General features: G+C 35.1%; 3 protein-coding genes and 1 pseudogene across 3 annotated transcripts; 2 read left to right on the top strand and 2 right to left on the bottom strand.

The window, feature by feature from the left end:
* The first annotated feature begins 3234 nt into the window (after nucleotides 1-3234).
* On the top strand, nucleotides 3235-21359 carry LOC121410181 (atrial natriuretic peptide receptor 3-like). Its single transcript, XM_041602093.1, has 3 exons — nucleotides 3235-3652; nucleotides 18932-19070; nucleotides 20754-21359. Exons 1-3 carry the CDS (start codon nucleotides 3308-3310, stop codon nucleotides 20885-20887), a joined length of 618 nt encoding a protein of 205 aa, XP_041458027.1. The 5' UTR covers nucleotides 3235-3307; the 3' UTR covers nucleotides 20888-21359.
* A 10429-nt stretch (nucleotides 21360-31788) lies between these two features.
* LOC121411958 lies at nucleotides 31789-32697 on the bottom strand. The gene has a single exon (XM_041604869.1). It carries the CDS (start codon nucleotides 32695-32697, stop codon nucleotides 31789-31791), a length of 909 nt encoding a protein of 302 aa, XP_041460803.1.
* Nucleotides 32698-55787: 23090 nt separating this feature from the next.
* LOC121410180 (atrial natriuretic peptide receptor 1-like) lies at nucleotides 55788-124047 on the top strand. The gene is made up of 17 exons (XM_041602092.1): nucleotides 55788-55946; nucleotides 59376-59454; nucleotides 65832-65952; nucleotides 82465-82536; nucleotides 85255-85332; nucleotides 96029-96133; nucleotides 101013-101084; nucleotides 103404-103578; nucleotides 110186-110341; nucleotides 110982-111150; nucleotides 112200-112349; nucleotides 112931-113054; nucleotides 114623-114691; nucleotides 116083-116257; nucleotides 116934-117032; nucleotides 117502-117593; nucleotides 122608-124047. Exons 2-17 carry the CDS (start codon nucleotides 59381-59383, stop codon nucleotides 122698-122700), a joined length of 1824 nt encoding a protein of 607 aa, XP_041458026.1. The 5' UTR covers nucleotides 55788-55946; nucleotides 59376-59380; the 3' UTR covers nucleotides 122701-124047.
* Nucleotides 124048-140783: 16736 nt separating this feature from the next.
* On the bottom strand, nucleotides 140784-143110 carry LOC121412176 (annotated as a pseudogene).
* Nucleotides 143111-144179: the final 1069 nt, after the last annotated feature.

Below are 144179 nucleotides of genomic sequence, written 5' to 3'. Positions count from 1 at the left end.
AGTATTGATGGCCATAGATCTTTCTTGACAAGTGCATACGGGGGGGGGGTGTCCATGGCTCCATACTATCAAATATTTAACTTGGAATTGTTGCAACCAAAAACCATGCTGCACGCGTAAAACCTTAGTTTATGTATAATTGTAGGACGACATTTAATGCGTATAATTAGACTGGCAAGCGTTGTGGAGCTTGCGAAATTATACAAATTAGACAAATGATATACTAGTACACCCTTTTGAAAGACATTATATAATGGATACGTTATGTTATGAATATTTTTCTTCCACCGCATTAGTAAAGATTAAAATTTATCAAATACAACTCGAATTTGTTACTAAATAAATCCGAGCCTCTTTAACATTGTTAAGCTAACTGAACAAATTTGTTGTTATGTGTTGGATTAGTCAACTCTTACAATTACGATTACGTTCACCGATGGACTGTTGTGATATATATATATATATATATATATATATATATATATATATATATATATATATATATATATATATATATAATATATATATATAATATATGTATATATATATAAAACAATGTTTTTATTGTAATGTATGACTCAAATGATTCTTGGTTATCACATGCTCAAAGTGAGCAGTGTTATCAATTCAAAATTAATAATATCAACTTCTTTGATTGTTATTATCGTTTGTTTTTATCACTCCCATATATTCTGGGTTTTTTTTTTAAGGTTGTAGTCTTAGATAAATTTGCGTTGTAAAAATTACTACTTTATGTTAAATATAAGTGATCATATATAATGCACATGAGCATCATTTCGCATCACTGCTGTCTGTGACTTTCTTATAGTTATATCGTGTCGCAGTCCGATAATGAACTAATGAGATACCTTACTCGTATTATTTTATCGCCATATATACAGTTCTGAAGCAAATTTGATTTGAGTTACCAAGGCTCCAGGAAATGCATTTTAAGATCCCATTTTATCGATGGCCAAGGTCTTAGTGAAATTATTAGAGCTATGATGTTCATAATTTGAGAACACTGGGAGAACCATGATAGGTTCCTCATTGGAGATCGGCGTCTATAGGGGTAAACCATGTTCTTGGAGGAAATAAAAATTAATTCCTAAATACCTCCCAAAACCAAACATACGTTCGGAGAAAAAAAAGACAACCAAAAATGTTATATCTGAAAAATAAAACAATGAAGAAATACTCATGGCCATCTTTATTCATAGCCACATGCACGAAAAAATATAACAACCTGGTACACATGCAGACTAAGTAAATAAAATGACCATTCCGTTCGAATAAGCTAACAACACTTGACTTATCCCAGTGGTACAAGTAGTTATTTTATGATTGGCAAAGATTAACGCCTCGACTCTGAGCGTTATCATAATAATAACGTCATTAAGTAATGAGATTTTATACGGTAATCCAGTGTCTTCTCCTATGGGTATACACACTTGTTTTCTTTATATTAGATTCCTCCAAACGCAATTACCTTAGTACGAATGCACAACCATGAAATGACCAGTCAACCTGATACTTTCAAGGATCAGATATAAAATAATATTAAAGCATTATCTCGTATTAGTTTACGTTTGTATTGTAATTGTTGATATTGAAAGCTGCTTTTCTTTGATGAATCGTATACACTGCACACATTCATTATAATCTGTAAAAGTATGATAGATTTCGCACCGCTTTTGTCTGCCGATACCTAACCGATAAAGTTGTTCATATATTGAGGTTTTCTGGGTTAAGCATCCAATCGCGAAATAATCAAATTTAACAATTTGTAGAATGAAATTTGCAGTTGATAAAAGTAAAAATAGAAAGTAAATAAAACCAATCATCTTATTCACCTTGAATTCACTAAACGAATGAAATACCAAAAAGTGAAACCAAGGATGGATGGAAATATCTGGGATATACGTTGATTAAATTAATGTCTTAAGTAGAAGACGGATAGCGTAAAAACTGACCTATTCATATCTTGTATAAATTTTATTAATATCAGTAATATGATCATACTGACACCAATCATTCAATTCATATACGTCCGAAAATAACTATTGTTCTTTTATATTTCCACACATATTATGGCTGTATTGTTATATTACATTCCAGCTAATTAAACAAATGGACTTGTTTCATTACGAAGGATCTAATAATGTCACATCGTACTATCTTTAACAGAAAGCAAGGAGGATATTGCTTCTATCGAGCAAACTCTCGTCATACATCGAAAATGTAAAAAAGAGAAAAAAAGAGTTCCATATCTGGCTCGAGCTTATTTTCCTTTGGCAGTGGAAAAACCCTGATTATTTGATTCCGAATCCTGCATGGCGTTTTTTTTAAACAAAAAAAACACAGAACTCAATTTGTGAAAAATTTTCGGTTTGATTTCTGAAATTCCATCTCCTGAACCTCTCCAGCCATTATCGTTTCCTTAACATAATACACCTTCTATGGATAAAGTCGTTTCATTAAGGTGAAGATGTATGACTTTTTTTAATGTTCGCTTTATTCTACCTTTTGATTATAAAATGGTTATATGGACCCGTCCCCATGGCCTGTATTGAATTCAGCAAAACAAATGGCGTATTACATCAGATTGACAATAAATTCATTACAATGTACAAAAAGCAAAATTCATTGTGGCCAATGCTTTAGTCGAAGTTTTAGAGATGGTTTATATTTTACAGATCATTGTTATCAAAACAAACACGTAGTCAGCCATTGACTATAGATGATTCGGTGATCATGTATAGATTACTTAAGTGTGATGTCATCAATTTTGGCTATTTTGCATTTTAGTGCTTTTTATACCATATTTTGGTAGAGCACGATGACCCCCCCCCCCCAACCCAAATTTGGTGAAAATCGGTACGTCCATGGGGCCCCAAGATATGACCTCATGAATACATTGACTTCAATGGGGCTGATTATGTATTCATGAGGTCATATCTCAGGCCCCCATGCATGGACCGATCCTCACCAAATTTTGATAGTGGGGGTTTTTAATCATGCTCTACCGTAATATGATATCAAAACATCTGAAATACAAAAATAGGTTTTTGCGACGTCATCACTTCGGTACGCTATTGTTGACTTGAAAATTATGCATGAAATGGACTGGTCGAAATATCACTGCTTCCTTCGTAATACTATTTGTAGCCCACCTTGCGAATGTATAGCATAGCATAATGTCGTCATTTAAAGAAGATACAAATGCTTATGAACAACTATCACTATAAGCCTATCTTTTCTCCTCTCATGTTCTCTGTATAAATGTCGGCATGGGATTTATTTAGTAATGGATTGTTCTTTTTCTCTCCTTTTATCTTTTGTTGAAATAGTGGTCATCATCTGTGCATCTGGTGATGCTGTCCGTAAACTTATGTTGGCAGCCCATCGTCTCGGTATGACCGATGGCTCCTATGCATTCTTCAACATTGTCCTCTTCGATAGTTCATACTTTGGTGACACTGGATGGGCTCGTGGTGATGGAAACGATGAAGAAGCCAAGGCAGCTTACCGAGCGCTAATGACCTTTACACTCCACAAGAACAAGTCCGAAGTCTTCGATGATTTCGCTCTACATGTCAAGGATTTGGCAAAAAGCGAGTTCAACTTCAGTTACGATGAGATAAACGAGGAGGTAAGAACCATAATATCAATAATTGGATGTAGTAGCTATAACGCGCTCTTTTGAGACCACCGGAAACAATAAAAACATCGGCAAAAAGCCAAGCGTGCAGATAGTTCCAGAGGGCCTAAAACATTTCCCATAGACTCTTGCGTTGAAGTGGCACTTAAAAGATCATAAAAAAAGTATGAAATTCGGGGGTCGAATGTTTACTACCAGTGGATTAGTCCAGGATAGAAGAGGCATAACCTTGTTTTTTTTATATATACAATATTTTTTGATGGTTTCTTGTCAATTCGAAGGTGCTGATTACGAATCTGAATGATGCCACTCGTGTAACCTTGAGCATTCTTCGCAAATTGGCAAAATGATGATTTGCATATATTACTTCGCTCATACATCACGATTTTTGCAGTTTAGTGCTCATTTTTGTGAAAATTATTTTCCTTATTCATATTGTACATAATAGTGTATACAATGGCCTATGGCGGCCATTTTGAATGTCAGGAAAATAAATATTCTGTCAAAAATTATTTTTGAAGATTGTATTTCACTCCTGCCACACAATTTCATGCATTTCACAGCCAATGTGCGGACGATTTTATGATTTTCATGGGTAATTTGCATATTTTGGCGGCCATATTGGATTTTGCCAATTTGCGGAAAATGCTCAAGGTTACACGAGTGGCATCATCCAGATTCCGTAATCAGCACCCTCGAATTGACAAGAAACCATCAAAAAATATTGTATATATAAAAAAAGCTTTGGTCAATTTCCTATGGGGCCTATCCTGGACTAGATAGGATGTGTATCTCACTACACATTTCCGACCAGAAAAGGGTCCATCGACCGGTCCATTTAAAAAATAAATCGAAATTTATGAAGACACCCCCTGAGAGATCAAATCCATCACCTCAAAAGGTGATTTCTTCCGCCAGTCAAATATACTTCAAATCTTGATTTTTCTTTCCGATTTGAAAAGAAAGTTCAGTAGTTACCCTCCATAGAATCAGTGTTAGATGGACAATCATAATTCATAAACGTTATCAATCAGCTATGGAAAAGACAGACAGAGAGAGAATAGGTTGACTTGAACGAATATTTTTTGCCTTCCGGGCTCGTGTGACCTCCACACATGTTTCTATTACGTCTGCGTACGTCGAGTACTTAACGTGTTGGTACGGTCCGGTATGGCCCCCATCAAAAGCCGTGCGTGCGCGCGACTTTTTTTAACACGTAGTTACCAAACATGCGAATAGCATTTTCGTTTATTTGAATGCAGGATAAAAGAGCATTGTCGATTGCATACGACATGCTCAGGAGCATAAGTGCCGCGGCCGGGAATCGAACCCCGGACTTTCCATAGTCAGGCGCCTTAGACCACTTGGCCACGGCACCTCCATTGTGTGCGTGCATACGAGCTCAATCCAGCTAATAAATGGCTATCGATGGTAAGAACTCAATGGCCCGTATTCTAAAGTCGGATTTAATTAAGACCATGGTCTAATTTGTGCTAAAATTATGGAAATTCGAAAGTGTCAAAATGCTGATTATATTGTATGTTTCTTATACAACTGTGCTCTGTCCTGATTCTTTAATGGTGAAGACAAATAACTTATTCATACTTCCTAGACAATTGAGACTGATTTGAGGGTCAAATGAGCTGAAATGTTTTATCTCTACTGTTAGTGAGTTATGTCATAATTCAACAATTGGCTTTCCGTACCACATCTTTAAACCTGACTTTGAATTAAACCCGACTTCAGAATACGGGCCATAGCATAGAGATATATACTTAATAACGTATACATCTCTATGGGCCATAGTCACAATATTGTCTACGCTGAGAAATTATGGTACCCGCAGCACAAAAAAAAACAAATAAAACAAAACCATATAAACAGACCCCCCAAAACGGCATAAGCTCGTTTTGTTGTAAGGTTCGTTATTCTGAAACGATAATCGCAGATAGGCATACCAAGATGTCCATTAGTCTTAAAATGAAATATGGTTAGTTTATTCCGAAGGTATGTTAATCCGATGAATATCGAGCTTTGTTTTATTATCGGATTGACAATGTGGATTTATCAACGTTTGCACTTAATATGAATCTTAGGATTAGTGAATCTTTGCTCGGATCTTCTGAATACTGATCTTTAACCGAACATGTATAACGATTATTATGAATGTTTGGTTGGTACTAATTAATCTATCTTCAAAGACCACGCCATTGCTTAACACAGACGCATATTGACCTGTGTTCAACAGATTCGTATCTTTTAAAATAATTGCCTTTCACCTCAATTATCACTGTTTTCTAAGTATACATCCACCTAAATAAGTACGCTTTCTCTCTCTACACACACACACACACACACTTTTTTCTCTTTTAACAAGTTCACACCTAGTTACCTATAATGCATATAGCATATCCATTTATTTGAAAGCAGGATAAAAGAGCAATTGTAGATTAAATGCCTTGCTCACGGGCATAGCTGCCGCGGCCGGGGATCGAACCCGGACTTATTGATGTATAGCCAGGCGCCTTAGACCACTCGGCCACGGCACTTCCACACACACTTACCCACACACACACGCATACATCCACCCCACACATATCATTATTGTTGTCTTTATCATAATGCTCAACCATTGCACGAGTATAGCTTATCATTCTGTGTTAATGTTGTTGGTTATTTCTGTCCCATATAGGTCAACAAGTTAATATCCTTAAACTTATGCTTGTAAACGTTAATCATTCATGATGCGTTCATTCCATTTTATAGGAGAGAATTTGTATAAAGAGGAAAAGATGTAGGGGGGTAATACGACACGTTCAGATGCAGACACCAAAACATTTAGATTCAGTAGAGGGATGTCATTAACAAGTCGTTATGCAGTGTAAAGCCTTCTGGGAAATACAACACCATTGATTTAGCCAATGGTAAACATGGTAAAGTATCTCACTAAATCAAAATAATCCCCCAGAAAAGGGGGAAAAACTATTACTATGTCTTGTCATTCAATTAGAAATGTCAAAATACATCGTAACTGCTTGTTTTAAAGTTTTCGTTTGTCATATAGACTAAGGTTTATGATTGACGTAAAATACTTTGATATGCTTTTATATATATATATATATTTTTTTTTTTGGGGGGGGGTCGAGTAGGTATTGTAGTTTGATATCATAATTTGGCCCATGAGATTGATTCGTTGAATAATATCGACAAATCTTCGAGTCTTGTATGATATTTATCAGGAACAGGTGTATTTGTATAATTGTAACTATCCGAAGATTGTTGTTTGCTTTTAAATATCAACGGAATTTGAGAATATTCAGGCATAAGTTTTAGCTCAGTCGAAAATACAATTCCAATGCATTATTTCGACTCAGCTTGTCCCGTGGTGATATGAATGTCGATGGAACAATTTTGTATTTTTCTGATTACGCGATCGCCTGTGGTCAATTCGGCTTTCTGTTACTAAAAGTCAATCGTATTGATTTCAAGTATAATATTCTTTTTAGTTCATATCACAATTGAAAATGTGGTATTAGAAATATCTGGGAATGTAGAAATGAAAATAGATTGCGAAAGAGAATGAAAAGAATAAAAGAACAGAATTCAGTATCACATTTACCAGACTACCAAACAAAACAAACAGCTTAAAATCTGAAAAAAGTGAAATACTCTGCTTGGAGATCCGGTTACTGAAATATAATGAATTTTCTTCAATCCCATATTTTATTTTGTCTGAATATTGGGACTCCCTTACCGATTGTATTTGGCACTGCAAGTATCATTTTCTTTTGAAACTAAACTAGAAGATTTTAGAACATCACAAATGCTGCAAGACAATTTTATGGTTTATTTTCCACTTACACGATAAATAAACTTAAAATGTGAAAGATAGGCCGAGAAGAAAATAAAATGAGGAAATAGAGGTAAGCAATGAATTAAAAATAATTTAAAGAATGAATTTGAGCAAAGTGGGATGCTTGAAAATATCTAAACATTTTTCTTAATTTCGTGAAAAACACCTAGATTATTTTACATCAAAGCCATGACATGGAAAAATGACCCCATATACCAAAAATTATCGAGCATTCTTTTTTCTTTTTAGCTGCCTTATCATGCTAATGAGGCCTTTAGTGCAGTATTCAGGTTGAAGCATATTATACATTTGAATGCCAAAGGCAAAATATACACAAACGAAAAGACTCAAGAATCTGGAAAGATAGTGTAACAATTTAAGAGTGTTCAATAGACTTGGCTTTGTCAGTTTTATCAGTCTAACTGAAACCTATTATAGGAGGACTAGCCGACGGCGGTGGTGACAATTTTCAGGACGCGCAACACTTGAACGCCATTTATACTGTTTATGGCTTCAATTTATTTTAGGCTTTACCAAAATGTTCTCACTGTGTTATTTGTTAGGACGCACCGAATATGTACACGTAAGTGACTTCAAATGAAATCTAATATTTCTATTAAAGATGTCTGATCATTCAATCGAGAGTCGGACGAGTAGTGGACTTTCGTGCTTAGAAAGTACCCGTCCCCATTTGTTTATTGTAAAAATAGCAGGAAATATAATGAAGAAATATCTTAAAGGTTCAAGGAAATCCATCAAAGATTTAAAATCTTATCAGAATATTTATTTCATTTGTGACGGCATATGCGAGCAACTTCCCATGTATTGTGGGTTGAATGATCAAAGAAATGTAATTTTCTCAAAAAGTTGAAAATGTGTATTATTGTACCTCCACTTGCATCATAAAATGTATTTAAAAAACAAAGAAAGAAATAGAAATGAAAACTTATAGACACACGTTCTAAAAATAAATACAAAAAGGAGAAAATTGTGTAAAAAGTTGAAAAAAAAATATACCACAAAACAGATATATTATGAAAATAAAAAATCACGTGAATGCAGTGAAAGAAAATTAATAAAGTGTATGCATAACGATGAAATGAGATCACGTTATTTATTTTTGGGTTTTATTTGACTGGCGTAAGTTCAAAATTGATTGCCTATAGGTGAATCCGAGATCAGAATTCCTTATTCGACTCATGATTTGTGTTATTGAATGCCGGTTTTTACATTGCTAAACCGAATCAAATGAATACTAATTTGAATGATAGTCTCGCCTTTTCTAATGATAGCAAATAAAAACGAACACAAACATGTTAAGTTGAAGTACAGGAAAAACGGTGGAGCATAAATTACTGTAATTTGAATGCTAAATAATGTATTCGAATGATATATTGTCGTAATAGGCCTGAAATACGTACATTAAACTTGTAACTGATTTAGTGCATAGAAATAATTCATTGATGATTGAAATAGAGATAGAGGTATTTTGGAAAATTTACCAAAGCTAAATATGGACTTTAAAGAGAGTCTAAACAAAAAAAAAGTAACTGTTCATATCTCAAGCAATAAATTAGAAATTGAAGATTGTGTAAATTCGAAAACTGTTGTTTTAAATTGAAATAATACCTGATCAGTTTATACCTTATACAGATACAATGTAGTTTTCAGTGTATTCTCCCTTACCTTTTTAAAGGTATAATATTGACAGGTAATAAAATAACCCTTTTACTGTATAAATTTAGTGTAATGGGTTTGACGTTTTATTTTGAAATTGTTTTCACAAAATAAATGTACCTTTAGTTTCCAAGAATTTCCATGTGAAAGTAATCACCTTATTCTATAAATATGATACATGTAGTATAAAATTCCCATTGTGGTCTTAACATCCACTTAACCAATTTCATAATATAGTCTAATCTTGTCCGCAAAGTCACGCTCCCAGGTTCTGGTAATGAATTGCAAATTTTGTTTGAAACCATGCACAAAGGGGGAAGCAAGGAGTGGTATGTGTCTAAACAGACATTTTTATTTTCTAAGAGAAAACACACACATCCACTATTCCCCCTCTCCCTCTCTCTCTCTCTCTCACGTACACACACTCTCTTTCATAAACCCCACTTCCATCAAAATCTACTCAAATGCAGAAGAAAATTTGAAATTTATTTTTAGTCATACAGAGAAGAAATGGCGCTCAGATTATGTGTGGAAATCCATAGCACTTTGCATAATCCTATCTCTCCTGCTCGTGGAAAGATGATTATCATTTAAATGGAATTTTTTTCAACCAGTCTTCACTATGGTTCATGCCTATCGAGCGGACTAATTCAGTCAATTTTCATACAATTTTTAGAAAGTAAAAGGCAAAACAACTTCATGCGTACCCACAATGTCTACGATTGATTGTCCCATGTCAAACCAAACACACCAAATTTCCGACTGTATTATTTACGAGACTGCCCTCCAATGCGTTACTCCGCAAAACCCCCCTCAGCATTTCAAGTGATGCAGATGAAAAGAAAAAAATGATTTTCTTTATGGAGTTAATTAATATAATTGATTTACTGGAAGCGTTGCTATCGGTAGCTTTAGTGATCCAAATATTATATTACTTATTTACTTTTACAGAAATAAATGTATTTTTACAAGGGATGACAGAAGATAAGTGGAAAATATGGACATGAATTAAGCATATTTGTTTGTTCATTTATATGATTAAGTTCGTGTCATATACATTTCTAACATGAAGATTAATCTCGAGAAGTAATTTTCATGATGACCGATGTAGACTAGTTATGAAACAAGATTGTCAGAGAAACCATGCAACAGTATTATGTTCCGATGGTTAACTGTAGGTGGCGCTGTGGTAGTTTCTTGGTTCGCCCAGCGAGTCGTTCATGAAAATTGCTGAACGGTGGGAGAGAGAGTGAGGAGAGAATGGGTGGACGGGGTGGGGCTGAGGCGCGATGGACGAGAAAGAGTGAAAACAATTGTGTAATATTCATTTCTCATCATCAACCTTATAGTGTTCAGAATGAAATATCCTTCGTTTCTTAAACAACATCTGCTGTGTGAAAGAAAAAGATGAGAGTCTCTATGAATTATGTCCGCCTGCTTATAAAATGGCTGGTTTAATTGGTATCGGTAATGCAGTCTAATCGAATAGCGTCGGAGGCAAGGTATTCTTATCTCGATTGTTTTTATCCATACCGTTGGTTTGGCTTTACTCAGTGGTAGTCTTTTTTGCAGACTTTTAAATGTCTTAAACGTTCAAATCTTTCTCTTTAATTTTGATATAACATTTAACAGAAGTATAGTGCAATATTATGCTGAAGAAAATCTGACGGGAATTGAAATGAATGCTCATATCATTGTTGTAGCTAATAACACGCAAATAGCAGCAAAGAATATACACCAGTGAACGAACACCTGCAAAATAACTCGATTTAATTTCCTGTCTTGTTTCAGATGAGAATATATAAAAAGAGATGACCGAAGAAACGTAAAACATGATAAGAGGAAATAAGAAATGACAAAGGCTTATTTGATTTTATGAAAATATGAGTTTGCTAGAAAGGGATAAGAAAGTACTTAATTTGAGATATACAACACATGCTCCATGACACCCTCTGAGCGAAAATGCCATCATACTAAATGACAACCCCCTCCCCCTCTATAGGATCTGAAATGGATGGATTTAATCAATCCAAAATTGTGGAATTGACAAGAACATCTTGGTTTGAATGAATATGACTTGGTGCGAGGATGATGGCAGGGAAAGACATCCATGTTAGGATGCTGACAAAATGGAGAATCTAATTCAAGTCACAGGATGAATTCCCTAGGTGATGGATTGTCTCGTGTTAAATGAGAACTCCTTTTGAATAGATTGCCTATTTGTTCTTCAGTTACGCGTTTCAATTGCAATTTGTGTGCTGGGTTCGAATTCACATTTTGTCCCCCTATATAGTGCAATGATCGAGCTCTTACTAGTCAGGACTTTCTCTGTGCTCTTAGATTTTCTGTATTTTCCCCAAAGAAAAGTAAATGTAGGCCTAGTACAATTTATTGTGGTATGAAGGCAGGTTGTTTGATAGAATAGAGGGAAAGGAGAAGAATAAAAATCGTACATAAAAAAAACAGTAAAATATATTGAAATGTATTTTTTCTTTACCTGTCTTGAAAATGAAATACAAAGCCCTAACAAACTAAGAAATACACTGTTTCTGTTCGTTCAAACTTGTTACTATGGTTACAGCAAAATTAGATTGAATCACTAACATGGAGTTGCACCTATGATATAGGGAAAACATTGTTTTTAGAATTTGTCACTTTTCTTTATAATAACCATAGTCAACAGTTCCCAAACATATCAAAACAGACACATCTTACTCATTGGATATAAGGATATTTAGCGGATTGCCAATACTTACATGGAATGACATTGCCAATTTACATTATGTTCACAAGATTTCACCTCCAAAACTGATTTTTTTTTTTCAAATTCTTTTCAATTTCATTGTTATTTTGTATGCAGTATATCCTGTATGTACTTTTTACATATCAATTAGTGACCAATATCGACTACCATGACTGTTAGTGGAATCGCCTAAACGATGTTTCCTCCATGTTTTTTTTCCAATCAGACCAAGCCACTGGCCAAATTGCAAACCGCTGGTCATGCCTACTCTCCGTCAGAATAAAGCTTTTAAATGATCAATAACCCATTGACTAACATGCTACTCTTTAAGGACTCAAACGTGACTACCTAGATTCAAGTGTAATTTATCTCTGTTCCATTAACGGTAAGCATTCCTTCCTGTATTGTGGGTCAATAGACCTTAATTCGTCTTACAAAACGGGTATTCATGGTGAATTTTAAGGGTACATTTTCGACTGGGAAGATCACCCGAGTACAGGGTATCAATCGGTTAAAACTGAAAGCGCAAGAGTGACAGATTAGTAGATAATTGGGGGGGGTGTTATAATAAACTTTTAGAATGATTATTATGAAACTGCATATCAAGTTACATTATAAATTGTATTTTTATGTTACATTACCATGTCAAATAATTAATATTCATCTTTATGCATTATTTGTCTGCATATTTTAAGCGAGACTCGTCTGCAGATTTTCATGTATTTTACCAGAGTCATTACAATATAGTAGGTCAGAAGACAAAAATGCGGTCTTTTGCCGGATACAAACAGGCAATCGTTCATACTTTGCATTTCAACTGTGACATCGTGCGATTTAAACTGGGTCGTATAGCTATTTTCATATATTGAAACAGGAGAACCTTATATTGGCTCACTTCGTTATAACATATCCAATTATCATACGGTAACTAGCAAGAAGAAATCATGAAGGGAAATATGTTGAAAAAAAAGCGGCAGATGTAATTTGAATTTCGCGGTTTATGATTGACAAATAAGAACACTATTCAATATTACAGTCACATTTTGCTCTCGAACGAGAAGAAATTTAATCATTCGTTCAGGTGGTTGCAAGTTTTATATTTAAAAATCAAGAAATCTAAATAATGTGCAATTTCATGAAGAGCTTATGCAGGACATGTTCCATGATAAAATTGTAATACTGTAATGGAATTTATTAAAAGATAGATTTTTTATATCTACATTCATCCTCCAACATATATTTACTTAATCCTCTGAGCAGCATATTTTCATGTTAGATCATACTCCACAATGTGACATCCATAATTCATCTTAAATTCATAGCCCTGAAGACAAGAAGTTATACTTAGAGGGAGAAACGAAAATATATGGTGCTTAAATAGAGAAAGATTGTGCCCCTTATGGCGTCAATGTCTAATGATGAATTTGCCAATGTAAGATTTACTACACTTGTAAATATGAGCTTTTAAATCGTTCAATGATTTTTTTTTCGATTTTAACCTTGTTGGAAATAGCAGTGTCACACAGTGTAATCAAAGCATTGAGTTTGGCCTGACCACAGTGTGTTCACATGGTCACCTATGTGAATGTGTGATTCACACTGTTGAAATGCTCAAAGTTAGCAGTGTGAAGGTGATTTTACATTGTGTTCCTATGTCACTGACACTGTTCTTTCTAGCAATGACGGGTCTCTGTGTTCATATAGTTTACATTAATAATGAAATTCACCATGTTCACCAAGCATTTGAATAGTGTGAAGATGGTCTCACATTTTTAGTCAGGGACTGTAAAGATACGTATGATACTATCGCGCTCATATTATTTTTAATGAACGGGATATCTTTGTATTCAAAGTGTCAAGCTTTATACATGTGACATTGTCGAGCTCATATAATTTTTAATGAACTGAATGTCCTTGTATCCTAAGTGTCAGGCTTGATACCCCATCGTTTGACATGTTTGATCTACTGGATGTTTATGATTGCATGTGAGTGTTCATCCGGATGAAGTTTTAAAAAAATATTTCATGGATCTTCTTCGTAAGTTTTTTTTGTACCTTATTTTTTGTTCCCTGATAAGACATTCCGGCCACGAATGTTAATGTTTCCATATATTTTTATTTAAAGACATGTTTAATGAGGCATGCATTCTGATGAATAGATCGCTCATTTGAGTTTTCTTTATGCCTTTAAATCCCTGAATGCAGAACGGATTATACAATAAACATTAATCTATCTATCTGCATTAAAATTCCATTCGAATTGAGAAATGGTTACACATGAGATGTCATGTATGTCTGTGTTGGCTTAGGAAGATCAATTACCCTTGCATGAATAAAGAAACATGATTGGAGCAAGGCATATTGCATGAATGCACAGCAAACCAACGCTGTTTAGAAAATAATTGCTTCATAATTTTCTTTGTCCCTTCATAGGCCTACTACTTTTAAATGAATATAAATCGTTTTGACAAATCATGAATAACCAAGAAGTAACTCATAACTCGTATCCTGAACTTTAATTTATTAACATTTTAAATGTCCTATTACAAACAACACAAATCACATAAACAAACGATAAATGATGCTTTGCGTTACATGTATTTTATCATTAATCATTACCGCCGGGATATCAAGACTAACAATGAGTTTAGCGATATAGAAGATACAGAAAAGAAATAGAAAAAAGAGAGACGACAAACAAAAATAAGAAAAGAAAAGAACAAGAACAAGAAAAGGAAAAAGGGATAAAGCATAAGAAAATAAAAGAAAAAAAAAGGAAAAAAAGAAAAGAAAAAAAAACAACCATGGAAATAAAAAAAAATTAACAGAAAAAACAAGTCTTAAAGAGAAAAAAATGTGAAGGAAAAAAAAGAAAAAAAAAGGATGAGGTGAAAGAATTATTCATCCTCACAATGAAGGCTCCAAATCAAAGCAGTGGCAAAAATAGTCATTTTCTGACTGGTTGCCAACCCAACACAAGACAGAAGAAGAAGGATATCAGAAGAAGATAGATGGCAATGACATGACCAAACATGCCAAATAGCATGGCAAAAATAGTCAAACTGACTGGTTGTCAAATGATAAGAAGATACCCCCCCCCCCCCGATCAATTTTATAACAGATTTTTTTCGACACTCCATTATTGATGAACGATGAGTTTCAAGGGATTTCTCGAGAATTTTGTCGGAACATGTCAAGTCTTTCTATTCGATATGCATGCTAGTCATTTTATTTCTCCATGTATTTTGTGTGAATATCAGTCTCCTTATATTTTCGTGTGTTATTCGCTTGGATTGAGTTAATTGAATATAGCGATACAACCATCCGACCACTCGACTGCATTGCGATCGAATCACTTTGCTTCATGTGATATGATATGCAGTAAGATCGATACAAGAAATGGCGGTTAGTTGAAGGAATCAATCGATTGACTCGTGCACGTCTGACTGGTCAACTACATAAACAATCTACCATCTCTCATTCAATCACAGAGGCTCGATTTAACAAATGAAATAGGGATGTGTTGGTCTCGAATAATAAGGACAGAGTGTAAAAAATAGATTTGTGGCGCCTGACTAGTCCCTTATACTACAACAAAGTGCTTATGAAGATGACCTGATAGAAATATATTGCTCTGAGACATTGAAGTATGGGTAGAAATTTTGACTGTATCACCTGAGCAGTTAACTACAGAATCATCATAATACCATTCATATTCATATCATTACAGCATATAAAGAAACTCACATCGTTTATCATAAGAACAGCATCGACAGGGTCCGCTTGAGAACAGTTCATTAGACATGTTAGAACTAAAGTGGCTACCCTGGAAGAATAAGAAATATTATTTATTAAATATTATTTATGGAAATGATGATAATGAAGATGATGGTGATGATTATTATGATAATGATGTTGATGGAATAAAGATGACTGAAGATGAGAGTGATGATGATGATGATGACTGTTAGTAAGCAAGTAAACAGCATGGTTGTTTGTTGGTTGCTAATCAATTATTGACAGTTAATCATTTTGTTCTCTCTACCTGGTAATAATTCTTTAACAATTACCCCGTAATAACTATACACTGAATTTTGAAGACACTGACGACCACTGTTCTAAGTTTAGCCATGATGGTTTGATTTCATTAGTTTTAAATGACACAATGTACCTGCCTGCAGAGCCTACATAATTTTCGAGTTTAAAAAGCAACTGGGATATTTCAGTTTAATCTCATGACCTTGGAATCTAAACTTATTTTGCGTTAAAAATTTGAAGTAAATATTTGTTTTCTTTGGTTGCAAACCGGAGACTAAAAGTTCCGGGGCCACCGCCTGTTAATGTCTCAGTTTACTTACACCAACAAAACTGACTTCAAACCGACCGATGGCTGTGTCCAAAGTTGGGGGGCTGATCAAAAAGAAAATCACTATGGTCATGTTTACGTTTTTGAATACGTTTTATTGAAAGGGGGGGTGCTTAATATGCCTCACCAGCCGCGGTTCCTCGGCCCCTAGTTATGTATTATCATTCGAAATAAAGTAATAGTTTTGATTGGGTTGGGTTCAGTTTTTTTTTTTTTTTACCAATTTCAAATCCCGCTTTTCTCGTCCCATCAACATTTTGTGTTAAGGGTTATGATACCTAAGGATGATTCGCATTCCTCAAAAAATAAATCTGAGAATGGTGGTGTTCATAAATAAGAGCAATGCCTTGCTGCCCGGAAATGTGTAACATGGATTCTTGACCGAGAAGTTATAGGGGAAAGCATTCGCTCAGCTGGAGGGCTATATTTGTGCTTGGAAATCAGGAGGAATCTGTTACAAGCAAAATGGAAGTAGGCCACGTTTGTCATTACCCATCCATTATTTCATTTCTCTCGAGGAATGTCTGTAAAGTTTGTGGACATCCATTTCGATCGCCTGGATTCATCCCCATCCTCCATCTCCGTTCCCCCTATATTGCTCCCTCATCGATGGCCCCTATAATGTGCTATCTTGCGGTTGAAGAAACAGAGGGATGTCCGTTCGTTGGCTCAGAAGGATTGTGTGGGTGACGCTTCATGGTTATGGGGAGGGGCGGGAGGAGGAGTAGGGGAGGTGTATTTCAACATGTTCAATGTATCCGAAGATTAGATTGTCGATCAAAGGTGTTTTTGTAGAGAATGATGTAACGATGGACACTTCTTGAATGAGGTCTGAGGTCTGCCATGGAATAATAACTCTCTACAAACCAATTTCGCTACCCCTTTGGATTCTTCACTTTTCCTCTTTAACAGTGATGTGTTCTCTAACCCATTATTATGTACCATACTTTCTTTTCTTTTGATGTTTCCTTGGATGTTTTCTTAATCTTTCCTCAGCTCTATGACTCTCCTTCCTCTTCTCTCATTCTATTCGATTCTTTGTGCATCCACTTTGTTTTATTAGTAATCCTGATAAACTTCTCCATCATAATTCCTCGGGGATATTTTTCCCATTTTCCCTTGTCCATATATCCCCTGCATGTTCTGCTTGCATGTTTTGCGTTTGGTATTGATCTATGGGTATAAAGCACCCAGGATTGAAACCACTGCGTTTTGCTTTGTGTGCTCAAACTTGAACACACAATACGTAGATACTCAACAGACACGCTGTAAATGTTCAGCTTTCTATGTAGAAGAATGTGTAAGAAAGTGGTAACCAGACAACTCATAGAATGAAACATCTGCTTTGGAGTTTGGATACCAGTCAATATATTCAAATCGATGCAATGAATGAAGATTCAATCTTGAAAATCCTAATAATGTTAAATATCAATAAAGAATAATTATACTTCAGATATTGCTGCGTGAATATAAAAAATTATATCAGACATGAATGTACTGCATTTATTCCAAATTGTCATTTTAATATTATTTGTATACCATTTTTAATTCAAATTTATGTACTAGTTGGTTATTTATAAAATCAACAGGCACTACTCTACTCGCAAATAGTGTTTCGTCTTTAATGGCGCTGTCACACCTTAGCGTTTTAGACAGCGTATGCCCGACGTATGAGGAATTTGGCGAATACGCTGGCGTACGTCGAATACGTTACGGGTTATTTTTGCATACGTTAAGAGTACGCTAAAACACGCTGGTATACGTCGTCATACGGCGAGGTTGTCGAAAAAATGTTGTGCAAGCACAAAATTTTTCGACGTATGCCAGCGTATGGCTCATACGTCCCGCATACGCGGACCATAAGTTGTAGGCAAGTTACGCGATCGTTGATACACGTTGACATACGTTACTCGTAAGTTACTCATAAGTCGATGTACGACGAGATAATGTCCAGCGTACCCTAAAACTTACTTCTAACCTATGAGTAACGTGCTTTGAACGTATATGTAACTTAACTCCAACGTATATTGATGTATGAAGACGTGCTCCGGACGACCACAAAACTTACTGAACGTGTTTATAACATACAGCAACCGTATAATGGCGTATTGACAACGTTTATAGGAATTGGTATATAAAGGTGGGGTTCACAGGAGTTTTCTTCGGCATGGCGGTGGTGTTGATACGGTGATGTATCGTGCGGTTATGATTTGAATAGTCGAGCGGCAGCCTTTTTATAGGCTACGGCACGTGTTCGTCAGCGATACGCTGCCGCGCGCTATGCGTAAGTTAGGCTATCGTAGGGCATAAGTTGTGTACGCCAGCAATATGCCAAGCATTCGTTTAAATACGTTACTTATAAGTTAACGAAGCGTTCGTTATAAGTTACCAATACGTTATGTATACGTCCAACTCGTTATGAATACGCTAAGTATACGCCCAGAGTTGAAAAAAAAAATCAAAGTTCAGCGTATGCCGACGTTTTAGAGAAATGTTGACACGTCGGGCATACGCTGTCTAAAACGCCAAGGTGTGACACCACCAATAATGGATATGGTCAATATCAAAGTTGCGAGTAAACGTTGACTGCTTTACTTATGACATCATCTCTTTATTCTATTCTTATTTCAGGTGAATAGTTTCGTTGGAGCATTCCATGATGCTGTTCTCATGTACGCTATCGCTCTCAATGAAACCCTCGAAGATCCTGACGCTGATCCGAGAGATGGCGCCCTCCTCACAAGCCGTATGTGGAACAGAACATTCGAAGGTTAGTAGGAGTAGATAACAACATTTGTTTCCAACAAAATAAAGTAATTGAATAAAATTGAAAATAATTAATCAGACACAAATTCCTACATTTCGAATCCATTGAAGTGATTCTTCTTATGCGGATGAGATCCATGATCCACGTTTATAAAGAAATTAGTCAGGTTTTTATCACTCCACCTGGCGCGTGGAGGTGGACCAGGTGTTACTGCATGAGTCTTTAAAAAAAAATTAGATCTGATAATTATATTTTGAAACCTGGACATGACACTTATGCTTGCTTGGATTCAATACAGGATTCAATACCACGAACACCAAGGAGAAAATAAAACAAGCAAATATTATACGCTAAGGTATTGCCAGATCAATTTTAAAATCATCGAACTATTAAAACTTACTTTTAGTTTCATTTGAGTACGTGTTTTTTTTTTTCATCCTCTGCCAACATGACAAGTTTCGATTACGCATGGAAACAAAGTTTGGAAAAAATACAAATAATTGAGTAATTTGGGACAATGGTTTAACAAACTACTGTGTACTCCTTCAAATATTGGTAAATCAAGTTTCGATTATGAATATTCGGCAATGGCACTGGCTAAATTTTAAGGATGGTTGAGGAATATTAAGTTGTAAGTTTCGATAGTATCGGAACATAGACGTGTTTCGTTAATTAAAAAACAAACGATGTTTGAACTGAGGCATGGTGTCATCATTTCCTGAAAAATAACTTTGTTGAGATATTTATACAATGTGAAAAGGAAGCGTGACGGTATGAAAATAAATCTGGCTCAATCGCATGGAGCTTAAAAACAAAATTAGTACGTCAGGAAATAATGTATTAAGATAATGTGCTAATTAGGGCAGACTGAATTGATTTTGTTGAGGAATAAAACGGCCTGTATATAAAGTATTCATGCACCGCGGAGCACTATATGATCATGGATATCATACGGCAGAATATCACTTACATTATGACAGGTAACGTATAGACTTACATTGTTTTTATTGATCGAAAACATCGACCTGTTTATTTTAAGGACATCGATATGGGCAGGTATTATGTCGGTCATTTTGATTAAAGAGAAGAAAAAAAAAATCAACGAACCCCAATAATATAATGTAGAATGCATGCTACGCGTAGTGTCATTTCTCATATCCTTGAATAATTATGATGCAATTAACATACATATTAATGCAAAATCATTTACTTTTCTTCGAGTTGGAGACCCGAAACGTCTTACTTTTATAAGCAATATTCATCTCTTATTTGTCTTGCTTTCCAGATATCAAAGGTTACTGTAATATAAACAATTTTTGGAGATTTCATGAGAAATCCGACTGCCGCCAAGTAATAAATAAGCCAGTGTCAACGCATGGTCAATGTATTCGATAATCATTGTCAAAGTTCCTAAACCCTCCGGGAAGATTCTAGATGAATGTTTCTTTATATAAATTGAATTAAGGATTTGTTCAGTTTATAGAGAATTTTAAATGAAATTAATACAATATTAATTACCACTATAGTAATGGCAGAGTGAATTATCACTTACTAAGCCATAATTTATTTTAAAAAGGTTTACAACTTATTTTATGACTTTGATAAACCGAACTGCAGTCTATATCTTCGATGTTTTATGGGATATGGATATTTTAACATTGAATGCTCTTCCTCTTTTGTTTTCAGGAATATCTGGTGAAATATCGATTGATGAGAATGGAGATCGGGATTCTGACTACTCTCTTTTGGAAATGACCGATATTGAGAACGGAACTTTTGAGGTAAGCATAATTAACATTATCGATTTATATCGTCCCTGATTTTATTGCATTCCAATTACCCTCACATATTCATGCAGTCAGATCCTTGGAGGAGGCGTGAAATAAAAATGGCGGAAGGTCACTCAATATTTTGTAATCGACCGGTATTCAAATGAAAATTCTAGAACAAGAGAATGATAATAACATGACATCAAAAACATATGAAACACAGCAAAATAATTGAGATGGTTAAACGAGGTAGATACTAAGATGAAAAGATACTGCTATGATTCCAACAGTTGGAAGCTTTAAAAGTTTTAAAAAGAAAGGGAACAGTAAAACACATTTAAAAACACTGCTTGTTCAGCGGGGAACTTGGCTTTATTAAAACATTCAATGAAAGCACACAGGAGACAAACTATTCAAACTAGTGCCTTTTTAACGAGTGAATGTTGGTAATTGGAAATGGATATAGTTTTAGTCATTTATGCATGGATAGATAGATTGATGGATAGATAGATTGATAGTTGGATAGATAGATAGATAGATAAATAGAAAGATAGACATAATTATGAATATATTTATAAAGAGAAATTGATGATTATACACACACACACAAACATATAAATATATATGTGTGTGTATATATATATATAATTTCTGTTGGAGTATAATGCATTACCTCTTTGCCTCTTTTATCTAGATGAATAGATATACAGAAAGACAGGGAGAAAGAGAGAGAGAGAGGGGGGGGGTGCGGGTGGGAGAACGAGAGAGACGGAGGGTGAATGAAGGGGGGGGGGGTACACCAAGCGAGGTGGATAGGCGACAAGATACAAATTGAAAGTGGCCAGTGTACATGGTATACAAAGATATAGACAAATAAAAAAAACTAAAATAAATAGAGTTACTAGTTGAAGCAGAAACAAATGAAGTATGGATTAAAATAATGAGTTAGTTAAAGCCACACAAAGATAAGAGAATATGATGAGTGCCTAATACATGTACTCTGCAAAATCCTAAACCATTAATCAAATAAATCCTTTCCATCTGCGTCACCTGACGGTACATGCATCACACAAATTTAGTTATGAAAATGGCGGATAGAAATTACAACTTGTAAAATCAAGTCGATTGCAGGTGTTCGTACCGTGTCCTGTACTCGTTAATCATATTTGCCGGACAAACCAGTCCATGGGTGTCTTGGTCGAGTTGGCATAAGAAAGAACCCTGGGATTGAGTGTTTGGTCATTTAAACTTACTAGTTTCGCTAGCAATCCTTCTTTCTGGCATCCCGTTTCTCTTTTCACTTCATTTCGTATCAAAATACATTATTCCAAATACTCATCTTGTCTCTCTATCAGTGTGATATTTGTTTTGTTATGTTTCTCTGTACTCATTTGTGTCCCTTTGATGTACACGTATAAACAAAACGTCTTGTACATATCATATTGTGCTTATGTGTAGTTGCGTGATACTTTCTTTATCCTCCCCGGATTTCCTTTGTTCTTCTTCTGTGTGTTTTTTCGTTCAGCTCACTTCTTCCATTTTATTGCATGTCTATTGTATACAAAGGCTCTTGCCACAACCCTATCTCTTCCTTTGATCTTTATGTACCATCCTGTTGACCCGCAGTCATCCACCTTTCATCGAGGCACGTCAAATATTCATGAAAGAGCTCCCTCTTGTGTTAGCATTAGTGACAACAATATTTCTGATTCCATCTGTTCTCTAGTATGTTCGCACCAGTCACATGCATCTGCTGTATTGCTGTGATATTATATGAATAAAGTTTACTAATTCCATTGCACATCAGTTTAAAGTTTTTGATATTGTTGTTGGTTAATCGGGGTAAAATTTGTGTAGATTCGTAGAAAATTTACATATTTTTTCATTAAAATAAAATAGATTAAATCTAAATCAATGGTTGAAAAATGTTAATTAGTACACTGTAGCAACTAGATTTTCATAATGAGCAACTTGATGATTAGTTCTCACCATTAATATGATTAGAGTGCATGTACACTTGAAGCATACCAAGCCATATTGAACTTATTTATTAGATCTATGATATGGGGGTATTATCCGTGGATGAATTGATTTAAGGTAAAAAAAAGAATCAATGATCAATTTGAGCCAAATGGGAGTATTTTGAGTTCATATAAAATACATTTCAATAATTAAATATGTTCACATCTACAGTAGATGGGAGTAACACACCCATCAATACGATACCAATATCTACAGCATGATCTGTGGGCTAAATGTCAACTGCAAAAAGAGTAAACGTGTAATGACAGCTTTGTCATAACATAATGTCCCATAGTGGTACGCGTTTGTGCCATGAAATGAAAACATTTCCATATTGTGTTTTCTTTGCCGGTCTGTCCTTCCTTACAATCACGTGCATGGCAGAGTTTGGTCGGACCTGTTAATTGATATCAAAACAATATTTTTAAGAGGTAGTTTATGAGATCAGAAGGGTTATAGGGGGCGGGGCTATTGCTTAGATATATGGATTATGTACATCTCTATGAAAGGAGAAGGAAAGAATCATCTAATTCGTCATGTAGTGAAGATTGAAATAAAAACATGATGTAATAGTTACTTCGTTGGTTAAAAGTAAGGTAGATAGATAGGTAGGTAGGTAGGTAGGTAGGTAGATAGATAGATAGATATACAGATAGATAGATATACAGATAGAGAGATAAATAGATAGATAGATATAGGTGGTAAATATTAGTATATGGAAAGATAGAAATTTGGATCGTTACAGATAAATAAATAGATGGATCGATATATAGAGGAAGTGATATTCAAGTTTATGTTGTCCAGATAATGTTTGAGCAAAATCTGGAGTTTTTAACTATTAAAGCATATACATGGTCACTACCTATTTCATTACCATTCCAGCGCACATTATAAAAAATAGGCCACGCATCGCTCGAGAGGAAAAGGGGATAATTCAATTTCTTCATGATAGCACACATAATTGAATTCCCGCTTGGTTTTTCGAAGTTAGTGAGAGAATGAACGCAGAGCCTGGAGGAAATCATCCTAATGTTAGAATCAGACATGTTCCCTTGAGAAGCCACACACTTCCCCCTCCCCCATCCCTACCTTTCCGCTAAGCCTTAGGGTGGAGCCACATTGCTATAGAAACGTTAGGTTTTCAATAATAGCAATTGAATGTTTTCATCCTCCCCGAGCATAATGATAATAGACGTACGAGTTTGGCCCGTTAGCCACATAGGAATGGGATTGAAGTGTGGAGAGGCTATTGTTACAAATTTGTAATGTTTGTTCTTTTCTTTATCAGAAATGATGAGGAATTAATCTTAAGTCGAATTGTATATATTGGGCAACAGTGCAGGATATCTGATCAAAGTATGATGTGTATCTCAGAGGACGCGGACCGGTTACCGGGGGCTTACCATGTCGTCGCCGAGTCCACGAAGTAGCACATTAACACCATCCGTTGCAGTACTCGCGGTACGTTTTCTATATGCGCACGCCTTTATCAGAAATTGTCGAATTAGCGCGCGTTCACAACTTCCGCGCGCATCCAGAAAACGTACTGCGACAGACGGTGGCAGTAGTTCGCCCGAGTTCGCCTATTGCTTACCACTTGCTGAGCAACCAAGCATGCGCTAAACAATAATTTTCATCTTGGTTTAACGTGCTCAGCCGAGCAAGGAGTTTCACTCATTTGCGCATGCTCGAGGTAGCATATATCCAGCTAACAGACCAGGGGGCGTTTCATAAAGCTGTTCGTAAGATAAGAGCGACTTTAAGAACGACTGGTGAACCTTTCTTACGCGCTAAACCATCGCCAATGTATATACTATTTTCCACAAGAAAGGATCACCAGTCGTTCTTAAAGTCGCTCTTAACTTACGAACAGCTTTATGAAACACCCACCTGGGGCCCGTTGCAGAAAGAGTTGCAATCAATCGCAACTCTAAACATCATGTGCAACTTGCTTTTCCACCAATCAACAGCGCGCATTTGGGACTTGCGATTGATTTTTTGGCTTGCTTTTAAACGCAACTCTTCCTGCAATGGGCCCCAGATTCTGTGCCGCCAGAAGGAGTTCGTAAGAACCCTTGCGTTATTTCAATTGCTTTGTTTCAATTCACGGCTGGTACTAACCCTATAACTTGTTTATCTTGACAGCCAAGCATGGCTCGCCGTTTAGCGTCCATTGCCTAGTTTTGGTTCTATTATTCAGTGCGTATCAAAAAAGTTTAGAAAAATTCCTGTAAAATTATTTATTTGTAATATCCAGAAGATTTTTCCACATTTTAACATTGGTACAAATCCATTTAAGCAAATGACGATATAACTGTCGAAAAATATTTCTGCTTGAGTGAGCACCACTTACTTTTGAAAAGTTAGTGAAAAAAGATTTTCGCAGGACTTTGAAAAATAGTTATAAAAGTAGACCTTAATCATGAAGAATACGTGGAATTTAGCTACTAAAATTGTTATGATGCTATCTTGTACCTATTTTAAGTTGTTTCCTTGCCAAAAAACACTTCGAACAGTGCATGCGCCCCACCCCACTCCCCTCACACCGAGGCTATCGTGACGATATTTGCTTTACACTGAGCTGTGATTATTTACATGAAATGGCTTATAGGCTTCATTTTCATTTTGATAATTATTGTCAAGCTTGGTAAAAGTGTGGAGAAACAAGTAAATGAAAAATGAAATTTAAACCCATATAAATCATAAAAACTTAGTGGAAAAAATGCTGGAGATATCTGATTATAAACTTTTGTTCATATTCAGTTATGTCCGCAGATTCAGCATGCTGGCACCAAAAGGTAAACGTTGTGTTTACTAAGTGTTGAAATTTCAATTTGGGTGGAAAAATTGTTACAAATGCTTGAATGTATCCGTTTTATATAAATTGACTAAAAGTGCAAGGGAAATGTTTGAGAAATGTTTCGCGGGGTAAGTTTGATTTCGTCCTTTCCCCTTGACACAGCGTGAAAACGAGCATTTCTGCGAGCTTTACAAAAATGGACAGTGCTCACTCAAGTGTAACATTTTGTCAAAAACTTTTACTTTCATTAGATAGATGAGACCCAAACCCAAGATTATATGTGAAAAAATCACCCTCATGTTGTATATTTTTTAATTCCCAAGGCTTTTTCAAAGTGTAAAGTTTGTTTTGATACGCTCTGTATATATATATGTGTGTGTGTTTGAGGGGTGTGTGTGTAGAAGAGATAAAAGGAGATTCCATGGAGATTTCAATTATTATTCAATGATTCAAGGAATACATCACAGACCAGTGTTCATGTTCAAAATAATACGGTACTTATGGCACAAATTGAAAACACGTATACTTCATCAATGATACAATGAACTGCATCTTACTTTGAAAAATACTTTAATTAAATAATTCATTTTCAAGAAAAAATCAACCCAATCAAAATATGTATCAGATATAATTTGAAACAGAGTATGCATGGACGATTCCAAAGAGCTTCCGTGTGAAACTTTAATCCCTTTTTAATGGATTTATTATTTCTTCACTTATAGCTCGTTATAATATCAGTAGTAATTGTATATACTACAAAAATAATGAGAATCCAAATGTAAATGCTTATGGAAGAGTCTTTAGAGAAAGGAAGCGTTTAGATATCTTAAAGTGTCGCTTTGAATGGGCATGTATAATATCATATGATCTTAATTACATCAATATTATGATATATATTGACATGCTTTGGTTGCCGCACTAAATTAAGGTCATCTGTTGTTTGTTTCTCTCTGTCTTAAAGGGGCACTCCAGGCTCAAAATAACATCTGAATAAATTGGGTACCACAAAACAAGAAAAAGAAATGACATTTCCATCAAACTCTGATCAAAAGTAACGAAATAATTAAATTCTAAAATTTTGCAATATTTCTTGAAATAAATTATATGATTTTATATTCGCCATAGATGGGCTGATGATGTCATGTCCTTATTTTCCCTTTAGTTATTTCACCACAATAATTCCATTTTACATACATGAGTACATGTGTGTAGCAAAAATAAGTTGATTATCTTCAACATAGTAAGTTAGTAGTCAACCATATTTTACAGTTTTGGAAGACAAAATAAGAAATATATGTATAATTTCATTCAAACAAATAAAGAAATAAAAAGGGAATATGGCATCATCAGCTCATTCATCGCTTGTTCATGAAAACGTACATGTTTTACAGAAATAGTTTTACAACTTTAAAATACCAGAACATTATTATTCATTGTCCGAATTTTTTTTTCTTAATTTGATTTTACTTAACTGTTCCAATCAGACTCTTTTCAACTTTGAGTACCCTTTCTATCCTAAAACGACTGGGGGACATCGTGACCACCTCGATGTTTTGCCCAGTTTTTCGACACACAAAGAGATCATCCCGCGTTGTATAACTTTTTGAGGTCTTTTTCAATATTTTTTTTTTTTTTTTTTCAATCTTTTTTCCCTCCACAGGGATTTTATTGGCAATGAAAAATCAATATATACAGAGTACAATGAATAATACAATCACTGATATAAACAATGAACTGACGAAATAATTTTACATGTGTAAGTCAAACAATAAAGAGATTTTTCAATCGAAACCATCTTTTGTCAAATCTGTGTTGGTTGAAATTAAGTTGGGCAATGTATTTTTCATTTTGGTAATAATTGATTATTGAGGATTTGATGATACTGAAAAGAGGAATTGTTTTGTTTATTTTACAATCATACACAGTCTTTCTTACTATAATAAAAATACAATTGAGTGCACAATTGTTTTTTCCAATAAATCCGAATATTTTATTTTCATCTGAAAAGTATAGAGTCTCATTGGTTTTGGTCCTAATCCAGTCCTCTAACTCTTTCCAAATGTGATTAACATGCCTGCACTCCGAGTATAGATGCAAAACCGTTTCAATTTTTTTTCGACAGAAAGTGCATTTGTTTACTGAAACTAATTTCAATTTGAAAAGCAAATCATTTGTAAATAATATACGTTGCACAACCTTATATTGAAACCAACGCAATGTTACATCAATGGTACACTGAAAACCCAATGAGCAATAAGATTCCCACCTTTTATCGTTCAGATCAAATATGCACTTCCATTTAAGAAAGCTTTTATTTTCTGTTTTTCGTCGTTTCAATAAAATGGAATAAATATGCGAGCATCCTTTTTTAAGTTTAGTAATAAATGCTAGCACATCTGGAATTAATGGTTGGGGGATTCTATTGAATGTAGATCTTTTGTAGGTTTCCTTGATAGCAACACATAGTGAATGATAAAAAAGGAAATTTGATTTGACATCATAAAGATCCTGAAAATCTTTGAAAGATAAAAAATGCCCTCCTTCATCCAAAATATCATTAATGAAACGAATACCCCTTTCATTCCATTTCTTCATATATATTGGAAAATTGCCTATTCTGATTTTATTATTCCATAGAGGATGTGAAGATACATTGACATGACTATTATAATAGATAGTTAAAAAATTACTATAAGCAAAAAACATTTCACTCCAGAAAGTGTTATAGGTCTGTTTTGATAATTCTCGAAAGTAGTGACTACCCATATACGTCATATACAAAAGAACATCTTGTTGTCTTGGCAAGGATGACATAAGAAAGCATAGAATGAAATTATCAATTGATCCATTTAAAATTCTCCTTATCCAAGAAATCTTTAATGATTGACAGTGTGAATATATGTCTATCATTTTAACCCCGCCGCTTATGTATGTTTGGGACATTTGAATCCTACAAACTTTGTCCGGTTTTTCCTCCCATATGAATTGGTAAAATAATGAATTTAAATCTTTTAAAACTTCGTCACTTGGATTCGGAAGAGACATAATGAGGTAATTAAGCTTAGAAACCAACAAGGATTTGACCACAGTTACTCTTCCTAAAACAGTTAGATATCTTTTTAACCATGAAGTCATTTGACTCTTTATTTCTATAATTTTTTCGTTGTAATTATACTGTACCATCTTCTGCAAATCCGTACAAAAATCAACACCTAGATATCTAAAGAATTCATCAAATACCCATGTTAAATTACGATCAATAAGTATCTTATCTCTTGTGTTTTTGTTTAGCCCTATCCAAATTGCTCGTGTCTTATGAATATTTATTTTTAATCCAGATATCGCAGCGTATTCATCTAAAATATTTAATGCGATATTCAATTCCGAAGCAGTACCGTTTAACGTGAGTAAAGTATCATCCGCATACTGAATCAATTTCAAATTTTGTCCAGATATCCTTATTCCATTAATACACCTTGTATTTCTAAATAAAATTCCAAGAATCTCTGCACACAAGAGGAAAATATAGGGAGATAATGGGTCCCCCTGGCGACAACCTCTTTCGATTCTAAATCTCTGAGTGAGGTGACCATTTACCACAATACAAGACTGAATATTTTCATAGAAGACATTAAACCAATGTATAATCGATGGGCCAAAATTAAAGTATTTTAAAACTTTTATAATGAAGCTGTGAGAAATGGAATCGAAAGCCTTTTCGAAATCGATTAAAAGCAATAAACCTGGGATATCGTTCACATCTGTATATAAAAGCAAATCATAAAGCAGTCGAATATTTTCACCAATAAACCGGCCTTCCATGAAACCTTTTTGGTTCTCATGTATTAAAAGAGGAAGCACCTTTTTGAGTCTATTTGCGATACATGCCGAAGCTATTTTGTATGTAACATTCAATAAAGATATTGGTCTCCAATTTCGAAGATAAAGTCTTTCTTTATTATTTTTGGGAATAAGAGATATCACACCAAGTTTCTGACTTTGTGACATGCTTCCTGACTTAAAGGCAAAATTTAAGTATCTAAGCAAGAAAAAATTTATATCTATCCAGAAATGTTTAAAAAACTCGACTGTATACCCATCTAGTCCGGGAGATTTACAATTCTTCATATTTGACAATGATTGATATATCTCCTCTATAGTAAGCTCGCCTTCCAAAGATTGAGATAAACAGTCTGTTAACTTGGGTATATCAGCATAATCTAAAGAGGTGTTCAAATCAATATCAATGACCTCGTTCTTTCGATACAATTCTGAATAAAAACGTAAAATCTCGGATTGAAGATTTTCCTGAAGACAAATAGTTTTATTTTCGTTATCAATCAGTCTATTTATTTGTTTGTTCACTGCATTCTTTTTTTCTAAATTTAAGAAGTATTTTGAAGGTTTTTCACCGAATTCCATCCATTTAACTTTTGATCTCATCTTTAGACCCTCTATCTTTTCTTTTCTTATCAAATATAACTGAACTTTCTTGTTTTCCAACATCTCAATATATTTATTTGTATCATGTCCATTCAACATACCAATTTCTAAGGCTACAATTTCCTTTTCTAAATCATTTTCTAAATTATGCATTCTTTTCTTTTTATTCACAGAATATGAAATCGTCTCACCCCTTATTAAAGTCAATAAGGTGTCAAAAAATAATTGGTCATTAATCATAAATTTACAATTCTCGTAATTATCATGCGGGAAGTTTATATCACCGTCAGGTTTTACAATATAAGTTTCAACTGTTTCTGCAATTAGCTGTCTTATTCTATATGTATAATCATCGTCTTTCAATAAGGAGTTATTAAATTTCCAATAACCGGGACCGATTTTGTCACGATTCAAACATAATGATAGGTTTACCCATGAATGATCTGATCTGTAACCAGGTACTACCTCGGTATTGTCAACTACTGACATTAATTCTTTTGATACTAAAAAGAAATCTAATCTGGCAGCCTTGTAAGGTGTAGGCTGACGCCATGTAAATACTCTATCACTGCCATGCAATTCCCTCCATGGGTCAATCAATTCTAAGTTAATCTTCATCTCGTCAACCCTTTGTTTCGCTTTGGGATTATTTAGTCGAATATAATTGTGTGCATCCTTTTCAAAATCCTGAACTAAATTCCAATCACCACATATGATCGTAAACGGGTTGTTGAAATCCAATATTAATTTCTCAATGTGTGCATAAAAGTCAACCCTATCCGTGTTAGGACCATACAGTGAAATCAACGTAATACTGTAATCATATAACTTCATATCTATAGCAACAAAATTTCCATCATGACATTTTTCAGTTCTTATTACCTTCACTGGTACTTCATCACGAAATATAATCACTACACCTCTTGCGTTTGATGTTTTGTTACTAAAAAAACAATTGTTTCCCCAAAATCTTTTTATATCATCTTCTTTATCAGTGTTAAAATGTGTATCTTGTAAACAGCATATATGATAATTTTTTGATTTAATTAATTCAAAGACATCTCTTCTCTTCACTGAATTGCCTAAACCTCGGCAGTTCATTGAGACAATCTTTATACTACCCTTCATGAAACTGTTTATTATAAAAACCAACAAATCCTGTGGAGTTTATACTTTCTTTAAAAACAGAACACATTATTACTACAATAATAAACAAGCTACAAATACAAAAATTGTTTCCACTTCTCCTGAACAATAACAAAATACATATATGATTCAAGATAAGATAAGATGGCCTGTTCAGTCGTGGTTCTAGCCTAGACTTATAGGCTTGAGACAAATAACCAAAAAATAAAAATGAAACAAAACACATAGTGATCCTGGTGTAATTACACACAGTGCTCACTATTAAAAACATTCAGATAGAGGACTGATCTTTACTCCCCAAAAAAAGAGAGCAGGAGGATTTTTACTTTCTCATTTTAAAAAGATATGTTTTAGCCATACTAATATCATAAGTATTGAAATAAAACATTAACCGTCTTCTTGGTCATGATAATTAGAAAAAAAAACAGTTTGATATTCTGTTAATGTGTCGATAATACTCATAATCTGCCTTTATATTTATCTCACTCCATTTGGTTTCCTCGATTATTTTTTTTGACACGTTTTATCTTTTAGAATGATTCTATTGTAAGTCTGTCACGCGGAGTGTTTTCAACGGTCCCGGTCCATCTTTGGCACCTTCCTTGTACTTAATTACTCTGGGAATGGAGTTAGGTATGAACGCAAACTTTCCTTCTTCTCTTAACTTCTTCACTCTTATCATCAACTTTCTGTGCTCCTCGCGTGTCTCCGGATGTACATCATCGCTAATTCCTATTTTCTTATCTTTTATGCGGACATCCTTCAGCGCTGCACTCCTTTTCAGAATCTTTTCTCGATCGTTGAATCTCAGTAGCTTCACGTGAATGGGACGGGGGCGTGCCGTTGCCACGGTTGCATCTCTTTGTCTAGATCTTCCACCCGGCGTTCTATGTGCTCTTTCGACCTCTACGTTGGAAACATTCATATGCGTATCGAAGAATTCCTTGACGAAATGCGAGCAGTCATGCGCGTCTCCTTCGACTCCCTCCGGAATTCCATGGAGTACGACGTTATTCCTCTTACTCCGATTCACGAGATCAACAACATTCCGCTTCAACTCATTTGCATATTTCACATCCGCTTTCATATCCTTCATTTCTTCAACTTGCCGTTTCAAATCCATAACTTCTGTTTCAATGAACTCAAAACCCTGCTCTAAATCTATGATCCTTGTATCCAATGCTTCTACTTTCCTTTCAATGTTGACAACTTTCTCAGAAATAATATCAACTTTCTTGTACAAATTTTCCAGACCAGATACTTTGTTCAAAATTTCTCGTAAGAGTTGGTCAGTAGAGTTTGGATTCGAATCACGTACCTCTGCCATGTCCGTGTTGGTATCAGAGCTGGGTGTGGCGCCTCTCTCACGAACTGTCGTCTTAAAAATCCTGTTTTCTCCTCTTTGTTCGTCCTCTGGAGAAGGAGATCTCAGCCGTTTAAGAGAAAACATCGTAATTACTAGCAAATCACTACCTTGTTGACCGAGGATGTGTATTTCAGGCTAAAAAACGGATTTTTTTTCTCCTGCTCTCCTTTCTGTGTCTCTTTAGCTTGACATCAAGGGCGCCCTCCTGACATCAAGGGCGCCCTCCTGACATCAAGGGCGCCCTCCTAACATCTTTTTCAATATTTGAGTTCGAAATTGCGACATTTTTTTTGTCCAGCGTCGGAACGTGATTTTCTTGAGACAATTGTTGTGCCAAAAACTCGTTATATAATTAGTCTGTAGAACACCAAATCACTGTTATTCATCTTATTGTTATGTTTTTTATTGTTTTTTTTTAATTTGTTAAAATGAGTGTTTAATATGCAAAAGATTTTCTTCAAGCATAAATTCATATAGTTCATTAATGACAAATAGAAAACAACATTTGTCTTAAATGTTATACAGGTTTGAAGTATTTCTTGTGAAGAATAATTATACGGCGGCTTGTATAAAATGGATCATCATTATCATGTCCCCCTATACCGGTCCTCAACACCTTCGAAATAGACCATTCCTTGTAAGGTCAAGGTTGATCCTGTTAATCAATGTCAGTATGAATACGAATGAAATATTTTTTTCGCAAGGTTTTTTAATTTCGATCTCTATTTACATCGTACCAAACATCGTTTTGTCATTTACACGTTTATGGGGTAACTAGGCTTCTGAATCAGCAGCGAATTCCTGATGGTGACATTGTCGTTGTCAACCATCATCAGGCTCATTGTAATCCTGAATGTTTATGATAATCTCCTGCAGTCTGTTTGATAACAAACAATATTCAAGAGTTTCTGCCTCCACGAAGCACGACGCATTCAACATAATACATTTTGTCATGCCCTTCAAAGCACAACCAACAAGTCTTTGTCAAAAATTGGTAAATCAAAACGACAGCCTTTTTTCCTGAATCTGGATAAACAAAAGATTTGACTTTTTTTCATTTAATTTGAAACTTAGGACAAAACTACTTTTGCGGTTCACCATTTTGTTTAGAAAGAAATCGTAGGTGTTTTTTTTTTTGGGGGGGGTGTTGTCATTTTGACGGTCAATGTCAGTTAATTTACTGTGTTTTTTAATTCGTCCCCTTTGTAGTTAGGAAAATTCCCGAGTATGTTTCTAGACCAACTCAGAGAAATGAAGGACTCTTCATCAACACCTATACTCAATGAGTTATGTTTACCGTATCGGATTCCGAACCATCATTAAAATGACGGGAATGGAATGTGATTTAGTTAAGCGTTTGACAATGTTGCATTAGGAGAGTATAAAAGGCTGGCCAGGCACGGGCCAGTGATTTACTGAACAGGTGTAGGTCATCTAACAGACAATGTTTCTACAAGGACATTCTCAGTCTGACAAGTATTGACAGACTTGTATCGAGTTCAACATGGAAAGAGAGTAGAGTGGATCCACCATAAAGCAGCAATCTTTCATTATTAATTCACGAAAAAACGTTACTCATTTCGAAATTTTTATCAAATATAAGAATTTATCATGAAATATTTATTTATCATTGAAAATCATATAATGGATTATGAAAATGCCTTACTGCAAGATAGTACACTCCTTCCATTATTAATCAACAATAAAAACAAAATTTTGTCTGACAAACTGTTCATTAAACTTAATTGTTATAAGCTACCTGAAATTTTAACAAAATGGATAATTGGCTAATATAGCGATGGAAAGGGGGGTCAGAGAACGTGGAACAACCGGTGGGAATAAAGAATAAGAGAGAGGGAGAGAGGGAGAGAGAGAGAGAGAGAAGAAAAGGGGGTAATTAAAGAAGAGAGACAAATAGAATGATTTAAAAGGTAAAGGGCACACGAGTGTAATTCATCTGCGCGCAATGCATGCCGGACAGGCGTAAGTAAAGATCACATGACTTTGTTGATTAAAATAATTCATTAAAAATAGATCAAATGTTTGAATATCAAAAGAAAAACGATAGACATAATGCTATCTTCATACTCTTTCATAATCAAGGCGTTTGGGAAGGCTAGACTGCATTTTTGTATTTCATTTTAATCATTATTACCCACAATGCAGTTCTGGTTTTTCTGGCGATGAACTGGCCGAAATTATGGTTAGTCTTATTTCAGGCCATTTAACTTTTGATCGAGCTGGTCAAGTACCTGATTAACATATCAAGTCTTAATGCACTGTTAATTGTGACTAATGTCAGTGAATTAAAGCAAAATCTATCGAGGGATTGATTTTTAATGATTTTTTGATGAGCTATGATATAACACGTGAGTGAATGGGGGTCTGTATTACTCATGTGTGCCCTATATCGCGACTACACTTCTACACTGTCGTTGCTATGGCTGGGCGTCGTCTGCTAGAAATCGGTGGTGAGGATGCTTCAAACAGTTTTATGTAAAGTGATATAGGTTATGTTTAACAACAGATGATAAGTATATTACTCGGCATTTAGTGCATTTATCGCTTACTATGCTGGAATGACGCTTTCAAAATTCAATGCTTATCATTTATCATGCAGAAATGCGAGTTTCTACTGCCAATAGGAGATCTGGTTGGTTTGAGAGTGTGAAATGAAACAAGTACTAGTAGGAACTTCAAAATGATGAATAACTTCTAATTATCATCAGGATTCCTATTTTCAATATTTAGAGCACGCAGAGAAAGAAAGATGAACAAAACATTAAAATACATAAACTTGTCTCAGTCAGATACATCTAGATTGCGCACTTGAATACTATTCACTTCGTTGAAAGCTACAGGAGAGAGGAGGGGGGGGGGGTGCTGAGTCGGGGTACATACCCCCATCCTCCTGGCTTGAAAGCAGGGCGGGGTTGATGCCTATAACACCCCCCCCCCCTTCTTCCTCCAAATTAACGGTTATAATAGGGAAGAGTGGCGAATGAGCAAAAGAAATGCTTACAATCTTTGTTTGTTATCAATTTTCTTTTATTTACTTTGTTTATTCTTATGCGAATACATAGGTAATAAATCACCTCGAACGAAATTAAACATGTAAACAAGAAGTTATAAATCCACACAATACATATTTAGCCAATTGATGGACATCAAGCAAGTAGAACTTGTAGCTGCAATACCATAGGAAGCGCACAAAATATATGAATGGAACACTGCATTTTTACATTAAATTGAGGGGTGTCTAATGAGACGTTTTCTTTTCTTTTACGCGTTTAGTCAGATTAGGTATTGAATGCAAGGTATCAATCTCTTCAGGAGAACTCACTCTTTCTTTTGAGACCAAAATTTTCAACTTTTCGTCATTTGACCCACAGTATAGGGCACACGAGTGTAATTCATCTGCGCGCAATGCATGCCGGACAGCCGTAAGTAAAGATCACATGACTTTGTTGATTAAAATAATTCATTAAAAATAGATCAAATGTTTGAATATCAAAAGAAAAACGATAGACATAATGCTATGTTCATACTCTTTCATAATCAAGGCGTTTGGGAAGGCTAGACTGCATTTTTGTATTTCATTTTAATCATTATTACCCACAATGCAGTTCTGGTTTTTCTGGCGATGAACTGGCCGAAATTATGGTTAGTCTTATTTCAGGCCATTTAACTTTTGATCGAGCTGGTCAAGTACCTGATTAACATATCAAGTCTTAATGCACTGTTAATTGTGACTAATGTCAGTGAATTAAAGCAAAATCTATCGAGGGATTGATTTTTAATGATTTTTTGATGAGCTATGATATAACACGTGAGTGAATGGGGGTCTGTATTGTGTGCCCTAAATACTTTATGCATGGAAATATACACCGCAGATGGCGCTATTCTTGAATAGGTTACCATCTACCGTAGATGTTTGTATTTCGGAAGCAGCAGAAATCAGAGCTCTCTATCGATTTTTATTTCAAGAAATATACATGAATTATTTTGTTAAAAACATGAAGATTTAGTTGTTTTTTTTGTTATTGTTTCGTGTTTTTTTTTTCTTTTATGTTAAACTTCGCTGTTAGTATTACTTCTATTTTGAGTTACTTGGAATGAAAACATAGCGTATAGAGGTATAAATTTGATATGTTGGTGTAGGGGACTCGTTAGTGCGTTATAGGGGGCCTTGATGCATTAAGAAGTCATCCGTTTGATTAATCCCGATTAGTAAAGTCATTGTTTGGCACATACAAACAAAATGAAGACAGTGTGTGACAGTGTTTCTGCAATCAGTATTTGTCTTTTTGTCGCTGCTCACAAGTTTGTCTTCTTTTCAACCGTGTTTCTAGATTCGACAGACCAAATACCAGAAATCTGTTCATCTCTATCCATAAAATGACCCGGGGGAGTTGAGGGTGGGTTCTTGCAGGCGTGCCGTTACCCCATGCATTGGCACGCACTCTGTCTGTCTGCGGAGGGGTACAGTTAGAACTAACAAATCGTTAGTAATGCCTCGCCTGTCGACACGGCGGCTGGAGCTGTCAGTGACTGGAAACCAAGATTTTAAAGTTCTTGTTTTCATTCATTCACATGCTCCTGAGAAAGCCCAGATTGGTAGATTAGCCTCTAACCCTAATTGCCATTTTAGTTTTGGATGAAGACACGTACCTGTGCCCTTTTCATCCCTAACTTAATACGATGGTGTCACCTCTAGTTTACACATCCCTTCTCTGGCTCATGTACTTTGACATACACCTCCCTCGCGTGTGCCACCGGTCCAACATTGTAAGCTGATCGCTGAGATTCGGAATGAAAAATCTTTCTAACGGGCGCGAGACGAATAAGAAGTGCACTTTCTGGGAGGGTTCACTAAAGACAATGATTGAGTCGATATTGAGTGATATAGAGTATTTACCTTCCCAAATTGCATGGGATCTCTCGGTTAAATATGTGATAGGAAAAGAGAGCGAATAGAGCGGTGATATCAAATGAAGGGGATGGTGGGTTTGGAGCAAACATTGGCTAGACCGTGCGCCTGGTTCGTCTAAATCTTATCTCCCAAACAGTCCCGCTCATTTATTACCTACCTTACCAATTTACCATTTATCCATTCAGTCAACATTTAATAGATCCCGTGTGACTAACCAAGCTTCTATGGAAGTTTTTATTGGCCTTGTTGTATTGTCCTACTTTGAGATATTTTATTAAGTTAATGATTCCAGTTGGAAAATTAATTCAGGTCATGAATTACGGACGATCAATCGCAGTTTAATAGTGTGGTACCTAATTGGCAATATATAGGATAATTTGGCGACTTTTGGAAGGAGGGTGGCAGACTCTCTTTCTCTAAACTGTTGTTCAATGTAGCCAATGCAGTGAATGATTCTTCTCTGACGTCATATATCATTTATGAGCCTGAAAATAAATCAACATTTTATCCTATTATGCGATACTTTGAGCTTGATTTATTGTTTGATGTCCTTATTAATACAATTATTTTGTTCATTGTACCACGCTCATAATACCCGAGATACAAATTGAAAAGTAGGCATAAAGGTGATACGAGAATAATCTTACAGATTGGTAGAACGTTTCAAGTTGAATGACTTCGTGTTTCTTTTCGATTGATACCGATATCACATTTATGAATTGGCGTATTCACCTCTTGGAGTGATACATTATTGATGGTAGAATAAAGCGCAATTATTGAGAGGGTCTCTAGAGAGGTTCCTTATTGGTATGCCGGTGGAACCGAACGGGAAAGGCAATTCTCTAATTGATATGTACTACGCCAGCAAAATGGAGTCAATATCTAGCTTCACCTTTATAAGGAAAGATGAAATCATGCGGAAAAGAGACTTTGCTTGGGAGCTGTCGTTATAGATGAGGATCCAACTATAGTTGTGCTTTGGGGTCGGTAGAACTATCTCGTCGCCTTGAAATGAAGTCAGTCGTAAAGTGGCTATCTAGATAATCTCTATTAAATTTCATTTCTACCTATGTAACAATAGCAACACCGATTCAAAGGCGTGTTGAATGCAACCTTATACCTCTAGTTGATAACATCAGCATGTTCTTTGGATTAACGAATCTTCCTTCAATTCATATTTCATATTCTTTTTATGTTATGTATAAATCTTTCTAAATTAATTTTCGCCATCTAGGAGTAGACATTAATAAACAAAAATGTATTTAAAATAGTTTGTTGCTCCATCTTTGACTATAATCACTAATCAGCACAATCAATGCAAACAACAAAATAAAAAGTATATACATTTAAATATATATATATATATATATATATATATATATATATATATATATATATATATATATGGGGTAGCTTTTTTATTTTTTTATTTGGGGAGACTCTATTCTCTTCTCAAAGTCCAAAGTTCTTGACAATGCAAAAGATGAGTGAAATAATGGAGCATTTCTTTATTTTTACTCTAGTTAGCCAAATAACATGAATAAGTTGAGATTATTCTGGGGGGGGGGCAAAAAAGAAATGACCAGGCAAAGGCACTTTCTGTGAATGGAGGACTGTATGACGGAAACCTTGCTGACCGCAAAGTATATGCATAATATTAATAAGAAAGTCACCTGGGTGCTTCCTCAATGGAATGTAACTGGCTTGATGTTACACGGTCCTACTTATTTATGAGTGATTTGTATAGAGTTCAGCTTGGTGTGATGGGAGGGAATGAAATGATACAATTTTAATTAGTCCTCGTCTGTGTTAACGAGTGAATAGACAATCTCTTTTGAACCGTGTAGGGACTTATCCCCTCGACCTTCACCACTCGAGAAACTTTCTTTCTATGAATAACACAACCCTGTTGAGTCGTAAGTAAGTGAGATGATGAGGTCATATTTTATTAATGGTTAAGCATTTTTCTCATTTAGGCTTTGTGATGACAGGAAAATGTTAGAGGCGAGGAGAGATTATGTTGTGAATAACAAAAAATAAAATCAAGGTTATGCATGAACCTCACTTCCTTTCTTTATAACTTATTCTTCAGTTCTTAGTAACATTTCTGATTGAGCTTTGATATTTGAAATTGAAGTTTCTGGGTAATGATCCCATCATATTACTGTTCATATGACTTTGTACGCTGCAATGCCTTTACTCTTACGATTCGAATAATGCATTTTCGTTTGCTATGTATGATTATTATCATCTTAGGCACATGGGGGATTGCTTATCGTGTATTTCATTCATATCAAAAATGTATCCCGCCTGAAGACAAAAGTCATTTCTTGTGGAGAGTAATGAATGGTGACACGACAAGCCAAAGGCTAGAGAGAATATTTTCTTGGTATTGATGAAGAGGTTTACAGAAATCGAAACAAACACTGACTGAAATGAAAGTTGAGTGGAGGTTGCCCGGGAGCGGTCGCATGGGGGCTCTCTTCTCATTTGCAATACGAGACAAACTGTGAATCCAAGGTCTCAGAAGACAAACCTTTATCTATACAGTCTTTCTTGTATATATATAGGCATTTTATTTCAATAATAAGCATAATAAAATGTGGTCCCAGGAATGAGAAGTATGATTATATCACCTTTAAAAAAAAAGAAGATTTCTTAAAGGAACACTTTCTTGCGAAGTGGTGTTCACAAATGTCATTACACATGTTGACGAATACATTTATAATTTCTGTTCACGTCAGACAAACTTTGTGGACTAAAGCATTATATGTTATCCATTGTATAAATTTATTTCTGGACATTTTTATCGATTTAAACCTGATTTGAATGTATGCCGATGGACCACTTTTTCACGTTTATATATATTTAGTTTATCCGCTACTTAAATTTTCGAATTGAATGTGCGTCATTCCGAACGTCACGAGATTAAATTGCAAAATTATATTGTATGTAGAATGTAATGAGAAGTAGCGATCATGAAGTCATAGATTCATAAATCCCGGTCGTTATCAATAACCAGCATATTTTCTCATCTTCATTTATCCACGGAGAGTAAATAAACGCGAGCTTCATGTCATGTGGTGTAGTCAAAAAGGTGTAGGGAAAAGAATGGATATAGACAAGACTATAATATTTACTGAGTTAACATAACGCTATGCAATAACCTGGCTGCTAAGAAGACAGCACAGTTCATTCGATATTGCTTGGCTTCCTCTGACAAACCTACTGTATTTATATGTAGTTCATTCTATACAGATGTTCATCTCTCTTTCTCCTCGGGTGTTTGGAATGAGCGGCTATATTGGGTGACATATCATTTATGATATTAGTGCAAAGAGTTCTCTGAAGAAGAGAGAGTAGGGAAGTAGATAAAAGTGATAGAAAGAAGAGAGAGAGAGAGAGAGAAAGGATGGGATGACAAAGCAGAGAATATATTACTAAACCGTATTGATACTTCACTGAAATAAATAAAATACATTGTCAAATAAAAAAAAGTCGTCTTCGCATGTTTTACATAAAAATTGGGGGGATAACATTTTAACGTGTTCCAATAAAAAAAATCATGACTGACTTTTTATGATCTCTTAATTCTTCCTGATATTTAAACTTCCACAGATTTTTCAAAAAATCTGATTAACATTACCATTCTTATTCAATATCGCCCACAGTGATTATTGTGAATTCGTTTTGTTAGATTGCCTGTTAAAAATTCCCTTGTTAAGATCAACGAAATGTTATATGTGTGCTGTCTTTTAGCACGCTTATCAAGCCCATTTTGTCACGCACGTTTCGACTTTCTTACCTCGGAGATGCATAATTGATGATGTGAAAAAGGACTAAAAAAAGAAAAGAGAGTTGAAGCAGCGAGGCTAACTAGCCCCCTTTTCTATTAGCTCACAGCTCAGGTAAGACACGTGTTACCCTCGGGTTATTCTAGGAGAGCTGCTGCATCGTCTGCATGGTCAGGGACGGTTCAGTCTTTTAGACTTTGTTGAGGCACTGTTTTTTAAGAGTTAAACATGATTTCAATCCCTGTTCTCTTGGTTGTTGACAGGTTATGACAGAGACAGTGAAGGTATTAAACGAAAACAGATTTTTCAAAGCCATAATTAAAACAATTCTTATTTTACTGCAAAGTAATAGTATGTAGATTGAGATCGAGGGATGGACATGGAAAACAGCCAAATTAATGACACCCCCCCCAAAAAAAAAAAAACACACATATGAAAATAAAGAAAATTAGAACCTATAAAAGGGACTTTAACGTATCTTCACAATCGCTTAATCTCTAACTTTATTAGACCTATAGTCTATATAAATAGCGGCCACGATATGCACCAAGAACCCTTATTGTGATCCAATTATTACATCGCTTAACAATTTTAACGCAATTATATGTTTATGAATGGGCAAGCAATTGAATTAGATGGCCAGCCCTCGTTTGATCAGATAACAGCTTGAGGAGCTATCATGGTGATGAACACGTGATAAATTCAAGTTCTTAATTCATCCAGGTTGTTTACTACTGATTTACCGGTTGCTGTGGAAAAGAGACAGCAAGAATTTGATCCTGTTAAGTGCAGATTGTAAATCATTTGAAAACTCATTCTGAGTTATAGCTTTAACGAGACACGTCCGCCCAGATGCCCATGTCATTTCAGATTAAACATCTAGTAATCATACGTCATCATGATCTTTAAAGAAATATACGATGGGTTACAACATTATTTTAATCCCTTAATTTGACGTTTTTGCTATAAGTTTTAACCTATCCAAATTTAATTATGCAGAAAGACAAGAGAGAGTTTATGGAAGAGTGAGAAACCCTTGACAAAAACTGTGACTATAGTTGAGAGAAGATTTTATTTGTAATTGTTGTATAAAACAAAATGTTCAAAAGACATGATAAAATATATTATAGAAGATATAAGAAGATATTCTGATCTATCGTCCGTTCTAATGTTTGCATTAATCATTTTCAAGCGTTTTTTTTATAATGACTTGTTATTACTTGGTTTACAGCCAGTTTGAGTCTATTCTGGTGGTTTTTATTAGCCCTCTTTACTTTAATCTAAAATTGAAGTATGTGTAGAACCACATAATAAAATTATTTCTAAAAAAAATGGAATACAAATCATATCTAGGTGTATGGGGTGATGAAAATTATGTGCGGAACGACTGACGTCCGGATTATGTTAGGATTAATAATTGGTAGAAAGTGGAACCTTTCATGAGGTACAAACACACGTGATCAGTAAATTATCATTTCTGTCAGACATATTTTAAAGCATCAACCCATCAATGTCACGATCTACACTGGTTTATGAATAGACGAACATGTCGAAACATCTGTTTCTATCTCCGGTTTTTGACGACCCGTAGTGTGAAAGAAAATAGACAGACAAAATGACACATAGCATAGAAAATGGTTATCAAGAGATTTTTTTTATATTGAAATATAGAAAATATAGTTCCAGCTTTTCATCTAAAAGCTCATTGCGAGAAATGGTTTCAAACTTGAGGTTACCAAATCTAAAAGCTCATTGCGAGAAATGGTTTCAAACTTGAGGTTACCAAAAAAATGATTATGAAAAAACTGTATGTGTGTGTTTGTTTATATGTTTATTTTATTATTCATAAACAGTGGTCTGTCTGTATAGGGAAGCGAATAACGATATCCTGTAAAAGCTTTGATAAAGCTCAGAATGATATTCTTACAGGATGTACGTATGTTTAGCCTAGAAACAACTCCCATAGTGCAAGTTTTATATGCGAATGTGCATTTGAATGTACCTACCTCTGAGTGATTGCCAGTTTTCCGTATGTACACAGCACACGTCGCACCGGTGCGACACAGTGTGATGTGCGCCTACGCAGTAGATATCTCATGAAGATATGAACTCACTTTCTCGAGTTATTGAGAATTGTTTTCTTTTATTTAATGAAAGTTATACCAATATTGGAATAATTAGAAATAAATCATATCTGACTAGACTTTGGGTCTGAGTTGACAATGTTTAAGTATAAGTGACATATTATGTATTGTTGTTGCCCATTTTCATCAAATTGAACATCTGATCTCTTCTCTCTATTTTTTCATAATTGTGACCAATGACACTACACAATCGATTATTTTTAGATGTTATAATCATACTTATCTACACGTCTCAAATGTCCAAGTGATATTTAAACAGTATTGGAACATACATAAGAGTAAATAGCAGAGGCTAGGTGAATATTGGCTCCGACAGCATGCGTGTGTGCGTGCACTGGCCGAGAATGGGAATGGTCGTATTTTAACTGGACAACTCACTGATTGAATGTTGAATTTATTCATGGGGTTCAATCTCATGTTTGTGTGTTCTTGTCAGATTGCAGAATACGATCACTTATAATCGAATTCAGTCGAAACTACACAAGGTGTGAGAGCTGTCAGTCATTGAATAAGAAAGTGGTTTTATTGGGTCACCTCTTCCTGGCTATTCTCAGAAGAGAGAAAGAAAAGGAGAAGAGGAAGAGGAATAGGAAGGGACAGGGGGGTAGATTAATGTGAAAGAAAGGTTTTGGAATGATCGACACGGATTCTGTTGGTTGGGTATGTAAACAGCTGAATTTCCCAAATGCTCTAGGTTTAGAGGCAGCTGAGAATGTCTATTTCAGTGGTTTACTGTCTCTTCAGTACCTTCAAATGGTACAATAATGTGTGTGTTATAGTACAGCAACATGTTTCAAAACAAATTTAGGCTAAATGGAAGGGGTGTAAAGATGTGGTCTTTGTAAGGAGTAACCTAGTATTGAACGCTAAAAAATGGAGAAGAGGGTCGACTTGGCCTAAGTAATAAATCAGCAAAACTTAAAGAGACGATCAACATACCCTTTTTTATACTAAAAGCCCCTATAGATGATCATAAATCTTGATAGTTTGGAATAGCATTTGAAAGGAAAAAAGAGAGACACTGAGGCATACTATTGTTTTATAGAGTTCTGTCAAAAAACAACAATCGATTTCAGTGCTTTTATTTTCCTGCATTTAAACTAATACTACGTAAGTAGTAAGTGAAGAATTTTTTTTTATAGATTCATGTATTCCGTTCCGTGATTAGCAACTAATTCATCGATCACGACACACAGAAAGAAGTTCGCGTACCTCACTCTTACTGTATACACTTTCTTAAAAAGATATGACTCTAATATCATTTTAAATATCTGTCTTGTTTACTCTTCAATACTTTCTTTTCTTCGTATTCTTATCTCCTATACCTTGAAATAAAAGCCAAGTCTTATAGGGAAGGATGCTGGAGATGACCACATGAGTGAGGGATTGAATGAATGAGCCATGGGGGACTAAGTAAACCACCCCCTTGGGGCGTTTTTGGTAAATGTGAAGGAGACCACTTGTGTTTCTCTGCTCCGTCATACCCTCGTGAGTCTTTACACGGCCCTTTCATAAAACACTCTTGACTACGCGACATGCATAAACTCAGCTGGTATATCATATCGAATCTATGTCGGGGTAAAGTATGTAGGAGACATGTAACCACAGAGAAAGAGAAAAACAGACGTCAGCATATTTGAAAATATGCTGTTATTTCTATTGGTTTAAATACCCCGAAATATCAATATGATTACATATATACAGTGCGTCCCTGAAAAAAACGAAACCGAGATTCAGTGTAATGTGTTACTATCATGATCATTTGCTTCATGAAATATACATGAACGGAAAGATAATTATGCTTCTCTCCTTTAATTTGAAGCCCATCTCAACGTTCATAATACACGCATGACTGAGTTAGATCAATGAAATGAGGTGTTATCAAATTTTCATTTGCACGAGCAAGTTGCGATTTGAGTTTTTCTCGCTTTCAATCCCGTCTATTCGGAAAACAAAGTTAATAACTTAAATATGCATCTTTTCTTTTTTCATATGAGACATCATGCATGAAATATGATTGACGCATAGTCGAAAAACAATTTGCCTTAAAACACGCTCTATTCCTACCTTTTCGACGGATCGTTGAAAAATGCACAAGCATTTCATTTTCGCAATAAAGCATCAGACAACGGGCTATAACGGTGAATGGGTTAACTATTAGGGGCTGGGGAAGGAAAGCCATTTATTGCTGCAATAGTAATAATTTTGATAATTACGTGAAAACATGCTCAATTTCTACGTACCCGACGGATCGCTGAAAAACAAGCATTCGTTTTCCCAATAAAGCGAAAGACAATGGGCTAACGGCAAATGCTGTTCCGGTGGGTGTTTCATAATGTGGTGAGCTATGACACTAATTGGAGGCTAAAGCCGTGGATTTTCTCGGCTGGATTCTATGGCAATTGGAGTTCAATGTTGCTATAGTAATGATTTTGATAATTTGTATCTCAAACTCCTTTCATATGTTTTATCTGTCGCTACATTTTACATGGTGTGGGGCGAACCAGAAACAAGGTGCATCACCTTTTGCAAGTGCAGAGGAGAGAGCCTTTTTTTACGTGGGTCACCCCCATCCAACATTCCGCTGACCCTGCCTTATCAAATTATATCAAGCAACTTTTTACAAGTTTGAAAGAATCCAAACATATTTAAGCCAACTCTTAAGATCGCACTCATCGTGTATTCTGGTCCATCGTCTTCTGCTTTATTGGGAAAACGAATGCTGTTTTTTCAGCGATCCGTCGTGTAGGTAGAAATTGAGCATGTTTTCATGTAATTACCAAAATCATTATTTCAACAATAAAGGGCTTTCCTTCCCCGCCCAAAGAGTTAAACCCTTTCTCCGTTATATAGCCCGTTGTCTGATGCTTTGTTGAGAAAATGAAAAAAAGGCAGGATAAAGTAGCAATGTAGATCAAATGCCTTGCTCACGGGTATAGGTGCCGCGGCCGGGGATCGAACCCCGGACTTTCCATGTATAGCCAGGCGCCTTAGACCACTCGGCCACGGCACCTCCACGAAATGCTCGTTTTTCAACGATCCGTCGATTAGGTAGGAATCGAGCGTGTTTTCAGGCAACTTTTTTCTCGACCATGCGACCATCAAATTTAACGCATGTCTCATATGAAAGAAAAAGATGCATATTTAAGTTATGAACTTTGTTTTCCAAAGAGTCAGCCCTAACCCCCCCCCCCCCAAAAAAAAAAAACAATAAGAAGGGCTTCAAATAAAAGAAGAGAAGCATATTTTTCCGTTCATGTACATTTCCTGAAGCAAATTATGATCATAATAACAAAAAGATTACATTGTATCTCGATTTCGTTTTTTTTTCTTAGACGCACTTTATATAATGTATATATAATAATATATACATATATATTTGTTTTACATGACATTTGCATAGATCATTGCAGGTGTATTCTGTACATGAACCATTGATTATTTTAAGGTGAAGAAGAAAGTGGATTGTCTCCCTATGTTCATTTTATTTGCGTGTATTAATTTTTATCCTTGGGATGCCTTAAAGATACATTGAAATAGTTCGATGCTTGAGTTACATGACGATAGAAGCTATAATGATATCCATATCAAAGTCAAGGATTAAGCATGATGGCCGAATTGACTTCTGCATAATGCTTACATGGTTCATACTTATCATCGTTTAGGGCTGATTTTCTGAAACAGATAATCATGAAAACACTTCTAACGAGTTTGTGCCCCACAAAGTACCTGATACAGTTCCACTTTATCCCATACTAACTCTGATGTTTTAAAAGTGTTCAAATTTATTATCCAACGTTTCGCGATTAGCATTCATGCCTGCCTATATTCTATTGCCATTGCAAGGGTGTCTGTCAGCAATGATCAATCTTTCAAACCAGACAGAATAATAAAAGGCATAAGCAATGTTGTGTCTCGCCCACTTGTGAAAATAACTAGAAATATCGCGATTTGCGACGGCACGCAACAGAATTGTATCAAAACTTCACGTGAAATAACTGGGAGGAAATCATATTTGTCATAGGAGAGTCTTGCACGTAAAATTCAACGTTAACCACAAAATAACATGCAGGTCTCTTAAGTATATCTACACCCCAAGTTTGGATGAAAAGTGACTGACAGTTGCAGAGTTGTGTCATAAGAGAGTCTTGCATGTAAACTTTAATGTTGACCTGAACGCATACTCTATCGTTGACCTTTAAACGACCTTTGACTTTATCATGGGACCGGCGACTGCACCATAACATTCAGGTCCCCTAAGTACATAGACAATCCAAGTTTGGTTGAAAAGTGACTTATTGTTGCAAACTACGTGTTATAATGATTATGAAAGGACGGACGACATTTGGATCCCTTAGTCTCGCCTTCGTACCTCTGGTGGGCGAGATAAAAGGACAGTGCTACAAAATCCCGTCCATTATGACATAACATTACCAGTATTATAAATATATAATTCGTAAAAACTTAATTAAATTTATTGATCTGTGTGATAATACACGGACTCATATCACCTTCTTTAATCCCCATTGTTGCATTCCTCCCGCTGTCATATTCGTCACCATTTATGATTTCCGCTTAACTGCTTGACCTGCTGGCACATAGGGAACGCTTTACTGGACATTGGTATTTTAAATGCTTTTTAGTTAATGGAGTTTATGTTATAGGGCGCCTGCTTGGACTATTGATTAATCGATATCAATGCTTGTTACTTTACGAAAAAATAAAATCACGAGTGCCTCCCTCCCTTTTCCGTGTTCGCCTCTGAAAGGATAGTTCATTGAACGATACTAAGATAGGATGTGGTGAAGAATGTGGTTGCATTGTATGGATGAGTATGTCCTGTATTGTAGTCACTGATGGATTCACGGTGCATTAAGGTCATGATTACAAGCAAATTCACTTAAACATTTTGAGCGGGAAAAGCAAAGTACAGTCTCCCTTCTTCAACTATATTTCGAAAATTTTAACCACGCTATTATTTTTTATTCTTTAACCTTTAATAATCCGTTCTCTGATTTCTTTATTTCATTGTCAAGTGCACTAAATTCTATGTTTCAATCAGTTAGTTTGGATTTAGGGTTCCTTTATGAGTATCGAGTGAGGTAAATTAGAATACAACGAGAGTGAGCTATACACTATATACTCGCCTTTGGTACTACTATGCAATGCAGTTGACAAAGAGAAAAACAAGGGGACAGGATTAGCATATGTAGTGTGTATTACAAGCTAAATAGAGTAGGAGGTAGGACAAGAGAAAAAAAGATGAGGATAAGGAGATGATAGCCGCAAGCTATGAATTATTATGCTAATTTGAGCAAGAGGAAAACATGGTAGAAATAGATGTCGAAGCATAATCTAGCTTGTTCAACATGCAGAAGATATTGACCGGAATACGCCGCTATATTGATCCCCATGCATTATGCTGCGTATGTTAATGTAGAGAAATGGAATTTCCCCTGCTTTCTGTATATTCGAACTGTTTTTTGTATCAATGAATGAATTTGTATTTACAATGATTTAATATAAGAAATGGAATAAGTCTTCAAGCCTTGAGGGGACATCGTCAGTATGTATGAAAATTAAAATGAAATAGCTTTACATTAACACCTGAGACCAACAAAGAATCATTTGAATTCAACGCATTAGGCTGCAAATATATATCTTTGATTTACCACCATCAGGTGAAAATATGAATAGCATGACTAGATATCGTTATCAAGTATTAGCTTAGATATTCACTTTTAGAAATACATCCCACGGATATTGGAATGAAAGAAATTGCGATGTATTTTGATATAATCCTTGTACACGATAGACCTACCTGTCATTGTTACATGTATGTATAAGGGTGAACTAGATTTCATTTCAATCAAATATTTCAACTCATCACTTGAAAGAAGAAGTAGCACTATAATCTTGCGAGAAATAGTTATCTTATATTCTAACATTATTCCTTTTTTCATTGGGAAGAAACAGCAACGATATGTCTGTGCTGTAAAATTCAACTTTCCACAATGTGGATCGTTTTCTTCTCAGTGAAATGTATACCAAAAAACTCAGAAAGCTCAGAAAACACTTGACTAAACTGTGTCAAGTAGAAAGCATATCTGCATGAATGATCATCCTTATAGCTCCCAAGACTTAGCATCAAGATGAGAGCTATGGTGTAGGGCAAATCACTTTATGGTTTCATTATAGATTTTGTGTTCACTTGTGAGACGACAAAACCCTGTAGTAAATGATTTGCTTTTTCTTCGATTCTTTATGCTAGCCTGCTATCATGAAGATGACTCGAGTCTGACGCATAATGTTTTTGGTTCACGTCTTCTAAACCCTCTGGGGATAATCCTCTCCAATCTAAGACACGATGAGATGAACAAGATGACGTTTACCCCGTTCCACTCTTCCTTGGTCCTTCATACCTTCAAGATTGTTGCAAAGAAAAGAGGAAAGAGACGAAAATAATCGCTAAGAGATTTTTGTTTGGAATAAACTGGTCTATTGTCGTTAGGTATGTCATTCTTATGGTGTATGCGTAGTTTGTCTGTTGAATCTATTCAATTATGCACCTCAACACTTCATTATATCAAATCAACTTATTATTATCACGTGTGTGGTTTACCACCATACCTTCACCTTACCAATCTGTGTACAAAGCAGGATGTTAATAAAAATGGATGATTAGTCAAGAGTTATCAATAAACTCTATCGAGAGTACAATCAACTATTCACAGATACTTGAATTTATGCACTATCTGATGATAATCATGCAACATTTCCTTTGCCATGAAATTTTTGCCAAAACATTTCATATAAAATAAAATGAAATATATTGTGTCATTTCCTTTATTCTATTTACTTTCGATTATAATGCACATATTTTATCACATGTGTAATCTTTTTCTTTTAAATATGAGTATAAGTACAGCCTATTCAAAACTTAAGGTAACAAATTACAAATCATCTTTGGTAGGAAAGAAATAGCTGAATGTCTATGACGAATAAGAAATGATTTCGAGCATCACAAGTTCAATGTTAGATAATTGTTCAATTGAAATCACATGTATGAAATCAATTCCATAGCGATCATAACAATACATTATTTACAATGACACTCGATCTGTCGGTTGGTTTGGAATATGTTAGTCTGACTATGCACATTTTCTTCAGTTTACTTTCTCTTCTCTTAATCATCATAGACATCCAGACAATGAAAACTACGCAGAAATATGGAAGACAAAACAGAAAGCAGAGAGGGAGAGACGGGGGAGGGGTGTGGTTAGTGGGGAGAGGAGTTGATGAGTCTGTGTGTTTTAATGTCTCTTTCTCTTTTAGGTAGTTTGCATATTTGATTTCACTATATTCAATTTTTATCGATTTGATGCCAAAGAAAAAAATCTAAAACCTTTGCAAAATAACTTCACTTAAAAAAAACCTGATCTGCTTAGATGGCAGTTGATTGAAACTATGAAATCAGTTCTATAAATTGTAATTAATTAGTTGAAATTTCTGAGTTGAAATTAATTTTACAAATGAAAATGCCGAAACCGGGATATGAATTAAACCATTGTGTTGTATCTAAAGGAATAACTTAAAATGGTGTTGGGATTACCAGTGTAATAAGAGGTGAGGGATGGAGAATATCATAGAAGAATGGTAACGAGCCGTGAGATCGAATGAATTAATGAAGGGTAAAATGCCGTTGACAGGAAAGCATCATATCACCATTATCTAATATCGCGTGTGATTAGTAAAGAGAACAGAATGCGAGGGCTTCATTAGTCGGGTTAAGAATGGTTGACGGTGAATCTTACTTTAGACAATAACATTCAAGGACGACATGACCATGATCTAAAGGTTACATTATCAGTCCTAATTCAAACAGCATACACATGATACATAAGGAGATTAACTTGTATAAACCAATACTTAACAGTCTAGCAGCTAACAAATCTAAAAGTTTCATTCTGTTAATTCGGCACATTAGAATATCCGTGCGCATTAAGTGCCTATATCCTATGCAAAATATCATTGGAAGGTCTATTTGTACGTTAATGTAAAATTGCAGTCGAGAAGCTTGTGATAACGTATGGTTTAACAGGATATGGTACAAACTTGTTTTTATTTCATATCTCAATTGGAGATTCAGCTAAATGATGACTTCTTGCACATCAAAAGTTTACCTGATAATATTTGGATTATTTTCTAAAATAGCTGTTCGAAGTTTTTCCCCTTTTTTATGTCCATGTACAGTTTCTAATTTGATGAATACGACATAAAATTCATGGAAATACTGCTGAGTACTTGGTAATTTTAGTTTAGTGAGAGTTTTTAAAGTGGGAATGCCCCCCCCAAAAAAAAAACGACAAATAATGTTTATACTTTTATTACGCAATCCCTAGAAGACTTCCCTAAAACTTCTTTAGAACACATATTTTATTTCAATTGACTGGTCTCTGATATTTTCCGGTGCTACATGTTTACGGACACACAACTTAGAACAGGAAAATATCTTAATATAGAGATTTCGAGTTTGAAGAAAATCTAGCTCGCTTGGTAAATCTACAATTAGATTTTCACCACGTGTTCCTGACACTCCATCCCTCAGCCTAGTTTAGTTCTTCTTCTTCTTATTGAGTAATCGCCCTTACATCTACTGCTGTTACAATAATTGCAAATGCCACTCAGGCATTCTTATTCTAGATTATTGCCCAACGCCAAACCCAAGATTCCTCTAATATTGTAGAGGGAAAACACACAAAGAGCGCTGTTCAGTGACCTTAATATAGGAACGGACTTGCCAGGGGGTTGGGAAAGACAAAGTGAAATGGAGACCGAATAGTATCATAGGCCGAATATTACCTTCGTCGTCATAAGATGGTGCGGGGATTATGTAGGTGTGTGAGAGTGTGTGTGTGAATGCAATGTGGATGTGTGTGTGTTACATGAAGATTCTAAAAGAAAGCCCATCTGACTGTGCCGAATGTTTTAAGTATAAAGTGATGTCTGTTAAAATGATTCTTAAATTCCCAAAACAATACCAGTCCACAAATAAAAAAAGAAGAGATTAATTGGACCGTTTTCTTGCGGGAAGTACCTTCCTACTATAACAGCAGCTGCTAAATCTGTGAAACCATTCCAATATCAACTCTCTTTTCCAACATGTAAAAAAGACATACTCTATAAGCTCTCCCTTGATACATCCTTAAAGTTGTAAACTATGTTATCCATTTGACAATAGCCATTCTATCCCCCTCCCCTCTCTCCTCTCTCTCTCTCCCATCCTCTTTTGTTTCTCATTCTTTATCTTTGTCCTTTTCTCCTCTTCTATTCCCTATCTCACTTTCACCATCTCCAGATTGGGCAATTTTAGATTTCTGTATTTTGTTATCACTTTTTATCGTTAATATATACACTAGCGGCCAATATAGATTTACATTTGGAAATATGAAACAAAATTATGATAATATAACTGGTTTCTAAGACTACAGAATTACCATGTGGTCCCATCTATTATTATTCATTTCGCCCTGAAGAAAGCAGTCTGGTCGATTTACTAATGCATTTTCAAGATCCGGTTATGACTGTATGGAGAGAATTTGATAGATCTATGGGAGAGAAGGATAGGAAGTGATAGAGAGTGGGAAGGGAAAGAGGGTGGGGAAAATGGGGAGAGGGAGGAAGAGGGGAGAGCGGGGGGGGAGCTGGGGAGGGGTAATGGGAGACTATAGTAGATAGGAAGAAATCAAGAATGTATTTTATGCATGTGATCTGTGTTCTTGTCCGAACAAACAAACAGGAATTATAAATCCCACATTCTTGCTTGTTGCTAATAATGTATTTCCCTGATTTTGTTTAATTCCATACTAGCATGATCATACCAATATTCATCGTCACTTCGGCTGTCATTTTACATTACATGTTAATAAAGGAACTAATTTTGCCAAATCCTTAATCAGTCTCCTCATTTTCTTGATCTGTTGATAGCGTCGTAGCAAACCAATTAAGTAAACAGCAACGCTGTAATGTTCAACCACTTCATTCATTTTTCCCCTTTAACATAAGCTTATTTTGTCGTAATATTGTATATAAAAATTGTGTGTATATAGTGTAAGAATGCCTCCCAACATGATCTTATCTACAGACAAGGCAACACCCTCCATCAATGCACTAGTGGTGTCATTAGTTGGCCACTCACAGTAACCATTTTATTGCCGTAATATAGAGAGCCAAAGCAAAAAAATGTATCTGTGGTCATAAAACCTTATTTATTCCTCCCGCCATAAAATTGGCTTTCCCATATGAATTTCTATAGTACCTCCCTGAATCTTTGTAATTTTATATTTCTCTCTTGTTCTTTCACTCTCTCACAAACGTGTTTTCCCTTTTTCTTACATTTTAATCCTGTCTTGAAGCGCCCAGTATTACTTATCCAGCTTTTTTCTTTTCGGAATGATTTCACTCGACCATAGGTTTCTTAATTAACTCTGGTCCATCGTGTTATAATTGTAATGCATGCGGCACGTCAACCGAATTAACGTATACCCAAGGAGTACCAGTGCGCTTCAAAATGAAAATCATTTTCTTCTTGGGAACACACATGACATCTAGGTCGTTCTAATTGGGTCAATGACTTCGAGATTCTGAAAACTTGGCGACTTCTAGCCGCCATTTTGGATGAGTCTGTAGTGATTGGTAGAAAGCAAGACGTCAGGAGCTTGGGGCTTATTATGTTGAATCAATGATAGATACGAGGGTTTTCTCAAGCTAGGCACAACTACATGACTTTATTCATTAGACATCTTAATAAAAACCGCCTTGCTTCAAGACGCAGTATTATCGAATTCAATTCTACATTCAAGAATGTTGCATTATTTTGTTATCGAAATTATAATTAAAGGAGCTTGCGCTTGATCCCGTGGATTGTTCTATTCACTTCGTATATATTTGGGTTTTAGTAATAAAGAATGTAGATTAAATACATTAGTGTTGGCACAAAACTGTGTAAAATGGTCGTCAGTGGCTATAATCCTTTTGTCAGGCGTTTATTGCATGTATGCATTAATTTGTAAATATATTTTGCATTGGGAACATTCACTACCTCTGAGTATACTCAAATTGATTGATTTCATTTTTCTTATGTTTAATTCGGTAAAGTCAAAAATTAAATTCTCATGTTTTCTATAGAGGCAAATAAATCTCTGTTCAGTATAGAAAGTTCTGTTTTAATTTCTTTTTCTATATTTCCTGATAAAAAGAAATGATTATAATTTTTAAACGCATTTTTTTTTCTGCCATAATGAATCGCCTGTGACATGACTGTAATGTGATTACTGACTAGCACAACGGAATACCCTCACACACGCGTACACACCACACACCCACTCACACCACATACACCGCATATGCGCACAATCCCGCTGTGTCCACCCACCCGTACGCACTCACAAACATTCATGCAAATGGTTTCTGCACTTCCTGTCAATTTCTACGAATCGTTATTGAAACCATTTTGTCCAGCATGCCCAAGATTTGTCAATGATTACATCAATCTTAAATGGAAAAGGATGCCAGTTGATTTTTTGTTCGAATGTTTAATTCCCAAATGTCAATAACTTATTCTATATTTGATTTGCTTTGTAAATTATTAATGGCAGCTGTATCATTTGAAGCATCTAACCAGTGTCACCAAATAACTTCCTTTACACGGATGCAGTAATACAGAGATGGCGCCATAGAAGTATACCCTCATGACATGATAGTGATTCACTTAATAGATTCAACTCAAACACTCTCAATGCATGATAGTAATATATTCTTTTTCTACCGACCCCCCCCCCCCCCTCTCACAGCTTCACACACACACACACATACACACACTCTCTCTCTTTCTCTTTTCAATTTTCTTTCTCTTTCTCTTCTGTTATACACTCTTATCACGTAAATAGATTAAATGGGATAGATTATATGTATGAAAATAACTATGTCTTTCATACTACTTGTTGCGTATTTTACTGCATTCAATATTTCTTCTATAGAAACTGCAATTTTTATATGGATATTAAATGGTGTGTTGGTTGGCATGTTGCCATAGGATCTGTTGTTATAAATGAAACTAAACAAGTTTTTGTCTCCATGATTCCCTTTAAAATTCTTCAAAAGTATTTAAACATAAATACCATTCATTTCTTGGTCATAACATATATTTAAGAAGACATTTGTCTTGTCTTTATTCTCACGTCCGGTTTTGCGAAATATAGTTGAAGTAATGTGCTTCGGTATGCTCAGTTTTACTTATATTTACTGTTATTGTTTAATTACAGGTTGTTGGTATATACTATGGAGCTAAGAGACAATACGAGCCAGTACCAGGAAAGACGATTGATTGGCCGGGTAGTGTGATTCCACCTGATACTCCAAAATGTGGATTTGAAAACGAGTTGTGCCCACCTACTGATAACAGTACGTAAAGACCTTCCATCCGAAATCTCGAGGTGTTCTGGGACGATTTTTCTTCCAGCTGATATCCTCTATTGGTTGACACAATTTTGGAAAAGATTACGATGAAATTCCATACCCCAAAATCGATTTGTATGCAGATAGGCAGTGAATCTTTCCAAAATACCTGAGTGAGAATTCGGTCAACTTTGGAATGAATGCATCGATTATGTGTGTCACAGTATTTGTTCATGTTAGTGTATAGCAAAGTGGGCAATGTATGCACCAAATTCTAGATATAAGTATAAAAGCTTAATAATTACCCAGATTTTTTTAATTTTGCCGGTCACATCCAGATTTTTCTTTATTCCTTTTCCCGTTTTTCAATATCGGAGCCTGAGGAATACCGTTTTAAGTACAGAGCTATACATCTGTATAAATAAATAAGAGAAACCTTTCAAATCGTCAGTATTAATCCAGGATAGGCCCCATAGAGAAGGGGTAGAACCTTGTTGTTTTTTTAGAGAGACAATGTTTTTTGATGGTTTCTTGTCAATTCACTTTTTAACCTTGAGCATTTTCCGCAAATTGGCAAAATCCAGTATGGCCACCAAAATATGCAAATTACCCATGAAAATCATAAAATTGCCCACACATTAACTATAAAATGCATGTAGCTGTTGTGCAGAAGTGAAATTGCTCGAAAAGCGATATTTGACAAAATGTTTATTTTATTGATATTCTAAATGGTCGCCATAAGCCCCTGTATACTTTATTATGTAGAATATGAATGGGGAAAAATAGTTGTTAAACAAGAGCACTATTATTGCATGTGATTGTGACCTACGAGTGGATCTGTCCGAAAACATGATTATTAAGAAATTGTGTCATTTGTATACTATCTAATGTGATAAATGCTGTATTATGATATTCAAAATGGCTGTCATAGACCCCTTTTACTTTGTACAATATATAAATGGGGACAAATTATTTTCACAACCTTTGAATTTGCATGACTATAAAATGCCAATAATTGCGAAATATTGGTGTAACAATATCTGACAACAATGATTTCTAACGAGACATCATTTCCCTAGTCATTTCGGTAATTATGCTGTATTTTGACATTCAAAATGCATAGGCCCTATCTGTAATATTAACAAAGCGAATGCAGAAACTAATTTTCACAAGAGTAAGAACAATAAAATGAATGTAATTGTAATCTACGAGTGAAATATTGTCTAAAAACACGATTTATAGCGAAACATTTCATTTCATTTTTCATGCATGAGATAAATGCCGTATTGTCAATTTAAAAATGGCCTCTATGGGCCCTTACAGTATTATCTGCAATGGGGACAAAAGCTTTTGAATTAGGATTTGCCTGACAATGAAATTGTACATAATACATTCAATGTCTTTCGCGGCCATTTTGAAAGTCGAAATGCAATATTTAACACAAACATGAAACCCGAATAATATATTTCGTTGAAAATTATATTTAAAGACAGAATCCCACTAATTTACCACAAAAACATCCGTTTAGCGCTCACCTTGTGATTGTGTTTGTCCTCTCTCACATCGTACATCATAGTTTTAGGGCCTTTGGCGGCCAATTTAGATATCAAAATACAGGATTTATCACGTACATGACATATCAAATGATATATATCGTTGGCAATCATGTTTTCAGACATTACTTCACTCATAGATCATTTATGCTTGCATTTAAGTGCTCACTTTTGTGAAAATTAATATTCCCAATTCATATTGTACAGGGGTCTATTGCGGCCATTTTGAATATCAAGAAAATAAATATTTTGTCAAAATATCATTTTTTCAGACATTATTTCACATCGGCAGTACAATTACATGTACTTTATAGCCAATGTGTGGAAAAATTTATGGTTTTCATAGGTAATTTGAATATTTTGGCGGCCATATTGGATTTTGAAAATTTGCAGAAAATGCTCAAGGTTACACGAGTGACATCATTCAGATTCGGAATCAGCACCCTCGAAGTGACAAGTAACCGTAAAAAACATTGTATATCTAAAAAAAAAAAAACAAGGCTCGACCCCTTCTATCCTGGACTATATGATAGTTTTATTGTTGTCTTCTTTATTAATTATCCTCAAATCGGGGACTTTTTAGAGTCAAAGTAGAAAATTCGAACTCTATTTATAATGTGACAGATGTTTCGTAGTAATGTGCTATAGATTAGAAAATGCAATTTGTGGAAATTGAAACAAAATATTGCTTCTAACAAATACAATAACATTAATTTTGTAGGCAATCGTTTTCAAAGTTATAAAAGTGATGATCTTTTTTTTAAAGAGAAGAACTGTAATTGTCAAGAGAAATTCATGTTCCGTAATCTATGTTAATTCGATTATAATTTCAATCAAAACCACGTCTTATCTGATGTTCGTTCTCATGAATCAAACGGTTCATCAAAACGTGCGATGATTAGTATGGAAGACAGGCTACTGATTTCCTCTGGGACAGTGCCGCTATATGTCAGATTTTAGAACTAAACTTCATCAACCTGCTTACATCAATTAAGATATGCAATCATCTCGATTCATTGGTGGATGCCAATTAATGGGCCGAAACTCTACCATCGACAAGTGAAACACTCAAGAATGCTCAACACGCACGTTTTACCACGTTGAAAATATTTTAGGGGAAAAGAAATTTCGAAGCGATTACGTGACGTCTTTCACTTTTCATCATGATCTATAATCAGTGACATGAACTGTTGATATTGGACCGAAGATTTCAACAATACTCTTGATTGATTAACGTGTTTCAAATCGACTGAAGTTTGCTATTAATATGTTACTGGACTAAAAAAAATATAAAAAAAAACTCTTTCTAAATTATCAGTTTAAAATATTGACATTTTCATTTCCTTGGCGGCTTATACTCTTTCATCATATTTTGCTGTCCTTTCATTAATAAAGATATTAATCAAGAATTACCTTCGAGGGTGAAATAAACTTAGCTATGATCCCTACGTGGTTTTCCTTGACTTTTTCATTACATAAAAAAATATAATGAAAAATTCTTACATCTTTTTTTTCTTGTCCAATTTGTTCCCCCCCTGTCTTATTATGTTTAATTTAATGCACATATAATTTGCTTCATCATTCGATAGATATCTAAAATAAAACCTATAAAATCTTGCAGAGTTCGATAAAGCTCACATCTTTTTAGAATATCTCAGATATCATATTGCAATCAGGGCGTTTTAATAAATTAAGTTTGCTATGGAAAGAAAAGGAAAACTATTTTTCACTTCATAAGGTATTGTGTAGATTATACTAAATAGGATATATGGAATTTTACATTTTAAAGAAAATATGTAATAATTTTTACTTGCTCCAACAGCTAATTGGAATACGACACCTCATATGATTATTACTTTAACCCTTTTTTATTTAACCCTAGGTCCAATGACTCTATGGATCATGGGTGCAATGGCCATTATCATTCTGAGTGCTGTTGTCATTATTCTTTTTGTGTTGAGGTAAGTCAAAGATAATACTTTCCATCAAGTCAAACCAGGGATAGATGATGAAGGGTGTTTCATTATGGTGAAAGAGTGATAATGGATTGGTAGTAGTCAGACTATCTACTCAATGAATGGAAGAGTCTTCTCAGTTTGTGGATTCCCCATAATAACTGTAATAGCTGGGATGACGACAAGTTCGTGTTTGCTTAACATTAGAATGTGAGTGGGTATAAGACGTGACATACTCACTTCAGCTTTACCTTAATGGCATTGCTTCCCAAAAGGGTATTGTGATTGGTGTACACCATTCTCATGTTCATTTACAGAAGGGGTTCATGTTGCATATTTTGACAATTAGAGGGCGAGAATACATGTTTGCCTGAACCACGAGCAGATCCAGGAGGGGGGGGGGGCACAATTAAAATTTGTAATATAAAAATGGCGTTACAACAGAAGCCCCCCCCCCCCTTGAAAGTGAAGACCTTTTTATTTTTGCCTGTCAAATATATTGGACGAAATTTACTTATTTTTATGTTAAAAACAATTTTTCCTCGGGAAAATGTGCACCACCCCTCCCCCATTTGAAAAATCCTGGATCCGCCCCTTGCCTGAACATAGGCAAACCAGGGTTGAAATCATTCATGAATAGAGCTACCGTATTGGAGTCATCCTCTAAACCCAGCTCTACTTTATGGTGATATTCATACAACTAAGGAATTACATATCATGGGACAAAATATATTTTCTATGTATCAAAGTATTATTTGAGCATCAGTCTATAAAGAAATAATAAAACAAGGCTTGGGCAATTTTAAAACGTGTTATAAACGTCGCATCACCATCAAATCATCATTTTCACACATCCATATATATATATACATGTCATACAAACTTTTTCAACCGAGTTTAATCATCATCTAGAATGTAAGGCTCTTAATTCAAAAAGAAAAATAGAGTGATTTGACTATCATGTTACTCGGCATTTCAATCTTATATATTTATATCAATATATACGTCTAAACACATTCTGTCTCGTTATTCTTTCATCTGTTGAAAAAAAAATAGTCTAAAGACTTCTTGATTTTGAAATTGTTTACATCTAACCACCTCAGTATATCACATCTATGATAGAGATTTATGAATACACTGGGTATTCAACTCCATTCCCTGGGACTTAAACCGTGAACGTGTGGCTGTAAAACGCATTTCCTTAAATTATTAACATGAATATTTCGGCATCGCTCATTGATGTTCTGGCGTCATTACAATTACCTGGTCAAGAATTTAAAGCCGTACCATGACACTTCATCATCGAAAGAGTGCATATCTGGGCATTAAAAAAAAAATTGTGCTAAATATGTATTTAAGATTTAATTAAAAAAGAAGAAAAAAAATGTCACTGATTCTTTTTTTTCGAAAGGGAGACAAATTGTATTACCAAGAGAAGATAGTAGTGAATGTATATTGTCCTTATGAACCCTAGGATTTCTTTTTAAAAGGGTTAAAGATAAACTGAACTTCTTATAAGTACATGGCCTCATCCCTTTTGCATGCAATCCTAGATGCACAGTTGTCATACTATTTTAACCAAAATGCATAAAAATCATCATGCCATTCTAGTGCTGCTGTCAATTCAATGAAATATCACCATCACTAACCAGACTTATTATACAGGGGCTTGAAATAGGGCAATCAAGTTTCTGTTCCCTTAGTGAATAATATGTGCATGTAAAACGGCACACGGGTTTAAGTTATAATTTTATCCCAAAATTAATACATATAGAGAAAGGTTTTGAGGATAATATGATATGCGATATTTTACAAACCGTCTTCTAATTGTCACTCCAGTTTCACCCCCTCCCCTTCAAAGGTTCCTGTAACGTTGAATAGCATTAGACTATAGAGGCGTTTAGATAGGGATTGGACTAGGGACTCTATACAAATGATTTTTATGTGTAATTTTTACCTTTGAATATTGTCACTAAAGTTTAGTTTATATGCGAAAAAACATTAATTATAAATAAGTGCAATTATAGCGTTAATGAAAGATATATTCCCCTTTAAATACTACAATTGTTTTTTTTTTCTTTGGGGGGGTTACTGTCCTATGGCATTACACTTGATATATTGACTCTACCTTGTATTATTTTGTGCACCAATTTATAAGCTTTGCAATTAATGTCACTTCAGAATTCTGTGCAGAGTGCCATATTTGATTGTTATTTTCCTTATTATGCCTATCATTGTTTATTTTGAGTTCTGTTAAACACCCTTCTTCTTATACTAATGCCTCTTTTACCAATCATCGTGTCTACAAGAATAATGATAGGTGCCCCTTTCTCCCCGACTATCGCCATTATGATTTATTCAATTAAATAGCCATATTTCCCTGAGGTAACGTGTCCTCTATATTGGTATTCGCATCCGCCTTTTCTTAACAAAAGAGTAAAATGCCTCGGTTCTCTCTTGCATAATATATGTTGCTATACTTTAGTACACCCCCCCAAAAAAAGAAATTGTTGCAGTTTTACCATTTTCATTTCATTGATCTCATCCAATGTGTAACATAATGGTGATTATATAATTATGATAGGTATTTCATTATTCATAACAGTGTTTTCATAGATAGACCCAATCTTATAACTGCATGCAAATGTCGTAAGTAATAGCAAAATGTAGTGATAATAATAATTATAATAATAAAACAAATATAAATAATGATAATAATGTTACTAGTAATAATGATAATGATTAATCAGCGATGATCTTTTTGCTCGCTAGAAATGAGAATAAGAATGCAAGAAAAGTTAAGCTTTCAAAATATACAACTCATCCATGACGGAGCCATAATTATTTGCAAACTTTACTCTTTAAATGTTGTGTTGTTATTTTTGTGTTTCGATATCAAGTAGGATAAAATCAAAACAAACAAATAGGTGTGAAAATGTTTTTTTTTACTTTTCAAGTGGACCACAATGTTTATAATTGCATGTGACAGCGAACCTAGAAAAGCATTCATGCTGTACAAATATCCAAGCGATGACATATCGCTTCTTCTTTTTGCTGCTCCCTCCTTTAATGCCAGGCTATTATTCGGTTGCATGAACCTCCCCCATCATCATCGACTTGAAGATGGCTGATAAACCATTCCGACTTACTCTTGGGAATGACCTCTGACAATATCCCGACGTCTGCAGTCAATCCCTATACACCAAGGTTCACGCCTTAACCAGACCAACAAGGTGGCACATAGAACCATGAAAAGCACTCTTCAAGAAGCCAGTGTTGGTGCATGCCATGTTGGTAATGATGAGATTGGCGCCTTCATTAAATGCATGGGTTCATGGCGGGTCAAATTCACCCAATCTAAATTTGGAAATTTACTGAGCATTGATTTTTCTTTCTCCAGTGACGTGCCACTTCATCACAATATAAGTCAATTGAATACAGAATGGGATTTCTTAAGAAATGACAACTTAAATGACAGTTTTGGAAACCTTTTCAAAATTAACAACTCATTTTCATAATTTTATATCAGATACGCCTCATTCATCAATTTCGTTACGGAGACTATTACTATACAGAAAAAGGTTTACACTTAGAAAAAACCCTGTAAAATTATATATTTGAAATATCCTGAAGGTTTTTTCACATTTTAACATTGGTACAGATCCATTTATGCAAATGACGATATAACTGTCGAAAAATATTTCCGCTTGAATGAGCAGCACTTACTTTTGAAAATTTAGTGAAAAATGATCTGCGCAGAACTTTGAAATAGTTATGCGAATAAAAGTAGACTTTAATCATGATGAACACGTAGAATTTAGTTGATTTGAAGATATCTTTTAGCTTTTTAAACTTGTTTCCTTGCCCAAAACACTTCAAAGAGTGCACTGCGCCCCACCCCTCTCCCCCATACACCGAGGCCATCGTGACGATATGCGCTTTACACTGAGCTGTGATTTACCCGCATGATGTATATTTTTTAATTCCCAGGGCTTTTTCAAAGTGTAAACTTTTTTTTGATACGCACTGTAGAGTAGTTTCTCTCCAAGGTTTAGAGGTATTGTTTTTATCGCACCATTTTATTATCTTCTACCATTTTATCGGTGGTGGTGAAATACACGATCTTTCAGTGTGAACATAAATGCATTGATGAACTGATATCATATTTCACCCCCCCAAAAAAAAAAAATTAACCGTTTTAAATCAAGTGCGGAAAGTAGTCTCATTTGCCATTTTTGTTGTCCCATTTACATGAATCGTTGATTTTTGATAAATGCACTTTATTTGTCATAGTGGGGGTTTGATCTCAATCATTCAAATGTGGTCGTAAGACTCGTAATTTCGGTAGGAAAAAAATATTCTTGAAATATTAATGATAAGTACCTAGTGTAAAGATCTCAAATCATGTACTATAATGTCAATAAAAACTCAATCGTTGATATCGTAGGTTTTGTATTGTGTAGTTTGTCTAAATGAGACAATACAGTGAGGGTAGAACTGATTAATATATGCTGATCTAAAACTGACAAAGAAGAGTCATGATACTGACTACCTGCACGTTATATTTGAAATGATATTACTTGCATTGTGCAGATATTGATACTAAGTATTATAAAAGGAACAAAATTTAATGCAAGAGCACATGATTGTGCTTCATGGGTATCTTCTACCAGGTAAATGTCTAAGCACTGATCAAAATTGATGACATGAAATATAGATGGGCCTCATTTTGTGACTTGGTAGTAATGTTTTCGTTTATTGATGAAAAAAAAAATAGTTTCAAATTGATTGATGTAATAACCACGAGCCTAGTAGTCAATAAAGTAATTGGTGATGGAATCGAACCCCATCTATCTCTGCTTCCAAGAGAAGGTGATTGCACTCGTTAGATGTACGTAATTCAATATATCTCAATATTGCAGTTTAGTCATTCCATGGGATAGCCCCTATATAATGAGAAACTTATGAAAATCTCAGAATGACTCGATAGCAAATGTAGAAAATCAGCCAGACGCGTCTTACGGTGAAAGAGTAGTCTCATTTTTGTTTTCTGTTAGTGCCATCCCCCATTCACATGTAGCCTGTTCATTGCATTCCTTCCTTATAAGCAGAAAGCATGATGGAGAGGGGGTTGAATCTTTACGAGGTTAGGAAACTGATTAAGAAGGAGAGGTAGATTTAGAATGTAATCTAATTGGTAATAATGTCATTACAGTGGATCTCAGAAGAGCTTAGGGGAGCCAAACAATTAGGTGCATCTAAAAAAAGGATTGAACGGGTTGAATAAGGGATCATCGAAACTCATTCCTGAGATGTCTTTCGTTGGTAGTGATTCTTTCTTCGTGCCCTATTTCAGGATGTGATGTTTGAGCTTTTGCTAGGTTTAAAGATAAACAAAATAGCGATAGATATGTTTAACCGTACAAACCAATAAAAAGATAGTGAGATTAGAAGACACATGTTCAAGAAAATTTCAGAACAGAAGCACTTCGTTCATGGTCATACGCACGGGGGGAAATGGAAAAGCGTCCCCATTACAAACTCGCTCGCCTCGCTCCATGGCTTTCGAGTTTGTTAAAAAAAAATACGTGTCACCCCCCACGGAAGAAAACTCTGCGTAAGTCGAAATTTATTTAATCAAAGTTAAAAAAAAACATCTGAAAAAAAATGCTCGCGCCATCACATTGGGTCATCGCGTCCGGTCGCGTAACCCGACCATTCGAGAAAAGGGCCCTCTAAAATATCGAAACGTCTGGTCCAGTTTACCCCATGTTTTGTAAAAAAAAATTGTAGCCAAATATACAGAAGGTCGGGTAAATAAGACTTTTTGGGAATATAGGGGGGGGGGGCTTCTAAAAATAAAGACGATGGTATAATGCTGCTATGCCACCATCTGCTTTATATAACTAAGGATCATCTGTGTCTCGTTTATTTTAAACCGTATTAAGCATTGTAATAAATGATGAAGATACAGTGAAATAGGTGAATGCATTTTACAAACATATATGGGCGGAAATTAACTAAAAAAATCTTGAAAAATGTTTCTGACGAATAATTGAGTAAGATATCACATTGATATTAGGATAACATGAATTTGTTAATTTGTTTATTAATGCAATTATGTATATATACACGTGTTTATTAAGTTATCCCTTTTTAATATTTATGTTGATTCTTTGAATCCTATTCGATCGTTGAATAACATAATTATAATATGGACTTTATTTCAGCATGGTTTGTTATATTATATATTAATGATATACACTTAATTGACAAGCAAAATCACATTGAAATTATAATTTTACTAGCTTTTCTTTTTTTTGTATGTATGCTACAATTTTATTCTTATCATAATTCTTCATCATTTTTTTTAACTATTTAAGGAAATATCGATTGGAGAGAGAATTATCAAACATGTCATGGCGAATACGATGGGAGGACATCAGTTTCAATAGCAAAGGAGATAAAATGCGTAAACTTGGAAGTCGGATGAGTCTCGCTTCGGTAAGTAAGAAAAATAATTGATAATTTCAGCAAAATGGATCATAGAGAGGACATAGCGAGCGAGGATATTTGCTACTTTTAAGAGCGAGTATTCACATAATATTGAGCGTGTAACTTTGTATAATATCACAGTCGCACCAGCTAAAGTGATACCAGACTGATAAAATTATCATTGACTTATTGGATGGTTGGTGAGTTATAACAGGTTGTTGCAGGAATTAGACTTTAATGCCAATCTCAACGCCCCTTAAAATATTCCACAATATACCTTACTGTACTATACCGGGCAAATGTGATCGCGTTTATATTGAAACAAAAAAGACGAGTTCGACACAGCCCGTGGATCACGAACGGAAGTAGAATAGACGTCACAAATATATTCCGTGTTTGACCTAGGTCATGCGGGTTCGACACCCGTTCTGTTTACACAGGAAATAAATAGGCGAGACTGACTCGCGGCAGGGGCGGCGGAACGTATTTTCGTTTGGAGAGGGGGCAAAGCCAAAAGTATTTTAATCAAGTTGAGCAAAATCTTTATTAAAGCGATTTCTGATTAATAAGATATATATTAATGTTTTGTTCGGAAAAAAAATCAAATCTGAAATTGTAAAACTCACTTTTTGGTCAATTATGGACCTAATTACTGTTAAAACGGCATTCTTGCGAGATGTTGCGAGCGCGAATCACGAGCTAAAACTTTTGGAATTTCATATGGAAAGTAAATATTCCGAATCATTTATGAAAAAGAATGTGAATCTAACTAAAGAATTAACGCGAGCGCGAAGCGCGAGCTGAAATTTTTTAACAATTTAAAGACTGCATTAAGTGACTCATGAAGAAGATACGGGCTATATATCTCACCATCTAATACTGCGAGCGCGAAGCGCGAGGTGAAAAATTGTTATTTTCTCACCTGAAAACTGGATATTGTAAGCCCTGTTTCCAAACAGGAATAGCCTTGACTACCTTGAGTAAGAGAGTAAGATTTTCTTTGAATTAATGACAAATTGAATTGTTATTGGCCTTGCCGACAGATATATTTATACGCTTGTGAGGGAAAGGTAAATGGTGCATCTGAACATGTTAATGTAAGTTTCCCTTTGAACTGTGAAATTCCAATTATCTAAATTTTCTCTTCCAATTCAGTTGTGATATTATTTTAATAAGAAGAATGGTCATCAATATGGTTTTCAAAAGGTTTTCTCTTTTTTTCTCTCGATCACCCAGAATTTATTGACAAAAGATATAAATAACAATGAGCATAGTCAACCAAATGAACAGGAGAATATCAATCTAATATAGCAGTATCCTATACTGCATGGTATTGTATTGAAGGATACCTGACTGTATTAGTGAAATATTTTGTAGCAAATTGTCTATCCTGGTTATTACAGTACGATTTAATGTTTTTCCCAAAATCTCGTCGTCACAAGTGCTCCATACCATGCATTTGTCTCAATTCATTTAACATAAGAAATACGCTTTCACTCTTTATTGCACACGTTTTATACAATTTCAAAGAAAGGCATTGAGTGTTTTCATGAAGTTTGCAAACATTGATTCTTCTATATTGACCTCTTGTGATGTCATGTTTCCTATCAGTACACGATTTGCTCTCTATCAGCAAGTAACATTAGAAAAGTGCCTTCACCTGTAATAGTTGACAATAGCATAACTAGGGAATGACCTTGTTATAGTTGTCTTGTAATAATTGATCAACAATTGCAAGAGGACGGTGATTGACCTTCAGAACTATGATAGTTTACAGTCTTTTTTGTTGTTGTTAAGTCAGCTGAAAATTGAATTAGAATAAAAACCAGCTTGACATTACTCAAGCATAACTATAAATGCATACTTCACGCTTTCAGACCGTGATCCTTGCTTGAATATTTATATTTCAATTTGCTCAATTATACAAAATTTTATATCAATAGCACGACGGAATTGACAATGGAATGTCTATGCATGCCAATCAAGAGAGAAGGAATAGGCATTGCCAATCACTTTATGTCATGAATATTACATGAGTACGTTTGACTGATCTTCACCTTCCTATTCCATACATAATGCACATTACCCAACATTTTCACAACTCTTCATGCAGCAAAAATGGCGTATCTTGTGGATCTTTTCTTGCAACAATCAAAAGATTCAATCTTTCCATTACAGTAACCTGGGTCACCTCTTTAGAGACTTGAGACATGTTTCAAGGTAATACCCAAGATTGCTATCTTAGTCTGTTGACCTCAGAAAATAACTTATTTCACTGAATGATTCAGTAAAAAAAAGGAGAAGAAGAAAGGTAGATTATTTTCAGTATCACTACTCCTGAGAACAACGGGATGCATTACGAATAAATCGCCTAAAACGCATGTCTGCATCATTAATAGTTCGTGCATTATATACAAATTTATCTTTTTTGACAACCATGATAACTTTCCCTTAGATATATTTTCGTCATTAGCCACCTACATTCCTTACCCTTCCTGTCTCATACTCCATTTCAATCTCATCCGATTATCTTAATTTCCTTCTGATTACTCCCTCTCGAACATTAAATTTTCTCCTCTGCTTCTTTGTCTCTGACGCTCATCGAAATTAAATGACTGTGTATTTTATATCATTCTTTAAGAACTGCAACTGCATGGCGCTCTATAAAAGTGCGATCTTATAATGTAACAGTCACACCACAGACCGATGGTATATTGATAAAGAATTTGATCGGCTTGGACCCGGTTTGGGCGGTGTGATTACTCACTTGATTAATAATATCAATCAGAATTTCCACACACATTGTTCAAGATATTCTATGTTTCCTACCATCTGTCAAATTTACTTTTCTTCAAACTGGGCATGGTGGCTCATAGCACCTTTAAGCTCTGTGTGTAAATGGGTTTCTTTCTGGCTAGTACCTTCTTGATTGATCAAAGATGGGGGGTCTTCAAGATCCACGGGCTCCTCCTAATCACTTGAGTATTTCGGCGCCCACGTGACAAACAAAATCATTTCCACTCAAGATATGTTTTACTTTTGTCAATATAAAATTCGTAATGAAAATAATAAGTTGGATATAACTGCCGAAACGGGAAAGCAATATCACCTCATTATGTTGGTGCATTTCGTTTCATTTGCACGGAGATTTGTCCATTTCGTATTCGTTCGCAAATAGTGAAGATGGTATAGTGTTCACGTGGCATGGTACCTGAACTCATAAAAAATACAATTTTATTTCAATGAAGTGGATTGTATCTCCTATGTTTTCTTCTTCTTCTCTTCTTCCTTCGTCTTCTTATTCTTCTCCTTCTCCTCCTCCTCTTCTTCTTCTTCTTCTTCTCCTCCTCCTCTGTCTTCTTCTCCTCCTCCTCTTCCTTCTTCTTCTTCTTCTCTTCTTCTTCTTCTTCTTCTTCTTCTCCTACTTCTTCCAGTATAGTGTGCATAAACCTCCAGGGAGTATCGTCGTATTATACGCTTGTCTGTACACTCTTAAAATGTTTGGCAACATACTGTCCACTTTGCTGGGTAATGTATGTGTGTGAGATAGTTTGAGGGGGTGTGTGTGTTTGGGTGTGTGTTTATATATTCTTAGCAATTATTATCCAAATGAGCAAATTTATTACCCAATTCGGGCAGATTTTAACAAGTAGTTGCGTGGACAGTATGTTGCTCAAGGCTGGTTAAAAGTTGGACATTTTATGCCCAACTATTTTAAGAGTGTATAACAGCTGATTTAAATCGACAATTGCTCGTATTATTATTTTATCATATTCCGAAAACTAGTCCATACATCGTTGGGTATTTTACCAACTTGGGTTTAAGTGACATTATATCCTAATATCCAGATGGTCTAATATTCACTTCGTCTACTCAAATGTCCACATTTTAGATGAAAGTCAAAGTATGAGTATATAGCCTAAATGAAAATTACTCAAAATTGTTATTAAAAAAAGTCTAAAATGCAATAAGACCAAATAATAGGTAAACGAACTATAGGATTAGACTATAAGAGGAGGTGAGATCAATTGAAAGTAGACAAAACGAATGTAGATGAAGTGAAGATGAATGAAAAAAATGACCAAGTCAAAAACCATGAAGATATTAAATATATATACTTAAGTGATGTAGCCTTAATGTAGCCTTCGCGTTCCTTTGATAAAAATCATAATTATAGTGTAAACCAAGACGAGAGATTCTATTTGCGTACTTGGGTTATTAACGATTTGGTATATATTTCCTTCAAAAGCTTATTATGAGATTACACAGAGGTGTTCACGTAAATAAGACAAATCACAACGAATATCGTGTAAAATGATTTGTACCATGCACGAAAGAGATTGATTATTTGTTCTTATGATAATTAGTATTGCTATTATTGTAAAGGAATGTTATTTCCGCACCGTTACTGAAAAGCAGTCGCCCAAACCCAATGTAATAAACGAAACAGTGGTTTGTTGTATAAGTAATGTTACTTCATTTACAGGTTTAATATCGCGCTTTAGGCGTACAGTTCTATATAAGCTAATTAAAGTTCATGTCGGGTAGGTGTGGTCAGATTCAAGCTAACTGGAAAAAATTAAACTATCGCACATGAATAAACATGATGAAATGAATCCGTTCAGGATTTTTAGGAATTACCACTAAGTATTGGTGTGTTGAATAAAATACGTACAAACAAAATTTAGAAAAAAAGAAAATTCAGTAATGCGTATTAAAGAGGGTTATTATACACTTGCTTATTATTCGTTTGGGGAATATTTTCAAGCATTATACTTAACTTTCAGCAAGTTATTATGTCCCACTATTTTGCTTGATTGAATTATAAGCGTATTATAACTCATGCAATGATGGAAATGACTTTGAATAATCTTTGTCTCAATAATTATTCATGCACTACTTAAATTGACATTATACAGTATTTATTTATTTTCCTATTTACGTATTGATTATCATGCTTAAGATTTTTTCAGTTATTTCCCGAAATATCGATAAGAACAATGATGATGATTATTATAATAATTATAATAATAACACTTACAATATCATTAACTCGGATTATAATAATGATTATAATAATGATAATAGTAATGATAATAACAATAACATTATTAATAATAATGATGATAATGATAATAATAATGATAAAAATGATAATATATGCCTACGCACCTTTCCATATGAAGGTTTATAGCTAATGCATGAAATAGAAAGGATCCGCCAAGAATGTGGTATGAAATTTGATTAAAATCATTGTGCAGAAAGGGCCGTTTATTATAAGGGCCAATTTTATGCTTCGTATTTAATATTTCGATCGAGTAATTGAAAAGGAAATCGTTGACAGGAACGTGTATTAGTGGAATAATGTGTAAGGTGCGTGGCGTACTATCTACATTTAGCATAGAACATGTGATGGAGAGAGGCATCAAAGATATCAAAAGGAAACTAAAATATAGGTTGGATGAGAGTATATGGGAAAGCGAGAGAAAGAGATAGAGAAAGGGGAGAGAGAGAGAGACAGGCAGGCAGGGATAGAGGGTCAGAGTGTGCGTGCGTGTGTGTGTGTGTTGGTAGGTGAGAGAGAGAGAGTGGGTGCGTGTGTGTGTGAGTGTGTGTGTGTGTGTGTGAGAGAGAGAGAGAGAGAGAGGAGAGAGAGGGAGAGCAAGAGGAAGAAAGAGGGAGAGATGTGATGAATTTAGAAATAAGAGGAAGCCCTACTGTTATTTTTGTTCTGTACACCTTTCTACAAGATGTGAATAGAGACAAGGGATGAAGCAGATGTCTGGCGATCCACACGCAATTTCATTCACACCGCTGTACATGTGTAATTCCATCCTAGACCATTGTCACAATACTCATATTACAGTCACACCAATGATCCTAACACCAAGTCGACCGGTAGTATGCCATTGATCTCTTGCCGGTCTGGACAATAAGTTTCGCCAATACGTCTGTGCCATTAGTTACACACCCTTCGTACTCTACCTCATTAACCAACATACTCTCACCATCATGGGCTGATAATTATCCCTCCAAGTGAAAAGAGTAACCCATCAATGCTGAGCTTTTATTTTTAATCCACATGGAAGATACCTTGCCCACTGATGTTTTGATAATTAAAGTGCTGTGAAGGTGAAAGGCACATACTACTGCTTTGTTTTCTAGTGTTGTATTACAGTTGATGAGGATACAGCTAAGGAAATGAGTCAAAATGAGTGAAAAGCGTACTGTGAGACTGACATTAGCAACAGTATATGGGTTTATTGAGCTTCATTGCAGGAAGTATCAAGACCTTAGGGGCTAGTGGTTAGTCTTTATCTTTATTGCATATTCTTTGGTGAGGTTAGAAACCATATCAGTGTGGCTTACCATGTATACAATTTAGAATGTCCTATGAATGTTGGTCTACGACGACGGTATTTTATCTCTCCACCACCCCTCCTTCCCAAATCCCAATGAACTTAGAATTGTGTCATAGATTTTCCTTCATGTATTCATGTTCAAAAGAGGATTTTTTTTTATTTTATGTTCTAGATCCTAATTAGTTTCACTTCTGGGGCAAAGGTATGCAAAGATCATAATCCCTTGCTGAAAATGACATATTGTCACATAGTATGTGCACAATGTCTTCACAAGTTTACATCGTGGACTATCGTGGCTATAAAAAAAGATGTAATTCGCACTGTTAAAATGCTGAAATTGAACAGTGTGAATATAATGTTATCCACACTATGAAACTATTATTGGACATACTTTGGAGCTTTGTCCTTTCTCGCAGTCGAAATATTAGGTCATATGTTTTGTTAAACGTTTATTGCCAAAGTTAATGTCTGTCCATGATGTTCAGATCTATTATAAATGAAAAATCTCTGTTATGTGTACCTTTGCCATTTTCCGTATATCTGTTTCTGCTAAATCCAGATAATTTCTTTTGATTAATGTTCCGAATATTCAGTCAATTGTTTTGATGTTGGAGTCTTAAAACAAACCTGTAATCTAAGAGAGCTGTGACTAGGAACTTATCGATCGACAGAGGGCAGACTTTCACTTTCATGCATGGGACGAGAAGCAATTTTCGGAGATACACAGTAATTGATAATTCACGAAGTAACTATTGTAGCTTACTTGTTTAAAAACTATATGCATAACGACTATCATAGTGGCGCATTACGAATTCTACAGTAAATTAAAGAATATAACGCTAATTGCAAATGCTCTGAAAAACTAATAGGCTCGATTTTGACATGTATTTTACCAGCTCATTGAAAAGGGGTCTTCGACAGTCTTTTTCTGAATACAGTCTCTCAACTGCTATGCAACCTTGAATAAAATCTTCCCCACAATATATTTGACGCAAGTCTGACTCTCTTAGTGTGACATATCATTTGGTCCAGTGCATATTATGTTCCACCCGAAAAAATCTGCAAGCATTTATTGAGGCGATTATCACTGGGAATAAAGAGGCAAGAGTAAGGGAAATGCTCATCCTTGTAAGAAGGTTTTGCCGCGTTAATAATATTTCTTGAATTTAGTATTATTGCACTTTTATTTTCCATTTTCACTCTTGGGTTATTCAACTATAAATAAATTCAAATCACATTGATATTTGACAAAGGTAAACCAAATTGATGCATTAGAACATACATTGTTTTTTTCTGTTAATAACATTATTTAAATTTGTAATATTGTAAAGTAGGTATTCCATGACCCAGCTTAGGAAAATAAACAATATGCATTTCAAGGTGGAATAATATGTCTAAATTTCGTTGAGGAATTATAGCTGTTGTAATGATAATAAAACAGTATTTGTGCATGTGCTTTCTGTCTTTCATTTTGGGTTAATGCGGAGAACAAAATAGAAGAATCGGAATTTAGGTTGTTTGGTTGTATGTATTATGTTGTTCAGTCTGTGGGGTCCGTATGTTCCATATTTGTCAACCTAAATTATTAGACCTTTGATATTATTAAACTATATAATCATGAACACATACGTCCACAATTACCTGGCTCTGACCTGTAATGTCAAGGCCATACATGGATTTTTCACTGATTTTTTTTTCTTGCACCTCATTGCGTGTCATCTCACCCTAGTATAAATTTCTCATCAAGGCGCGAGTGATGTTGTTCTATTTATAAAAATGAGTGCTATTGAAAATAAACGTTTTGTTATTATTACTCAGAGAGGAGTACCCATTTTCTCGCCTTTATTCTGGAGGAAGGTAAGGTAGATGGGAGACAGGAAGGAGAGAGAAGGGGTTGAACAGCTTAGGAGAGTTATGAGTACAGTGGTAGGAATGGCGATTCAGGAATTTACCTCTGGCTAGCCAAATATTTTGAAAGCAAAGCCTTCATATCGATCGGATCCGCCACTACCGAAGAATACCACGCGCCAATTATAGCACCATTAAACCCGGCTGAATATCCACCCACTATCACATTATAAGGCCTTTAAAATGTGTCATCCTATTACACATAGTTTCTGTTTAGAATCTCATTCTACCGGTTTAGCTTAAAAGCTGCTATCTTTCCTCAATATTATGGAAAAGTTTTTTGTGATTTCTATGTGCCGATTATATGCTTTTTTGTTCAGCCCCATCCCACGGGGTTCGTTACAGATATTAATTCATCTCAGCTAGCCTTGGTTTCATAACTCTTTTTTTTTCTCGGGCTGTGTCTTGTTTATATATATATATATATTTCAGGCACCATTGTTAATCAATCATTATAAATTAATGCTCTTTTCTTTTTCCTGTGGGACAACCAAATGCAGTTATAACTTTCAGTTTGTCCCGTTTAGCAGTGCACTGTCCGCAATAAAAACCATGATATATTTAAGCATACCCTTGTATGATACTTTCAATCGTGCAGTTTTGGGTATCGTAAACATTGATAAATGTATGTAAAACATCTGATGATGTATTGTTAGTGTCGGCCAGAGACATTAACATTCATTTTCTCAACTAATGTAGAGGGATTTTCGTTTGCTTTGTTTTAGTTTGACGAAACGAAATTGAATCTCTACTCGCAAACAGACAATTTCTCTAAAGCAATTGAAATGCAAGGATTTTGTTTATGACATTAACTAATAAACTGGCATTGTTATTACATATTTTGGTGCTTTCTTTCCTTTTTTCAAAGAACAGAATCTTTACTCACTAACAGACAATTTCTGTATAGTTTTCTAAAAAGTGATTCAATAACAATTAGTGGGTTTTATGACGTTGGCAAAATACAATATGCGGTTATTATTTATTTTGGTATATAATAATAAAAGTCATTTTTTAAGTTTGACCAGCAAAACAAAAAGGCCCTCACTTTTGTATGGGTGACATATTCTCATTAACATTATGCCTCTCAGAATGGCGGTGGCACACTTGTATAGAAACGACTTATTTACATTTAAAATATTAAATATGACTCTCAAGGGGGCATGGACCCTATGTGCCCCCTCCCTGGATCCGCCGCTGCTCTGTACTGAAATCAATAATCACAGTTATCGTTTATTGTCCTTTTGTATGGTGAGTTTTCGTATGTAAAATACCACGACATTAAGAAAATCAATGAAGAAGTGAAGAAGGTAAAAGGTCACAAACTATACTATGATAGGAGGAAGGAAAGGTCTTCTCACAAATTGAAACAAACTACTATAGGATGGAAATCACATCGCATTCTAATAGCTTAGTTGATTTGTTTTGGATTTTACGATCATCTTGTCCGTGCTTCAAGGTACAGAGTTGTCATATGAAATTGTGATTACATTTGAGGCACACCATTTGCAATCTTTGTATCCTTATCGACCTTTATTGAATATTTTCCAAGATGTCTTCCTTCCTGCCCCTATATGGGCATGAAAAGGGCAATTTACACTCTATTCTTTTGGGCTGTCAGTTGTGAACAATGTTATTTTCTATGTACATAAATACTTTAATTGATGTACATATGTATTCGACTTTCTAGTCAGCACGGTCAGTTATTCTTAATGTCGTAACCAATATGCCGAGACTGTTTTTCTTCTTATATGGCCATATAAGTTCAGTGCATTTTGGTTAGATTGAAACCTGTCTATAAATGATTATATATATATATTTATATCCAAGTTTCGCTTCAAGTTTAAGTCTGAATTAACAGTGGTTGTCAGCCAAGCAAATAACCTGAAATATCAATGCGAAATCATGACAACCCTACCATCATATTTGATTTTTACCCCTTTTACGCACAGCGTCAATATTTCTGATGAAGCGTTATAATCTAATCAAATAGAAATAAGTCGTGTGGTATTGTTGCTTACAGGTGCTGGTATAACGAACCAATCTTTTCCGAATGGGCAATTTTATCTTAAATGGTCCGCAAAAACACTTTGATTTCTTTCACTCATGCGATAATGAATCGAGATCCTTAAATTTGTGGGTTTGATTCTACACGATTACGTGGGAGATAATGGGTAATTTTAAAGTCATCGTGAAGACCCTCATATACGTAGCATATACGTAGCAATGCGATATAGTCAGTGGCATACAGATGGGAGAGGGGGCTCTTTAACGACCAAGAAAAAAATATTAAAGAACAGGACAGAGAGAAGGGTGTTAAATGATTTTCTGAATATTGTGTCAAAATCTATCTCAAATTTTATTTTTTTAATAAAAATGTCGCCTTTTTCTTGTCTGGTTTCGTTCGTTCGTTCGCAACTTTTAATAAATTTTGCGCGATACTTCATATTTCAAAATTTATGGCTCATTACGCCACTTGTGACAGTATTTACATTGTGGATTGACCACTACACGCATAATCATGAAAATTTATCGTCGGAGTAATAATTACATCACAATGAAATAATCTCTATGATGCTTTCAGACCATACTGGGGTCTCATTAACGAATATGACTGGATAGAAGAGGGAAACACTCATGAACGTGTTTAAAATGTCAAATGTGATTAATAGAATTTTATTACAGTGCTCTTCCGTTGTTAAAGAGCATTTCCAATTAATGCTTATATGTAGTCAACCATCGATGTTATAAAATTTAAATTAGGAATTGAGGCATGATGAAAACAAAAAAAATCAGAGACTGCTTTAGGACTGGGGAGTTCTGTAAAAAAAAAAAAAGACGACCCAAAACTTTATTTAGGAAAAAAACGAACATCACATTCATTCTGCCTCACCAAACATTTCTAGGTAAAATAGTTATAAAAGTTCTACAAATTTAGGTTTCCCGAACTAAAAAAGAAAAATATTCTGACAAGATAATGAAGATTGAAACTGTACAGTTCTGAATTGTCGCTCTCTTCTTTAACATCTCCCTTGACTGCGTTTCTTAAAAATAGAAGGAAAATATTCTTAAAAGAATACGTGGTTACCATCCTATTACCACGCGGCTAAAGATGAAAAAATGCCTGTGTGTCCCAGGAGATATAATCATCTTAAATCAAGCGACCCATTCGATTCTCTAGTCCGTGGATTGTAAATATAGAATTCCATTTCTAATGGGCCCTTTGGGATTGGCCCTTGTTCTCGGCGCCATGCTTGATTACGTAAAAGAATTGAGGATAAATATAAAGAAGAAATGTTAGGAGATTGGAAGAGACAGAATTAGAATATCTGCATCCAGTCTTTCACTTTTGAATGTTTTGAAAGGAGGGGATTGGTATGTAGCTTTGATTGTCATCTTCACTTATACATGTTATCCTTGCCTTCTCCCATCTCACTACCACTTATTTGTCCCTCTTTCACATTTTTTAAAAATTCGTCAGTTCCCTTCCAATATTTTTCCAGAGCACACACATCCGCACCCTCATACTCACCCACAAACACCTCGTTTTATTATACCCGCTTTCTATCTATCTCTCATGCTTGTTTTCTTTCTTTAATTCTTTTACATGATAATCTATCTTGCTTTATATCTCTCTTATTTACATGTTGCTCTCTATATACGTATTCTATATACGTATATCCCTCTGCGCTATGCGGACATTTTAATCGTAATTAAGACTATATTCATGTCAAAAGCGCGGGGGGATTTTATTTGTTTATCCATTATGTCATCATTTCGTCTCGCATCCACCCCTCTATTCAGTGAGTAATAATGAGAGAAAAATTAACAACAGAGTCATCTTGTTTGCAATATGAATTTACACAATTATTTCATTTATGAACATTCAACCAATAAAGAAACGCTGCCAAAATCAATAACCTAATTAAGAAGAGATAACTGCCTTACTTGCATGGTGCATCAATAGAATCCCCATCAATCTCTTATTCCTCCCCCCCCCCCCCCCCCCCCCTCTCTTCTTCTTCTTCTTCCCAGGCTCTTCTTTTCTTTAACCTGTATTGAACGATGGAATTCTATATCACATCTTATTAATGTCTGCAACTACATTCTGCTTCCCTTCACTCATATACTAACCACTTATTTTATTGACCGCCATTCAAGTTAATTGCTTGTAGCAAACACAAGACTTTTAATTATCTTCACATGCATTTGAAATGGATTTTAGGACAACGACAGACTTTGCTTTAGGAGGTGAGTCTTCCTGTATTCGCCTGGGATTCATATTTTTTATTGACTAGCAAGACGATGTTTAGTTAAAATAATGCCAAACTATTGCGGTATTGATCTTCCTGATTTTATAAAGGCACCATAATATATTTCAAAGAATAGAAAATAACAAAGTCACTTAAGAAAGTTAGATTTTAGCTACATAGACTCATTATCAGTTCCTGCTCGTGGGAAATTTGCCTCGTCGCTGCTCGTTTGATTCCTTATTTTAACTTATGAAATTTATGTCAATATCAGGAATAAATAGAGTGGTAAAATATGTTTCAAAAAATATTTTCCATTGACATGCGGACTGATAATGGGAATCGACTTGAAACTATTAATAAGTTTCAATGATCAATGAAGGTCTTGATACAAAAAGTAAATGCGTTTTTTTTTTATTACTCATGTACATGGAGTTTCAAAAATATAGTCTTTCTTGATTCCTTTCACAGTTCTTTATAGCGACTTACCGTACGGTTTCAAAAAATACCTAAAATTCCACATCTGGCTTTTGCCAACCCATTCTTTCTATTGGTAGTATGAAGTAAAGACAGACCAGTATTACAATCAATCAAACAGCGGAAGTTTTCTGGAATGTCATTAATGGTCTATGGATCTGATTTCATCGGTCGAAACCAATTCTATGTCACCCGTCGATAACGAAGCTAATTTGCCATCCAGGTCGATTTTCATAAACACAATTGTAAATCTGTCGAGACATCGAGTTATTTCAGAGTTCATATTGAATGTTTAAATTCACCCCGCCCCCTTTGTGTGATGTACCGCATTAATTTTCTGCACATCTATATACCCTTATCCCCTTTACTTTTTGATTTAAGAACTTTAAGGAATTCAGCATGTTCAGTCCTGTTAGACAATCTCATTTCTTTTTTCTTTTTAAATGTATTTACTAACAAAAATTGTACTTTTTCAAACAATCAAACAGCTTGGTATATTATTTTGTTTTTATACCAAAGTCATGTATTTTAAGAAATCAATCCGATCTTACACGCATGGTTGCAAAGACTCTTGAACCAATATCCGCCAAAAGCAATTTAAGTAATATGGGAAGATTTACCACCACATTTTGAATAATACATCCTAAAATGATGTTGGTACAAAGTAGGATACAGAGGTTGTTCTTTTAGTGGTTTTATTGGAAGTCTGATTTGAATCGTGATGGGTTGAATTCTACATCCTGAATGTCAATGATTCGCATCTTGTCTTGTAGAGATCAAACCCGGTCGGTCATACACCTATAATTAGACGATTGCTTTGGTGTATAATGTCCTGTAAAATGCCAAGGGATAGGGACATATAAGAGGCATGCATGTAGTTTAGAAGGGGGTTTGGTTGGGTATATTTGAGTAAGGTGTCCCAAGAGAACAAAATCTTGTATTCATCAGATCGTGTGATAATGAAATTCAACCCACTGATAACCCCCCCCCCCTTGTACCTCAATTTTACTGTCGTGCATGTGCCCTTCATGCATTTTATTCGAATGCCATGACAGTATTCGTCTTAAGGATGTCGGTGATATTAGTCAAAGTCCTCGTGATAGTGCTTGCCTAGCTTTTGATCAAATAGAACAAGGTGGAGGAAGAGACATGTGAATGTGCACACAATATCGAAAAAAACGCTGGCAGAGTAGCACTTCTGCTCGAAACTGATTATTTGTTCTTGGTATTTCTCCTACGCAAGATCATATCGAGAGGTTTTCCCTTTCCCTTACACCCTTATCTAAAATCATGCCTTGCGTCTTTTTATCTATTTTCATGTCACATTTCTGAAGTTGCCTGCCAGGTCTTATACTAAATCTTAAACTTGGAGGCATATTTCTGATTCGTGTTTATTTGGACTCGTTTTGTATTTGCCTGAGGAAAAATAAAATGAGTAAAATAGAGCATTTCTTAGATGTTTCTGCAAGATGTATATGATTTTCAGAGGGCATACTGATTGTAATTGCATGCATTATTTAGTAATAATGCACATTTTACTAAAATATTAATTTACCCCCACCCCTCTTAAAAATGTAGGTGAATATAAATTCAGATTGCATGAATCATATTGAATAGTCTCTTTAAGATGGAAAGACGGTAATTTTAACTGTTTTATATTTACTTCCATCTTCCTGATCTCAGATTTCATTTATTTTAATATAAAACATTACATTTTATTTTGTGGGTTGGGAAACGCCTCTACAAATTACACTATTCTATTTTTTTTCGTAGTATAATTGCTGTTGTTCCTTGCCATCGATGTAAACTGAGTTTGATTATCAATAGACAAAATAATATAGTATTTTTTAGTATCATGGATTTGTGGATATTGCTCTCAGTTCTCGATCAGCCGTTTCCGCGATTCTGTGTCAAACTTTCATTTGTTTGAGGAAAGGAAGTGGGTTAGCTGCTTCAACTCACTTGTGTTTTAAAGTCTGATGCAGAACAAGTGTGCTTGAGGGTTGTACATTACATAAGGGTTTCTAGAAGAAGAGCTCTCGAAAATATCATGCAATCGTGCAAAATATTTTTATTAAAGTCAGCTACATTTCGCTTTTATTTTCATACTTTGTAGGATGGGTTCGATTAGTTTGATTGTTGGAAAGGGAAATTTAAATTTTATAACATGAATCTGAGAACAAATGATAAGCCTGTGCGGGATTGTCTCTTTCCTTTATGTTCAAGTAAAATATGAATCATTTAGTTTGAATTAACGAAGATTGCACACAATCTTTAGAAACACGATTTGCTAAAAACAATTAACTTTGAAGAAAGAATCGGCAACGCTCCGATGTATTCGGGCTTGAGTTTACCTCGATAATCTTTTAAAAAGATAAGATGTTTCTGAAAACAAAATTGATATCCATAACTTAAAAGAAATAGTATTTGTGATATCATTTCAATTTTGAGGAATAATTACGCGCTAACAAAGCAAAAGAGATATTTATATATTAATGCATGGTTGTTTTATTGGCGCCGCGGGTGTGTGTAGGGGGTAGGGCGCTTCCTTTGTTATACAAAACTGACATCGGTAATCTCGTTTAGGTTTTGATGCCTCTGGTGATAAAGTGTAATGTGATGAAATAAGCGTTGGAAACTCGGAGAACAAATTTAATATTGTAGGGAAGGAATACGGTGTAAATATGAGGGGGAAATTGGAAGGACAGCAATGAAACTGATATACGGATGAGATCAACGAAAACACAAACGTAAAAAGAGATAGATTTTGTGCTTAAAGGATAGTAAATATATTATCCCATGAGGGAAGAGGACGGCAGCATTTTCTATACTATCATTATTTTTTTTGTCTGTTGTACCTCTCTATTTTCTTTTGCAAATATTAAATGTGTTATCATCTAAAGCAAACGATAAAGGCGAAAGTTGTTAACTGAAATCCAATAGGCCCAGATTTAAATTGTGGTGATGATTGAAATGCGAATTGGTCGATGTATGATTATGAACTTGATTTTTTTTCAACTCATGTTCTCTCAATACTCGAACCTTTATATAAATATATACATATATATATATATATATATAAAAATATATATGTTTATATGAATACATATTCTAGACGTGTTTTATGCAATTCCCTAAAATAGAAATATATCGTTGATGAACATGATGAATTTGCTGAGATTATCATAAATGACCGGTATGTTTTCACATTGTAGTTGCAACAATGAAACCTCATTCTTATTTATTTTCAATGATTAGGCAACAGTGATTCTTAAAATATCTCTTTCTTGTTGTATTCTTATCAATCTTATATTCTTTCTTTGTCTTTATCCTTTATTCACCCTTCCCCCCCCCCTCTCTATCTCCCTCTCTCTTCATGTCTTTCTCTTTGTCACTCTCTCTCTCTTCCTCTTTCTTCCTTTATTTTTCTTCCCCTCTCCCTCCTTATCTCTTTCCCTCTCCTTCCCTCTATATTTCTCTCTGTTTCTTACAACTTCTTGCCCTTTTCTTCTTCTTTGCATCAACAGGGATCAGCCGAGTCTGGTACCAGTGTTTGGGGGAATAATCAGCAGATCTTCACGGTCACCGGCTTTTATAAGGTAAGTTGAGTTCAAAGACACACAGCTCGATTCCAAGGGCGTAGGCTGGTTTGAGTTTGATTTTATCAATTATGAAGATATCACAATCAGCATAAGATATGAAAATAGTATTCCTACTTAAGTTGGCCTAATTGTAAATTAATTGATACATGTGGTAAATACTGCACAAAGTATATAGGAATGATGCTGATTTGAAATCAAGTGTTCCAAATTATGAATAAAACAGGAAAGATAGAAATGGCATTGAAAAGTCAAATTTTCTTATCTTTGAATGTGCAAGAGATCGGTTCGGTATTGTGAGACGAATTTAGCATAATCATGAGCGAAAGTGAAACTCCGCATTAGAATCAGATTAGAATCTGGTTTTTAAAAAATCGACCAGCAATCTTACATTCTACAGAGACATATACAATAATCCTTCAACGATAAGATAACTATATCCAATGCTTTGGCGTTTTTCTTCACCTCTGTGAACTCCTTATCACGCATGCTGTATACACACCATTACACCATCAGAGTACCACTCCCAAACGCTGATAAACCATTTGTTTACTTATGAATTTGACTTGCATGACAAGATATACGGTATGAAGGTTTTCTTGAATGAAGATATTTGAATAAGAAGTGGGTTACTACTGGTGTTTCACGTCACATTGCGTGTATTCCGAGGGTCTCCTATCCGCATCGCTCATTACTTAAAGAGGAAGCAAGTTTAAACCCATGCTGGCCTGATTATCATGATAGTTGTCTGCAATGTAATAAAGAATGACTTAATTGCGTCAAGATATTAGACCAAGACCATTCTATATTAAAGTAGATGCAATTTAAATTGAGCGTGCATGCTGAAGCTTACATCTACATTTAAATCTCCATGCAGTTTCGTTTAATAAGCGTGAGGTGGGTGGGTCTAGTGGAGATTTAAGATTAAGATAATGGTGTTTTAGTCTCTTCGGTGTGATAGAGAGGAATTCTCATTTGCTTAAGTAACGGGTTTGAGTCACTGAATTATTATTTTAATCTCCACGGATTACCTTGTACTGGTATTGCATAAAGTTTATCCATGGCCACATACAACCTACCCAGTAACATATAAATGTAATCGAATGTAAAATTATAAACATAATTGTGTGATACTTATGGTGAATCATGTGAAAAAATATAAAATCAATTGATGATATCAACTGCATGTGAATCTCTGTTACACCCATACTATGACATCTCTACCCAAATTGATCAAAAAGGCAACAGGGGTTTAGATTCATTATGCATTCTTTTTACATTCCCATGTTTACCTAAATAATGAACTGTTGATAAATAATGAATTGGATATTGAAAGAAGAGAAGGCTTTCTGCTGAAATGAATTGTGGGGTAATAGAAATCATTACTTTACAACATTTTTGTAGTTGGGATACTTCTCCCTGCATACTTCATTAATATGTGTTATACTCTGACATCGTTTATCATTCACGTTAATACCTTACTGAATCCTATGTAAGAAACGAGTGGGAATGTCCAGATGGTACAAATGGTGTTTACAGAGAAAGAGAGGGAGGTGAGAAGAAGGAAAAATATCGTGCCATTAGCCCAAAAGAGGTATTAAATTATTAATACGTCAGCTATTGCTCTTTACAATCTAACTTGTTAAATACTGTGAATGAAAATTTTGCCAATGAAGAATATCATTTCATGCGTTTTACTTATAATGGATGTGTGGGTGCGCATGTGACAGTTTAATGGGATAAAACATGCATTTATTTATGAGAATCGTTTCCTATGTCTTATGATGCATTCCATCATAATGGAATGCATAATGGAAGGTCTAGAGTCTTTTGGCAAGGTGTTAATCCACACTTTGCCACTCTCGACCCAGGTGCTAAATGGGTACCCGGTATAATGCAAAAGCCTATGTAGTATAGCAATTGAGTCTTGGAACTCTTGTTGGAATGCTCCCCAGGGAGTGGAGAAGATGCATACATTATATGCGGGCATGCAAGGATCCGATGGCCGGGGTAATAATATGCTGCAAAGCGCTATGGGCCATTATGAGAAAAGCGCTATATTAAAAAAAAATAGCTATTATTATTATCGTTATTATAATGTTAACCATATTTTAGGGCCATTATCGAATATTTTCACGAAACTTGCAATGTACTAAAAGACATGCAAACTCATTTCAAAATGTACAATTGCTCTATTGTCTCACATGCATAAATCTGCAATTGTGTTTACATTAAAGTTCAATTTCCTTTTGTGTGTGCCAATATAATGATTTATATACACATATGTATGAATATATATTACACGAGAGAATTATCAGAAATAATTTGTCATTTCATTCTGTTCGAATAGCAAGGCGATATATTGATTCCATCTATGTAATGCGAATATGCACTTAAGCAGCGTCGCGTCCAAAAATCGGGCTAATTTTGTCCCTCTTTACACACATCCTGTACAGAGAAGAATAGGATCTATATCCCGTAATTTATCATAATTTAGCGAACATCAGAGCCGTTAATATGAAACAAAACCACTACGGGATTCTAGGAGACAGGTCAAATTGGTCCCATGTGGTTTCATAATTGAAGATAATGGAACCATTTTTCCTCAGTTCTAACTTTTTTATTTCAATTTTCGTTTTTGTGACCTAGTATTCGCCTCATCGTATCTAATATTTTTGTTGTTGGTTGTTTCGATTTTCTATTTTGTGACTGCTTCAGGGTAACGTGATTGCAATCAAGCGAGTGAATCGCCAGAGGGTCGAGCTCAACAGGAATGTACTAATGGAAATCAAACACGTGAGTAACCAACAATTCTCTCTTTCAACCATTATCACATTACGAGCACAGTGGCCATCTTTTTTTTTTAAGTTTGATGATCCTTGCCTTCTATTTATCAAAATCAAAACTTTGCTTCTTTGTTAATTACAAATGAAAATTCATCCTGTAGCCATGCATGCCTGCCTGCATTGTTCCTCGGGATATATCACATTTAGTGCATTTCATAGAACCTCAGATCCTTAGATAGAGGAGAAAATTAGAATGGAGGAAAAAGGAAAAGTGGCACTACGAATCGATTTAGTGCTTTGGCATTCAGAACCGCTGACTGGTGGTGAAAGTGAAATAAAATGGAGAAACAATCAGAAACAATAACCTTTCGAGCAGCATTCTGATCTGACGGCGTTCTGACTTCTTAATGCCCCTGTCCTAAATATTTCGATCGTGACTTTTGTCTCCGTGCTAGTTTGGATGCTGAAGGGGTTGATATGTAATTGGAGACCCAACTGTATCTCAATGACGGTGTCAAGCTTTGTATCCCTCACTCGTTTCTGATTTTTGTTGCATAGACCTCTAGCATTTCGTGTCAACACCTTACCCTAAACATGATTCAGGCTACTCATTTAATTCCATTTTCTTCATGCAAAATTAATGATAAACTTTGACTTTACTTTTAAACACATGTCTGCTGTGGTTAAATTGCCAAATATCGCTAATTATCTTCTTTCTATGAGAAAGCGAGCCCCATGGTACGACTAACAGTTATGATAAAATTTATTCATAGCATGTATTCCAATAGTTAGCTGTCTGATTCGTGAAAAGAGAATTGCAGTATAAATTGTAGTTTTGCCCGTCAAACACAACGTGGTTATGTTCGTGTTTCTTTGACTTTATCAATATGCCTATACCTAATCTTACATAGAGTCTTATATGTTAAGATCTGGGCCCCGTCATACAAAGAGTTACGATTGATCCATTCAATCGTAACTCTATATGGAAATCCATTAGTGTCATGATTTTTTCTACAGGAAATTTGCAAAATGTCCTTTGTAAACAAAGGAGATCACACCAAATTGTTGAGAAATCAATGAATTTATGTATATTTCAATAATCATTCAAATTTCAAATATAGCCGAGTTTTGTTTTTCGCTTTGTAATAAAATGATCAAACCTCAAGTAGTTCAAACTTTCATTTTCTCATGCTTTTCCCTTTTCTACATATACCGACTCCCACACGCCATCATTTGCGAATCCCTGATGTAGCGTCTTCATGGCTAACTGCAAGCAGCCGTTCACAGATCCTCTTTGGTCAGATCAAAACGTATATTGCAAATTTATGCTCGCGCTTCGCGCTCACAGTAATTATATAGTTGTTTACACATCTCAGTTAGGATCACAATTAGGGGCGGGGGCAGGGGGCACTTCCCCTCCCCCCAAAAAAAATCCAGTAGGAAGAAATGCCCTTTTCAAAATAATCATCAATTATTGTTTAGTATAGTAGGCCCAACTCAAGTCTTTGGTTACCAAAAGTGCGTAGAATGTCCAATTTTCGGTAAAATCACAAATTTTCAGCTCGCGCTTCGCGCTCGCATGTTTTTGTTTTTGTTTAGTAAGGTACTCATTCTGTTCTTGGTTACAAAAAGTGCCTATAGAATGTCAAATTTTCAGCTCAGAAGTTACGCGATTGATGGGATATGTACTCCATACACCACTCACTAAGCAGTTTTTACCAGCTTACTTTTTGGTCAGTATATTATAAATTTAAGCTCGAGGTTCGCGCTCGCGTAAATTATTTAGTTACATATACATCTTTTTCATGATAACAATAACTGCTTGAAATAATTGTCAGGTCTTATTAGCTCATGGAATATCCAAACTTTTTAGCTCGCAACATCTGGCAAGGATGCTTTTTTGTGCGATATTAAAGGTCAAGTCCATCTCAGAAAATGTTGATTTGAACCAATAGAGAAAAATCAGACAAGCACAATGCTGAAAGTTTCATCAAAATCGGATGTAAATTAAGAAAGTTATGACACTTCAAAGTTTTGCTTATTTTCAACAAAATAGTTATATGAACGAGCCAGTTACATCCAAATGAGAGAGTTGATGATGTCACTCACTCACTATTTCTTTTGTGTTTTATTGTTTGAATTATACAATATTTCAATTGTTACGAACTTGACGATTAGGACCTCTTTGCCTGAAGCACAAAATGTTAAAATAATGGAATTCCATGTGTTCAGGGAGGAATGAAACTTCATTTCACATGACAATGACGAGAAAATAAACATATTTAATATTTCATATAATAAAATACAAAAGAAATAGTGAGTGAGTGATTTTATCAACTCTCTCATTTGGATGTAACTGGCTCGTTCATAGAACTATTTTGTTGAAAATAAGCGAAACTTTAAAATGCCATAACTTTCTTATTTTACATCCGATTTTGATGAAATTTTCAGTGTTATGCTTGTTGAATTTTTCTCTTTTTATTCAAATCAAGTTTTTGATGGGGTGGACTTGTCCTTTAACTGAAAAGCAAGTTTCACAACTTCAGATTTGAAAATGTTTCCAAACCGCTCGTTCCAGGAAAAAATGAATCTGAATATATATTTTATCAACTAGAAATAATTTTGAAAAGAATTTGCTCAACTTAATTACTGCAAAACACACAATCACTTAACGCAGATGATAATATCTTGGAGAAAATATTTCTTTGCATCAAAACGCCCATTTTTACATAAGTGCAAGTTTTGAATTTGCCCCCCCCCCCCTCCCCCCCCAAAAAAAAGAAGAAAATATGTTCCGCCGCCCCTGTTCACGAACATTGTCCAGAATGTTTAAAGTTTAGGACAAATAAAAATGAGGAAAGAAAACTCGCGCTTTGCGCTCGCACTATTTGAATAAGTGTTATGAGGTATTTATATGTTTATATTGATTTATAAGAATACAGTTTAGAAGTAAACTATTATAGAACGGTTACACTTCGTAATTCCGAAACACGTAAATTGCCTATACCTCGATGTTGGTTAATCCGAAAACATAAAAGGGTTCGTTAATCCGAACATTTGTGGCGTTATTCCGAAGGTTCGATAATCCGAAAACGAAATAAGGTTCGATGTTCAGAAGGTTCGTTAATCCGAAAACGAAATAAGGTTCGTTGTTCCGAAGGTTCGATAGTCCGAAAACGAAATAAGGTTCGTTAAGCATTTAGTTTTCGGACTAACGAACCTTTGGAATTGCGAACCTCATATCGTTTTCGGATTAACGAACCTTCGGAATTATGAACCTCACTTCGTTTTTAGACTAACGAACCTTCGGAATTATGAACCCTCGGAAATACGAACCTTTGGAATAACGAACCTTCTGAATAACGAAGCTTCGGAATTACGAATGAATGCGATGAGAACTACCCCTTCAAAGAAACAAATAAAAATGAACTTCGAGCGGCGGATGGATCGAGGAAAATGTGGCTAAGAAAAATTACGCCCCGCCCCTACTTTTGGCGAAGGCTGGATCCGTCCCTGCAAATACAAATATGCAAAAAAAATAAATAAGAAAACGTGTGTTTGATATTAGAAGAGTTGAGAAAACAAAAGATTCACAGATAAGCTATTTTGACCATAGTATTGATAATGTAAAGATTTTGAAAGTATAAAATATCTCTGACCATTTTCCATCATCTTTCTAGTTCCCTTTGGAAAGATGTTGCAAAGTTTTGAGCGAATTAAAATATTTTCTGACGCGCATGATGCGCGCGTTCGGTAGTACATACCGTGTTTACACGCTGCATTGGCTCGCGGTGCAGAACCGAGAGCCGATGCAGAATCGGCTATTTTATGCGCGTAAACGTGATTAACTTGCATCAGCTCTCGGTGCAGAATCGATAATTTTGCACCGCCAAAATAGTAGAAGCAGAACCGCGGGCCGATCAGCTGCAATTTGCGCGCATTTCAATTTACATTATGACGTACTTGTAAGCGCCCGGATCCAGTGGGCCGATTCTGTAAGATCGGCTCTAGTTCTTCACCGGAGCCGATGCAGCGTGTAAACGCGGTGACAATCACTCACAACACAGTATTGCTCTTGACAAAAGTTATCTCAAGTTCCTTGCATAGTGGACTATGATACCTATATGCGTAATTAATACAGGCGTGCATTACCCAAGAGCATAATTTCAGCGAAAACACATACGCGCACTTGATCCTGACTCACACCTTTGCGTTCAGCTGCATATTGTTCGAACGCGGACAATCTCAGCCGAAAGTAACAGAACGCAATGAAACTAGCTAATACGTAGTCAATACGCAAACTACGCAAAGTCCTTGGTTCTAGCTCGTTATTACGATTTTTACATCTAACTGAATCCGTACGCTTAAAGACGAGTTGCGACGAGCAAATGCGAGTAAGGACGCGCGAGGATGAGCAACCATGAACGACAACGAGCGGCTCAATGCCAGGTTCCAACTGTCGGTCGTGCATCTGTTACGATTGGCATTTCGTAGCTGATCAGGAAAATTTATGAGCCGAGCAAATAAGCCAGTTCACGGTTAGCTCATGATCAACTTTTCTCAAATGACCTTTGCTATTTTTCATTAGGATAAGCATTTTCAAATGTAACAGTTGCGTAAGCTTTACCGGTAGAGTATTCAAATTTTGTTTAGCGTTGGTTTAACGGTAGCGAGCGATGGTTTAGCGGTGATGCGAGCGTTGATAGAGCGGCGTTCTGCGCATGCGGACGTTAGATGATTTCAAGTATGGTGTTGAAATCTGATGTTGTGACAACACCAACACCAGCCACAACACTGTACTTGAAATCAGGCTGGTGTTTGGATTGACCTCGGAAAATATGATGTATTTCCGGAAGTTCGTGTTGAAGGATCGTGCTAAATGTCGTCTGCTGATCACAGCACTGTGGTCTGCGGCTGGTGTTGACGATCTACGTGCAATTTCCCCACTCTCTAATTCCAACCCCCAGGGATTTGGAACAGGCTGCGAACCCGATGAAACATATTCGTAAAATTAGCTTTTACGGTTAAGATGGGTACAAAACATTAGAGCTTTATATATTGTTATGAAGAATAATGTTCACTCTACCGAATTCTTGAATCAATTAAAACATTTGTATTCTGTACGGTGACAGACTGCGAGACCGAAGGCCCGCGATACCGACTGTTTTCCCTTCATCGGGTGCCGCGGTCGAGTGGTTTAAGGCGCCTCGTTGCAGCGGCGTAACAGGTGCCTGTTATAAGAGGGGTAGGGGGCAGATCCAAATATTCCCCAGTAATTCCATCTAGATATAGTTGCATAACTAGGATTTCATTTTAGGGGGTGGTAGTGAAACACTTACTGAGCGCGCAGAAAACGCCGGAGCTTCCATGCTTTGCGCGGGAGGGGGAAAACTCCCCCTTATAGGGAGCGCCTTTCGCGCGCTCAATATTAAGAGTTTCGCCACTTCGCGTGCTCATTACCGCCCCTAAAATGAAATCTTTCTGGACTTTTTACCGGGTAATATTTTGGCTCATATCCCCACCCCTCGAAAGCAGGACGTATTAAGATGAGCGAGAGCAGACAAGGAACGATTCACAGGAACGTCGGAGCTTTCACGCTTCTCGCGGGGAACACCCCCCCCCCCCCGGGAGCGCGCTTCCCGTGCTCACTACCGCCCCTTAACTGAAATCCTTGCTATGTCACTAATTCTAGACGGAGTTACCGGGAAATATTCGGCTCTGCCCCCCCCCCCCCCGATAACAGGTTTACGCCGCTGCAACGAGGCGCCTTAAACCACTCGGCACCTGATGAAAGAAAATAAAATTTGAAAAAAATTAAGTCTCGCGGACCTTCGGTCAAGTGGTCTGACCCCTTCTATACGATGAGAATTTAATGCAGTTTTCTCTGATTTCATTTTCGTCGTCGAGACTTCTCGCTTGAAGTTGAGATGATTTAGCAGCGCAGCGCAGATGCGTAACATCAGCGGTGGCCGAGCGTATACGTCGTTGCCTTACCGGGGCCAAAGTTTTGGTGGTGTGACCAGGCCTTGACGCAGCAATACTCGGCTAAAACGGAAAAAATGAAAAATGTGAGTCAGAAAACTGGTTGGGCGAACAGGATCTATAGAGAGAGATAAAACTTCTTAGATTTGCCAGAATTTAGCCATAATGATATCACTTGAGTTGCCTTCTTTATTTGAGATAAACTCACTTCACTTTGGTTTTCTCGGCAATATGAATGTAGTGGCCACATTTTCTCACTTTCGCTTAAAAAGATACCTATATCCAATTTGCCTCGGAAATGACAGCTTGTCCCTTCACTTTTACCAACGGTAATCGCTTACTGAAAGATGTGTAACCTCGAATGATGGTCTTAGTCATAATTACTGTATCCTCAAAATAGCAAATTCCCCTTGGTGAAGATATTAATTATTCCAAGTCATTTGTTCTCACGATTTATTTTGATAAGAATGAGGAGAAACGCGCATGTTTCGGATTAGTATATTCAAAGTTAACAACGTTTGTAACATTGATGTTTCCACGCAATACTTTAATTGGTTTCTGTCATGCATCCCATCATATTGATACCAAACAAGATTTGAGCTGTTATTGGAAATGGGAGGAAATAGTCCAACCTCTGTCTGCTTCAATTGGTACTCGTTATTTCACTGATAATTCCTGCCCCTTGGAGACTCATTAAATCTCAACAAAATACTATAGGAAAGCAATTTCCATATTGTACAGATATTGACTAATGGGGTGTGTAATATAAACATTCTTTGGACCGGTGGATTTATATTTTCCCGAGGGGTTATATTTTCCCGAAGCGCGCAGCGCTGAGGGAAAATATGAATACGAGGGAAAATATTAATCCTTTAGGCGGTCCAAAGAATTTTTTTTTACACATCCCATCAGTCAATATCTGTTATATTAGATAGCCTTTAATGATGAAGATAGAAATGGCCTAACGATGCGTGCAGCCTGTTGTTTACGATAGTCAATGATTGATGGAACTGGTATAGATCTAGATGTAACTTTAGTCTTCTACTACTACTCTAATGCAGTGAATGGCCCTTTTCTAATCAACTCAAGTTTGTTTTAGGCCTAGCCCTAGATCTAAGTTAGAGTCCAGTCCAGATACTTTCGTCCCACGTATTTTATTTCCGTGTAGTTGGTAACATCTAATCCACAAGAGGGCGCGATACACGTAGAAAAATATATTCACGGACCGGTTGGTCAATATATTCATCGAAGGTGGACCGGCTGGGAAAATACACGGATTTCGATCATATCACGTGACGCGCAATTGACCAATCGCGCTTGGCTATCTGTCTTGGCTATCTAATATAGCTTCTTATCTACTACATTCTATTAAATTTGAGATGGGTTTGTTTTTTTCTTCAAAAACATGTACCGAACCCTGCAAACAAACATGTTGTTTCTACTTACATTATGAAATCAAAGAGATTATGTCTTCAGTGTTTGCAAACTACAGGAACAGAAGATGACGAGTAAATTTGCTATAATTTTGAGTGTTGATCGTTTTCGTATCACTATAATTATAATTATAATTTCATGATTATCATTGTAAAGTAGTATTATTACGTTATTACTATTCATTGCATTATCTGTTTCTTGTAAACATATTGCAGTGCGTAATTTAACAAAATGATACATGAACACTGTTTCGTCTTGCTGCATGATTTTATTCAATCCGATTTTAATTTGTTATTCTTAAAGAAAATTCCTAGGAACAACATTAACCGATTTTTTTTTCATTTCAAAGTGACAAATTTATTGCCGGAAAAAGTCGAAAAGAACCAGACGTTGCGGATCGTGTTTATTATGACTTGTTTGAACCCAAATCCTTTTGAAAAAAAAGGATACAAAAAACGAGAGATATATTCAGGACCCTTGACACTGAGTCTGATTGTAATTTGCCTTTACCGAGTTCGATCTACACTGAGATTTACAATGTGGTTTAAAACGCCAAACATTATTGACAGATAATGATCTTCAGGACAGAGCTGAGGATAAAATTGGAAGTGAGGTGGCAATGTTCGCCTCATATGCGGTTTTCTGAGTGCGTCAAAGATTATTACACCATCTTCCTTTTGCATGACAGAATGAGTGGGAGCAAGATGTAAATCAAACAAAATGTTTCGTATGTGTGAACTCTGAAGACCTTTAAAGCCTAATATAATATCATTTCCCGATTCAAACGTAAGTGCTTTTATTTTTGGTGTATTTCCCACAAAAAACACACCTAAAAATTGACCGCCATCTCAGTTTCTTGACCGAGTCAGCAAGTGGTGAAATAATGAAAGTTAAAGAGCTGCATTGCCTTGTGATGTGCAAAGAATGAAATCGATAAGAATATGCATAGAGTTTGTTTAGGTCTGTCATTGTATGGAGCGATACTCAACACTTTCATTAACTTGCTTCGTTTTTTTCTGGTCATATGAAGAGCGAAGACAACCGCTCTGATTTCGTCCTTCAATCGATGATGACTCGGGTAACCGATGGGTGATTTCTGTGTCTCCGATATGCCAAGTAATTGAGGGATTCTCACCCGTGTTTCATTCTGACCTCTCATAGTAATCTAGATATAGATAAACTCTCAAAAACCAAACAACAAGCTGCCTTTGTTACGATACTGCAACAGATAACAAGTAAAATAATTTGAAATTTAGATTTGGTTTCCTCTTTTTTTATTACAGGAAAAATATAACATTAAAAAAATAATAAAACATAAATAAATATATATTGGTCTTACGTCTCTTGAGGTGACAGATGTGCAATATATCTGATTAATAATCCAAAGTAAAAGTCCAATTTGGCTGGCTAAAAGTAAAAGATCACAATGATGACGATGATGAAACTGATGTTGAAGTACGATGAATAACAAGAGTCACTGTAACGAGTTGAAATGTCCGTGAAGACGATGTTGATGATGATTGACAGTCAATTTCAGCAATCCAAGGGTTGAAAAGCGTTCATTAAAACAGGTTGATGATCTCGATGAGAAGTGAGAATTCCTCTCTCAAAATAACAGCAAACAGTTCATTGATGGCGGGTAACTAATTCCATATAAGATAAATATTGCAGGTAGAAATAAAGTCTGCTCTGACATAAAGTCTGGCGTGAAACTCTTAGCTCTGATCTGATATGATCTGATCTGATGAAGTGATCTGGTATGATATGATGATGTCCTTGAAGAATCTGCCAGCTTTATATACTAATTACAACTATTCTCCTTTCTGGAGCATTCTATATTTCTAAAACATTCTTGAATGACCTCAGTGAAATCAACGACAATGTAAATAAAATAGCTAAGCCTATTGTTCACTGGAATCCTATTGTGTAGCAATCTATTGTAAAGTAATCTCTATTCAGAAATAACAATAATCCTTGGCCTTTAAATAGGAAGAGGCCAGCTTAAAAAAAGCTTTTACAAACATGTTTTGGAATGTTCTTGATCATTCTAAGCTATCCTGAATGAGGAAATAACTAAATAAATGAATGTAATTGCTTTTACAATTCTTCTTATATGTAACACTTTATTTCCATAGTTCTATTTTCATTTTACTCTCTTCGTTCTTCTGCTGCTCCTTCCTATGTAATTCAAAAGTCCAGAAAACAGGCCGGTTTCAACTCCTTTCAATCTCTTGCCCCCCGTCTTTGGAACAAACTCCCACCATCTCTTCGAAACCTCTCTTCTCTTAACCTCTTCAAAAAACATCTCAAAACATACTTATATAACCATAAACCTTAACTTGTCTCATGCAATTAACGGCGCTTTGTATCCTCTGGAAAAAGCGCTTTTGGAAAAAGCGCTGTATAGATCCAATTATTATTATTATTTTCATTATGTACGAGAATATAAAATGGAAGATGATCCAATTGAAAATAGTATTTTCTTAATATCAAAGAAAATCGAAGAAATGGATATTTTTCCATGTGTGATTCACTTTGTTTGTTAGGATACCAAAGGTGTCTACCTATATAATGTGAATATGAACATGTATTATCAATATGGTTGTAAACATCTTCGTTGTTAATACAGTATTGTTATGCTTCAGAGTTATGTATATTAGTTCATTTCAGAACAAAACCCCTGGAAAAATATTATGATGGTGTTTTAACATTTACATGTTTTACCAATTCATGTCAGATCGCGAAGCCTGGCGTACCAATTGTTGATTAATTATTGGATGCGTCCGATTTGGTGTGTAGTTTACATATAGATATATACTAATACCACCTAGGCGTATATAGTAATGGTGATAGTAATAGTGATTAGAAATTATGGTATTAGTGATCCTGAAGCAGTTTACAATAAGACCAAAATGAAAAAATATTGCCCAAGTTCAAACTCAATGTTTGAAATTTAATGCTCTCTGATTTTACACAGGAGTCGTATCTTTCTAAGTTGAATACGAAATTTCATGGCTGTGTGTTTTTAAACACAAAATGTTTTTTTTCTTGATTTGGGCTTAAAACATTTCAAATAGCCAAACGGAAAATCTGTTAATTACTGAGAAAGCATCTTCACGGTCGTGGTGGTAGTGGGGGGGGGGGGCTTTTCCTATCGGTTGCTGTTCAACCAAAACCATGCAAAGAAGTATTAGAAAGTTAAGCAATACGATTGTCTCGCTTGTTTGATTCAAGGGATACGCTCTTGTATAATGTTTTCCCCTCATAATGATCTTTCCTCTTTGTTCCAGGTCCGTGACCTTCAGCATGATCACGTGATCAAGTTTATCGGAGCATGCATCGACGCACCCAACATCAGCATCATGACTGAGTATTGCCCCAAAGGTAGCTTACAGGTATGTCATAACCTTCTGCCATAATCAACATACAAGCACCTCTCCTCTTTTTGTGTTTTAAGTTTGACTAAGAAAGATGCCACATTTGGGGGTCTTAAATTTTGTATGCCTTTCAAAAAGAAAATAAAATCGACCATTCATCGAAGAGATATTCCAGGCTGAAAATGGTATGATTTGAACAGATTAAGAAAAAAGAAAGAAACGTAACACTGATTTTTTTATCAAAATCGGACACGGATTACAAAGATAAGGCAATTTGAAGTTTTGAAATATTTCGGTTAAACAGTTCAAGACATGTATTCATGAATATTCAATGAGTAAACTGATTTCATATCCCCACTTGTTCTTTTGTACTTTATCATAATTATGAAACTAGGGTTATCCATTTTTCCTTAAAGAACTAAAAAAAATGAATTGACAACTGATTTAGTGCATTAAAAAGTTCATTGCCGCAACTTATTTCATTATAAGGGAGGCATTCCATTCACAAATTTGTGATTTAAAAAAATATTGCAAAAGAAATTTAAAGGACAAGTCCACCCCAACAAAAAATGGATTTGAATAAAAAGAGAAAAATTCAACAAGCATAACACTGAAAATTTCATCAAAATCGGATGTAAAATAAGAAAGTTATGGAATTTTAAAGTTTCGCTAATTTTCAACAAAATAGTTCTATGAACGAGCCGGTTACATCCAAATGAGAGAGTTGATGACATCATTCACCCACTATTTCTTTTGTAATTTATTATATGAAATATTTTCATTTTCTCGTCATTGTCATGTGAAATGAAGTTTCATTCCTCCCTGAACACATGGAAATTATTATTTTAACATTTTGTGCTTCAGGCAAGGAGGTCCTAATCGTCAAATTCGTAAAAATTGAAATATTGTATAATTCAAACGATAAAAAACAAAAGAAATAGTGAGTGAGTGACATCATCGACTCTCTCATTTGGATGTAACTGGCTGGTTCATATAACTATTATGTTGAAAATAAGCGAAACTTTGAATTGTCAGAACTTTCTTATTTTACATCCGATTTTGATGAAATTTTCAGCATTGTACTTGTCTGATTTTTCTCTATTGGTTCAAATCAACATTTTTCTGAGGTGGACTTGACCCGGGACTTGACCTTTAATAATTTTGTTATTTGTTATCAGATTTTGATGAAATTTTCAGCTTTTCGCTCTGTGAATCATATTTTTAAATATATTTAGCCCGGAGTACCCTTTAAGTACGAGATGTGTCAAATTCTTCATAATTGTGAAACTTTGAAATGAAGGCCAAGTTACAAGTATATAAATCGGCGGGATATTTTGGTGCGTGTATTGTTAGTAAGTTTTATATGGTTGTTCTTTACCATGATTGACAGTTTGTAGAGGTCGCTGTCATTTACACATTTTCCATGGCTTACAGGCTTGTTTTAGTTTGTCTAGATACATAGCGACAGCAGAGAGACAAATCGAATCCCTAACAAGGTTTTTCCAACTTAAATTCCAATTTAATTAAATGACCTTCAGCACAAGACGAGAAGTTGTACGCTTTCCAATATCATCTTTCGAAATAGAGAACATTGGTCTCGTTCATTATATCAAGCAGAACGACCTCAGGAGCCTGAAGTGATACGTTCTCTTCAGATTCTGCTAAAAACGCGCTGATATATAAATATAGAAGTATTTATGACTCACGGCATTATCACTTTATTGAATGTCGATTTTTTTTCAGGTTTCCGTTTTGCTCATATTCCAATCCAATGATTTAACCTCAAAAGTTCTGGGGACACGAATTCATTGTTTGCTTATTAGGGTTATTGCCATCCCGCTGAATTAGAAATGACCTCGATTACTATGATCTTTCAACGTTGTCAAAATCATTTCATGCTTTACTATGAACTGTGATCGATGACAAAAAAAATCAGGGAAAATTTTTCGATACAGGTTAACGTAACAAGTAAGCCGTGAGTTGTCTATCTTTAAACAGGCTAATGCAGATAAATCAAGATGGTGAGATTAAACTTGGAATATTTACCCCGTGGTCACCTATTTTCCCTCATTTAATCATTGCAAATGATGAGATTATGTCACACTGTAGGTAGTATCGCTCTTACATCTCATATGTCTGTACCTGTGGATCACTCAACTGTTTTATTGCACTTGGTTTGATAATCAACGCATCAGGTCTCCTGCAAAAGAACGGATCATATGTTCTTGAAGGAAGACACTGAAGTGTAAAAAGGCGTAGCCACTGGAGAAATAAATTGTATTTAGCCACCCCCTTGGATTCCATCGACGGCTGATAACATTGGTGTCTCTATTTTGTTTCCAATATTTCACAGGCGTCCCTCATTTCTTTGACTTAAACACGCCACTACCCCTACTACTCTAAACACTCTCTTGCCGATGTTCCCGTAAAAGATCATTACCTACCCGGAGGCTTTATGATCGCCTAGCTTTCATTTCCTGTTAAATGAGAGTTTTTATTAAGTTTTCAGCTTGGAATTGGCTGACAAGTGGTCGTAACGTGCCTCAACTCGGTACAAAGATTGACAGACTCTGATATAAACCTAACCAAGGGAATTCACTCAGTATATGTGCATATCTCCAAAGCACGTTCGAATGTGCTTACAATGGAAAAGTTTAACTCGACTGGTTGGAATTGAAGTACCATGTTTCTCAAAATCATACAACGCAAACTGAACAACTTGTTCTTTATAGATAGCATTATTACATTTCATGATGCCATTTTTTTTCGCTGTATTATAATATTCTGAACGGTGAGAAACATACAGTATACTACCTCATGAGAATTTTGGCGACAATATGTAATGTGCGACTGCTGATATTCTCGTATAGGCCTGAACACATAAGTGCTACAATACAAGAAATTGAATAACACTATCCTTAATCATAAGAATGCTTTGTTATACATTCACTAATTTGAATTACTCTAAGATTTTTCTAATATTCGGATGTTATTACAAAGAAATGTTTGCAAAGTTCTTGTAAGAAGGTCTTTATTAAAATAGATGGAAACCAAATAGCTTATTATCGTGATGCAACATTACCATAAATGATGGATCCGCATTTTACCGTCAGCGATTACTTCCTGAAATGATTATTGGTATGATTCTAATTAACAAAATCCAATCAAAAATACCTACAGATCAGTGATGATTGATTAAGGCATGCGAATAATTTCAACTCTGTCATTTTCATACTGATATGAAGTTTTCAGAATGGAGATTGCTCTACTGAAGAAAAAAAATCCTGATTATGGAACTTCCTGAAAATCTTTAGTTCAATTTGATTTCGGAGGGAGTACTTTGATACCGTGAAAAGGTGCAAAACGGAGCTGTATAATAACTATAGGTTTGTTCTACGGGATTCTTTTTTTTTCAATTTGCTTTTTCATTCGAAAAACAGAAGAATTTACGGTTTATCGTAGCAGTCTGTTCCTTTACTGATATTTATTTGCATTTCCACGCACATATGCCATAACCTCACTCACTGATCATTTTTTTTTTCTTTTACCCTCTTGCTGTCCCTTAAAGTATCATGTATTCACCAGATATGTCTTAGCAGGGACGTGACGTCCCTGGTCTTAGTGATACAAATTATTCTCTTTCACTACTACGTCTTTCAAATAATAATACAATGGAACGAATTTATTTTAATAGTATCAGTGATTAGTTTCATGTACGCATTATCACAAGCAAAGCCCTTGTCGTTTTGAAGAATAACCATACATTATGTAAGCAATCCTGATATTATGCTATAATGTTATGTCGTCTCATGTTAACCAACATCTCTTTATAGATACAAAATTTGGCCCACCTGTCTTCTTTTTATCATGCTCACGCACTTAATATTTGATTGGCAAGGATTTCTTTGTGTTTTTCATAGACATATTTTGTGGTTAGAAGCGGTTTCGATGGTGACCATATAGAACTGGAAACAATGCAAGCAGAACACATATTTGCTGGCATTATCTACAAAAAGGAATATTTCATCAACAGAAACACTCTTAAAACCTACCACATTTTTCACTAAACAATGACACGAAAAAAAATCTTTAAAACTACTATTTCCTGCATAATATATGTTATCGTAAAAAAAGTCGTCATATGTAAATCGATAGTATAAAAGTAAGATGATACTCTCTGAGCTGAGACTGTCATGTAACCCGGATTCGCAAAATCCATTATTACTTTGATTCCTCTCGGGCATCTGTCACATTTTATGCCATTTTTGTCTGAGACAATCATTGATGGAAAATTGGGGCAATAGCTATAAAGAAATTTGAGTTCTTAGTTTCTCATGTGGCTTTTTTTTTCACGACGAACAAAGATGACAATCTAGTGAACGTTATCAGAACTTTGAATATAATTAGCACGAATAATATGTTATTCCCTTTATGATTACCTGTTATTCGGCCTCTTGACTCATAATGAAATACCCAAAATTATAGCAAACAATAAAATTAGACGTTTTCACTCAATTAATCCCATTTAATTGTCTTTAATAATGGGTTTGCCCATATAAAAGATGCACGATATATTTAAGACCAATTAACAATGGCATAGAATTAAATTTTACTTGAGTAAATCCAAGCCATGTTTTGTCAGTGATTGATATAGTGGCTTGCAGCATGATTTTCGGGGGGGGGTTCTAATTGAAAAAATAGCATTCAATGATTAATGATGATATGTATACTCCCCCTTACCCATCAAAGATTATGTAATCTTTAATTCTCCAGTCATCTATATTATCTCAACATGAATAATTTGCTGTCTATCTATTGCGTATTCCAACTGAGTGAGGATGCAATTGCGTTTGCTCTATTCCTAATTCCTGTATTTATTATTAATTTTCTTCGACAGGATATTCTGGAAAACGACTCAATTGAACTGGACGAGCTCTTCAAGTATTCCCTGATGTATGATATCGTCAAGGTAAGGTTTGGTGCGGTAACTGAAAATTGGTGATCAAGAAATTCATAACGATCCAAAGAAGATATGAAATGAGCCTTATCTCTTTCAGCATCGAGAGAAATCAACACTTTTCAGACAAACATACCAACCCTTTCATTCGATCTTGTTTCATATTTCCGTGTCAATGGAAACTACCTCGTCTGAAATATTTACAATGATATAACGGTGCGCTCGAGTGGCTGCACACCACAGAAAGCCTTCACGATGTGTCAAATTAAGTCAGTGTAAACATGGTCTAATCTTGGAAAGCTGTTTCGCTGGCTGGTATTGAATTGTCGTTTAGTCACGCCACATATACAGATGTAGATTAATGTTTAAAAATATGTCACTTCTTGTTCTTACTGTCTCTCTTTGATACAATAACCAAAATAGGCAATCGAACCTTAGACAGGTTGATTTTTTTTATCTTAGATCATTGACACGTCATTTCATACCCTCTCTGATATTGTCATAGTACCCTAAAGTGCTGCCATTTCCTGTGAATCCTAATTTAAAGAGAAATCGAATTGTAAAATAATATGTCAGTTTTCATTTTAAAAAGTTATCTCTAGAAGAAGCTCAGAGCAGAGGAAATAATAATCTTTGATCAGTATTGGTCAGTATGATGTTACCAAATAGTGAAATAACGACATAATTAATGTAAATTAAAGAAAATGTCAACAATTATAAACTAATCGCAATACACTGAACATAAAAAGTACCATTTATCATGACGAAGTTATTAATTTGCCATTGTTACGTATTGTACCATTATTTAATTGGAGGACTGAGAAGATTTTTCACTTCGTTCTTTTCTCTGTCTTCTCTGTCAAATCTGTAGGGATGAATCTTCACTATTTCCTATTTGTGTAAATTGCATCTGAAAGTACAATCATGGCCAAATTGAAAATATTTCCCCAAGGTCATGACGATCCGGGCTATTTTCATGAAAGGCAAATTGAAAACACATCTTGCTGTTATTGGTGTTGATCAATGTGAAGGACTTGGATGTCCTACCGACCAGTATTTTGACCATTTCCTATATAAGGACTTCATTCAACCTGGAAGTTGTCGATTTTTTCAAGGATTTTGAATGGCTGAGAACTTGACTAGCCGCATACTCGCGGCGAAATGAAGTTTCCAAGTAGACTTGACTAGAGAAGGAAAATGCGAATCAACTTACAATATGAGTTTGATTTTTTCTATCTAATTAAAAAGAGACATTACATGCAAGAAATGAGCTGAATTATAGTTTAAAAAAAAACACAAGTTAGTATTTTAAGCGTAAAGCCATAAAAATAAAGTATTAACTGACACTAGATAAAAACAGTGAGTTGAATTATACTATAAAATATATCAAGGATTACACGCTTAGATCAAGAAAAATAAGGAACATATAGAAGTATAGGGTTTGACAGTGTGAAAACCTGCAACAGACCAGTGGCAGTGATTAATGATAAAATATTTCCTTCATAACTATGAATAAAATAGTTTAAATCGCATTAAATTTCTGATATTTTCTGGTGTGTCATCCGAGGTGCTCGATGGCGAATTTGTATGATTTATTGATGGTTAAAGACTTTACTTTGGCAGGATAATGAAACCCTTGGATCAAAGTTGACTTTGTTTTTTTAAACAGAGATATTAATAAATAAGTTCAATTAAACACACAATAAGAAAATTTTGAAAATTTGAATGTTGAGATCTCTATGATGTGATTGAAATTCTCCCATTGGCAAATGAATATGATGTCACACTTGTATAACTCTCCCATTAATTTTCTGTTTACATTATTAGATTTGCATTTCCATAAAGTCTATCCATTGATCAGGTATTCTTTACATAAAAAATATGTTATAAATGTTTCACGTAGTATATCATGAATAAAGAGTTTGTGCTGTATCATTAGAATAAGCTATAAGTAGATGATATGCGGTATATTTAGTGTATATAAATGTATATACAAAAGTGAGTTATTATTATATTAGTATCATCATTATTATCATTATGTTTTTAGTGTACAAAGGGGGGAGTATAAGTGAAATCGCAAATCTTGGTCATGTTATCAATTTCAACGTTCAAATGCTCATAATTCTTTATTGTTTGTGCAGTTGTTCACAAATTTTCATTGATCGTATTCTTCATTTTTTAGAATTTTTTATACAAGCTATTTTTCAAAGGGTTCCATTCTACTTTAACAGGCATTTGATGGTTGCATGTTTAGTTTTTTCTATTTATAAAACAAGCAGTTTTGTTTGCATTTATAAGTATACGTTAACGGTTCATTCTCACTTCTTTCAGGGTATGCTATATCTTCATAATAGCGTGATACAAACTCACGGTAACCTGAAGTCTTCAAACTGTGTTGTGGATAGTAGATTTGTGTTGAAGATCACAGACTTTGGCTTGACATCTTTCAGAGAACCTGATCATGCTTTTGAACCGGATGAAGAGGATTCTTACAAATACTATCAAAGTAAGTGTTTTAGAATGCTCTATAAAGGGGAAAACTAATTCATTGAGGTTCAACAACATGTATCGTTGAAATGTTCTGGTTTCTTAATTTGTTATGCCTTTAAAATTTTTGTTAACAATACATGCGATAGATATGTATTTTAAACATTATACCAGAAATATCAGCTTAACTTTTCTTAAGATGCATTGGCGATTAATAAAACCGTAGTTTCTTGTATTGACAAAAGAAAAAAATTGTTAAAATCAGTGGCAATTGGTTAGTTTGATAACGATATCATTTGACTTTCCTGTACAATTTCTGGTTTCTTTAGTCAGTTTCAGATGACATCATAAGTTTATTATCGGCTAATTAGAATTCTCCAACTCTTTTTAAAAGGCACATTAATATTGTTCGTATCAAAACGCCGCACAAGTATTTTTATAATAATTATGAGCCAATTCAAAATCCGATTTGCTTTTTACGATTTTTCTAGGAAACGATATAAAGTGAAGACGTCCTGAACTAGGACTCACATAAGCTCTCGTTTTCATTTGTCTTACTAAGAACTCTTTTTATTGATAGTGACAGCAGCTGTATTCCGGATGCATAAACACTGACAGTGGTAATACACCGCCGACTGCTATCTCATTGTAGTGATGTGTCCATCCTCTCTTTCCATTTAAAATCTTACGGGAATAGTTACAATGTTGTCATCAATAATACATATATTTTGTTATCATCAGTTAGCATTAATACAGCGGTATTGTGATTAACTTGATGATTTTACATCATTCACGACAATCGAAAAACTGTTTAAACTTTATAATACGCTGTTTACTATATTTAGGTATTTGATATAGTACTGTTTAAACAACCATGCTTAATTTGATGAAGATTAAATATCACATTTAAAAAATATTTTTAACCAGTTATTAAACCTGTTAAACAACAATGTGTAAAGTACATAGTAAACAACATTAAAATACTATCGGAATTCATTCTATTTTTCGAATTTATCAGTCACAAACACGTTAAATGCTGCACGAATTGCATTTAGCCATGCATTATCATGATAATTAAATGCACAAGCAAGATTTTGAATGGTTAGATTTAGGATAGATGAGACATCATAACTCATCATGTAGTGTTACCAACATGTAGACAGGTATATGGCGTAAGTGAACGAGGGAGGCAGACAGTAAGAGAAAGGAAATATAAAAAAAACCAAGAATGAGAGAAAGGGAGAGGGAATTGTAATCTCGTCTGATGGAATGATATAGATGGACCAAGATTTCAGAAGCAGATGAATCTTGAAATCATACCAGCATATCAATCGGTAGTTAATCTTTCTTTCTATTGTATTTGTTATCCATTGGAATCCGGGTGATGAATAATAGATGACATCCCCGTAGCTTTTGAGATCATACACCGTATAGCCTCGTTCTCTTCGTCCAATCAGTCTTGGAGATTTGGACAGTCAGGGAGGGATTCAAGCTCAAAGCCAGCCCTTCAAGCCTGGATAAAAACATTCCGAGGCGAACCTAATACCTATGGTCTTCTTAAGCTCATAGGTGGATCATAACCTCCCAGCCAACACACCCAATCCTACACGCCCACATCACAGATAATATTGATCATGCATGTTATCCTCATCATTAACGCTGTCCTTCTCATCATCATCAGCATCACCACCACCGTCATTAGCATCACCACCACCGTCATCAGCATCACCACCACCGTCATCATCTTTCCCATTGTATACATTCATAATTTCTCAGTCTTTCTATCTCCTTTTACTTTATGCCATTTTATCTGTATGTTGTAATACATTGTTCTTATCCACCCACCCTAAATCATTGAGTCTTAATATTCACTTATATTATAAATTTTTATCCATCTATCTACACTTTTTTACCGACCAAGTTCAGCGAAACAAACACAAAATGGATTACTTTGAGGCATTGTAGAGGCCCCTGCGACCACACCATTACCTATTATGGGTCATTTTCTCATCCCACAACATCATATTAATTTTATTAACTTTGTAGGGTTTTACTTTCTTTGTATTCCCCTTTTGTTATTTCGTCTGTTTTGTTGTTGATGTTTCAGGGAGTATTTTCTGTTTCTGTTTGCTAGATAGATCAGCGAATTTATCAAGGTTCTCTTACGATGAATCTCCATGAATATATTCATATTTTTTACAGTCTGTTGATAATTTTACCTCTTTCAATTCACTTAAATCTTCACTTACTTGCATGTACTTTCTTACTTACATCATTTATTTCTCCTCAAGAGATCAGATTAAAATACATAAAATATACAATTTATCACAATGTATATAAAAGATTTAAGAAAATGAGGAAGGTAATGGCCTAAAGAGATACTTTGTAGGAAGCCAAACCATAAAAAATACCATAAAATAACATAAAATGACATTACATTTTACCCACCCCCAATAAGAATTTGATAGTAAAAATGTTTTGTATTTTTTTAATTGAAAATGATAAGGGATTGGAAGCCAAATAACTGCTGTTTTTTTAAGAGAGAGGTATTGCACTGTGAGATGTGGACATTTCGAACATTTTTGGGGAATAAATATGTATATATGTGTTTGATAAAAAAAAAAGATTTTGTTTAAAATAAAATATAAAAAGTGCGCTATTTATTCTGTTCAAACACGTGCACAATATTCAGAATTTTCAAAGATGTGAACAATTGTCCAAAATTATAAATGTATGTTGAGTGAGTTATAATTCTCGTTGCTTTTTTTAAACAGAATATTGTGTTAGTATGGCATAATCCCAAGCTATATTACATTAGTTCAAATAAGGAAAAATCGGTGTATTATACAATTAATGAATAATCTTCTTTAGTAACGTGTTAAGTTTATAAAAACAGCAATGATTTCGGCAACTTCGTTGCAGATGACACCAGCATGTTCATTCCGTGTTAACCTAGTATCAACATTAACACCAATAAAGTTTGTAAATGTTACTTCATTAACTGCCATTTCATAGATAAACCTCAACTTTGAATAACGATCGATTTTTGTTTGTGCAAACATAAAATTTGATTTCCCAAAATCTATAGTTGATTTATTGACAGTAAGCCGGTTTGATACATAGTTCATTTCAATACAAGGACCACGTCAATGAATATTTCAGTTACTATTTACCAAATAATAATTCTCACAGTGGCTAAACAATGTACATTCCATGAATTTCCCCGCAATATATCAGCAAGTCTTTATCATTATTAAAAATCATCATGCAGATGTTTGTATGAATAGGGCACCATGTCTTCATTCATGAACACATATCAGATTTTCGCTGCATTGTTGATTATCTTGATGTTCATTTTTGTACCTGTCGAAGGGAGACCGTGGACAGAAATCTATTTCTTATCACTGTGCTTTGATTATCAAGACATGGCTCAAATCATTGATTATGATTTTGCATGAGGCCTTATTGCATCTAAAGAGTCAAAGTTTTTAATGTTGATACTGCACATCTAGAAGGCTGAAAAATGTTGATACTTTTAACATGATAATTTCTAACGTATATTCTCTTTAAGAACGTCTATATAGTGTCTTGACCATAGCTGAGCGAAAAATAAAAAAAAAACTATGGAAGCGATTTCATCTCACATCCTTAAATTTCGAAGTAAAAAGGTAGAAATTTAAACGCGCCATTTCTTGATTGATTCAGGTGAAGCTATCGAGCCATCTGCTATCGATTAGGCCTACTTTTAAGATCGTTCGTCTGCTTTTAGTGTCTAATGGCGTGAACGACGGAGGTGGGGGGATACATCCTTGTTTTGTAAAATTTCATCTATCAGTCCTTCTTTCTTGATGAAAGAATGTAGGCATGTGAATTTAATGACTAGTTGCTAGATACAATTATCATACCCTTACATATTATTTTGTATATAGGACACATGCAAAAAAACCCAAAAACTTTTAACGTTTTCTATCTATATTTTTGTTGTTGTCGTTCTTAGACTCCTAGAAATTTGCAGGAGTAACACATTCGCGTTAACATTCTAGAATAAACTGAAGTGATTATTATATTTAAAAAAATGTCTTCTGCTTAATGATAGATATCGTAAGTGTGTTTTGATCCACATTTTAAAAAGATTGGTCAAAATAAACCAATTTTTCGGTTAGAATCTACCAGAACTTGATTGATAATTTTCATCGGTTGGACAAACATACTTTTATTAATCCTCTTTAAAAGAGTAGGAGACAAGAGGTCCTAAATGTGACATGATACCTGAATTGAATAATGGTGAGAAAAAGCGACCCAAAAAGCTCATTTATGTTCGTCTCCCCCTTTCCTCCTTTTATCACAACTTGAAAAATAAAAAGAAGTTGCCCCGCCCCCATGCCGCCACCCCTAATGGATATTAACTTAGAATTTAAATATCATACGAAAATTCCGAGACGACACATACTTAAAGGAAATATGGTGATACTGATATGACGCCATACTTTGTTCAAGCATCAGAAATAAAAACGTTGCATTCCGAAATACGCTGTCTCTCCTAGTTAAAGAGAAAGGACAATCAGTCATATGATATCTTATTGATTCTCAAAAAACAGGATAGTCCGTAGGGCAGGACCGTCGACCTCACAAATACCATAGATCAATGCATCACTTTCACAGTCTATTATTTTGATGTGAATCTTCGCGGTTCTTTTTCTTCCTTTTCCCCCTTATTACCACAGCATGTCACCAAGAACGATTATCTATCACAAAACACAGGCAAGTTCCCTATTTGAAGAATTGTGGGTTGTTGCGTATTTCCACTTTCCTTGCCTATCGCCGAAATGCCTTTTCGAAGGAATTTGACAAGTTGTAGCGATAGGAAGTACGATCATAATACCCCTGAAATACTAGATCATGTCAGTACAATAGCTCAGCTTCAGGGGCAAAGAAGCTGATCATGTGTAACCCATGCCCCTTCATTCTCTCTTTCTGTTCTCTCTTTCTGTCTTTATCTGTTTGTTTTTTTCTTTATAATATATTGATTCATTTATTCTTTTCCCTTGTTTCCTATGTCTGATACACCTTGCCATTATTTACTATTTGCATAGTTGTAATCTTTTCCTCTCCTTCACTCATTTTCTGTAGCACAAGATCAAGCGAGATAACGCTCTATTCAATGAACGAGTGCTTGAAAAATGCGAACTTTAGCCCTCTCCTCATGCGCTTATATTACAACAAATGACTCCAATGTCATCTTGAATAGGGGATTCAATTCTATGTTCATCCCATTGATCCACGTATAATGTTGTACAGATGTTCATCGTCTTTAGAGCGTTAATCAATACTTTAAGTAGACCATCAAGATCAATTATGTCAGCAGGTTCATCTTAGAGCATCATGTGACATCTTGAGAACGAAAATCAGAAAGTCTGATATGAACGAATGAAGATCACTTTTCAAACGTAATGTCCTTCTTGAGCTGAAAGATAGATAGAAGAGAATTTGTGAATGACCATGACTATAATTCAACTTGAATTTGAATAATAATGTTGTGACTCGGTACCATTGATCAATAATGAGATGAAAGGCACTACAGGGGGCACAGTGGATGTCCGCTTCCTCATACATTTATCATTTTTCAAGTGGTTAAAAATAAAGCAGAATAGAAAAAAGGGAAATGGGAGGGGAAAAAAGAGTTTAAAAAGAGGGTCTGGGTCATTTGACTTCATATTACTCATGTTATTATATTGGCCAAAAAAATCCTCACCTTTAGATCGCACTACATCCCCCCACAAAGTAAATTGACGCTACCCATAGAATGCGATGGCGCCACCCAACTCAGAAAAAATAATGAGAAACGAAGATGAAAATCCAACAAAATTCCCAGGAGCCTTTCACAATTAGTCATTTTAACCTTTTTGTATAAGTTAAAGCAAAACTACCGATAATCTTACTTTCTGTATTTTCCATTGCCTGATCCCCTCTCCAGAATCGTTATGTCATGGCTGCGACCTCTTCAAAGAGTGTGCATATACACCTAATTATGAAAAATGATAAGAAGTATTACATATAATTCATTAATCAACATATCCACTGAGATATAAGTTTCCTTTGCATCTCAGATGTACTTACTTCTATTGGCGTCAAATATCAAGATTATCATGACACTAATTTGATATTTTTTTGTCAGAGTCTTGGTCCGCTAAATTAAGCATGACTTTACGAACGATTGTGATGACCATTTCTCTCGTGCTAGATGACAAAACCTTTCTCATTTATCATAATTGGTGCATTTCTTGTAATCTTAAGCAAATTAAAAAAAATCGTAATCTTCCATTCAGGCGCTTGTACGAACAAATGTTAATTGAAAAGATCTGATTTCACTTGAGAATCAAAGTAACCAACCGTTGATTGAATGGTCATGCATAACTAGCTTTGTAAGGCATGGTCCTAGACAAGAAGAACATCATATCAATTTCCACCATCACAATCATAAAGTCATATGACTTTATATTTCGATTTGTAATTTTAGGTATACATAAAAGAAGCACCGTTCTCCATCATTTCTCAATCGTTTAGGGATTAGGATAATGACTGGTGCTCCTGATCACCATCACCTTTACATTCTTATTTTGATATAGGGAGATTATGGACAGCCCCCGAGCTTCTTCGCCTACCTGAGATACCCTCTGGGGGAACACAGAAAGGAGATGTATACAGCTTTGGTATAATCCTACAAGAGATCATGTACAGAGAAGGAGTCTTTTACATCAAGGATGTTGACTTGATGCCAGAAGGTAGGTTAGACATAGCAATGATTCACTTTTCCTTTACCCCCCCCCCCAACAATATGAATTATGAGTATCTGAATATTTTATTGTACTGAGAACATTATGTATACTATTATCAAGGACTTTTGTGTCTCGATTTTGCATTCTGCTCTAAATACGAATACGTATAGTTTAACTTCTGTTCACGCTTCGTAATTCCATGCATGTTTTTTTTTCCTTTCTACAGCCTCATGGTTCGGATATTTTTATTTCTTCGCATTATTTTTTTTACCTATGTGCCATATCTAAGTAATCCTATTTCAAACGATATTTATTCAAGTTGCGTTAATGGATCAAGAAAATAATAAATATTCATAACAAATTTATCATACCGATTACTGCTTTCCGAGGCCCAAGCTTCTTTATAACCCAGAAAATTACCAGGCTTATACCTTTTCAGTGTAATCCGTTCCGACACAATCTAGTGGATTAGTCAAGAAAGGTTTAATTCCCCATATCTATGCATAAAATTTGCAAACCCTAGATAAAACAATGGCTATTATAGTGATAATATACTTATTAAATCATTTATAAACTATGTCAAAGTAGCAATTTCTTACAGGGAACTGTTAGTTTGGATATTCTGATTTTACTTCCTTGTTCTCAGAAATTGTGAAGAAAGTAGCAAACGGTTACAAGCCAGCATTCAGACCAACAATTGATCGAGTGACGTGTTCACAGGAGATGATGGACCTCATTACAAACTGTTGGAAGGAAGATTCGAATGAAAGACCCGACTTTAGTCAACTCAGAGGAATCATGCGCAAACTCAACAAGTGAGAACTCTTCGAAAAAAAAATTTAAATTACTCGATGTGTTAAAAAAATAAAAATATTCAATACGAAGTTTTTACACATTGCGGGGGGGGGGAATTACCACTCTTTAGTTTAGTGTTTCATGTAACCGTTCCATGTTCCTAGAATTTTTAAAAATGAATAACAATAGGGATGAATGATATTTCGTTTATCTGGGATAACCATTTCAGTCATGAGATTACCCAACAAGTATCCCGGGTATATGAATGGGTCTCTTAACGACAAGCGCCAATGATATAGAAGACAAACATGGCGAATTTTCCCATTTTTATGTGACTTTCTTTTTTTTCGGCCAGCTGTTGATCTTACAATCTGTTTGTTGTTCATATGGCGTTTGTTCTACTACTACTTGATCACTATCCACTTTTTTCAAATCTACTATCAGAAAAGGGAGATTGTAGCTGTAGAGATCCCCCCTATATGTTTGCGATATCGATAGTCAAGAGTCTTAATTGTGATGTCACCGTTTTAGTCTTCAGGTCACAATCGCTAGAAATATACATTGTTTGTTACAGCATACAATCCCACGATGTTTTGGTCAATTATTGATCTCACTTTGGTGATGCACTGCAATTCGATCTTGAGAATGCTTTCAGATGTTCAAAGATGTCAACTGCTCATAGTGTTTTTAAATGACGAGACAGCACGGATTCATGTGACCTCTAAATTCACTGTTGCATGGCATGATAATCCGATGTTGGGTATGGTCAAAAGATCCGGGGTATATGTCTAATTATTTCAAGAATGTATTGAATCGTTTTACTGAAAAATTGGCATGCTTTACATGTTTAGAGAATTGTAAAAAAACATTTAAGGAAGAGTAAGGACCTGGCATTGGTCACCTATGTCCAGCACATTTCTCATGAATTTTTTTTACGCTACATTACAAATTCCTTTGAACAGGAAAGTCCCGGTACATGATTCAAATTTTCCAAATAATTTCAAAATTTGCCAAAAAATTCTGATCAGTTTTGTTCTCCGTTACCAAATCCTGATTTCTTTTGTTCTAGGAACTCTGAAAACAAGGGCCTGGTTGATACGTTACTGTCTAGAATGGAACAGTACGCTTCTAATCTCGAAAGCTTGGTCCAGGAGAGAACTGAAGCATTTTACGAGGAGAAGAGAAAGGCTGAGGAACTCCTTTACCAGATTCTGCCGAGGTAAGAGTCCTTTTCTATCATGCATGACGCATAGTGTTTCTTTATTCATCTTTTGTAGACACCAAAATTTAACTTAATCAGGGGCCGCAGAACCCGAGGGCTGGAGAGGCTTCTTTCGCCTTTCACGTTTTTCAGTTCTAAAATAAATGTAAAAATGACCATCTGCTGTGGTACTTTGTTGTTCTTTTTTTATAGAGTTAACCATTTGAATGGGTACCCCCCCTCTCTGATTTATAACCGTTACTTTCTTTGTCGTGACAAAATATTATAAAAGCAAAGTTTGGTTTCTGTTTTTCGGAACAAGTCAAAAACTATTTGTTATGGTGGCATCAAACTTCAGATAATAATAATGAAATAATAATAAGTTTTCAGACACATGATAGAGAGGACTTCTCTTGATCATGTGATGAGTAGCTTTCGAATTTCTCTACAAAAATGATTGATATATTTCCCTAAGAGTAGATGTCATCTGTAAGAGCAGAATACAGGGGAAGTGGCAGTTTCTATTAGTTGCATTGCTTGACTTTCATACCATACGAAATACGCTTATCCACTTTTCATTAATTTGTTTTTGTTCATAGGCCAGTTGCAGAGGAACTGAAGAAAGGAAAACCTGTGACGGCAGAATCATTTGAATGTGTGACCATCTATTTTAGTGACATCGTGGGCTTCACAAAATTATCATCAGGCAGTACTCCCCTTGAGGTAGATCATTAATTTCTAAACCATGCGCAGTATATTCGCAGAAAATAAAGAGAATAAATCATCAGTGTCAAACGAAATATATGAAGGAAAATTGTTACAAAAACCATACAATGACCATAGCCGTGCTATGATTTTATCAGCATATTTTGTCCAACGAGTTGGAGGATCCGACAACTTTCCATTATTCTGATTGGCTGCGTGTCAACAACCACTGTTAATATAGTAACTGATGAATAAAATGAGATTTGTCGGAAACAAAAGTCCTTTCATGAAACACCCCCTGTAGATACAATGTGTCAAATATAAAGTAGATGATTGGATGTTCTGTATGACTGGTGGGCTTGTCTGTGGTGGTCGCCATCCTATTACACCGTCTGTGAATCAAGAGTTACTGTTTCACACATATTTGTCACATAAATATATATTTAATAGTCAGTATTGTCTCGATGTTATATTGACACAGAAAATCAAAGAGAGAACCTCTGATGACGCTATTTCCCTACGCACTTGAAAATAGTGCGGAGATTTGTATAAGTAGAACAGGCCGGATGAAAGATATGGTTTGGTAGATGTTTATTAAAGAGTGGATATTGAACGTAATGTTTACTGTTTTATAACAGAGTATGTAGGTCCTATATTTCATGATCGCTTAAGATCCTGGTCAGGAATCGGATATGGAGAAAACGCTCTGGTTATGTCAGAAATCGGAGCCGAACACATCTTAAATATTCATAGGTATTGATCGGTAGAGCAAGGTATGCAGGTGGGTTTGGTTAATCGATCAGTATTCTGAACAGTAGTATGTGTAAGGGCATGTTCCCTTAAAATGACTGCTGTCATCTGAGTGGTGTTTAGGGGACAAGAAGCTGTAAACATCATAACACATATCAGACTGTAAATAATCGGTTTATGTTTGTTTGCCTTGCAGGTAAAGAAGGCTGTTTTTTCCGATCATTATCTTGTCGAATGATTCTATGAGTTTCTTTGATGTGTTCATATTTTCAGTGTATATAAAATACCATTCACTGACATGAAGTCCATCGATTTATATGTTCTCTGGATAAGAGTTGCTTGGAGCGGAATTATATAACACCTGAGAAGTATTGATAATAATTGCTATATAACCAGCCACTTCAGCTTTTAGGGACTGTTTTCGATCCAGCTTGTCCTGCATAACATTGTTGATATCAATTACTGTAAATTGCCATTAGGTGTAATTGATTTAAATGTTTAGAGATTGAATATTTGAAAAACATTACTTAGATTATGAAAAGAAAATTCTGAGACATTATGTGAATACATTATAAAGGAAGAGCAAGCTTTGCATGTCTGTGGTTTATCTTTTCCCTTCTTCTCATGTGCAGCTTATTTCATGAAGGAAAATAATTGTTATAATCGTGTTAGTTGTACTCATTATACGAAAAAAATTGACTGAATTTATATCTTCTTTGGCTCTGCTATCAAACACTTGTATTACCTTTTGTGAGCCTACTTTAATTTATCCTCTCCTAAACTATTGCATTAAACAATTTTGTTCACTTCCCATTTGATCTGATTTTATCTTGTAGGTGGTTGATTTACTCAATGACCTATACACTTGCTTCGATGCTGTAATTGACAATTTCAACGTATACAAGGTAGGTGTTTTTGTTTTCTTCTCTGAAAACATTTTGTCTACCGGAATCTGATAATGAATCGGGATGGCGGCCAAACTGTAATCGATCTATTGTATTGCTTATGGCAATTTTCTTCACCTAATTGCTATTTCAACGAGTTCCTGTAAGTAGACAGGGTGAGAATATAGAGGGCTTGGGGTTAGGTAGCATTGAATTACAGGTCCGTTTTTTGAAGGAAATGACTTCTCAAAGACTTGTAGGAAAATTTGTTTATCTCTTGAGACATGAAGTTAACTAGTTATTACTATTCAGGAGATCAAGTGTCTATTTGTGAAACTGATAACTTGACTTTGTTTTTCTCTGCGCAAGACGACCTAAATCGGTATTCTGATTTCATGTTCATTCACATTTCACCTATTTACGAATTTCAATATAGTCACAATTTTTAGTGGAAATTGCTAATGCTTCCATCTTTGCTTTATTTACCTAATTCATTAACCCAAATATCAACTTGAAATTTTGTTAATCTTTCGGTTGTTCACATTCTCCCTGCATGCTGATAGTTTATTATTTATGAAATAACAACGTTATTGTAATACAATTGTTAATAGTACACACTAGTCGGATCACTCGACAATCCTCAACTTGCATCGAAATGAATCTAGACCTCTATTACCAAGGATGAGCTATTTCCTGTAATTATGCTCCTGATAAAGCATGTAATTATCAAAGCAGATATTTTAGTCACTGTATAAAGAGGACATTGTGGCTGTTGTTATCAAATATATCGTCAAAGCTAGAGGAATTATTAGTGTAAAATTTTTGTCCAAAATGTATTTGAAATGAATACCTATAGTATTCTATTTAATATTTTGTCCTAATTACTTGATGTCTATTCAAATGAAAATTACCCCACTTTGCGAAAAATGAATTATATTAAATGATTTCGGGTGCCTCTTATAACACAAATTCAAAATTGTATTTATGTAAGCATAATTGGGGCGATTATTTACTTCAATGAAAATTCTCAAACCATAGCTGAGCCCCCCCCCCCCCACAACTCCCTTAAAATTGTGTTTATAATTTTTATAAATTGCTCATGATTTATAATCCTCCGGAGCCATATAATTATTGCTTATATTAACTTTGGTTGATTATGAGAACTGAAATATGCTGCTTTATCATAACTCATGTTCTAATATACACAAAAATTGATAAACCAAATTTACGTCGACTAATAAATCTTTGTTTTGTGTGATCGGTTTTATTAAAAGACTGGTTTACTTACTTCAAATGTTTTGAACTTGTTCACATAATTTTTTTACAGACATCTCTTGGGGTCCCCCCCCCCAATTTTTTTGTATTGTGATTTATGTTAAATCGATTTATGTATTTTACCTTTATCAATTAAGGTTGAGACGATCGGGGATGCCTACATGTGTGTATCGGGCCTCCCAATTCGTAATGGTGACTTCCATGCCCGAGAAATTGCCCGTATGTCCCTTGCCCTCCTTCATGAAATAACATCATTTAGGATCAGACATAGACCGGAGGAGAGACTTCGTCTTAGAATTGGAGTACACACAGGTTAGTATCCTCCAGTAAAAACCAGATGCAGGGGTAGTGTCTCATTTTAGTTCATGTTTTACCCAATTCAGCGGACATTAGTTGATATAGGCTCAAACGCAAGGTTTAAAAAAATGAATGAAACTATAAAAGAATGAAAAAAAATAAAAGAACAAAAATACCCCAATTATATTTAAAAAATTCTTGAAACCTATAACCTACCTCTACACTCTCAAGAAATAATATCAAATTGGTTAAATTACATGTAAACTTACAAACTGTTACATTTTTAGAAATGCATGTAAAACGAGATTTTTCTTAACCAACGGTCGGTAGGTTCACATGTTAACCAAAGTCTTTGATGGTCCTAGTTAAATAGTATTGTGTCTTGTCTTTATTTTGTTTTTTTCTTATTATGGTATATCGAAGATTTTTTCAAGGGTCTTTAATCTAATATAATTTTAGGAGGCAACCTTTCCAAATGTTAGGTCTATATTCTGTAATGTATCTGCTCACCAATTATTTAGGTCGTCTCACAAAATGTCCCTTCCAAGATTGTGTCCTTCTGTATTCACTGGTTTCATTCAAACTTATGCAGAAATCATGCTTAAGATATCATAAACTTTATGAGGATTTTAACTTTACTTTCATAATCATATGATTAATTATGGTCACCAAACGTAATATTGCTTTACAGGCCCAGTTGTAGCTGGTGTAGTTGGTTTAAAGATGCCTCGATATTGTCTCTTTGGAGATACCGTCAATACAGCATCTAGAATGGAATCTAACGGAGAAGGTATGCTCATAAAGCTCTAATGTTTTATTTTTGTCCTTGTGCAGATATATTCTGTACTAAGAGGACACATTCCAAGTGTTATTACTAATAGTTATTACTATCCAATTGACCTCGCTTTATGGCAGGTGATTATTAAAGGTGTTACGTTTTTACATATACCGTTTTATTGTAATGTTACACAAACAGTGTATTTCAAACTATTGGGCATGCAATTTGCCATATATAGCAAATGTTTATTGCAGTATTCTACTAATTTAACGATGGTCGATCTTTTAGAAATATTAATTAAAATCTGAGTTTTCTACCTTTGATTTTTTATATTTAGAATGCGTTATTTTAAATCAATTGTTACTGCTGAAAAAAATCTCTACTGACTGTTATCATTGTCTTAGATATTCGAAGTGAATTCAATCATGTGCGTAGTGAAGAGCGTGGACATTGTTTATATTATTTGGTTTATTCATTTTAGCAATGAAGATCCACGTCAGTCAACAGACTAAGAAGATACTTGAATTATTCGGAACTTTCATCCTAGAACTAAGAGGGGAAGTTGAGATGAAGGTAAGTTAAAACTAGAGAATACTATAGGAACGATATCCTACTTTCTTCATTTCACCTACACTAGTTTTCACGCTTACCATGACCCTTAACTCAGTTCTAAAACATTTACCTGTTTCTTGATTACAGTCCTCATTCTCGCTCTTTACTTAATTCTCTGTACCTTATCCTACCCTGATTATGATAATAATGATTATCGAATAATAATAATAAAATAATAATAATGATAAGTGGATGCGTTGCACCCACTGATCAGTAAATATAAATCTTAGTCACGAACCCTTTTTATGAGGCCGCCATCAATTTCTAGCTTATCCGCAAACGATCCTGCGTTCATTTAATTAATGTTGTTTTTTAGTATTATAATTAAAAAGTGAAGTATAAGCTCACACCATTTTGGGGTTCTGATCTGATTATGTATTATGATTATATTGTAATGATTGTAGCCTATATAGATTTTTTTGTATAATGTAAACAAGGTAAATACCTTTGATACTGTATTATTGTGAATGCAGAAATGGAAATAAAACAAACGAAGAAAAATATGCAACATTAATTATATAGCGCTTAATACAATGATTCTAAGTGCTGCATACTACTACCACGGCTTTAGCACGGCTACCCTGACGGCTCGATCATTCAAAGAATTCCTTCATACCGGGTACCAATTTACTACACCTGGGTGGAGAGTGGCAAATGTAAATAAACGCGAGTTTTGCGGTGGGGTTTGAACCCCGGACCTTATGGATCGAATTCCGGAGACTTATCCACTGAGCCAAAAATCCCTCTGTAACCTTATCCCTGATTACAGCCCTTTATCCTCGCTCTTAATTTAAGTCTTAAACTTGTATACTCTCTGAATGATTGTCACTCTCATCATCGCCATTATCTTATTCTAAAATCTTTACCTTACCGTTATTTTAACCCACCCTCACTCAATACATCCTTAAAATAAATGCCCAATTTTCAACCAGCACCGGTTGAAATACTGTCCACTCAAATATTTGTTAAAGTTTGCCCGAGTGTTGTTGGTTAATCAGTTTGCTTTGAAGTTGGGCAAGTCTGAACTCTCTAGTCTGTATGCCAAATTGCTGGTTATTTAATACACAGTAACTTGGTTGTAACTGATTTTCCTTTACGGGCAAGCTTTATCTTATAACTACTAATCACCTGAGTAGACATTATATTATTCCCTAATTCGACTCTCAATCGTGAATAAATTATTTTTAGTCACGCCTAACTATCCTTAAGCACATCCAGTTCACCTGAAATTGAAAACATTTATATACTTTACAAAAGCATACCTGTTTCGAGGGGAGCACAAAGCTTCGACGGCAAGACAATCTAAATATATAGCTCCCCCTCTCAGTCAGTATGGCTTCAGAAATGAATTCTGGATAAGTCAATGCTGACTTATCATTTTTCATTTTTGTTTGAGGGGGTGTATGTAAAAAAGGTAACTTGTAAATTTGCTCAATGACATCTATAACAAATTGAGGTGCATTAATTGATTTCCAAAATTGTATGGATGCCTTCAATCTACCTTTAACCAAAGGTTCTGAATTTCCTTGTTCATACTCATAATAATTTCTCAAATAAAAATCTTCCTCATATCTGCAACGAGACTCTGTTTCTGTGTGTATTAATTTAGCCAAAGGACCCGCAGACGGACCAGGAGTATTCAATATATTCCAGTTTGATTGGGCTGTTACATCTCCCTGTTGAGGTTCATTCGTTATTAAAGCTGGAATTAACCAAAAGAACATATATTTTCTTAACATATATTGACTTCTTCCTCAACATAGAATTTTACTTGAAATATACATTCCTTGATACACTGCTTGATCGTTTTCATGCACCATACTTCATCGAGTATACAACAAAAACTGAGATTTACCTTGTTCAGTTTGACTATGATCAAGGGATCCCTTAACTCTGTTGGCCATCTCTGAAGGATGAACCTTGGTTCCTGCCACCTGGGCAACCTCTCCTCCAATGCCCTTGTTTACCACAGGCAAAACAGTAGTCGGTGGGTCTGGGGCCACTTGCATGCCCACGTCAACTGCTTGTAGATGGGTTGGTGCCACTCCCAAGCGGAAATCGATTTCTTGACCCAAAGCCACGAAAAAAGTTGTCAGAAGTAGTAGATGTAGACATTGAGAACTTCCAACATTCTTGGCTGATTTACCCTTGTTTGTTGACGAACGGGATGCCTTACGCGTTCTGGCTGCACGAGCCTGAGCTTGCCTAATTCTCTTTTCATCTTTGGAGTCGCTTGCTAGTTCGTCACTCTAGTATTCATCTACTGCAGACCAACCTAAAAGATGAATATGATTACTACATCTTTATTATTTACTTGTTTAATGTCCTATAATTATATAGTAATGAAGTAATTCCACCAAAAAACGAATAGCTTCAATTAAAAAAGAAAACATACGCACAACCGTTCATAAAATTCACACGTAATTAAAGTGATTGGTTAACATTGGTTTGACTTTTAAAAAATCTGAGCTAGAAGGTCATAATTGTCACCTGTGTCTGTGATATGTTACAAAAATGAAGCCCTGAAAAAATTGCGTTCGAAAATCATTATTTAGTCCTTCAAAAATTGAAATATTAAGTGACCGGAAACACCATCTTAATTTCATCCCATACAGTTATGTGTACTATTTAGGCGTCTATAAGACGCCTATTTACAAAATCGGGGTTTGCCTTGTAGTTTTAGCTTTTCATTCTCAATAATAGTTGTTTTCAGGGTTTATTAGTTCTAATACATGCACTTGTACACATGTTTCATCTTGGTTTGAGATTTTTTTAAATTGGCTGCTCACAAAGTTAAACAATGCCTTTAAGCAATAAGCCTAGCTCAGAAGGCTGACATCTGCTTTTTTTTACATTCATTTATTTTTATCCCACAAACCTGCTTCAGACTTATCGGCTATTCTGATATGCTTCTTCCTTTTTGTAATATCTGCGATACCTTCCATCAGCAAAGCAAGGGCTCTAACCTGCTTGCCTTAATTCCTCTAGTAGGGCAACTCCCTTCTCCAACTTCTCCTGAAGGTTCGAATTGAATTCGTATTGAACTTTTTTACATTTACATCTGAAAGACAACTCAGAGGTCCTTTTTAGTTGTTGAAGCTCCGTGGAAGCAGCTGAAAGCTTTTTCTCATTCCCTTCCTTGACCTGGGCAATGGAAGAGTCAAAATTTTCTTTAAATGATCCAAATGCCTCCTTTATTGCATTGCTTACAAAAGATGGCGAAAGAACTCCAGATTGTTGAGCAGAATTTTCGGAACCTGCCTCTTGATTCGACATTATTTTAAAAAAATTTAACATCGAATCCATTCGTAGAGTAAAACGACAAGGCCTATAGACTTAAACACGTAGATAAAAAGACGTCCGTACTGCGCTGTGTCGAACTCGGTCAGTGAATTCAGAATGGTTTAGGAATTCAGACACTCCTCACGCAAGCACTGTTATGCAAATCGGATACTTCTGCTAAGAAAAGAATATATATATATATCAATCACAATATTATGACCACGCCCTAGCCACCAGCTACCAGTGGGTATCAGTCCTATTCCAACCTAAGAATATGTTGAATCATTATAATTTTTTTTCATTCTGGTTAGTGCATTAAAACTACAATAATTTCATCATGGTTAGAGAAGTTATAAAATATTGCAATATCGCTTAATAATGAATGAAATGCTCAAATGTATAATTATTTCCCGTGATTATTTTTTTTAAATTTACCAACCACCAATTAACCAACTAAATTCATCCAATTTTCTTAGGGTGTAGCATGCACTTTTAACGTCGTTCTTATCCTCATCGTCATTTCATCCTTAAACCCTATCTTAACCCTATCCCCTGACTCTCATTCCCATAACCCTCGCCATCACACTTATAAACCATTATCCACATGCGCCATAACCTCGAATGATTTACTTCAGCGTCTCCTAATTTATTGCTTCCCACCAGACAAAATATAATATTTTTAAGATGATTTCACCATGTTCACCGTGTCGCCCCTACAGTGGTGCTAAAAAAAATTAGTGAGCCCCACCAGAAAATGAACATACTCTTAAGTGTTTTAGTTTTGCAGTGTTTTAGATATTTGTCAGGTGGTAAAATAAACATGTACTAAATAAAGTTTTTTTCTCTGGGCTCCCGATTTTTGTAGTCTTGCTGTCTCCATTCAACACTTAGCATGAAGGAGTACATTATCTAGCGGGGTTCACTTACTTTTTAGCATCACTGCATTATTTGATCTCTTTATCATTTACACCAGAAGTAAAAAAACTTGAAACTTTAATCAAAATTTGACAATTTATTGAAAGTCCATGTCGCAAATACATTAAATGTACATTGTATTAGTCCTACAAGAATATATTTAATTATTTAAATACATTGATTTATTCATGTATTTCACATCACAGCAAAGAATACCTCTTTGTTATCCAGGCGAAAACATCAACTACATAAAATTGTGTGAAAATGTTCTGGAGACAACACTTAATCATGATATAATGAGAATTTTTTGTTACAGGTATGTTTTTATCAAATTGGCGGTTTTTTAAATGATTTGTTCTGACTCACTTGGTATGTGTATAACTTCTATCGCGTCGATAAAGACACATGATGATGTATGTTCTCGTAATTTAATTTTTAATGTAATGGGATTTTTCTAAATTTGACATGCCTTGGAAAAAATATTAACAAAAAAAGGTCAAACTGAAATATAACTTGACGGCTAAACCTTTCATTGATAAAGTAATTACTTATTAGTCGATGATTGTCCCATTACTATGCAAATTGTAAACCGAATAAACTCGATTTAGTCTTTTTCTTTCAATTTTGCAGACTACGTTACTTAACGGAGATTGGTACATTTTTATGTTATTGTTTAAAAACAAAACTGGGATTTAAATGTTTTACATACCTTAACTCCCTACATATTATGATTTCTAAAACAACTGTCTACACTTTGTAATTATTTTTCTCATTTTAGGGGAAAGGAACTCAGACAACTTTCTGGTTGAAGGGGGAGCTGAAGGGACAAAATGGCATCTGCGATCTCAAGTATCAAGAGATTACAGTGTGACGTCATGGCGTGGACTGCTAACTGCGCGCATAATATCTTCCTATTTAATCCAGCACATAGCCTGACACACTTGGGACAGAGCAGTGGGAGCACCGCTCATCCATAGCCAGATCAATAGAAATTTAGGTTTGAAAATGCTTCCGACGATTTTATCGCTTCTGTGATTCATGTGAAACTGTAAAAATTGCGAAGAAATTGCTTGTGTGTTATTTCCATACTTAATGAATAGATCAAGAGAAATTGGATTTTTATTTCAAAAGTGTCAGCGGTAATTTTGTTCCTTGTAGGATAAGGTTGCAATAGATTAATGTTCAAAAATGTTTAAAAGGAATGTCCCATTAACAGGGATATCATCAAAATTAAGTACAAAATATTGACAAATATCATTTCTTGCAAAATTTTTATTTTTGGTGACTGATATATGTCGTTTATTAATGAATGTGATGTTGTAAACAAATAATTAAAAAGTTCCAAAGAAAGGGCTAAATAATTTATAACGAAAGGGGTAAAATTATGTTTTATCTATATGACTTGCGTATTCTGTATCGTAATAGAGGGGACATTGTGTGAAACTTTTTGTCACCGAAATGAAGTAAGTAGTTCAAAATTAAAACAATTTTAAGAATAAAGATAATCATCACACCACACTTTCAAATTGAGAATGCTGCATTTACGTGAAAACCCGTTGGTCCATTACGCTTCTACAATAGATAAAAACATACATGAAAATATTATAGAGGATATCATGTTGATATTAGAATCAACGTATTCATTGATAAATTTTCTATCGGTACTACCACAATGAATATGTATTGCTTTATGATGTCTAAATATTTGTATGATGTGTTTTGACAAAAAAATATTTTGGCGAGTATTATATTGCTTTAATTTAGCATAGGTGATCACTCCATTTACTTGGTAAACATGGATATTTTCAAGTTTGAGTTCATATTCAACTGTTATGGTTTCTTGTTATTGTTTATAGTTGTTCTTGTTTATGTTGCATTATAAATGAGTATGAATGTATAATTGACTTTTGATTCATGTCAAATAGTTCATACATTGTTGCCCCTTAAGTGATGCATTTTCACAAAATGATGTGTACAAAGCTTTTGTTTGTTTTTTGTCTCTCTCTCTCACTCAAAACAAAATATTATAGTTGTATAAGCCTTATGTGCAAAAAATGTGTACGATTGCATACACTTTACGGCAGTTTCGACCAAAATGTGTACAATATCAAGGAAGTGCATCGTCATTGATGCCAAATTGTGAATACTGTGTAAAAATATATATGGACTTGTATTGTTATGACACAAATTAATAGAATGCATTTTGTATTTTAGCAATGGTATATAACATTGGCTTAGCTGTACGGTGTTCCTGTTTTTCCCATAGGATTTTTGAGCAATTAAGGGAGGAATAATGTATCGGTTTGTATAATTATGCAAGAAGCAAAATCGACTTGGAACAAGCTTTAAATACGTTGCATGTCTTCAAAGTTTATCATACTCATCGGTATATAAGGCTTTTTTTCATGTGTATATTCCGTCCTCCCTGTTATATGTTATACATGTATATCGCAGGTATTATAATCGCGTTTAACAATTTAGATTCTCGAGGTTGTGACGATTAAGGATTTAAGGTTTAAGCTGAAATGATTTTGTAGCCTCAAATGTGAACAAAATAATTATGAATTAAACTTTTTGCGATATTCACAATTATGTCATATCAAACGCTGCAAATACAATTGCTTTATCCAGTCGGAGGCTAAAGTGTAAAGTACAAATTTGGTGTAAGGTTTTTTTAATTGTATATAGGCCTAATGATATCTTTATATGGCCTATATCTTCTCTCTGATCACGTTCATTGTATAGATGAATAGTTAATCCACTATGATATTATATTTCTTCCCGTTTTCTCAGAACATTTCATTATAGAAAATTGCTGACATGATATTTGGCAAGTGCTTAGAAAAACACAAGTTGTGCGCTTTACGTTCTATCCCTACTTTATTTAAAAAAAAACACTGTTGTCGATCGTCTTGTTGGACCATATAATGTAATCAGCACATTGAATATTTAAAAGCATGCTATAGTTGCATCTTTGAGTAGTTTGTAAATGAAAACCTAATATTGCAATTAAAACAGATGCACCCCCATGCGATTATCATCGATTGATGATAATGTTAAAGGGAAAAGTATTTAAAAAAATTGAGTAATGTTCCAGTCAATGTATCATTGTTCGCTTTAAATGATTTATTTTTAACTTCAAGTTAATATTAATATAATATCGTTGTTAATTATTTTTATGTTTGATCATTAGAAGGAAGGGCAAGCTTACAAGATATCCTGTGGTTGGGCAGGTTGGGCAAGTTTGTAATTGATCCAAATAATGGCAGAAAAGTTATGGCTCATTAAAATTAATGGCTTTCAAACCATGTCTTGATATTTCAAATACGATTTTCCCTTACCATATTCTTTCTTTTTAAACGTTGCATTCAGATTCAATTATCTTCATTTTGTTGTTGGTGGATTTTTTTGCATAACCCATGAATGTAAAAAAAAATATTGATTTATATTGAAGGAGAATGAAACATTTGGAGAATGAAACATTTGGAACAAGAGAGCTTGTGTGAAAACAGAAAATCAAAGAAACAGACCAGCGAAAGTTTGAGAAAAATCGGACAAATAATGAAAAAGTTATGAGCATTTGAATATTGCGATCACTAATGCTATGGAGATCCTCCAATTGGCAATGCGACAAAGATATGTGATGTCACTTGTGAACAACTCTCCCCATTACTTTAGTATATATTTAACTTAAACTGCCTCTTTTATCACATCTATCATAAATTATGTGTTCTTTCTATAGGAGGGCATGTAATACAGATATTTAAAGAATACATCATGGATAAAGAGTTTGTATCACCGTACGAAAAAGCAAAAAGAAACATTTTAGGGGTATTTTATAGTCCATCAAAGGGAAAGTTGTTCACATGTGACATCACACATCCTTGTCGAATTGCCAATGGAAGGATATCCATAGCATTAGTGATTGCAATATTCAAATGCTCATAACTTTCTCATTATTTGTCCGATTTTTTCTCAAACTTTCTTTGTTCTTATTCTTTATTTTTTCTGTTTTGGAACAAGCCTAATTGTTCCAAAGATTTTATTACCCTTTAATGAGTCAATTACATAATTGCCTTGCAACGTAGATCTAAATCTAAATGAGTTTATATGCTATATGATCAGAAGTCATTTAGAATAAATGAGAGTAAGTTTACCCCATGAATTCGATAATTTCTGAGTTCTTCCTTTACAGAATATTAATATATTCATCTTGAAAAAGCTTGTTAAAAAAGGCAATACTTTAAAGAATTATAGCCTGTTCTAAATTATGTATTTTTGGTTCATAAATTAATATTTGTAGATGCAAAATTCGAGCTGACATGAGTATAAACGTCCTCGTATACATATATCAATTGTAAATATGTAATCTTTATGTATAAGGGAGGGGTACTGATATTTATTTAACATTATATGTGAATGTATATGTATATATTTTATATGTATAGATATGATTATGGAATTCGAGTGAAAATAGTTGAGCATTACTGTGAACAAATTTCTCTTTTTTTTGCAGAAATCCTATTCCTTCCGTACTTTCTATTGCAATCAAAATGTAAATCCGTATCTGCAATTTGAGAACCTTTTGGGGGATAGATAGTATGATTACGATTAAAATATGGTAGCAGTAGATTGTCTTGTAATGATTAAATTGTTGCCTGTAATCTTGTTCAAACTGCTTAGGGCAGTACTTTGGATAGGAAACTTCCAATATTATTTTTGAAAAGCTTTAAATGTCTTGGAGAGTGTAAATTAACGAAGGCATCATGAGGAGAAGGAAATCTGAGGTCTCCACAACTCATAGATCTAATTCCCCTCTTCTTTTTTTTACTTGCATTTGTGATCGTTTTTATCTTCTTTCAGTTTTAAGAAATGATTTTATAAAATTGTTTTAGCGGAGTTATAGTTATGGTGCAAATAAAGGTAAAGTACACATGCTTAACCGACACTCGTGTTATGGACAAGTATTCAAATATATATATATATATATACCAACTGGTTTTGGAAAATACTATGTGCGTGCCTCATTATTCACTTATTGTGTAAGCTACGTATATATTCTTTCCACATCAGTGTGTTCATTTGGGACCAATTTGTAGGCATTATTGAAATTCTCTGAGCACTAAGGCATGCGCCTATTCTGGGGGGGGGGCGGGCCCCGGGTAGGCGAAAAGGAGGCGCCAATAAAATGAATAAAAGAGAGAAAAAAAGGAGGAGATTAAACGGAGGGAAATAAGAAGAGAAAGAGAAAAATGGAAAAGAAAGAGAGAAGGAAAAAAATGAGGGAAGGGGATGCCGAATTGATGTTCAGCCTAAGGTGCACCGAATTGATGTCCAACATAGGAGCCCGAATAGTTGATCGACATATTGGGCGCCGATTTGATGTTAAATCGAATGTGGCGTCGATTAGATGTTCGACCTAGTGGCGCCGAATTAATGTTCGACCTAGGGGCGCCGAATTGATGTTCGACATAGTTGCGCCGAATTGATGCTCAAACTAGGGGAGGGGGCGCCGAACTGATATCCGACCTAGGGGCGCCGAATTCGTCCTACCTGTATAGGGGCGCCAAATTGTTGATCGACATAGGGGGTGTCGATTGGATGTTCAACCGAGGGGGCGCCGAATAGATGTTCGACAGAGAGCGGCCAAATTGAATTTAGACATAGGGGCGCCGAATCGATGTTCGACCTAGGGAGCCGAATTGATGTTCAACCTAGGGGTACCAAATCGATGTTCGAAATAGGGGGCGCCGGATTGATATTCGACATAAGGGCGCGAATTTGATTTTCGGACCGGGGCACCAAATTTATGTTTCATATGGGCCGGGGCGCTTATTTGACCTGAAACAATGGGCGCCAAATCGATGTTAGACCGGGCGCGCCCATTTTGACCTGAAATGAAGGAGCACCAAACTGACCTTAATCTCGTGGGGAGGAGGAAGGGGGTGCCAAACTGATGTTCGACCATGGGCGCCATATTCACTTTTCACATGAGTTTGGCGCTCGCATCAAAAGCATATTTAGATGTTATCCTGTTCATGATTCTAAATAGTGCTTATAAATGTACAAATTGTAGGTCAGTATATAAAAAAAATTAGCTCACGCTTCGCGCTCGCATCAATTATTTAGGAAGATACCAATCCATGTCATGGTTACAAAAAGTGCTAAGAATGTCCAGTTTTGGGTCTGAAATAAAAAAAAATCTGCAGCCCTCGCTTTGCGCTTGCATAAAATGTTGAGATAGATACCAATCCTGTTCTTGATTACCAAAAGTGCTTCTAGACTTTTTAAATTTGAGGTCAGAATATCAAAAAATTTCAGCTCGCGTTTCGCGCTCTTATCAATTGTTTAGATAATTATAGGCCTATATACGTATACCCATCATGTTCTCGGTTACAAAAAGTGCTTAGAATATCCGATAGGAAAACATTATAAATATTTTTCCGTCCTCCCCCCCCCCCATTAGCGAAAGCTGGATCTGCTGCCCCTGGTAAAAAAATGTCAGTTTCCGCTCATATAATTTTAGTAGGGCCTTCGCTGATGAGAAATTAAAATAAACCGAATCCCCGAGGTGCTTAAAATTATATGCTTTCAGCTTGGGGCCGTTTGACAAAGCTGATAAAGTAAAAACGACTTAAACAGCGACTGGTGATCCTTTCGTGTGGTAAATTATATTGAACATTGGATGTTCATTGGTGAACATCCAAGAGCGAAAGAAATTTTCACCAGTCGTTCTTAAAGTCGCTGTTAATTACTACAGCTTTAATAAACACCAACATGGGGAGCGTTTCATCAATATTTTTTGTCCGACAAGTTGTCAGATCTGACATCTTTCCTATATTTTGATTGGCTGAGAGGTACTGTGTCTGTGGTAACTGTCTGATAAAACAAGTCCTTTCATGAAACGCTTTCCTCGTCGCACTTTAATATTTTTCAAAAGTGGTATTAAAACATATTCATGGATATTTTTTTCATGAAGACATTAAAAAAGTGGTCTTCGATTACCTTTTTCACGTGTTTATGGAATAAGATATTAAGACACCTAATGTGTGCCTGACGGGGGGGCGCCATTTTCCGAAAAGTTCACAGGGGCGCCGGAGTGCCAAATCCTGGAAACGCGCCTGAAAACAGTGATGATACAATGATGATCAATACTTCTATAGGCCTACTGCGAAAAATATGCACACATGGGGCCTGTTGCATAAAACTTTTTACCTGAAGAAACTCTGGTAAAAACTGAAAAATAAGGTTAGTCTTATTTCTGTCATTGGCCTTAACACAGGGCAAAAAATCCGGTCAAAACAACCTAAGTTTTCTCAGGTAAAATGTTTTATGCAACAGGCCCCAGGTGTGCATATTTTGGCAGTAGGAATTTAAACACCGCTGGTGGGTGTTTAAAAGCTGTTCATAAGCCCACCTCAAAAAAAGTTGCTTTGAATTAAAAGAGAAAAATCCAACAAGCATAACACTGAAAATTTCATCAAAATCGGATTTAAAATAAGAAAGTTAGCATGATTAGGACATTTCAAAGTTTTGCTTAATTTCACAAAACAGTTATATGCACATCCTTGTCGGTATGCAAATGACGAGATTGATGACGTCATCCACTAACTATTTCTTTTGTATTTTATTATATGAAATATGAAGTATTTCTATTTTCTCCTCTTTGTCAAGTGAATCAATGACTAATTCCTCCCTGAACATGTGGAATTAGCATTGTTTAATACTATATATGGTTTAGTCAAGTTGTTCCTTATTGTCAAATCAGTAAAAAATGAAATATTGTATAATTTAAACAATAAAAAACAAAAGAAATAGTGAGTGAGGGACATCATCGACTGTCTCATTTGCGTGTCAGTGAGAGTTGCATCACTGTTTTGTGAAAAATAAGCGAAATTTTGAAATGTCATAACTTTCTTATTTTACATCCGATTTTGATGACAATTTCAGCATTATGCTAGTATGATTTTTTATCTATTTATTCAAATCAACATTTTTCTGGGGAGGACTTGACCTTTAAGAGAGACTTTAAGAAGGACTGGTGATCGTTGCTATTGGTAAATGGTATATTCATTGGCGATGGTTTAGCGCGTATGTAATAAAGGTTCACCAGTCGTTAGTAAAGTCGCTGTTAACTTACAAACAGCTTTATGAAACGGCCCCTTGGCTTTACAGATGTGTCTCATGCTATTTAGTCTACAGGCTCAGACACTTGATGTTCACAATGCGCATAGTGGAGATGCAGAGTCTGAAGTAGTGAGACTAGATTCAATATGCACTGTTGCTTATTCAACACATAGTCCAGTCTTTACTCTAAACTGGTTTTGGTTGAAGTGACCAAACGATCGATGATGAGCCATTCAAAATAAAGGGAGGAGGGAGGGGTTGATTAAAACCTTTTGATATATCCAAGAAACATCAGATTGCGCCTACAAATTTTCCTGAATAATCCTAATCTTAATCTAAATCTTGAAAAATAAATATAAATTTCAGTATACAAATTTAGTGAAATTAGCCCCCCCCCCCTCACTGATCTGTATCTTAAAATATTAATAAACAGATCAATAACAATCCCTCGTTCCGCATTTTCCCCCTTTTCTTCTACTTACATGAATCACTGGCGTAGCCATGATTTTCCAATAGGGGGTAAACATGTTAGCGATCGGCTCAATATTCAATTATCTATATTTTTTCTGTCCACCTCCGGGCAGCGCCTATATATACCAATTACATCATACAGGGGAGGATCAAACTTCCGCCCATAGGAAGATATTTTCATCCACATTTTTCCTAATATAGGCCGCTAAAAGCTAATTCTGCTGTTTTTTTTTGAGGGGTAGTACTAACTAAAGATTGATTATTTAAATCTTGACTTTATTTTGAAGAACAGGATATGGCACCTCCTAAAGCCTAAATAAACAATTTCGAGCGCAAAGCGCAAGCTCAAGGATATTGCATTGTATCAACCCCCCCCCCCCATAAAAAGCCTTTGTAGGTACAGCGTGAGCTGAATTTTTCAATATAGGCCTACTGACTTGAAAATAGGAAGTTTAGGACAGGCGAGATCGCGCAAAGTATGAGCTGAAAAATATATGTATCGCGAAATGAAGAACTTTCTAAGCACTTTTTGTATGAATGAATATAACAGTTCAAGCCCGTCAAATAAAGAACAAGGTATGTCTAGAAACGCGACATTTTATTTACTTTTTGTAACCACAAAATGGGTGGGTACCTTCATGAATGAAAGATGCAAGCTGACCTTCTTTTATATCCCGATCTGAAAACTGGATATTTTAAGCACATTTTTGACAAAGAAACAGATTATACGAGTGCAAAGTGAGAATTAAATTCAAATGGCGATTTAGACCTAAAAACGGGACATTCTGGTCACCTTTTAAAATCTTTTACAAGATTTAATTCACCCATTGATGCGGGATGCGGAACTGATATTTTTTTTTTGTATTTCGACTAAAAAATTTGACAGTTAACACATTTTCAATTAACAACAAAGTATTCTCAATAACCAATTTTCGCGAGCGCGAAACTTTTTTTTCAGATTTAGACCTAAAACAGGATAAGCATTGGTGGTATAAGTGATTTTCTTTTTTTGCATGTATCATCGTGAAGAAAGATTACCAAACCTACATGCACGCACGAGCAAGCCCGCGTTTCCGAAATCCATATATTTTTACCGACAGTTCTTTGGTGTTATATTCATCTAAAAATGATAATCTTGGAACATACATATCTATGCCTTAAGGCGACCGCACACCTAACGATTGGTCTGCGACCCGATTTTGGAATAAAACCTATAGAATTTGATGCTAATATTGAGACATGGAATATCTTACTGCGTAATGTTCGAAATCATCGTACGAATACATATGTTCAAATCTTTGACTATGCTATCATCCTTCTTAGAATAAAAGCGAATTATATATCTAGCCGTAATGACGTCATAGCATTCGTACGATTTGCTACGATTTGAAACTTATTTGGCCTTTACTCCAAAATGAAGGCTTGCTTTCATTAAAAATGGTTATATTAGTATTCTTTCAATTAATTTTAACCTCACATAAAATTATTTGTTCCATTCACATTTTCAGAAAATGAGCAAAATGCGAATTGTTCCAAAATTGGATCGCGAACAGTCGTAAGGTGTGCGGTGGCCTTAAGACAAACCTCCCCCGGTTGGTGACGATCGTCTGAATTCGCGGAGCAGGGGGAGGCTTTCTCGGAAGGGAAGAGTTGAGGGGGAGTCAAGGAGTCAAATTAAGGAACCCTTTCGAGACAACCGGGGGTGGCTTTCACGAGAGGCTTTATTGAGTAGATTCCTGTACCAGTTGTTTATTAGTGTCTCGATGTAAGTTTGTGTGAGAGTATGTAGGCCTGGATAAGGTGAGGGTGTGTGTGGGTGCGTGGTATGGGTGTAACTAAGGAAGGAAACATGGACAAATGTTTTTGTGCTTTTTTATTTTAGATTTCTCTTTTGATACTCTTCTGTTTACTTTTCATCACTCCTCTTTTCACACTTTCCTCATCTTGTCGCATTGTTTTCCTTCATTACTTTTTGAAATAATAGGGGATGGTAGTTACCTTACACCATGTACACCCTGTCCTGTAGTACAGGGGCCGCGGAAGCGAGGGATGTGGCTGATTATGATTTTTTTCCATGGTCAGTCCCCCCCCCCCCATTGAAAACCGCTCCGCGGCCCCTGTTTAGTATCCTCCTCGCTTATAACTAAGATTAGAGAAGGGATACACACACATATACATATGTATAATTATATATATATATATATATATATATATATATATATATATATATATATATATATATATATATATATATATATATACTCTAAGGGGAAGTATGTGTGACTACGTCCAAATACAACCTTCCGTTCACCACGGCTAAAAATGGTATATCTATATATAGGCTGGTTTAGTTCTGTTCTTTTTTCGATATTATTGGGTTGAGCTTCCAACCTTCTGTGATAATGCAAATTTGTTAAGAATAAAAAAACGCTATTTATCTTATTACATTTATTGTTCCATATTGCATTGTGAAATTGTTGGGGTTCTAGAATTATGAACTTCATTATCATTAATAATAGTTTAATTCAAAATGAAAAAAAATGCAAGCTCTCTTCGTTTTCTCCTATTAATCAGTTAACATTATGATTTTTTATTATTAATTTTGATGAATGATTTTCATAGAAAAGACTGTTTCAGAGAATTATATATGATTGAAATATTGAAAAGATTTGATAATTGAAAGTTTATTGAAAGTCAAGACCATTCCGAGGTATCAGAGTACAGTAAAAAGTTATAACATAACATGTATACATAGAACACTTTCTGTGGTGTGACACCGATTGGTATTAATATAGGACCACACCCTGAGGTGTTAAAACTACACCCTATATTGAACAGAACACCAAAGAGTGTAAATGTAACAACCAAAGGTGTTGTAATAACACCTATAGGTGTAAAACTAACACCACCACCGGTGTAAAATAACTGATGTGGTCCTCTATGTACACCGGTTAACACCACAGTTTTTGCTGTGTATACAATGACAATAACGATGGCAATGAATAGTAATAATCATAATGATTATGATAATAATAATAAAACAGTGATGAAAATAATGGTGATGGCGACGATTATGTTAATAATAACAACACCGCCTTTAGTGACCCTTTCCCTCCCCCCCCCCCCCACCCTCGGTTTTCCCAAAGCGGTGCTCGCCTCCCTCAACCCAAGACGAAGAATGAGAAGAAGAAGAAGAATAAGAAGGAGGAGGAGAAGGAGAAGAAGAAAAAGAAGAAGACAAAAGAAGAAGAAGAAAAATGAGGAGGAGGATAAAGAGGTGGAGGGGAGGAGGAGGAGGAGTAGAAAAAGAAGCAGAAGACAAGATAAATGATTATTGACTATTTGACTACTGATGAAATTATTCAAAACGAAATTGCAAGAACTTTCGGGGTTGCCAAACAGTCAAGCTAATTAAGCTCTTAATTACGTGCCCTTCAAACGTCTTCGATATAGAAAATACAATTATGCTCATTGATTTGATTGTCAATCTATTTTTTTGTTATGTACTATTTATTGCATTTTCTTTGTTAATTTGAAAATGAAAAAGTTGCAGAAATCAATAAATGAAATGAAAATGGAGCCCATAAAACTGCGTATCTATGTTCATGATAATACCTACTTTCCGCAAGTTCATTCGTTATGGTGCATAACAATAATTGTGAATAGGCCTAAACATGTTTACCAGATCCGTACAAAAATTCGTTTTCGCCAATTGCCCCCCCCCCCTCAAAAAAATAAAATCATCCATATCTTCCCCGATCGGCGGCCCAAATGTGTAATATAAGTATTGGCCTGATTGAAAAGGGACCTATTAAGGACTGTTTGCAGTTAGCCATGAAGACGATACATACTTCAGTATATCAAATAATGTGAGTGCGAAGCGCGAGCTGGAAATTTTTGACATTCCAACCTGAATAATTGACATTCTAAGCACTTTCTGTAATCATGAGCAGGATAGGTTAACTAGGCAATGCAAGCGCGAAGCACAAGCGGGGGAAAAGGAGATCTAGACCTAAAAACTATATTCATGTTTTGTAAATCATGAAAAAGAAGGGTAATTGGGTATCTTGCTACATTCATAATGCAAACGCAAAGCGCGAGCAGAAAATTTTTGATATCATGATCTGAAACTCGATATTTTTTATGTACGTTTTAACTAAAGGACAAGCCTCCTATCTCAATAAACATGTGTGCGTTTTATAGTTAGACCGATAATCTGGGCATTATACATTTTGTTATCATGAAAATCAATAATGCGAGTGCGAAGCGCGACCTGAAAATATTTGTAATTCAGATCTGAAAAGGATAAAAGTTAAAGGTCAAGTCCACCGCAGAAAAATGTTGATTTGAATAAACAGAGAAAAAAATCAAACGAGCATAACACTAAAACTTTCGTCAAAATCGGATGTAAAATAAGAGAGTTATGACATTTTAAAGTTTCGCTTATTTTTCACAAAACAGTGACATGCACAACTCGGTGACATGCAAATGAGACCATCGATGATGGCCCTCACTCATTATTTCTTTTGTATATTGTTTGAATTATACAATATTTCATTTTTTTACGGATTTGACAATAAGGACGAACTTGACTGAACCATATAGTATTAAACAATGCTAATTCCACATGTTCAGGGAGGAATTAATTGTTGTTTCACAGGACAATTAGGAGAAAATCTGAATATTTCATATTTCATATAATAAAATACAACGGAAATAGTGAGTGAGTGACGTCATCAGACTCATCATTTGCATACTGGCAAGGATGTGAATATAACTGCTCTGTGAAATTAAGAGAAACTTTAAAATGTCATAATATTACATCCGATTTTGATGAAATTTTCAGTGTTATGTTTGTTGGATTTTTCTCTTTTTATTCAAATCAACTTTTTGTGGGATGGACTTGTCCTTTAACCTCAAGCACTGTGCAGGAAAATGGTGAAGTGGGTATGGATCACAATTAATAAATGATGCGCGAGCTGATATTTTTGTTATTATCAGTTTGAACTAGGGCCGGGAAATTGGACATTTTGTCATCTTAAAACATAGACTATCTTCCTATTGCTCCTTCTAAGCGCAAGATGAAACTTGCCGATATTCCATTAGTTATTAGTTATTGGGAATTCATGAAAATGTTTTTATCTTATTCATTAATCTACTAAGCTTAATGAGAGAGCGAAATGTGTTGATATCAAGGCATGAAAAATGTATATTTTAAACACGTTTGTAATTGCGAATAGGATGCATGAGTTAATGTGTTTTAACAATAATGCGAGCGTAAATCGTGAGCCGAAATTTTGGAGAAACTGTCATGGAAAGAGGATTTTTAAGTTGTTTGTAACAGAATTAATATAGAGGTCTAACTCACCAATAACCAATAACTCACCAATTACTACTACTACTACTATTACTTGTACTACTGCATACTACTACTACTCCTACTGCAACTATTACTACTACTACTACTACTACTACCCCTATTACTACTACCACTCCTATGACTACTACTACTACTACTACTACCAGGGGCAGATCAAGCCTTCGCCAATGGGGGGGGGGCGGATTTTTTTCCAGCCATATTTTCTCCGATCGGCCGCTCGAAGATGATTTTTGGTATCTTGAAAGGAGTAATCCTAATAGTGACTTCTTAGCTTTATTCTTATGAATAAACATAAATATATAATATCATAATCCTTATTTCTATAATGAGAGCGCGAAGCGCGAGCTAAATAAGAAATAAATAAGAAATCGAATAGCGAGCAGAGTAATTTGTGCATATTAGCTTCATAACCAGTTCTTTCAAGCCATAGGCGGATCCAGGGGGCCCGAGGGGCCCGGGCCTCCCTATTGGTGGAGCAAAAAAGAAAAAAAGGGAAAGAAAGAAAAAAAAAGAAGGGAAAAGAGAGGAGAAAAGAGAAGGAGTAACATCAGAGGAGGAAAACAAGGGAATAAATGAAATGAGGGGAAGACTTGAAAAATAATTTTTACAAATCTTTCATGTCGCTATATAAAATTTTCGCTCGCGCTTCGCATTGCCTTTTAGGTGATTCACGTATCTTGCTCGATATGGAGCTTAAAATATCAAATTTTGAAGTCAAGCTACAAAACATATTTCAGCTCGGAATAATGAAAGTTTAATTTCCGAGCTGAAATATGTTTTGTAGCTTGACTTCAAAATTTTATTATTTTGTTTGATTTGCAAACTGATTTTTAAAAAGTGCTCTGTACAAATTTTTGTTTTATGGTCTGAATATTAACATTTTCTGCTTGCGCTGCGCTCGCAAAATTTGATTTGTCAGGTACATATTTTCCTGTATTCCATAAAGTTATCAAAATATCCCTATTCAGGTCAGATTGTCAAAACGTATCAGCTAGCGCTGCACGCTCGCATTTTGATTGATGAGTTTATGTATATCTCAATATTAATTCTTAAACAAACTGCTTCAATTCCCCATTTGATGACAGTTTATCAGAAATTTCCGCTCGCATTGATTGTTGAAAAATATTAACTCATGCATCTTATTTATAATTTCAAAAAGTATATATTTTAAAATAATGTCCAGTTTTCAGGCCATAATATTAACAGATTTTGCGCTCTCATGCTTAAGAAGATAGTCATCATTTTCATATGATGACATAATGTCCTTATAAAATGCCCCGGTCCTATGTCAAAACTCAAAGTAATAATAAAACATCTCAGCTCTTATTATACTGTGATCCATATTCACGTTACCTCACAATTTTCCCACAAAGTGCTTAAAACTGATACAGAACTTAAATTGACCCTTTTTCAGATCGGAAAATCACATATTTCTAGCTCGCGCTTTGCGCTCGCTTTATTGATTTTCATGATAAGAAAGGTATTTAGAATACCCTAATTCTAGGTCGAAATCTAAAACACGCCTTTATTCAGATACGCAGCATGTTCTTTATTTAAATCATTATCCAGTTTCAGATCACAATATAAAAAAATGTCTGCTCGCGCTTTGCGCTCGCATTATTAATGAAGAAACTTTCCAATTACTCATCCTTTTCATGATTTACAAACCATGAATAGAGTGTCCAGAATTTTTCCGCTTGCGCTTCGCGCTCGCATCACTTTTATAGTTTTATATTTATCCTTTTCACGATTACAAAAAGTGCTTAGAATTTACATTCTTCAGGTAGAAATATCAAAATTTTCAGCTCCTGCTCGCACTATTTGACAGTTAAAATATGTAACATCTTCATGGCTAACAAGCAGTCGTTAACAGATCCTTTTTTGATCAGATCAAAACGTATATTAAAAATAAATTTGAAAAAATTATGCTCGCGCTTTGCACTCGCATTATTAATATAGCAAGATTTCCAATTATTCATCCTTTTCACGATTTACAATATACGAAAAGAGTGCCCCATTTTTAGGATTAAATATCAAAATGTTCAGCTCGCGCGAAAATTATTCAGTTATATACTTATCGTTTTCCATTCTTCAGGTAAAAATGACAAAATTTTCAGCTCGCACTTCGCGCTCACATTACTTGATAGTTGAAATATGTAACGTCTTCATGGTTAAGAAGCTGCCATTAACAGATCTTTTTATTATCAGATCAAAACGCATATCAAAAATTTCTGCTCGCGCTTCGCGCTCGCACTTTTTAAATAGGGCTTATGATATTATATGAATATATATATATATTTAAAGCTTAGAAGTGACTATTAGGACAACCCCCTTCAAAGAAACAAAAAAATAACTTCGAGCGGCCAATCTGGAAAAATGTGACCGAAAAAAATTCCGGGCCCCCCTATTGGCGAAGGCTGGATCCGCCCTTGCAAGCTATGTATAATTATGTTATCATAGAGATTACCATCTCACTGAATTGGCAATGTGAGAGGGAGGCGCGAACTTGTCATTTCGATATAATCACATGTAAGTTTTTCTATTTTCCAAAAATTCTCCTCCCCTTATTTCGTTCACTTTTCTTCCTTTGCTTACTTTTCTTCTTCTATGTTTTCTTCTCAAATCCCTTTTCTTTCTTTTTTTCCTAGTATACTTATTGAGAGTTTGAGCGCTTCATTGCTTAGTCAAAATGTCCCGCTTGACAGAAAGTTCCTTGGGTCAAAAAAAAAATTAATCCACTGAGACACTCTGTATTTAAGCAAATAGCGAGTTATTTGCATATTTTTGTGTATTTGTTATCTATTTTCTAGTTCTTTATATGCAAACGATGAGCCCAGACACCTCTAAAATTTGACACAAAGGACGAAAGGGATCAAAATTGCGAATGAATATATGGGTATCCCAACTACCTATTCTACAAAACTTATTAGTCAGAGTATTTTTCACGTATCCTGAACTATTTATGTGGAGTAAATCATAATGGATTATTATATCAAATGGAATCTATCAATCTCAAAAGAAAGTATTCATAAAAATAAACTTACTATGTCAATGCAAATAACTCCAGAATTGCCATAATGCATTGGATGTATGAAGAACATGATCTAGAAATTACAATTAAAGTAATTGGTTAACATTGGTTTGACTTTTAAAAAATCTGAGCTAGAAGGTCACAATTGTCACATGTGTCTGTGATATGTTACAAAAATGAAGCCCAGAAGAAATAATTATTTAGTGCTTCAAAAATTGAAATTTAAAGTGACCGGAAACACCATCTTAATTTCATCCCATACACTTATGTGTACTATTTAGGCGTCTATAAGACACCTATTTACAAAATCGGGGTTTGCCTTGTACTTTTAGCTTTTCATTCTCAATAATGGTTATTTTCAGGGTTTATTAGTTCTAATACATGCACTTGTACACATGTTACATTTTGGTTTGAGATTTTTTTAAATCGGCTGCTCACAAAGTTAAACAATACCTTTAATTCCATTAACTTTATTCATTAAATACAAATGCTCTACTTGGTTCGACCCTTAGGTGCAGGGGCGGATCCAGCCTTCGCCAATAGGGGGGGAAGGGACTCAGACATTTTTTCAGTCATATTTTCCCCGATAGAAATTGATTTTTGTTTGTTTCTTCGGGGTAGTCCTGATCATAGTCACTTTGGTTTTATTCTTCTTTTTTTATTTTTTTTAACAATACGAATATACAATAGTCTTATAATACTTATTTTAATAGGGCGAATGCTCATTTTTTTCAAAACTTTATGTATTTTGTCCTAAAATGTGAACATTCTTGGCAATATTTGTGATCCTGAACAAGATGTGTATGCAACCAAATAATTACTGCGTGCGAGAGCAGAAAGTTTTCATATACGTTTTATGATAACCTGTATCACGGTTAAAGACTACTTGCTGTTATCCATGAAGACGCTACATATTTCAACAATTCAGTTCAGTTTCAGTTTAGTTTATTTATTTTCTCATCAATATAAAAAAAACAATATACAATATGTACATGAGTAAAAATTACACAAAAAGAGAAAAAAGGAAAACTACTTAAAAGTTCATGAGAACTTGTGAGTTGTAGCTCCCGAACAATAACAAAAAAAAAACCATATAAAGATCAAATGAAAAATAAACACACAGCATCAGCAATCACCAGCATACATACAAGGGGGGACGGGGGGACAGTCAGGGGAAGTGTAAAATTAGGCAGAAAAAAATTATTTTGAATATTCACTTATATACACGTTTTTCAACTTGGCTTTAAATGAAGTTAATGTAGTTGAACTCTTGATAACATTAGAAAGATTGTTCCATATACGAGGGCCACGGTGCCTTAATGAATTAAGTAGAATTTGGGTTTTAACTTGGGGATAATGAAATTTATTGCTTGACCGAGTATTATGAGAATGAACTGAACGATTTATGAGGAACATTTGGGAGATGTTAGAAGGGATTATGTTGTTAACTGTTCGGAACATCACAGATGCAATCTGAAATTTATGAATGTCATATATATTTAAAGTTTTAAGACGGAGAAATAAAGGTCGAGAATGAGATCTAAAAGGTGAATTCGTACATATTCTTAGAATTTTCTTTTGTAATTTATGAAAAGGTTCCAATTTTGTTGTTCCAGTATTTGCCCAAACAATATTGCAATATTGAAGATAAGGTAAGGTAAGACTATTATAAATCATAAACAACTCTTTCTGTGGCAAAAATCTACTAAGTTTAAAAAGAATACCAGCATTTTTCGCAATTTTATTGGATATAATAGTACGATGGTTATTATAGGATAATGAATCATCTAAAGTAATTCCAAGAAATTTAGTGGTTTTCGAGGTTTTCAAAGGGATTCCATTCATGAATATATTAACATCTGAAATACAATGTTTTATAATTATGATCTTTACTAAAATACATAAAGGTTGTCTTATCATAGTTTATTACTAATTCGTTGGCTTGGAACCAATTCGTAATCTTAGTTAATTCTTCATTTGTATTTTTCACAAGAATATCAAAATCAAAATTGGAAGCAATTAAGTTTGTGTCATCTGCAAAGAGGACAAAATGAAAAAAATTAGTAACATTGCATAAATCATGAATATATATCAAAAACAAGAGAGGGCCCAGTGTTGAGCCCTGGGGGACTCCACACTGGACCCTCTCATGACGAGAGACAGCATTATTATATACAGTATAATTGAAACGATCAGATAGATAATACTTAAACCACTTAAACGCAACACCGCGTATACCAAAATGATAAAGTTTAGAAAGTAAAATATCATGATTAATAACATCAAACGCCTTACTAAGATCGAGAAATATACCAAATGAATGTAAGTTTTTATCAATATTATTAAGGAGATGATCGTGGAGGTCAATAAGTGCCATATCACAAGATGAATTTGATCTGAAACCGTATTGGGAATCGTTTAAAAGGTTATTTTTATTAATATGACTTACAAGTCTAATATACATTAACTTTTCTAAAATCTTGGAAAAACAAGAGAGTAATGTTATTGGCCTGTAATTAGAAAATGTATGAGGGTCTCCTTTTTTGAAGATCGGAATAATCTTGCCAATTTTCATGTCTTTGGGAAATTTACCAGAAGAAAATGAAAGATTTATTATATGTACAAGAGGCTTTGTAATGAAATGTATGATATGTTTAATTACAGACTGACTAATGCCATCGAACCCTGAACTTTTACTTGCTTTTAAATGTTTTACAACTTCAATAATTTCAGTATCATTTGTAGGGTTCAAAAAGATGGAGTTGTGGCATTGTTCTGAAAGAAAAATGTTCAGTTGACTGTACCGCATTATGTTTTATAATAATAGAAGCAATATTTGTAAAAAATGAATTAAATTCTTCGACGATGGCATGACTGTCAGTTATTTTTGTTCCATCTTTAATAAAGTGATTTGAAATATTTTGTTTTTTATTTCTGCCAAGTACATCATTAATCGTATTCCATAACTTAGATAAATTATTTTTATGTTTATGTAACAAGTTGCAATAATATTGTTTTTTGGCCTTTTTGAGAATAGAATTTAATTTATTTCGATATTATATAAAGAAAAAAAAATGACTATCCAATACTGTCTGTTGTGTACATGTAACTGGTTAAGAAGATAATGTTAAATACACAGGTCCAATCAGAAGACAGGGGGGGGGGGCACATCAACCGATGGCAAGGAGGTCCTCTTTGCTATTTACTTGTCTCTTCATTGAACCATTGTTCGTCTTCACCGATACAATTATTCTTCCATTGGTAGACCATGCTGCGAGGATGTTCGATCCTTGTACTTTGCTGGCGTTCATGGCTTCCCAAAGAAGTGAACGATTAGTCTTTGTCAAATCCTCATGCAGACTCATTTTGGTGCTCTTCAGTTTCCTTCTATTCTGTAGTAACTTTTGTTTATGTTGATATGATGTAAGCTTGATTATAATTGCTCTCGGTTTGATCTCTCTTCTTTCATTAGATGCGGGATCAGTGCGACGTGGTACACGATGGCTCCTATCGATATCCTGAAGATGGAGATCCACACCAAGTTGTTGCTGTGCTATTTCACAAACTCTCTGATTGGTATTTTCATTTTCCTTTTCAGGTACTCCGAAGAGACGGACACAATTTCTCCTGGAATATTGCTCCTGATCATTGAGTTGTTTTTCTAGCCATTTATTTCTCTCCTCACATTTCTGGTGTCTCTTTTGTAGAATTAGCTAGGCTACTTTCAATGTTGTTAATCCTGTTGTGGAGTTCCAATATTGATCCATCTTGGGTGTCAAGGCGTTTAATGAGTTCGTCGAACTTGGAGTCTAGAGCTTCCATTATGGCCCCTTTTATGTAGGCCAGTACATCATCGTCCTTGAGTGCGTCCTTGACAAGGTTCTTTGATATCCTCGTATTAGCCATTGTTGGTGGATTAATCAAGATGATTAATCCAGGGGATTAATTCCACCAATAATCCTATTGTAGAGCCAAGGATGAAGTAGAGTCACAACACACAAGAGATAATAACTGGAGAGAGGTAGAGACAGCTCAAAAAAGAGTATAAGTGGGACTAGGATGAAATTTCCCACAGAGGAGGAGCAATATAAAATTGTTATTAAACTGTCATTTCTGTCACCAGTGAAGTCCAGGCAATGAACAATATGTTCAATAAACTTACATTTAATCGTCTCTCATCGTCAGAAGTTCTCAATATACTGTATCTAGTCCAAAAATCAGGTAAATCCAAGGAGAGTAGAGAGTAGTAGTGTGATATGTTCTTCCCTTATAAAATTGTATATTACGGCGAATAATGCGAGCATCTTTTTTTACATCTTGCAAGGATGTCCTTTTAAGAGTGATAAGCGCCATAAATTGACCAAAAAAAATCGAGTTTCACAACTTCAGAATTGATTTTTTAAACCGCTTACTCGCTACGCTTCTCACGGAAAAAATAAAGTCTAAATCAAAATATATCTATCTTATCAATATCATTTTAAAAAGCTATGCTCAACTTAATTTCTTCAGAACACATACTTCACGCAGTTGATAATCTCCTTTTGAAAGTATCTGTTTGCACCAAAATGCCAATTTTGACAAATAAGTGCCCTTTTTGACTTTGACCCCCCCCCCAAAAAAAAAAATGTTCTGACGCCTTTGTCTAAGGGGGTGGAGAAAGACATACGTTGAGAATGGGCCCCCGGGGGGGGGGCACTCAGTAACTAATGCATAGTGGGTATGTGCCGCGGAGGGGACCCCCATTTTTACAATCAAATTTCCGTTCCAAGGCATAGCATTTTGTCTTATTGAGAAAAAGAAAAAAGAAATCCACTCCAAAGCATAGCATTTTCTTCTTATCGAGAGAAAAAAGCCGCTCCAAAGCCTCGCACATTTTTCGTCACGCCGTTCCGGTCGCAGTGATCAGCTATAATGAGCTGCAATTTTGGTGAAAACCCGGGGGGGCCACTTACGTTGACGAGTGGATACCATGCGCGACCAAAAAAACACGTAAAAAGGATGTCTTTTTCACGATAGGGCACGTTACGTACGTAACGTGATAAGGGTGTCAAAAACACAAAAATAATGTAAAAAGGGTATCTATTTCACTAGGAAAATTACGTGTTTAGGGTCGAAATTGCGGGGATGATAAAACAAAATTAAAATGTTTTATAAAGGATGTCCTTTTTGCCCCAACACTTCGTGTTTAGAGTTCGATTTGCGCGAGGTGTAGAAGGTGGGGTCGTACTAAACCAAATAAGGTAAAGCCGACGACCGAAGGACCGGTATAACAATAAAACATTCCTGTACTTGTTTAGGGGTTCCTTTCAGGGAATATTTGCCAAGAGTATCGTTTTGTTTC

The sequence above is a fragment of the Lytechinus variegatus genome, chromosome 3 (genome assembly GCF_018143015.1).
Source record: "Lytechinus variegatus isolate NC3 chromosome 3, Lvar_3.0, whole genome shotgun sequence".
NCBI lineage: Eukaryota > Metazoa > Echinodermata > Echinoidea > Temnopleuroida > Toxopneustidae > Lytechinus > Lytechinus variegatus.
The sequence above is the reverse complement of the archived record's forward strand: the minus strand, read 5'-3'. Positions and strand labels throughout refer to the sequence as shown.

Excerpts from the sequence above, each read along its gene's own strand:
- LOC121410181 (XM_041602093.1), top strand. The coding sequence starts at position 3,308 with ATGGATTGTTCTTTTTCTCTCCTTTTATCTTTTGTTGAAATAGTGGTC. Across the intron at positions 3,653-18,931 it reads ACGATGAGATAAACGAGGAG|GTGAATAGTTTCGTTGGAGC; the intron begins GTAAGAACCATA and ends TTCTTATTTCAG. Across the intron at positions 19,071-20,753 it reads GTGGAACAGAACATTCGAAG|GAATATCTGGTGAAATATCG; the intron begins GTTAGTAGGAGT and ends TTTTGTTTTCAG.
- LOC121411958 (XM_041604869.1), bottom strand. The coding sequence starts at position 32,697 with ATGTTTTCTCTTAAACGGCTGAGATCTCCTTCTCCAGAGGACGAACAA.
- LOC121410180 (XM_041602092.1), top strand. The coding sequence starts at position 59,381 with ATGACTCTATGGATCATGGGTGCAATGGCCATTATCATTCTGAGTGCT. Across the intron at positions 82,537-85,254 it reads CGGTCACCGGCTTTTATAAG|GGTAACGTGATTGCAATCAA; the intron begins GTAAGTTGAGTT and ends TGACTGCTTCAG. Across the intron at positions 103,579-110,185 it reads TTCTTACAAATACTATCAAA|GGAGATTATGGACAGCCCCC; the intron begins GTAAGTGTTTTA and ends ATTTTGATATAG.